Consider the following 136489-nt stretch of genomic DNA (forward strand, 5'->3'; position numbering starts at 1 on the left):
TTGGTATCTAACAGAAGGGCCTGGGAAGCTCTGGGAATACTGTGAAACAGGCCGCATCCAGACCCTCTGAACCAGGACCTGGAATGGATGGCTGGGGAGAGGGAAGCAAGGCGAGGAGTTCGGATTTCATAAAATGCTTGACCCTTGGCTCCGGTGAGCCGCTAGGGCTCGAGAACCGAGAAAGACTCAGCCCCTTCTCATTCTTGGCATGTGTGTCAGACCACAACCGAGATACGCGGGGGACCTCAGTTTAGGATGCTTTATCCTGAGGAAACACACAAGCTGGAGACCATTTGGTGAAGGGCAGCGAGGATGTAGGGAGCCCACACATGCTGTGAGGACTTAGAGAAAACCACAGCATGGAAGACAGCGGTGGTCTACGAGACCCACCTTCAGAAGCTTAGACTTGTCCTCTGGGGTCCTAAAGGTTAGAATCTTAGGTGACGGTCTTAGGTCAGGCTTCTCATGAAACACTATGAGACAGAGATTTGCTTGCGGGAAGTTTATTGGGAGGTGCTCTCAGAAGCAGCACAACACCCTTGAGGGAGGGAAGGAATCAGGATTGGGGAGGTAGAAATCGATCAATGACGCAGTCACCACAAAGGACACCTCCATGAGGAGCTTTAGGGTTGAGATGACCATTCAGAGGCAAGTTGAGATGGCCCCAACTGAGGCAAGAGGACAGGTCCTTTGAACCCCTCCACTGGCCAGATTATCCCTAGGAAGGGCTCCTGAAGTCAGGCAAATCCTCTCCCTTTGGTGGCTTAAGGAATTCCCCGGAGAGAGACTCATCTCTCAGCTGTCAGGCCAGCACTTCTGGCAACATGGGGATAAGCTTCTTGGTCCCAAAGGCGGGATGGGTAGTGCACCACAGCGATCATGGCAGGACCTACTGTGAGCACTTCAGACCTACTTGCTTCTGTGCTAAGCTCCCTCTACCTGGAATCATTCCTCCGGGATTCTGGTGATTGCTTTCCCCGGGAAACTTACAAGAAGGTGAGTGGAATGAATTATGGCTCCCACTACTGCAGCTTATCTTAGTGACATAACTGATATTCAGTGTCCCCCACTCCCCAACCATTATCCATTCTAGATTCTCTTTACCGTCAACTTGTGTGTCTATGGGTCTAGTTGGCTTACCTGGTGAAATGACTCAGATCCTCATTCAAGAGATATGAGCCTCTAATCACCATGTCCTCCTCAAACCGGGCTGCTGCATTTCCCTACTACTGTCAAAATTGGGCAAGTGTGTACCAAGAGATATCCTAGCAGATGACCAGGGTGCCGAACCTATTTTCCCTGACCCCATTGTAGCAGCAAATCTATTCTTCCAAAGGATCAGAGTCAAGTACTTCTATGAGAATGTGACTCCTTTTTTTTTTTTTTTTTAAACTACTGATCTTTTGTCACAAGGAGTTTGGAGGACAGAAAGCAGCCACAATAAAAGTTTATGGGATTCTTGTTCTGTCCCTTGGTGGAAGTGTTCTACATCTGGGAACCAGATTCTCTAAATCTAGAGAGTCTGGAACTGTAGTAATAGGAACCACAAATTTCCCCAAAAGAGTCACTGAGAGTGATGTTAATTGGGGTTATTCCTCCTTCCACCCCTGGTTTCCTAGACCTCCCTATCATACTCACCTCCCTATCATACTTATTGAATAGGGTACACACTTCATCCTGGAACAGGGTGTCCCATCATCTCTACAATGGCCCTTCAGCTGCACCTTTGAAAGGCTGTTCTTTTACTCTGCCAGCTCAAGTGGGCAGCCAAGTACATGAGGGTCCCAGAAGATGCCACGATCTTTTGCCCACTCTTGCTCTGTTACTATGTTATGTGAGATTCCATGTCAGTAAATGGAATTCTCTTTAAGCCCTGAGGGATTGGTGCTGGTTGAGGCCTTTGGCAAGAAAGAGAAATCCATATCTGGAACATGTGCTGATTCAAGTCAAGATTAATCACCAGCCTTCCAGAGAAGAGCAGGTCCAATGTAGTCAACTTGTTACCAAGTAGCTGGTTGACCATCAGTTGCTGGCAGGTTGAACATCTGGCAGCCACAATTGGCAGATCAGCCTTGGTGAAAGGGAGCCCATTCTGTTGGACCCACCCTTACCACCATATACAGGATGCCTGTGTGTGGCCTCCTCTGTGCCAACATGGCCGCTTTGTTCATGTGCCCATTGTGCCAACGTTGATCCCGGAGTCCTGGGATCAAGCCCCGCATCGGGCTCTCTGCTCAGCGGCAAGCCTGCTTCCCCTTCTCTCTCTCTGCCTGCCTCTCTGCCTACTTGTGATCTCTGCCTGTCAAATAAATAAATAAATAAATAATCTTTAAAAAGCCATCCTCATAGGAACCTACCCTCTCCTGCAGGCAATAAGTTCTAGATCTGGGGGCGCCTGGGTGGCTCAGTGGGTTAAAGCCTCTGCCTTCCGCTCAGGTCATGGTCTCGGGGTCCTGGGATTGAGCCCTGAGTCGGGCTCTCTGCTCAGCAGGGAGCCTGCTTCCGTCTTAAAGAAAAAAAAATAGGTTCTAGATCTGAAAATTGAATCACGTCTGGAAACTGGACAAGGTGTTGTGACTTTATACTGGAACAATGTCCATCAGTCTCCTGGCCTTTCATTCTTGATTTCTTTTCATTGTACAGCTCAGCAATTTTGTGTGTGGTCTGCAGATTCTTGGGGGTCCTGCAGATTCCTGGAGGCCATTTCACAAGGTCAAAATTATACTAGGATGTCATTTGCCTTTTTCACTGCCTAGACATTTGCACTCACAGTGCAAAAGCAATGGTGGATAGATCTTCTGGCACCTTGACAAAACAAGGCTGTGACACCAAGCTGTTTTGGTTGTTCATTGTGAAGACAGACAGAAAGAAGAAAGAAAGGAAACAAAGAGGGAATGGGGGAAGGGAGTAGAGAAAGGGAAGGAAAAAAGGAAGAAGAATCAGTTTCACTTAAAACTGTCCTTAATTGGGGCGCCTGGGTGGCTCAGTGGGTTAAAGCCTCTGCCTTCAGCTCAGGTCATGATCTCAGGGTCCTAGGATTGAGCCCTGCATCCAGCTGTCTGCTCGGCAGGGAGCCTGCTTCCCTTCCTCTCTCTCTGCCTGCCTCTCTGTCTATTTGTGATCTCTGTCTGTCAAATAAATAAATAAAATCTTTAAAAAAAGCTGTCCTTAATGAAGCAATGAAAATTGCTAAAATTTATTAAATCATGACCCTTAAATATATGTCTTTTAAATATTCTCTGGGTGTCCACCGGTCTCCGTAGAGTGTGCAGTTCTTGATCTCAGGGTTGTGAGTTCGAGCCCCGCATTAGATGTAGAGATTACTTAAAAATTAAAAAAATAATCTGTTAGGGGTGCCTGGGTGGCTCAGTCAGTTAAGTGTCCAGCTCTTGATCTCAGCTCATGTCTTGATCTCAGGGTCATGAGTTCAAGCCTTACCTTGGGCTCCACGCTGGGCGTGGAACCTACTTACAAACAAACAAAAAATATTATTGAAAAAAATAAAAATAAATATTCTCTGTTATTAAATGGGAAGTACTGTACTACATGCAGAAGTATAATGGGCCTCTCTTATGCACCACTGAGTTACCAGCTGTACAATTTTTTTTGCATGGAAGACCATTTTTGCTTGAAATAATAACTTGACAGATAAACTGTGGTTGTTAAGAGTTGGTTATTTGGCAGATTTTTTTTTCTGATTCAAACCAACTAAGCCTGTCCCTTTGAGGAAAACAACAGATAGTATTTGTGACTCATTTTAAAATTTAAACTTTTCAGTGAAAATTAGAATTTTAGAAAACTTATATGCACTACCATGAGTTTGACAGAATCCAATAAATTTTTCTGACATTAACAAATACAACTTTTAATATTATATAATAGATTGTATCAATATTTGACAGATCAATATAATCCAGTGAGCCAGTATTTTCCAAATGACCAAAGAAGGATGTTATAAAACTATGCATGGGTAGAAGAGCCATTCATAGTGCAGTTAGATTAATAGACTTTAATGTGATTGAATTCATTGATAAAGTTTCATATTCCACATTACAACTACCACTTAAGAAAATACTACTTGTTGAGTTTTGGTGTAGTCTCAAATTATGTGAAAAGGCTATTAAAATGCTGCTGTCTTTCCGAACTACATATCTGGGTCAGGCCAGATTTTCTTCATATATTTTAACCAAAACAACATATTGCCAATAGAAGCAGATATGAGAATCCAGCTGTCTTCTGTAAAACCACTTTTAAGAGATTTGCAAAAACATGAAAAAAAGCTACTCTTTCACTAACTTTTTTCCTTCCATAAATATAGTAACTTTTCTTTTTTTTTTTTTTTAAGATTTTGTTTATTTATTTGATGGAGACACAGTGAGAAGGGGAACACAAGCAGAGAGAGTGGAAGAGGGAGAAGCAGGCTTCCCACTGAGCAGGAAGCCTGATTCAGGGCTCGATCCTAGAACCCTGGGATCATGACCTGAGCTGAAGGCAGACGCTTAATGACTGAGCCACCCAGGTGGCCCTGAAGTTACTTTTCATAAACATATACTATTGATGTTAACATAATGGGCTAATTATTTTTTAATTAATTGGTAAGTATTTTATAAATTTCTCAGTCTTATTTCTAATGCGACGGTATCGATAGAAATAATCCATATAAACAAAAGCTCTTTGGAGATATCAGTTTCAAGAGTGAAATCGATCTTGAGATCAAAAGGTTTGAGAACCACTGGCATGGGTTGAGCAAAACCATTCCTGGCTGCCCATCTATTTGCCCTAGGGATGCTCTGTTCTATTCCCTGTCTGCCTAGCTCTACCGTCAGGACCCTCCACTGTGTCCAACTTGCTGCTCATCACCGTAGTGTACCAACCTCTGGTTTAGTTCATGGTCCTATCACCCCCATCACTATCAAAGAGCCAGTTCTGTAATGTCCTCTTGCTGCCAGACGTGACGTTCGGAGGACAGCCGAACAGCTTCTCCCAGTGCGATCCTCTTTGCTTTGATAACCAGAGTATCCTTTGGGCCTTCCTGCAGGACCAGCGTGGGTTTCTGGCCTTACACAGAGTACTGACCATAGCAGGCTCACTTCTCTGAACTTTCTGAAGGCTTCTTCCATCTTCTGCTATGGCAGTTCTGACATTTCCATTTCCCCTGGCTGGCCATTGCCTTTCTCTGTCTCCCAGGATCCTTGTCAGGGTACGAAATCCTATTTCACCTGAGAGTGCTCCCACATCAATAAACTCTCCTTTTTTTTTTTTTTTAACTTAATATTCCAGTTCAGCTTCCCACGGATCCAGCCTACACACCCTCTCCTGGCTCCTACCACTCCATGTTGGCCACTTTTGTAGCTGCTTTTGTAGACATCCCTGGCAGAGTAAAGCAGGGGTCAGAACCCCTTAGGGTCAGAAGGACTCATGTTTGAATTCTATCTAGCTATGTGAGCTTGAGCAACTTAACTTCTTCATCTGTTTCTTCTTCTGCTGTTAACTTCTTCAGCTGTTTCTTCATCTCAAAAATGGAGATAAAGAGTAACTGCCTTCTAGACTGTTGTGAGACAAATGAGATGAGGAAAGGAAGGGCTAAATCTGGAGCCAGCACATAATAAGGGCAAGGATGTTGCTACTGTTACAACGGGTCAGAACTTTCTAAAGCTGAAAAGGCTGCCTTATAGAGCAGACAATAAGGTACACCATCAGGGATACTGTCTTAGCTGCTGCTGGAGAGAGCGCAATAGAGTTGTTGTGGAGGAGGTTCTAGGGCCCTTGGGGGTATAACAAAAGATGACCTTTGGGACCCATTCTGTCCCCAAGCTGCCTTGATTTTCTGATTTCTCTGAATGCTTACCCTTGGTTGGGAGAGGCACTTAGAGAAGCATATTCACTTTCAGGCCACTAGGGGGCCATTGAGTTGCCTGCAACAGGAATACACTAATGGTTTCTTAATGGCTCAGGCACCAGGGAGATCAGGCTCAATTATATCTGAAAGCATTTTGAGTTCCTAGGGTAAAAGACACTCTGTAAATCCAGATAATAAATAGGGCTTATTGATGACAGGTTAAGGAATCTGGCACTGTTTTGTTTGGAGAAGAATAGTGTGAGAGGAATTGAATAAGGGCTTTGAGTATATTTATTCCTTAGCATAGAGAAAAGTGACATGCTGTTTTCCTACCCCACTGGGAACCAAGCAAGAGGAAAGTTTACTCTGCAACAGAAGAAATATGGAGTACACTCAAGAAAGAGAATGGAAGGAGGCTTTGGGTTGGCCTTACCTGGAATCTTCCAAAATAATTCACCTTGGTATAGTTGATCTGATCAGTTCTGCCAGGAAGACCAGAAAGCAGGGAAAAGAAGAGAGGACAACATCCAGAGACAATTCAGAGATTTTAACTTAACAGGCCACCCTGCTGGGCAAGCTGGGAACAACCTGGGAGCCGGACAGAGAAGGAGTGGTGGTCTTTTCCCCCAACAGCCCACAAAAGGAAATTAACACTCCAAATTTCCGATGCCCTTAAAATTTCTCAGCAAATACAAAGGCAAGCTAGGCTATTCCTGGAAATAGCATGCAATTGACCACTGCTAGTGGCAGACTCACACCTGGGTCTCAGGAATGAGAGAGAGAGGGTCTGAGTTACAGGCCCATGGTTTAAGCAGCTGATCAAGAACCTCAGCTCTGGTAGCCCTTGGCCTCTGTTTGGCTGAGCAAGCAGGCAGGAATGCTGGGGAGGAGCTTCCTTATAAAGGGACAGGTGTCTGGAAGACAAAGATTCTTGTGGAGGAGGAAGGAAAATGGGAAGAGCAGAGAGGGTCCTGTCCCACAGAGTCAGGAGCCAGGAGTCAGGCTCACACATGAAAGGGGCCTGTGTCACACACAGGATCCCATCACCACTACAGCCCTCTCCCCCACACACCATCACACAGGCACAGTCTCACATACCCACTAAGACACCCAGGCAGCCTGCACACCCAGCTCCAGGAACACAGGAAGTAGAATTCAGGGAGGAGAGAACCATGAATTCTGGAAAGCCTTCTACAGAGGGAGTGGGGAGAACAGAAGGCTGGAGAGGGGAGGGCAGAAGGACCGGGGAGGCATAGGGGAAAGCGGCTACTGAGACTCCGAGCCTGGTGAGGGGATGTCAGCACCAACCGGACCCTAGGGGTCACAAACCTCACAAAGGAAGGGGGGAGAAAGGGCGGACAACAGCCCAGACCCCCAGGCCCAGAGGGAATCAGAGAGCGGAAATTTTCTGAGAGCCACCATTTCAGTGCAGCTCCTTGAGTCCAAAGCTGGGAGTCGGAAGTCCCCAAAAAGCGGGATCTGGGACCTGTTGCGAACTTCGGGACTAAGATGGGAGGCGAGTCTGGAGAGCCCACCTTAGCACGTGGTTCTGTCCCAGAAACTTTAAAAGGTCTGCGCAGCGTGACCGGGGCTCTAAGAGAACGAGGGAGGAAATCGGGAAGATTTCACAAGAGCCCCAAACCCCAGCCACGACCGAAGAGTGTCGGGGAGGAGAGGAGAGGGCGCGACCAGCTGTGACCACAGTGAGCGTTCCAGGCTCCTTAGCTGCCTGTGCGGGATGTGGGCCAGGCCCACTAGGAGTGAAGGGGTCCAGGAGACCCGCTCCCAAGATACGTGGAGCGGTGCATGAACCGAGAGCATGAGCGTGTTATCGCTCCCACTTTGTGCGGCGCAGGCTTGAAGACCGCAGCCTTGCCGCCGTTCCATCTGCCACTTCGGACCATCTGGAACGGAGGGTAGAGGCGCCAGAGTTGACAGCTCCTTGCTCAGACCGCCCCTCCCCACTCCCTTTCCAGTTCCGCACTCCGCCCCAAACTGCGCCGTTCCCCTTTTAAAGAAGCGCCCGGGGCTCTCATCCTCGTCGCGCCAGCCCGCGCTGGGCTGCGGCGCCGTTGCCCTTTTAAGAACCAGCCTCCTTTAACTCTCTCCTAACGGGGCGTCCCGGCGGGGCTCGCGGCGCCCGACAGAAGCCCGCCTCCAGCGCAGCACTTCCGGACCCCGGTGTCGCCCTTTTAAGAGGCAGCCCCCAGCAGCGCTCCCCCCGCCCCCTGGTGCCGGCGCTCGAGGTGGGGGAGCAGTGCTGGAGCGGAGCGCGCCGTCAGCGCGGCCACTGGAGACCGGGCGGCCGGAGACCGGGCGGCCGGCGGCCGGGCAGGCGGCGGCAGCAGCAGCGGATGGGGACGCGGAGCCGGGCGGCTGTGGCGGCTGTGGCTGTGGCGGCGGCGGGGAAGCAGCTGACGGGCCGGCGGCGGCGGCGGCGCTGGCGGCAGTGACTGGTCCAGGCCCCGGCGGCGGCTGCAGCGACGCGGTGGAGGGCTGCGGGCGGGCGGCGTGAGGAGCGGCGGCGGAGCGCGGAGCTGCCGGGAGCGGAGGGCGCCGGGCCGCCCCTTGTCCAGTCCTCGCAGGCCGCCAGGCCCCCTCCAGCCGGGGCCGTGGAGCACCGGGGCAAAGGCCGGGGCCCCCCCATGAAGGAGCGCGACGCGGCCCCGGCCGAGCGGGGCAAGCCGGCCACCTACACCGGGGACAAGAAGGCGAAGATGGCGGCCAAGACCAACAAGAAGTGGGTCCGGCTCGCCACCGTGTTCGCCTACGTGCTCTCCGTGTCGCTGGCCGCCATCGTGCTCGCCGTCTACTACAGCCTCATCTGGCAGCCGGTGGGCGCCGGGACCTCGGGGGGAGCCGCCGGCCCGCCCCCCGGCGGCTCCAACGCCACCGGCCAGTCCGGGACTTCGGGGGCGGCGGCGGGGCCCAATGCCACGGGATCGTCCCGCCGCGAGGCACCGCGCGACGCGCCCCCGCTGCAGGCGGCGCGGCCCATGCCTCCGGAGCCCTCTGCCGACAGTCCCCTGACCGGGCCGCTGGAGCGGCCTCGGGGACTGGAGGAGGACGAGGAGGAAGCGGCGGCGGCGCCGGGGAGTCGTTGAACCCCTCTGCGCCAGGGGCGGCCGGGAACCAGTCTCCCCTCCCCAAGCCCGGAGGCAGGACTTTGCAGCAGGACGGGGCGGGGAGCCCGCGGGAGTGACCCCCACGGGAGTGAACGCCCTCCCTTCCCCGCAACGATCGCCAGCTCGCCCCAGGAGCGGGTGGCCTGCAGCCCGATCTTCAGCCAAGGGACCACGATTCGCCGGGGGCTCGGGGTTTGGTCTTCCCAGGACCGTGCTGCGCCAGGGCCCTGAGCCATAAAGGGAATGGGGGGAGGGGTGGGGAAATCCCAGCTCCGAACCCTTTTTCGCCGCTAGCTCTTGTGTATCCTATGTGCACGAGTGACTTGGGCTTTCCCCCAAGACTCAGGGGACGGAGGGAGCTATAGGGGCTCTTTAATAAGCTGAAGCTCTCGCAAGGAGGGCACCAAAAGTAGTGGAGCTCAGGTACGTCAACCTAATTGCAGTGGCCACAGATGCATTTAATTTATCGATCCCTGTATATAGTTGTTGACATATGCACTAGAAGCTATAATTACACAGAACTGTATGTATCCTCCCACAACCCTGGGTAGCTACCCACTGATGGGGTCATGCAAGGGCTATTTGCTGGCCCCCAAAGTGCAGCTAGCCAGAAGGGCACAAACACTGTTGTTGGTTTTTTTGTTTTTTGTTTTTTTCATCACCCATTCTATTCCCCTCACTTCAGAAAGATAGGTTTATGACCCAAAAGAGTATAATCATCCTTAGACTTGAAAGGACAGTGGAAAACCTTAGAAGTAGAAGCCGTTTAGGGAGGGTGGAGAACGAACTAATCCCCTCCTCTTCCCACCCTAGTGCCCCCATGGAAGAGGCTTCCTGTTGCGGCCCTGACTATCTGGATATGGGCCAAGGAAGAAGGAAGGGGTAAGAGCAATGCCTCTGTGCTTCAGTCTTTGGCCTTCTCACAGAGTTCTTTTAGGAAGAGCAAGCTTTTGTAAGTAGAGTGGCTCACAGGTGTTTTTATTTTATTGTCCCCTCCTCAAGATCTTGTCTTGTTCCAGGAATCACCCTTCCCTGCCTTCTTCCCTGAGCCTGTGACAGTATAGCCCTGCAATTAGGCTGAAATCTGTGTGAAACCAGAGCTCTGAGCACATTTTCTGGTTTTGCATTGTATTTATAGAACCAGAAAGGCTTAAAGGTGGGCTTCAAGCTCAGGATTGTGCTTTGATAGCCAGTTAATAGACCAGCCGTGGGAAAATTACTGTGGTTTGTCTTTACCTCTCCTGATAAACCCTACTTACAGGCAGCCTATACTTTGAGGGAGATGAGAAACACCAAGGAAAGTGACATCTGTATAGTTCTGGGATAGCAAGAATTACACATCCTCAATTTGGATTTCATTTCCTTCTGCCACTTGCTTTTAGGCAATGAGTGTGGGTAGTGACAAGATATCAAACCCCTTAGTGTTTCCTTTTTGGGAAATTAGGCACTTTAAAAAAAAAAAAAGACAAATACTATCCACCTGAGTCCTAAAACAGTTTGTCTCCAGTTTTCTGGCCTACACTCTAGTTAGCTCTGATCCAAGTTTACAGAACCACAGTCTTGCTTTAAGCCATGTTGCGGGCAAGGTAACAGCAGCTGAGCTGGTATAGCCTAGGAGCAGGCTGGTAGCACCCCCAGGGTGTCTTGGCTGGAGGAGATTTCTGAGCAGCTGATGTGACTTTGGTCATTAGGAAGCCTTTGAGGCCTTTTTAAATTTTTGGTGGGGATCTGGGGGTGGGGAAGAAACATAAAATGCCACTTTATAACTCCAATAATAGCCTGTAATTTATATTTATTGTGTGAATTTTTAGTCCTATATTTTAATAATTTGTAAATTGATCTCTTATTCTAAGAATCCTTTGAACTTGCAGGAGGACATCTGGGAATCCAGTCCCCTGTCCCCATCCCTGCATTCTGGACTGTTGAATCCACTTTGAGATGGATCAAAGAGTCTAGAGAGACCACTCGTAGGTCCAGCTGCTGGCCTCCTGACTCTAAAGCCTTCACTGGAATTGGGACATTAGCTCCAGCTCTAGCTGTGAACATGACCAGAGACATTATTTATAATTCAGCCATTTAAAATATACCTGTCCTCAAAAAGTCCTGTATATTTTTTAAAAGTTTTATTTTTCAGGTGAACAAAAATACATTCTAAGAACTCTACATAAGCCTGTGTAAGTTGACCATTTCTTTTTCGTACTCCTTGGGGAAGGAGTAGAGGTTGGAAGAAGAGATGGTCTGCGAGGTGGTGGATGGATGTTGATGAATAGGTGTAGGAAGAAAAAGTAATTGCTCTGATGTTCTCTGTGCCTGACGGCCTGACGGAATTGATTAGTGAAGGGTGGCAGGAATGCATCTTAGTTGGGAAGCAATCATGGGGTCAGATGAACCGTGATAGCTAGCTCAGCCACCTTTTAGGAGCCTTCAGAAACCTTGAAAAGGTTCTGCTTTTTTTTTTTTTTAAGATTTTTAATTTTTTTTTTAATTTGAGAGAGAGAGAGCACAAGCAGGGAGAAGGAGAAGCAGACTCCCTGCTGAGCAGGAAGCCTGATCCCAGGACCCTGGGATCATGACCCGAGTTGAAGGCAGATGCTTTACCGACTCAGCCACCCAGGAGCCCCTAAAAGGTTCTGCTTTTAAAGGACTCTGAGCAGCAGATGCCTACCTGGGGAAGCTAAGGGACCAGCGATTATAGATACTAAGAATTATTACCAGGAGAAAAAAAAAAAAGAGGTCTTACAAATACCGAGCTGGCTGAGAGCTGGGGTGAGGATGAGCCATGTGCTAGCATCAGTGTTCTCACCAGTGAACCACCGGCCCGTGGATAGTTGAAGAAGCACGAACATCAGGAGAGATGTGCTGCTGCCCCCGCAGTGGTTGGTCAGAGCTTTGACAGGGGAGCAGGTGAGAGAGCCAAATGGCTGAGAGAAGGTGTAGGTTGCTTCAGAGGGGAGGCTTTTTCTCTCCCTAAAGCAAACAATAAAAGACATGTGGGTGAAAAGCAAAATATGAGGGATTAGTTATGCTGCAAAATACAGGGCACACAGTTGAGCTGAGCTCATTATTAGACAATGCTGCCCAGTACAAAGAAGAGTGAGAAGCCAGTGTCGGTGGGGCCCCCTGAGGCCTGCACTTCTCCAAAGCTGTAGGGGGGTAGCTTCTGTGCTTTTTACATCACCTTGTAGTCTGCAGGGGAGCCTGAAAAAAGTCCGCCCTTCTTTTATTTCCCTCTGCAGCCTACACAATGGCTTTCTGTGAGAGGGCTTGGTAAGGCAGAGCAGAAGGGAAGTGAAAGAGTTTCCAGGGTTATTCTGGTTCCCCCCCGGCTTTTGTGTAGATGGTGACCTGTGGCTTTTGCAGTGGCATACGGCTTCACACACTGGACACATACGGCAGGCAGTGTGTACAGCAAGAGCCCGCTGACCGCCAAGAAGGGCACTATTGGCCAGAACAGGGTCGGGTTGCTGGGGAGCCATAGTGGGAACAGCCTTATTCTCACCGGTTAGAAACGAACTGCAAAATTGTCCATCAGGGAGGAGAGGTCTGCAGAGTCAGGGAGGGGGTTACTTTCCTTTAACTGCTTTGCCCCTGGATGACCAGGATCATTTCTAGGTGTTTACTTCCATGAGAAGTTCCTCTGTGCATTTACTCCCTGATGGCCTGCGTTTGAAGGAGGAGATCATCCTCTCTTGGAAGTGAAGTTTTGAAGGGTGAAGGATCAGGAGTTTGCTAAGCTGTTTAGACTGAGTTTGTTGGAATCTTTCTTTCCCCCATGATGCTGAGGTGTAGAGAAGGGTTTCTGTGAAGTTTTAAGCATAAGAAATACTTTTCTTCCTAACAGCTCTGGATTTCTGCACAGTATGAGACCACAGCTTGGGAAGCTTTTCTGTCTACCTTGTTTTTCAGTTTTCACTAGGGAATTCTCAGATACTGTATTCTTCAGTTGAGTATTTATATCCTGTTTTGAAATGCTGAGTGGAGAGCATCTACTTGTTTCTACATGTTTCTTTTAGGGGAACCGAAAGGTCAGGTCCTGAGCTTTAGGCTACCGCAGCTATTAAAAGGGGTAATAATTGTCCTCCCCTTCCTGTCTTCAGAGAATAGAGGTATTTCTGGAATTGCAGTGCAATAACAAAAGGACCACAGCTGTATACATTTTTTTTTTTTTTTTGTCTCCTTCAGTGGAGGGATAGACCCCGATAGCTTTGCTCGTTTTGTGGGACCAGCACTGAGCTTGGTGCCTGGCACATAGCTATAGGTGCTCAGAGGTTGTTGGTCGTCTGGTTGATTGTCGTGTTAGATAGAAGTAGTCCCAGTATCAGTGTGGTGTTGCTGGTGTAATCAATTTGCGTTCCCACATCCACAGCCCACAGTCTGGTTCAGGGGAGTTGATGACTGAAGAGAACCCATGCGCAGACCACAGTCTGTTTCCAAGGTGAAGGACTTGGGCCCCATCTGCCTGGTCTTTCCAGGCACCGGAAGTCCCTAGCTCTATCCCGTGCAGTGCTTAGCAGGGGCAACATAGATTATGTGTCCCACCCATTGTCCCCTCTGCCCTGGCCCCATGGCCCAATGCGGAGCTGTGAAAATACCTGCTTTCTCCATGGTTTTTGGTCACACCTGTTTTACTTGCTGACAAAGCTTGTGGGTTTCTGCTGCCACAAAAGCTGTGTTAAATTCTTTGTTCCCTGCAGCAGCTAATCAAAAAAACACAAAAACAATTTCCCCCCCCTTAACTGCACACCCAGACTCCATCAGGCTGTCCATCCTCAGTGCAGAAAAAGCCATGACTCCAAGTCCTGTACTGTGTCCATGAGCCACCTGGTCGGGAAGGAGCACCTGGGCCAGACCAATTTCCATGCATTCTATAAACATTTGTTAAGTGGCTATAAGGGACCAGAAAATTCCCACACTGTTCTCTCCCTCAAGCCATTTACAGTCATGCCAACAAGAATCTACCTTTGTTACTGCCCTGTTTTCTTAACTTCCAGAATCTGTTTTTACAGTAGCTTACCAGTTAAACGCAATAGGATTCTAACTTCTCTTAAAATATTTTCCACGAGCCACTACTATTAATCTGAAAACTATTTATTCACTGCCTGCAGTGTGCCAGGTAGGCCCCAAAAGCCCCCAAACCGACTTGTCCAGAAAAGCAATTCCATTGATGACCAAGGCACTCCTTTTTAATCCACCTCTCTCTGCTCCCTCCGTGTGCAGAGTCATGAACTGAAGTCTCTGCCCAGCGTTTGACCTGGAGGCCACCTCCACTCCCTGTGGGTAGTCTGGGCAGGATTGTGTCACATGGCAGTCAGCCTCTGTGTGCGTGGCCGGCTCAGGGCATCACGAGGACCTGGGGGGTGGCGTGGGGAGGGAGAGGCCGTGTGCTCTCAGAAGGGACCCTGAACTGAAAAATAGGAAACTTGCAGACTCAGCAATGACACTGGTTAGGTCTTGGCCCCACTTTTTCCTCCTAACCCAATGGGAACTCGTAAGAGCCACTGGAGGGAATCCATGTGAGATGGCTTGGAGATCTGGGGACTGAAAGTACCATGTATACATAGGAGGTAACATAGTTTCAAGGGAGTGCTTGTCCCTTTGGGCAAAATGATACCTGGAGAGAGACGTTATACCCTGTGCCCAGATCATCGGCATCAGCAACACCTGGGAACGTGTTAGAAATGCCATGTCTCAGGCCCCCTCCCAGACCAACCAAATGAGATCTTCAGAAGGTGGGGCCCAGCTTTGCATTTAAGTAGTCTTCCAGGTGATTCTGCCACTAAAACCTGAGAACCCACCGGTCCAGACTCTCCCTCTGATTCCGGAACTTAGGGTCTAGGTATTGTTTTCACAGATGGCTACAAGGTGACTTTTGACCTTTTTTCTTGGTTGAAGCCAGCTGCCCTGCTGGAGAGAAAGGAAACACCGTATCCCCAGAGTTTGTAAGGAAAAGGGAAAGAGCCTGTGTTAGTGGTTATTTTTGAAGGTGCCCAGAGATCTTGTCCCGGAGCTCTCATTAAGAAGGACGCAGGCCCGCAAGAATCTGCTCTCCCCTCCCACAAAGGTACTGTTGTGTCTGCCTCACCTCCTGCCCCAGGGCCTGCGCTCCTTGCGTCAGTCCTTAAAAGGAGCAGTGGGTGCCACATTCATTCTTTCTGGTGCCAGGTCTGTGCTGTTTCACTTCGCTGGCGTCAAGTGGTTGCTTAATGAGAGGCTGTGACGCAGGCCAGCACACTTGACAGAAAGCAGCCTCAGTCTGTGCTTTCTGCAGCTCTGCTCCACTCCCTGCCTTCCCAGCCTCGGGGTCTCCCCTCAGTGAGGTTGTGGTCACCCCGGGGGCAGCCCTCGCTCAGAAGAGCTGCTTGCTGGGGTCTGTGGGTGCTGATAAGTGACTGGAGAGGCAGAATGAAGTTGTATCTTTAATTTTTCCTATTCCCTTGACCCCCCCTTCCCAACCTTGTCCCCAAAATAAGAAGACATAGATAGCCACATGGGGATTATAGCTATTTCCTTTGTGGGTTTTTTTTTTTTTAGGGGGTGGTGGTGGCTAGTACCATCTTTTCCTGTTATTCCTGTCTCTGAGGCCAGGATCAGGGCTGGAGTTGACTGATGGTCAAACCCTCCAAACTTGTGCCTTGTGAGATAGCTAGGGATTCCCCTGTTACCTGTCCCTTGACCATAAGAAAATACAGTCATGCTGCTCCTTTGGGGAAAAAACAAAACAAAAACTTAACTCTGAGAGGCATAAAGCAAACCCTACAAGGGAATTTTAATTCTGGGGAAAATAATAAGCAAAGACCATGGTGGGAGTCCATGAAATTACCACTGACGTTAACGGAAGAAAAGAGGAAACTCTTGAGTTATGAAGGTTGGTGCGTGGAGTTAAGGGAAATGCTGAGGGCAAAGAATACCCCAGTAAGAGCAGAGTCCCTGTGTGAGTCTCTTTAACTCCAGTAGACTCCCCCAGGTAAGCTTCCTTTAAGAAGGTCACTTCCCTGGAAGGCTGAGTAAACTTTACAGACCATCCCTTATTTCCCTGAAGTGTACTGACCCCAGTGAAGGTGAGGCCAAAAGAGGAGGTAAAGGAGAAAATCGAAAACAAAGTAGAGTCTACGGCCATACCACCCTGAACGCGCCCGATCTCGTCTGATCCCGGAAGCTAAGCAGGGTCGGGCCTGGTTAGTACTTGGATGGGAAAACAAAGTAGACAGAGATCAAACCAAACAGCTACTTCATTTATTCAACACATTTGACTGAGTGCCAGGCTCCTGTTTCTACCTTGCCTACTTAGTGAGCTGGGCATGTTTTGCATACTCTTATCTTTAATTTGTTTTTATAACCCTTCAGGGTTGTTACTGGCCCCATTTTGCAGTTAAGAAAACTGAGGCTTGAGGAGGTTAAACTTGATCAAGATCACCCAGCTAGCCGTTGACAGACGTAGGTTAAGATTCAGTCTGTTGGACTCCAAAGACTATGTTGGTTCCACTCTACCATGCTGCCAGTCCTCCAAAAACATACCTCCCTTGCAATCTGGTCTGCTGCTCCCTTCTGCCCAGGTGCTAGGGGCTCAGGACAGAGGTATCTTCTGCCCTTTCCGCCCTCCTGGTTATGAGGCCTTAAGTAAAGCTATCATCTCCCTACTCCTCTTCGGGCAACTTCCTTCTCTGTTCCTCCAGCTCTGTGCCTGGGTTCCTGAGAGCTGTGTCTCATGAAGAACTTCCCACCTTTGAGGAGAGGCTTGTCGTTGGAGGGGAGGTTCTAAGAGGAAATCTCCCAGCCAGGCCTTTCAACGAAGGAGCCAGGAGTTGCTACAGGCAGGCTTCCATGATCCTGAGGTCTGTGGAGGGTAGTCCATGCTTTTCTCCTGCTCCACAGCTAGTTCCATCCAAGGGAAGGAGGGTGGCCACCATAGTTGCTGATTCTCTTATCCTGAAGAAGTGCTCCCCCTTTTTTGAGAAAAGTTCAGTGATACTTGCCTGGCATTATAGTCTTCCTATAGGGAAGCTGTCCTGGGCCAGTCTCTGCACTCTCCAACCCTTAGTGACTCCCAGGACATCCCGTGAGAGAAGCTCTCTTTCTCGATAGCCCTTCATAACCCAGCTTTCTCTCCTGCTTAGGTCCTGTTGTGAGGGCTGAACCAGAACTCTTCCCCAAATCTGTGTCCCCATCCCATAGTCAAACATACATTGGCCTGCACTTTTGGTAGCACTGGGGGGTTGGGGAGCAGAATTCAAATTCTTGATCATGATTATTTTTGGAGATCTCTGAATTCAAGGGCTCTGCCTGAATCTGCTCTTCCCCAGCTCCATCCTTTGGGAGTCATGGGTCAAGTCCAGGGTCATGCTCCAAGTGTATCTATGCATGACTAGAGGGGCAAGAGGCAAACTTGAGCTTGGAGTCATTCCCCTTTACCTATTCCTGTCTCACAGGAGTCTCCTTCCCAGGTGCATAAGAATATTCCCAAGCCTTTTTAAAATTCCTCCAATCTGGGGCACCTGGGTGACTCAGTGGGTCAAGCCTCTGCCTTTGGCTCAGGTCATGATCTTAGGGTCCTGGGATCCAGCGCCGCCAGGCTCTCTGCTCAGCGGGGAGCCTGCTTCCCCCTCCTCTCTCTACCTGCCTCTCTGCCTACCTGTGATCTCTCTTGCTGTCAAATAAATAAGTAAAATCTTAAAAAAAAAAAATTCCTCCAACCCTATACCAACCTCTTCCACCCCCTTCACCTCATCCCATTCCCAAGCAACTTCCTCACTCCCCACTATAGGAAGTTGGCATCACCCACTCACTGGCCTCTTCGAGCGTCTTCCCAGGTACCTCAGCTTCCCACCCAACTCTGAAGCCAGGAAGCCCCCACCTGGCAGGGGCAGCCCTCACCAGGTCCCCGATACAGCCAGCAATAAGTCCTCAGAGTCTGTCTGCCCCTGGATCTCCATATATTCTAGTCCAAACCCTTCCTACTCAACCTGTGGTCCAAGAACCGGCAGCATAGGTATCTCCAGGAGCCTATTAGAAGTGCACATTTCTAGGCCCACCACAGACCTTACAGAATTAGAATCTGCATTACTCTGCACCTTAACGTGCAAGGAGCACACTGTCTGCTGAAAAGACACCCCTCCTTGCGCTTCCTGAGTAAAAGGGGTGGAGGGCAGAGCAGGAGCCCATGAGGAAGCTCTGACCCCACTGTTCAGCCCTCACTTTGACAGGACAGAACCCTTGGGGATGATCTAGACGCTCCCTTAGAGAAGCCAGAGAGGCTGGGGAGGCCCGGGACCCCCAGCAGGGAGGACGAGCCACAGCAGGGCCAAAGAGGAGGGGAGCAGGGGGGCCACATGGGGAGATCCACGCGTGGTGAGAGGGGAAGGGGCACCTGCCTTTTCAAGCAGAGGTGAGATGATTCTCTGGGCTCCTACCACCATCCCCAGCTCCTAGCAGGCTCTTATAGCCAAGAACATCGCCTGCTGTGCCGCCTAGATCTGCTGGATGCCTGGGTTTCTCCCTCCCTCTTGCTGGCAGAGTCACCATCGCCCACCGGCTGCACTGCTGCTGGTGGGTGCTCAGGAAATGTTTGTTGAATAGAGAGGAAGCCACAGCTTGTGTGGAGTCTGAATAATTCACCAGCCGTGGGCCTCAGGGGAGGGGCAGGAACGGAGACCAAGTAGGAAAGACAAGTCCCGAAGTTGTACTGAGCTAGATAGAGCCCCTTTCTCTGTCCCCTGTCTGAGTCCTTGCTTTGGTGTGCCGGTAGTGCAGGGGGGTGGCAGGAAAGAGGAAGTAGGAGACGGCAGGAAATGGCACCGGGCTGCCCTCTGCACCGCCTCAGTGCTGTCTTGATGGTACACTTGATGTCTGGCCTGGGTATGGGGGAGGTTATCCCTGATCATGAGCCCTCCCATCCTCCTATGGGGAGAAGAGGCTGTCCTCTCCTCACCCAACCCCAGGGTGTTTCAGAGAAGAGGCCTTCCCAGGGACCCTCTCTTTGGCGGAGGCTCTGCTCTTCTGTCCCCAGCTCAGTCCCTACCTGCTGTGGCCTCCCTTTCTTCGAGCCTCTGGCCTCCTCTTACAGAAAGGCCAGAGGCCGACAGCTGATGGCTGAGATTCCTCTGGTTTCACCAGCCTGGAAGTTTGGGGCTGTGAGTCACCTGGGTGCAAGGCAGAGGCAGGGGAAGGAGCCCAGGCCTGGACTGGGCCTGCTGGCTCCTGAGGCTGCCTACACCCAAGTAGCCAAAGCCACAGGTGGAAAGAGAAGCCAGGGCTCGGGGTGAGAGAGGCCTGGAGTGCCAGGTGCTGAGTGCTTCTGAGCCTCACCTTGCCATGGCAGGGAAGAAGTTTGTGGCCTGGGTGGCAATAGGCCCAAGACAGGGCTCACCAGCCTCAGAGACCAGGGGGTGACATAGGACTACACCAAGACCTTTACCTGCAGGTAAAAGCACACCTATACACGGACATGCCCAAGGGTGTGCCCATGAGGTGCAAGGAAGGACAGCTCCTTGCCCTCCCAGTGTCCCCCCACTGGAGAGTTTGCCCAGCTGTGCAGCCAGACGACCACAAGCCACCCGCATCCACACACCCATCCCACGCCAGACTCCCGCCTGTGTTCTTCCCTCTTCCTCTCCCCAGCCCGGCCCCTGAGCTCCCAGGAGTTTTGCTCAGCACCTTCCTGCAGGGCCAGGCCCTCCTGTCCTGCTTCTCATACCTCTTGTGCCCCTTGCCCTTTGGCCCATTCCTCTGGGTGGCCTGCTTCGTGGCGCCAAGGCCTGCTGGGCCCCAGCCTTGCCAGACCTGTCTTCTCTGGGCTCTAGGGGCCTTGCTCCTCCCTGTGGCTCGGAACTAGGCTGTACTTCTGGCTCAGCCTGGGGGTCATTCCACCCCAGGCTCTGCTCAGAACCATCTGGTGGTGGCGATGACACAGGGTTCTCCTGGGCCCCAGGCCTTAGAGTGAGTGCACACGTACTCTCCCCGGACCCAGGGCTACTGGCCCCTCCAAGAGAAAGGTCAAGGGGAACTAAGTCAGTGTTTTGTGGAGAGCTAGGGTTTGGACTGGCTATGGATGCTCCTGATTCCCTTTTTGGGCCCCCTGGGGATCCTGGGACTGGGCTAGTTGCTGGGGCACTTGTGGGTCGGCCCAGCTCCGTGAGGCTCTGCTTCTGTGAATATTCCTCCTCGCTCCAGGTCTTTCTGGTACTTTGGCTTCCCTGAAACAAGAGATTGGCCCTGCTGACTGGTGGATTCAGAGCTCATGCCCCTGGCCCACCCCATCCTATTTCCAAGCACCCACCTCCTGGTTCTGCGGCTCCTCCTTGTCTTCCTTCATTTCCCACCTGTAGAAACACAGCACGCGCAAGCCCTACTCCTCCCCACCCCACCTCACGTCCCTCTGTCGCTCTGTAGCCAGTGGCCCATGTTCCCAGGAAGCAGCCAGAGCCAAGGGTCTCAGAGGAGTCTCAGAGCCAGAACAAGGCTCCAGGACGCTCCCCTTCCAGCCTGACTTTGTTCCCCATCCAGCCATTTCCTCCAAAAGCCACCCACTTGAGCACCATCCCAGGTTCCCAGCTGCTGTTTATGGCTGAGCCCGCAGCACCTCGAGTTCTGAGTTCCATGGGGACTCTGGACATGTCTCTGCCTGCACCGCCTGGGAAAGGCACGCCAGACTTCCCGGGGGAACGCAACTGCTGTAATTACTGCCGGCCTCCCTGGGTACCAGGCTCTCATGGCTCCCGCCTTTGCGGCTGGTCTCTCCCTGAACCTTATTAACCTGCCTCCAGGCAGCCGTCAGGCAGAAGACAGCAGCCCCAAGGGCTGGAGCAGCCACCTGGACCAGTGCTGAGCCTGACCTCCCAGGGCCAAGGGAGATCCAGGAAATCAGGGAGCCCAGGTGCTTCCCCCAATTCTGCCCCCTGCCATCTGTTACCTGCGGGCCCTGCCGGTCAGCCTCTCTGTCCCCCGGGCTTTGCTTCGTGTGGCCGACACCACTGAGGGTCTGCTGGGTTGCCCACCCCGAGTAGTACCACCTGCAAGAGATGGTCCCCAAATCAAGAAGGTCATGGCAGCCCAGCTGCATCCCCAGCTCATGCAAACCTGCTTCTTTTCTCTCAACTCACATTTACCATCAAGGGACAGTGGTGGGGGTTGTGATTTCCGGTGGCTCCTGGGACCTAAGTGAGGCAAAGGAAATGGAGAAAGAGTGGGGTGTTAAAAGGATCAAAGGCAGTAACAGGAGTCTTCCAGGACCGGGAAGATGTCCGACTTTCTCTTGGTCCAGGTGTGAGTTTTCTGACACCCCAAAAGATCCTGGATCTGGGGATCGAGAGAGCTGGGTCCCTGTGCCCCGTTGCTGTTCCTGGCTAGGTAACTGGCTGAGTCTCTCCAGCCCCAGCTTCCTCACATGTAAAAATTAGGGAAATAGCAATTCTAAAATCTCTGTTCCTACAAGAGGCCAGGGGCAGGGAAACTGGAGCTTTCACCCATAAGGGACCAACCTTGAAAGGATCCCGGGGCAGATTTCCTTGTGAGCCTCCTCCCCCAGACCTTCTGAGGTCAGAACCCAGGGTAGGAGCTGTGGATTTAGGGGGTGGGAAGGTGCCCTGCTCTGATAATGAGGGAGAGGAAGTAAGATGTTCTTCCATGCCTCCTTCCAGCTCCAAAAATAAGTGCTGTGCCAAGAGACAGAGAAAGGAGAGAAAGCATGAAGGGACAGGTGGGGGTGCTGTGATGAAAGCCAAGGAGGAGAAGGGGCTGGGGTGGGTATTGACTCACCCCTGGTGCCACCCACCCTGGCCAGGCCCTCTTCCTGAGGCTTGCTGGAGTCCTGTAGCCTGTGGAGCCAGAAAGTCAGGCTTCTGTGGGGTGGACACAAGCGAGACCCACACAACCCCTCCCCCAGCTCCAACCCCAGAACCGACGACAACAAGATAATGGTGAGCCAAAAAAAATGGGGACCCAGTGCCCACCCTCTCAGCCCAAGGTCCCTCCAGAGAGCCCAGACAGACCTTAACCACCCCTCCAAGAAGCACCCACAGTTAGTCCTACCCCGAGCCCCATAAGCATGTCAGTCCAACGAGCTCCCCAGCCCTGCCACCCACGTGGTCTTGGTCTTGTCCAGGTCCCACGGCCGACGCCAGTCACCCTGTGCGTCTCTGTGCCTGGCCACACGAGCCAAGTCGATCTGCTCCCGCTCCTGCTTCCACTGGGCATAGTCCCAGCCCACCTCCAAGGGTCCCCCCACGGGCCGTTGGGGAACTGAGCCTGGGACCAGTCCTGGACTCTGGGACTCCCGAGTACCCTGAAGGAGAAGACAGCACCGTGGGGAAGAAGCAGGAAGCCTTGGACCTGGAGTGGAAATCTGGATATTATCAGCCCCTTCCCCTCAAGGTGTTGACGTCCCCATCTAAAAATGAAATCCATTCTGTCTCTGACATGTTCGTTTGCCATAGGCACCATTTCCAGTCACATGTTAGCTGTGTCTTTTGGGCAAGTTACTTAACCTCTCTGTGTATCATTTCCTTATCTATAGAATGGGGCTAATAATAGCACCTATCTGCTGGGTTGTTGCAGGAGTGTGTTACAGGGGTGTGTTGCAGGGGTGTGTGTGGTGAGTGGAGAAGCTCCCAGCAGCAGTGAGCAAGAGCCAGGACTAGGGGCTGCTGCCACCTAGAGGTCACACCTGGCACATGGCCCACCCCCAAGGCCCCCACATGCTTGCATCAGAAATCCAGTTAGGGTAAGGGGCTGACCTCTGACATACCCTGTCAGGGTAAGGCCCACCCAATGTGGAAACTGGCCAGAGAAAGGAAGAAAGGGTGGGAATTCTTGCTGGGGCTGCCTGGGCCATGTCCCCAGAGATAGGGGACACAAGTGACTCAGCTTCTCCGCCTCCCCCGAATGATGACTGCCACTTTCATGTCCCCATCCCTTCTTAAAGATGTACTTTCCGTGCAGAATCCGAGCTGACGGGCATCTTCATGGAGGGGGTCCGGCCCAAGCCCCTTCCACGTGACCCTTCCGCACCCTGGTTCCTTGCTCTGCTGGGCTTCTCACTCACGATCCGCTTGGCCTGGGTGGGGAGAGGGGGGAGGCGGGGACGGGCAGCGTGGCACAGTCTGGTAAGAAGAGGCTGCCAGCCTGATGCCCTGGCTTCCCCTGCCCAACCTGCTCACCTCGGCTTTGTTTTCCATGGTCACAGCCAGCTCCACCCGCTCCCCCAGGCAGAAAGTACCAGTGTGGTCATCCCCTCCCTCATCCTCAAGCATCTTGTTGGCTGCTTCAGATCTGAGGGGTCTTGCCCAGTTCCGGCTGACCACCCGCTTCCCCTGCAGAATGAGATGCCATGCCCTCAGACCACATGGCCAGGGCCGAGCAGGAGCTGAGGATGGAGTTCTTTGGGAGCTTCCCCAGGCTGGGTTCCAGCCCTGGCCCTCCCTGGAATGCCCACAGAGGAGCGGACTCCTTGGGGCATTCACATGCCGGTGCCATGAGGTTATCCAGGGACCGGGGCCACCCCAGGGCCCAAGATGCCACAGCAGCCTGTCATCTCTGAGCTGGGAAATCCAGAGTGCTCGGACAATGGGGCTTTGTCCCTTGCACACTCTTCCTGGCATTCAGCCCCCCTTCTCTGTCCCTCTAGGCTTGGGGGCTCAGGAGTGGCCTGGGATTTGGAACACAGGCGCAGGGCTGTGGGTGGGGACCCTCCCTAACTTTCACATTCACCTGGAAAAGGGCTTGAGGAGGACTCAATTTGGTGGCCTTTCAGCTGTGGCCCTTTGGGGTCAGGGGAACCACAATGGGCTAGGCTGCCTCAGGCTGGGAGCTGAAGGGTGAACCCCAGGAGTGGAAGCAGAGGAAACAGACGAGCAAGAGCAGTTTCCTTCTTGGACTAGGACATGGGCTGGGCCTCCACCTCCTTACCACCCCACCCTCTCTTCCTGGGGTGGGGGAGGGGGGCTTACACCAGGAACCTGGCTGATAGTGACAGTGAGGCCATCAGGCTGGAGGAATTCTGCTGTGGTCACGGCCATGCCCTCCTGCTCTGCCTGCCTCCGGTCTTCCTGGATCTCCTGCGGGAGGGCCCTGGGTCAGCACAGGCCACGGCCCCCCAGATGCACACAGAAAGGCCTACACAGAGAGACACCAGTGGGACACCAGGGGGCAGAGGCACCACATCACAGCATCCCCGGGACCCTCACAGCGTTTCTGAGAGGGACCACACCACCATAACTCGGACCCCAGGCTTAGCACCTGCAGGGAAAGACCACAGTGCGGGGGCACGGGGGAGGTCTGGGGGTCAGACAGGCAGTGCCAGCCCAGTCAGTCCTTCCAGCTCCCATCACAGCCCACTCACCTGGTACCTACGTAGTAAGGCCTGGTTCTTCTTTCGAAGGGCAACTATCCTCCGGTCCAGCTCAGCATCCTTCTCTTCCTGCCTGCTCATGGGTGTCTCGGCTCTGTGAGGCCCCTGCATAAAGCAGGGTTAGCAAGCTCCTGACTGTTGTGCCCGTCCCTTATCAGGCCCCCTTCTCATTTACCTGAGAAGCATCTTCTTACCACAAATGGACCCCAGCCCCAGAGCTAAGCTTCCAGGGGGAGAGGGCACATGGAAGGCCCCAAGTCCCCACTCTGCTGGGCTTGTCCACCTGTCTCTGCCTCCTCAGGGGCTCAGGTCAGGGCCTTACTACCCTCCGCCCCCCACCCCCGCACCCACAGCTCCCAGCAGCGGGCCGCCTCTCCCCCCGGGCTCTCCAGGGAGCTCCACCGCTGAGCAGAGCCTGGAATGAGAGTTATAAATGGCTCTGGCAGCGGAACCTGCGGGGACTGGGAAGTTGCCAGGGGATCTAGGAGGTCGGTGGGGGGCGGGGGGCGCTGTTTGGCTCCCAGGCGCAGAACCACAGTAAAAAGAAAGGCCCCGGCTCTGTGCTGGGCTCCGAGGCCCTGGGCTCCACTCCCTAGGCTTGTGCCCTGCCTGTGGGAAAGCGCCGCTCTCATGGGCCCAGTCTCTCCGGGCCTGGAACTGCTGGTAGTCAGGACAGAAGAGAGCCAGTTCCGTGGGCAGGCCTGGCCAGGGAGCCACCCAAACAAGCCAGGCCTCTGCCCCTAGATCCCAGGTCTCTCCCTGTCTGGCAGCAAGGTCTCCATTGCAGCCAAAGGCCCCTGCCCAGACCCCCAACGGCCTAGGCACAGCCCTCTTCCTCCCAGGCCCAGCCGTCCCCAGCTGTCCCCAGAGTGGGACTGCCTGGTGCCCCAGCCTCCTCCCGGCCCCAAGAAGCCCCCCGCCGAAGGTGAGGTGCCACTCACAGCTGAGTGCATGGTAACAGTGGGCACCGAGAGAATTCCAGAACAGCCCCAGGGGAGCCAGAGCAGGAGGGAAGCCGGAGCTGCAGAGCCACAGGAGCCGGAGCCGGGGCCTTTGCCGGCCTCTCCCTGCCGGCTTCACTGCTCAGCACACGAGATCATGTTGTGATTACAAAAGACTCCTCTGGGCTCCCAGCCAGGAATGCGCGCCGCCACCCCCACCCATCCACTCTCCGAGGGCAAAGACCAGGGCGCCGGCCCTGCCCAGCTCCTCTCCCAGCCCTGGCCCAGCGTCCCCAGAAACAGGCAGGAACCTCTCTCTGTCGGATTGACCCCACACAGGGGGCCTGGCTGCCCCAGGCCCTGCCTTCTCTGAGGCCATTCGCCCAGCAGAGCCCCAGCCTGGACCTACTTGCCAATGCACAGGCAGCCAGCATAAGCCTCCATCTCTCCCAACGGTAAAGAAAGGTCTGGGGGATGCAGCTGAGCCCACCAGCTGTCCTAGTCTGAGGGCCCACACCTCAAATGAGCACCCCTTTACTGTCCTCATCAGCTCTCGTTTAACTCATTTGGAGGGATCAAGAAGCTTACCTCCCCTAGGCCACCAAATACAACTACATACCTGAATGACACCATTAGTCGTTCCTTGACGTAGAACATTGGCTTCCCTGTGTTTTAAAGCACAGCCGCTTCTGAGAGGCTCAGCTGTTCGAGTCTCCCCTTGGTGTGTGGGGAACTGGCCCTTCCTGCAGGGCCCATACCACTGCAGCTTGGGGTCTGCCTATAGCCTTCCCCACCCAGGGTCCTCACTCCGGGCCCTTCCTGGCCTTGGTCCCCACGGCTGACTTTTAAGCCTCTCCCACCCCGAGAAAAGAAGCAGGCTTTCTCAAGAAAATCTCTCCCCAAATCTTCCCAGTACAGCTGAGGCTGGTCCCAGTGCCCAGGGGAGCAGCTGGCCTGGCAGTCCCACTCGTGGAGCCTCCAGGAGCTGGGGCTTGGGGTAATGGGGGGGGGGAAGGTGTCTCTGGATCAGGGGTACCTGTGGTCTCCTTCAATAGCTACAGGGCCCCAACCTCTAAGCCCTTAAGGGAGGATCAGAGACTCTCTGCATCCCCCACATCCCGCCTGACCAAGCCTCAGTTTCCCTAATTCCAGCCCCACTGCCCTCTCTCTCCTCCCCAAACCAGCCCAGTCAGCCAGCATTTCAATCTCTGTTCCCCTTGAACCCTGTCTTCCTGCCTTCCTCCCATTCCCACCACGGTTAGCCTCTTGCCTGGCCAGACCTTCACATAGTACCCCTGACCCCACAGCCAGTCTCCACAGCCCCAGAGTTTCCATCCTGCTTGGAAATGCCACCACACTCTCTCTTCCTTTCCTGCCGGATGTTCTCACTGAGTCAAACTCCCAGCAATGGTGACACACCCAGGCTCCTCTCCCCGAAACAATCTCTCTCTCTCTCTCTCTGCCTCTCTGTCCTTCTCCCACCCTCTCTGGGCACTGCCTCAAACAGGCTGCTGAGTTCCAGCCTAGCCCCAGAAGGCCAGAGGCAGGGCCCTCGTGGGCCCCACAGTCGCTGGCCCCACCCTTCCCAAGTGTCGCTGGTGGCAGCCCAGCCTCCCACCGCCTCCCCCGCACCATGGTATTGGAACTGGGAGGCCTGCCCAGCACCAGCCTGGGATGGGGAGATCCACCTGCTGAGACCTAATGTTCTCCATCATCTCTGGAACCCGGGCTCCCAAACCAGGTCTGGGGCAGTGGGGTGTAGCGAGAGGAGGCTACGGGGGGTGGGGTGGGGGTGGGGGTGGGGAGGCCAGGTCAGCTGCGCCTCTCACTCCTGTTCCCAGCCAGAGCTGGGGTGGGACAGCAGCAGGGGAACAGGAGGCCTGGGTAGCAATCCACCCGTCCCATAGGGAGGACGACCCAGCTCTTCTGGGAGGGCCTGAAGGGAGACACTCTCCTAACCCAGTGACAAAGGCCTCTGGGCCCCTCAGGCTGCAGGCCCACGTGCCCAGGACAAACCATTGACCAGCTAGGACCCCTGCAGTCGCTGGCCCCGCCCTTCCCAAGTGACACACACTACGTCAGACCCCAGAGCAGCCCCGACATCGTCCTGTGTTCTCCAGAGTCCGAGGTGTGTTTATCTGATCCCCCACTGGACAGAAGCTCTCTGAGGGCAAAAATGGTGTGCCAAGTGCCCCCAGATCCCCAGCGCCTGGCACAGTGCCATTCTAAACCCCAGACCCTGGTGCGCCTGGGTGGCTCAGTTGGCTAGCTGTCTGCCTTCTGCTCAGATCATGATCTCAGGGTTCTGAGAACGAGTCCCACATGGGGCTCTTCGCTCAGTGGAGAGTCTGCTTCTCCCTCTCTCTGCCCCCACCCCCGCTTGGGTGCGCTCTCTACCTCAAATAAATAAATAGAATCCTTAAAAAAAATAAAAATAGGGGCACCTGGGTGGCTCAGTCGTTAAACGTCTGCCTTTGGCTAAGGTCATAATCCCAGGGTCTAGGGTTCAAGCTCTGCATCGGGCTCCTTGCTCAACGGAAAGCCTGCTTCTCCTTCTCCCACTCCCCCTGATTGTGTTCCCTCTTTCACCATCTCTCTGTGTGTCAAATAAATAAACTCTTTAAAAATAATAAAATAATAAATCAATAAAAATAAAATAACCCACACACCCTCCCTCAGCGCTTGCAGAGCAAATATATGCGTGAATAAGCCATTCTGTCCTGTACAGGCCCGTGGGTATCCTATGCGTATGTCTTTCTCTACCCAGAATGCACGCAGCCCTGAGAGAGGCCATAGGCTGTAAAGGGCCTTACAAAGTGTAGAGGACCCTTGTCTGCGGAAGGTAGGGAGAGACCATGTGTCTGTTACTCCCTGCCGCCACTAGAGGACAGCAGAGTCACAAAGCCTGGGAAGGTGGGGGCGCTCCTCCCCTTCCCTCCTGCTCCCCGGCTCCTCTCTGAGTCTCTACAATCCGCAGAGGAGAAAACTCCCAGCTCTGTCAGACTAGAGAAGCCTCATTATTGATGAGGAGGCCCAGAGAGGCAGCACCACCTGCCCAGGGCACACAAGCCTTTTGGGTCACACATGAGACTAGAATCCAAGGCTCCTGCTGTGCTGCGAAGCACTCTCCTCCCTCTCCCTACCCCCAGGCTTCCCCAAAATGCTGTTTCCACTGCAACTTCTCTCTGTGCCCTGTCCTCTCTGCCCTGAAGCGAAGCATGGTTCTAGCGCCTCAGCCATGGGTCTGGGTCCCATCTTTTCCCTGGCTGGTCTCCCACCCCCTCAGGTGGCCTGCCAGCTGCACCCACAGCCCCACACTTGGAGTGGACCATATCAGGGTGCCATTTGCGGTCTGTGGTTTACAGACCCGGAGCTCATCCTGAGGGCAAGATGGCAGCAAGTCCGGGAATCTTCACTGAGGGGGAAAGGGGAGGGGAGTCTGCAGGGGAGGAAGGGACTGTCAGGACGACACACAGAGACTGGGAGCACAGACTTGACAAAGGCCCCACTCATGGGCCTCCTTCACTGCTTCCAGAATGGCTGCCCCTGCCCGAGCCTGAGTAATAACATTTAAACACTCTGGCCCTTGCCCTCCCTCAAGTTCGTCATAAGATGAGGCAGAGGGGGCTAGGGGAGTTAAGATTAACTTCACCCTCACTGGCTGTGTAGGTCCCTTTTCTCTCTGGTCCTCATCCGGAAAATGAGGTGTACCCACTCCTCCAAGTCATTGGCAGATGAAATGAAATAACAGTAATATCCATCTCCAGAACAACATGCAACCCAGAGTGAAGTTCAATCTAGTTTTCTTCTTGCCTCAGGTAACCATGAGAGCTACCTTCTGGATGCTACCACTGCAGCATCCTTTGAGGGGCCCCAAAGACTGCCTCCTGCCAGCCTGCTGGGATCTGCACACACCTAATCCCTCTGAGTATGAGGCCCACTTGTAACCTGGTGAGGAGACCCTGAGGCACCCCGTCAGCCTTTCAGAGCCTCCCTTCATGCTGACCCCTGGCTGCAAAGCCTGCACAGCCAGGTTCCTGCCCCACCCCGACTGCCCTCCTCCTCCGTGCCTGTCCCCTCTGAAGTCCCAGCTCCGGCTGCCATCTCCGGCCCGCTAGTGCTGGTGCTTCTGGAGCACCTCCTGTGCTTCACCTGCCTCTGTTCCAGCAGGAGAACAGGAGGACCCAGTTCCGTGTTCGCCTCCCAGCACCCAGGAAATATTCCTGGCTGGGCCGAGCACTTAGAGGTCACCGGTATCACCTTCAGCTCTGGATGTGTGGATGAGTGTTAAGAAGGAGGAGGATGGGCCAGGCTGGATCACGTGAGCACCCAGAAAATAGGCAGGCAACCCTCCAAATGGAAACCAGAGGGTGGCTTAAAGGTTTCCTTTCCTGCAAACCTAGTCCCCCTCAGGGTCATTTCTGGGCTCAAGAAATTGCTGTCCTGACTCCTCCTGACCTGAAGTCTGTGCAAGCCTCTCAGGGCACGGCAGGCCTACGCCTGGGTGGGGAGGATTCAAAAGTACATGAGATAGGGCTGGAGGGACGAGGCCTGGCCAGGCTCCAGTCACCGGGAACAGTCTGGGCCTCGCCTTTCCACACATGCCAGAACAGGGCGGGACTGAAGCCCTTTGAGGCATCAGGAAGGTGGAAGGAAGGCTGTTCTGGGAACCCACTCCTCTGGTCTGCTTTCCAGGGCACACCCAAGGCTGGGACATCACGAGCTTTGCAGCTCCTGCCTGGTCGTGAGAGATGAACTCTAGTATGGAAATGAACCCCTGGGGTCTCCCTTGTTTGGGGCCCTCTTCTCCATGGGGAGTGCAAAGGTGACGCCCAGTGTTTTCCCAGGACCCACTCCTGCCCCCCACCCCGGCCAGAGCTGCCTGCAACCAGAAGCTGAGGGCTGCCTTGTCGAGCGCTTGCCTGCAACATTAATGCGGCACCTACCGTGTGCTTTCCCTGACCGAGATGAGGGAACCAAGAGGCAGGGACCCAGACTCCACCTTCGAGGCACTTGCCAACGCCAGTCTGCATTAGCCTGAGGCCAGGGCCCCACAGGGCTCAGACCAACCCAACCAAGGAGTTTTCCAGCTGAGCTTCAAGGGGTTGAGCAGGACGCAGCAAGGAGATGGTCGGGTGAGGTCGTTCCATAAAGCGTCACGGGAAGTGGCAATAGCACACACGGAAGGGTGTGTTCGGATCCTGGAGGGAGGGGTCTGGGTCAGGCAGAGCGCTGGGGAGCCAGGGAAGAGTGAGCAGGGGGCCCTCACGAGGCCTCAGGGGGGGTGGGCAAGGTGGAGAGGGGAAGAACCAAGGCATCGAGGACTCAGGCCTAGGGGTACTCAAGGAGTGGGGAGCAGCCCTGGTTTGCCCGCATGCAGCCAGAGGGCTCTTTCCTTGGGGCAGACAGAGAGGCTGGAAGGCTGGCAGGGACAGGCATACTCTGTGCCCCATGTGCTGCTCACCACAGGGAGGTGAGGGGTGGGTGGAGTCATACCCTCCAGGCATAGGGGAAAAGCCTGGCAGGGTTTTGAGGGGTAGAAAGAAGGACAGAAGCCCAACAGAAGGCAGAGGGATTGTAGAGAGCTGTCCTGTCCCACTCAGAAGATGGAGGGGCCTTTGGAATGACTGAGGGGGGCCCCACCCCCGAGAGGGGGGCATACCCTCTCTGCAGGTGGCATCACCAAGCCTGGCGGCTTCAAGACAGGAAAGAACAACCCATGTGAAAGAGAGAACATGCCTGGGACACCATGGTCACCACAGGGAAGAGGAAGCAGCCTCAGGGCGAGGAGAGAAGTAGGGTGACCAATTGTCCTGGCTTGCCTGGAACTGATCCCATTCAGAGCCCTGAAAGTCCTACATCCAGAACAACCTCAGCTCTAGGCAAACCCGGATGTTTGGTCACCTTAGGGGGAAGGTGGGTGTTACAAAAGACTGGGCCAGAGAAGGAATGTCTCAAGAGCCTCTTAGTAAAATACTCAGTGATGCCAAGAAGCCAAAAACGGTGACATATCGGGCAGGAAGATCCCCGTGTGAGACAGGCAGGAATGGTGAGGCCAGGAAGTCAGTAGGTTGTCAGTGTTAATGCTGACAATGATAAAACCGTGTTGGGGCACCTGGGTGGCTCAGTCAGTTGAGCGTCCAACTCTTGATTTCAGCTCAGGTCAAGATCTCAGGGTCATGAGAATGAGCCCCTTGTTGGGCTCTGAGCTGGGCGTGAAGCCTGCTTAAGATTCTCTCTCCCCCCTCCCTCTGCCTTTCCCCAGCCATGCATGCATGTTGGGAGTGGGGATTGGGGGAGAACGTGCTTTCTCTCTCTCTAAAAAAAACAAAAACAAAAACAAAAACAAAAACAAAAACAAAAAACGAACACCATTCACTTACATACAACCCTGCCAATGGCCTTATACCTGTGATGTCGTTTGGTCTCATCCATCTTTGAAATGTGTGAATTAACTAGGGCAGGTGTTGTTAGCTTCTTTTTGGAGATCAGTGTCAGTGACTCACCCAGTAGGCTCTGTGGTGAGGTGGGGTGTCCCCACAGCACCTACGCTGCCTCATGGAGGCTGACGTCCAGCCCTGTGTACTCTCTCCAGCCCACGCCCAAAACCAGCTACCTTTGCCCTGTTGCCATGAGAAACTCATCCACCCAGAACTGTGTAAAGACGCCTGGCTCTCTGGCCTCCCTCCCTGACTCACAGAGCAGCCCAGGAGCAGGGCGGCGCCTTGCTCGTGGGCTCTGCTGGCAGGGATTGGGGGTCACAGAGACTGACCCCTGATCTTCTCCACTTACGACTTTCTGGCAGGGAAGACCACCTCTCTCAGCCAGACAGTAAGTCCAGCCACGAGGTGAGCATTCACCATCTCTAAGGCATGTCCCCAGGGAAAGAGGGGACACACCCATGGTTGAGGCTCTGCTCACCCACATCTTAAGTCTGGGCAGGGGAGAATCCACACACATGATACTCTCTTGTAAATTCACCCTGCAGTGTGCACCACTGCTATGGGCATCATCACCTGCTGCAGCAACCGCCCCATCCCGCCCCTCCCCGGCCCCAGTCACCACATCTGTCCTAGCTTCTCTGTCCACCGCATCAACACAGGTCCACCTGCTCTGCCCAAAGCCTCCTTGTCTCCCACAACCTGCCTGTAGGACTGGGAACCGAGTTCAGACCCTGACTCTGGAGATGGTGAGACAGGAACCTGGAGCCCAGGCCATTGGGACCCCATGGCACTCCTCAGCCCTACAGCCCCACTGCCCCCTTTGGGGGTCCCTGAGGACGCAGACCTTCTCCCTTCAGCCTCCTGCCAAAGGCTGGGGGTGGAGGTGGGGAATCATGCCACCAGGGTCCCCGAGGGGGAAAAGGAGGATTCCCAGAAGAGGAGGGCTTACAGGGCTGCGGAGGTCAGGGACATGGGTAGATACGGGTGGTGCCATTCCATTCCCGCGGTGTGGGCTGGAGGGTGGGAAGCTGCAGGCACCACACCTCTGTCAGCTTCCTGGGACTTGGGCTGCCCTCTGTGTCCTGATGCGCTGAAGGCGCACAATTGTGTGTATAACGCCCCACCTTCTCATGACCCAAAGCCCTTTGCCCACAAAGTTACCAGAGCAGGCTGGAATTTTTCTGAAGAGCATTCCTGAAAGAAAAGGCAAAGTTAAGGAGAAGAGGCTGAGGCTCCAGGTCCGGGGGTCCTGACTGGGACTAACTGCACACTGGCTGGGTGACCTCAGGCAAGTTTCTTAACTTCTCTGAGTCCTGGCTTCTTTTATCTATAAAGAAGGGAGAAATAATACCACCTTTCTCCGAGAATCTGTATGAGATCATTGATAGTATAAAAGCACCTGATACAGGAATAATTTCCTATCCACCATGGAAATAAAGGAGAATCACTTTTTTCCTTCTCTCCATTTTTCAAACCATTTTATTTTATTTTTTAAGATTTATGTATTGATGAGAGAGAGTGCGTATGCGTGGTGGGGGGCAGAGGGAGAGATACTCAGACTCCTTGCTGAGGGCAGAGCCCACCGTGGGACTTGATCTCAAGACCGTGAGATCATGACCTGAGCCGAGATCGAGAGTAACCAACTGAGCCACCCAGGCGCCCCCGAATCATTTTCTGATGTGGCTATGTTACTTCTATTTTTACAGCTCTTAACAGAGACCAAATTGACATACCATAAACTGCACAAATTGTGCAATTTGTTATGGGCCATGTGTATACTCCGTGAAACTATCACCACAATCAAGATAATGAACATATCCATCAAACCCCAGAGTATCCTCATGTCCCTTCTAATGGCTTCTTTTTTAAAAAAGATTTATTTATTTATTTGAGAGAGTGTGCACGCGCCCAAGCGCTTGCCCAGTGGGCAGAGAGAGAGAAAGTCCCAACCAGACTCCGTGCTACCCGCAGACCCCCATGGGGAGCTCCATCTTATGACCTTGAGATCACAACCTGAGCTGAGACCAAGTCGCTTAACTGAGTGAGCCACCCAGGCCCCTCTAAGGGCTTCTTCTACCTCCTCCCAATTCCTACCCCCGCTATCCCCAGGCAACCACTGATCTGCTGGCATTAGTTCACATTATAGAATTTTATAAAATTTTAGACTTTTCTAGACATAACAATACATTTCTTGCTTCCTTCACTCCGCACAGTGATTTTTGAGATGCCTGCATGTCTTGGCGCACATCCGCAGCTCATCCCTTCTTATTGCCAAGTGCTGGTCCGTTCCATAAACATGCCCCACACATTTATCCACTGGGCCTATTGGTAGACATTTGAGAAATTTCCAGTTTCCAATTTCAGCTATTGCAAACAAACCTACTATGAACATTCAAGTAGAATCCTTCCTGAGAGAGCGTCTGGGTGGCTCAGTGGGTTAAAGCCTCTGCCTTGGGTTAAAGCCTCTGCCTTCGGCTCAGGTCATGATCCTGGGATCCTGGAATCAAGCCCCACATCGGGCTCTCTGCTCAGCGGGGAGCCTGCTTCCTCCTTTCTCTGCCTGACTCTCTGCCTGCCTCTCTGCCTACTTGTAATCTCTGTCTGTCAAATAAATAAATAAATAAAACTTAAAAAAAAAAAAAAATCCTTCCTGAGGACCGGTTTTCATTTCTCTCCGCATGTTTTTTTTTTTTTTTTTAAATCAGGTATGTTACTTTTTTTTAAAGCTAATTAAATGCAGCTCAGGTGCAACCAGTCCATCCAGGCTCTTTACCAGAAGACCTGGCAACAGTGGCTGTTTTAACTTCTCTGCTTTGTCTCGCGTGCTTCTGATTTCTCAGGGTTCTTGTTCTCCTGGATTGAAAGGGGCCAACTGAGCCCTGTTGTCTAACGGAAGGTTCAGAGGGTTAGCAGGCTTCAGTTTCGCCCAGCACTGGGAGCCCAAGAGTTGCCAAGGTTTGAGACCCTGATTGGTTCTATGGTTTCTATGGCGTCTCCTTACCAGACGGATGGGGTAAAGGGTTGTTCCCCAACCCCTTCACTTGCTCCCCCTCCCCCTCCCCACCTGCTCCCCACCCACACCCTCACCCATCAAGCTTCTGGCTGCTCTTTGCCCAGATAAAAATTAGCCCACCCTCCCTCATTCCTCCACACGCTCTGCCCATGACCCTCCTGGTGTACATGATTCATCGAGCCCCTCCCACCCTATACAAATACACCTGAGGACCCACAGAGCCTCAGACTTCCTGCAGCTCCTGGCTCTGTGCTCTCAGGTAAGGCTCTGCTGGCTGTGGACGGTGGACAGGAGGGGCTCTCTTTCCAAGTGTGTTGTGGGTCTGTCTGGTCGTGCTTTCTCTGAGTACGTGTGCATGTGTACTGAATTAGTATCCGTGCCTCTGTTTCTGCTTGTGTGGGCGTCATACATCTGAGTGACAGTCTGTGTCGCTCAGGAGCACAGTGTGGGTCTGTGGGCCATGTGTCTGTGTAACTGCATAGGCGGCCACCCCAGGACTATCCCGGGTACCTCTGTTATCATGCCAGGCAGAGTGGTCTCTCTGAGGGCTGCAGGGGAGTCAAGTGTGCGGGGATCCTGTTCAGAGGAACCTGCCTGCTAACTCTTGTCCTTCAACCTCCTTGGCCTGAACTGGGGAAAGAAAAGTCCAAGGCTCGTCTTGTTTTTTCTAATTGAGGTTTAATTGACAAAATATATTCGTTTCAAGTGCACAGCAGTTTATACTTTTTTAAAAAAAGATTTTATTTATCTGACAGAGCGCACAATCAAGGGGAGAGAGAGAGAAGCAGGCTCCCTGCTGAGCAGGGAGCCTGAGGTAGGTTGATTAGGTCAGTCACGTGACCTTGAGATCATGACCTGAGACAAAGGCAGACGCTTAACCGACTGAACCACCCAGGCACCCCAGTTTTTACCTTTTGACACCCATTTTGCACCTCCACCCACTGACCACCAAACACCAGTCAGTTTTCTGTGTCTATTAACTATGGGGCTTTTGAGGAGGTTTGGGTTTTTTTTTTTTTTAGATTCCACATATAAGTGAGAGCATATAGTATTTGTCTCTGTCTGACTTATTTCATATTAGCATATGAATGACTTATTTCATTAGCATAATGCTCTCAAGGTCCACCCAAGTTGTTGCAAGTGGCAAAATTTCCTTCTTTTTGATGGCTGAGTAATAGAACACTGTATACATGTACCATGTTTTCTTTGTTCATCCACAGAAGGACACTTCGTTGCCTCCATGTCTGGCCACTCTAAGTAATGCTGCAATGAACCTCGGGGTGCACACATCTTTTCCAATCCGTGTCTTCATTTTCTTTGAATAAATATCCAGAACTGGAATGTCTAGATGCCATGGTAGTTCTATTTTTAATTTTTAGAGGAACCTCCATGCTGTTTTCCATAGTGGCTGCACCAAGTCACATTTGTACCAAAAGCACATGATGGTTTCCTTCTCTCCACATCCTCACCAACACTTGTTATTTCTTATCTTTTTGATACTAGCTATTCTGACAGGTGTGAGGTGATAGCTCATTATAGTTTTGATTTGCATTTGATTTGATATTGAGCATCTTTTCATGTACCCGTTGGCCATCTGCACATCTTCTTTGGAAAGATGTCTATTCAGATCTGCCTCCCATTTTTTAACAGACTTGGGGTTTTTCTCCTTCTTCCAACCTAATTTAGTCCTAAGCTTCTCTTGATCACCCCCTTACCTCACCCCAGCCTCATGGATCTCTTCCAGACTCATTACTCACTAGGGGAAGGTTCAGGGGTCAGGAAGGACCATGGGCATAGCTCAGAGGCTAACCGCAACTGAACATTTGTGGTACAAGTAGAAGCCAACAAAAACGGATGACTCAAGAGGTGCAAGGGGTTAGGGCTCTTGTGTTAGGGATGTGCGTGTGTGTGCATGTGCGCGTGCGTGTGTGTGTCTGTGTGTGCTTGCGTGTTTAGCAACTATATGGGTACCAGAGTGCCCTGATGTCAGGTGTTTGGTCCTTTCGTCATAATACTAGAGTCTGACTTGGGGTCAGAAAAAAAATGAATGTATTGGGTGTGCATAGTGTCCATTCTGGGGTTGTGCATTGTGACTGATGTTCCAGCTCCAAGCGAGACAAAGCCAGCCTTGGTACCAGCGCACATCAGTAGTTCCCTCCAATGAGAGTACACCCATTGGAGAACGACAAACTGGCTCAGACCCCAAGCCTCCCACCAGCTTCCAACGTCCTGGTGGGAGGAGGTAGGAACAAGCAGCTAGGGTGCTGGAAGGCTTTCTATTCCTTTGTGCTAAATCCCACAGAGTCCCTGACAACCCCAGCCTGCTGTTCCTTGCTCTGTCTTCAAGCCTCCCTCTCCCACCTTTATGCCAGTTGTCTACGTAGGGGCAAGAATCTATGGGGACTGGGTACCATGGCCCAGCACATGGTAGGCACACATGAATGATGAACATGACTGACACTGACCAAGTGGAATTGAGTTAGTACATGACTGGGAGTCTGGGGGTGGTTCTGGGGTCAAGTGTGAGGGTGTGTTGTTCAGGGGACGGTGTATGATACTTTCATGTCTCTGTCTACCCTCCATGTGGGTGAACCCACTGTGTGCATTCACCACCCATGCCTGGCACCTACTCCATGCCCAGCTCCATACTGGGTACCAAGCTAAGCCAGAGGGAGCACTTTCATCCCTTGAAGGAGCTGTGTGTATACATCCCGGCGGGGGTGGAGTGGGGGAAGGAGGAAAGACTGAGATTTAGATTACAGCCAACTGAACTTGACCTGTTGAACCACAGGTGTTCCTTTTGTCACTCCCTGTACTTGGCCGATAAAGATGGATCCAGGTAAGTGCTGTGGCTGGGAGGCTGTGGGGTGAAGAAGGAAGGAGAGAGGTGAGGGCAGAGGCATTCGGTCAGCCATATCTACGGCATGCTGAGAATGTATGTGTGTGTGAAGGTGGTGGAGAGTTCTAAGAGGAAAGCAATCTCATATCTTGTAGAACACTTCAGAGTTTAGGAGACATGCTCATATAGCCTTCATCTCACTAGCCCTCAGGAGTAAAGCAGACAGGTGCTTCTCCCATCGTACACATACAAAATTAGGGGCCATGCTCAGGATGAGATTGTGGGGATATGGAAGATCTGGAGCCCAGAACTCAGCTCTTGGCAGCTGTGCCCTTGGCTCCCCTCAAAAGGAACAAAGGATTATCCTTGTCCTCAAGAAATTACAATCTCCCCGAGCAGATGATTCCCACCAATGGAGCACTTCAGAAGGCCCAGAACCACACCACTCAGATTGGTTGTTGCAGATTGAGCCCCATCACACCCACCGTGGGCAAAGCAGAGCGGCAGGATGGCCCAGTATAAGCATACTTTCTGCATGAAGGCACACAGAACAGAGTGAAAAAGCTATCCAAGGGGCAGGAGCCCCAAGCAAAGGCTAAGAGCTGGGGCCAGAAGATCAGAAGCAGGAACACATGAACACAAGAGGGTCTGAGCAGAGACTGGGTCAGAAAAAGTCAGATTTGGGGGAGGAGGTGGACTGGGGAGGCAGAGTGGGGACCGTCTGGAGGTAGAAGCAGAAGAGTCAGGATTTGCCGCTGTGGAGTATCTCCCTTCGTGTCATGGAATTTGGCCAAGGTCGAGAGGGCAGACAGCCAGCAGGCTGGGGATGAGAACCCATGTCCCCTGACTTCACCCCACCCTGGAGGAAGGACTCCGTCAGCTCTGTAGCAAACAGGGATACACAACTGAGCTTTGTACTGACTTCCAATTATCTGTATCTGTTGTTGAGAGAAGGAATGATGGTCAGGCAAGTGACCAGTTCTGAGGAGCCTTTGCAGGGCTTGGCGATGAGGATGGGGCAGAGTTTGGTGGCCACAAAATCTGGCCCCAGGGACAGCACAGTATCTCACTGCAGAACCAAATGACCAAAGCTACTTCTTTTTCTCCTTTTCTCTCCCACAGGTCCAAAGGTAAGAAAGCTCTCCAGCCATCTCCCTTGCTCCTCCCCACTGCCATGTCCTCCAGACCTCCAGCTCCCTCCCTTGACATTCAGGGAGTAGCCATGACCTTCCTGAAATGAAGAGTGGGGAGGAGGCTTGGCCATCAGCCCCATGGGCAGGCAGGCAGGCACCCCCTGACGTCTGCAGCCTTCTCCTCAGCTCCTCTCCTGTTTTCCCATCTGTCTCTCCCGCTTCCTCACATCCCCTCCCTGTCTCAGCTTCTCTCCTGCTGCTTCCCCGCCTGTTTCATGCTTCTCTGCTTTCCTGGCTACCTCCACAGCCTCCCTGGATGGCTGGCTTGCTCCCAAACCCCAACCACACTGCAGGGCTCCAGTGACCTGCCTCTGCCGGAGAAAGGAGGCTGCCTACCCACCTCCCCCCATGGGTTCCCACCAGCAGATGGGGCTCCTAGACCTGGAACTGGCCCCACCCCAAGGAGATTCACAGAAGGAAAGGCGGGCGGGGTGGGAAGTGGTTGTTTGCAGGCATCACTGAGGCCGAATGAGGAAGGGGCTGCTCTGATATGGTTACAGGAAGTGCCCCCCCTCAACCCTGGAATCCTACCTCTACTTTTCCCACATCAAGCCCTCACCGGGGCTTAGGGGACAGAAGCCAACTGGGGCTAGGGCCATAGCCCCACCCCTGCTCCCTCAGGGTTCCAGGCCCCCAGTGCCCCAGCACCAGGAGCAAGGTACCTGGTGTCTCCGTTCTCTTCCCTGGGCCTGTGGCAAGAGGCAAAGAAACTCCTCTGGCGCTGGGGCCTTGGGAATTGTTCCAGCAAAGACAGAAGGTTAAGCCACACTCTTTCCGGCCTCTGCTGGCTGAGGCAATACAGCCTTGATTTTACTATTTTTATTTTTCCTGGTTTCTTGAGTCTAGCACCTGCTCACGGACAGGCAGGGGCTCACGCACGCTCCCACTGTCACATATACACATGCACGCATATGCGCCTACATGTGTGTATCTGAGGGCACAGCAGGTATGTGTGCCTCTATCTGTGTACCTATGCATGGGGTGGGACCCGCCTGTGCACAGGTACACAGACATAACTCTTTGCATGTAAATAGAGCACACCCCCCTTGCACCTACACACACACACACACACACACCTTGCATATCCTCACCTGCCACCTCCTGCTTTTGTTCTCCTCCCACCCTCCAGCTACCCTACCCCTCACCCCCTGCCCCCCACCAGGGCTCCTGCATCACTGTTAACCCTGCCTCTTGTCTCCTCCTTGCTCCTGACCCTCAGGGAGCTCCCTTAGAGCCACCCCGAGCCCACCCTCACTTGTGAGTAGTCAGCCTGCAGTTTCTAGCTGGGCAAAATCTCCAATGACTCTGTAAGGGTTCCTGGGTGAGAAAAGGGAGAAGATGAGATCATTCTGCTCCTTAGCTATAGAAATAAACCGAGGTCCAGGGAGTAGGAGTCATTTCTTGGCTCAAGGAATGGAAACCAATGAATCTAGGTTCTTCCCCTTTTGTCTGCTTAGTGCTCTGGCTTTATCACTTGCTGGCCCTGTCTCCCTGCCCTCCACCACCATCCCCTGCTAGTGTCCAAGAATCCAGAATCCTCTATGACAGAAGGTGGAGGGGAGGGGAGAGGAAGAGGGAAGTTGATCTCAAGCAAGACTGGCACTGACCCCTGACTCTAACATTGTTCATTTGGCTTTCCACAGGGGCACTGCCATGGTGGTGGCCACGGCCCAGGGCACTGTCCTGGGGGAAACCACCCCCCAGGGCCCTGTGGGCACCCCCCTGGCCATGGCCCAGGACATGGTCCTGGGGGGAACCACCCCCCGGGGCCCTGTGGGCACCCCCCTGGCCATGGCCCAGGACACGGTCCTGGGGGGAACCACCCCCCAGGGCCCTGTGGACCCCCACCTGGTCCACCTCACTAAGGAAGCAGAAGAAAGAGGACACAACAATGGAGAGCTTGAGTTGGGTTGCCCTGCTGACCTGGCATGGAGCCTGAAGCAGAATCTTCTCTTCCTAATAAACAACCTCCCAGAGGCCATATTTTATTCTTAAAGAGTCTATCTTCCTTCTTATACAACTGTGTACCCAGGGGCCCTGGTCGTCTCCAGGTTCCCTAATTATAAAAATGAGTACCCATAAAGAAGATGTGGTATATATACACAATGGAATACTATGCAGCCATCAAAAGAAATGAAATCATGCCATTTGCGACGACGTGGATGGAACTAGAGCGTATCATGCTTAGTGAAATAAGTCAATCAGAGAAAGACAACTATCATATGATCTCCCTGATATGAGGACATGGAGAAGCAACATGGGGGGGTAGGGGGATAGGAGAAGAATAAATGAAACAAGATGGGATTGGGAGGGAGACAAACCATAAATGACTCTTAATCTCACAAAACAAACTGGGGGTTGCTGGGGGGAGGTGGGATTGGGAGAGGGGGAGGGGGCTATGGACATTGGGGAGGGTAAGTGCTATCGTGAGTGCTGTGAAGTGTGTAAACCTGGCGATTCACAGACCTGTACCCCTGGGGATAAAAATACATTATATGTTTATTAAAAAAAAAAAATTTGGAAGGGGAGGCGAACCGTAAGAGACTATGGACTCTGAAAAACAACCTGAGGGTTTTGAAGGGTCAGGGTGGGAGGTTGGGGGAACAGGTGGTGGGTAATGGGGAGGGCACGTTTTGCATGGAGCACTGGGTGTTGTGCAAAAAGAATGAATACGGTTACGCTGAAAAAATAAATAAAATGGAAAAAAAAAATGAGTACCCAGCCAGGCATTCTCAGAAGCTTGACTCAGTGGTGCCCATGGCACATGGTTGTATATGGTCACCGCTCCTTTCCTTTTCACTTCTGCCCTCTCCCATCAAACAGTCTCAACTGTGTCCTCACCACTTTAACCCCATCATATACACCCAGACCTGGTGGGCCTCCTGAGGTTCCATCTAGATGCCTCACTCTACAGATCAAAAGACTTCAGTGAATCCCGACTGTCCAGCTATATTTCTCATCATTCCCTAAAAAGACACTGACCTTTCCAGCCTCCTTAGCTTTGCCTATTTCGCCCCAACCCCCACCCCTTCCCCACCTCCAGGTCAAGAATACCTTCCCTCCCAGCCAGCTTCCTTCCCATATTGAGGCTCCACCATCAATATGAAACCTTCCCTAAAGCCCATGAGGAAGAGAGAAGTCCTGTTTGTACGTTGCACCCTTCTCTGTAGCTTATATCAACCATCACAGGGGCCTGACCACACCCTACCTAGTAGGCACCAGTTTATGGGCTGGCCTTTTATATCTCCAGGCAAACTGTAAGCTATTCAGGACAGGCCCACTACTCCTACACCTGCCTCTAGATTCTCCCACCTAGTGACCTATGCCTTGCATAGATTGACATTTGCGCACAGATTAGGGATACCTATATTCTAAATGCTTGTAGGTTCTGACTCTCTCCCCAGCCCCACTCCTCAGTCATGGCACCTCCCAGCACATTCAGCCTTGTGCTTGCTATGAAACCCTTTCCATCCAAATCCCACATCTGGCAAATCCCACATCTGGAACCCTCTCCGCTCCCCAACTCCCAGGCCTCTCACATCACCCATATCTATTTTAGAACTCTACCCAGGCCTGTCCCAGGCCCATTACTCCCTTCCCTCCCTCATAGCCGTTCCCTGATTGTGGAGCAGTCTTAAAGTCTTAAAGTGAGTGGCTGTTGGGTACCTCCTAGGCTGAAGTGGGGTGATTATAAGAAAAAGAGCTGTGAATTCTCTTTTCTCTCTCTTCCTACACTCTATACTCCGCACTTGAATAACAGAAGCCAGGCTCCAGGTCCGAGGGGTGCAAACCCAGGTACAGGTCCAGACAAACGTGAAGACAAACCCAACCTGAACAGTGCCTTAGTCCCACTGGGGAGGAGGGTACTGCTGGGCAAAGCCGAGAGAAATGTGGGACTTAAGTCGCCCAACCTCTCAACCTTTCAGCTTCCTGCACTGTGAAGTGCGGGTGTGGAAGTTTCTCCCTCTTTCTGGCTGGAAGAGTGCGCTTCAAATAGTGAGGCTCTCCGCACGGTGCCTGGAGTCGCGCTTCCTGGTCCCTTAGGGGAGGATCGATGTCCCCCTGGGAAAGGCCAATGTGCGGACTACAGCCAGCCAGCCGGACTCCTAAAAGCTCTCAGACCTGGCCTGGGTAGGTCCCGGGGTCTTGAAGACAGCAAGCCTCCAGCGCTGGGCAGCCGGGCCGCCACAAACCTCTGTCCCCGCCCCTCCAGTGCCCCGCCCATTGGCTGGGCTCCTTGTCGGCCCCGCCCAGCGATCTGTCCTACTCGCGCAGACGCATGCGCGGGAGCCAGCCGCCGCCGCTGCCACCGCTTCAGCACCAGCGCCCGGACAGCGGTGCCGCCCACGGGCATGGACGCTGGTAGCGGCAGCAGCAGCCGCGGTCCGGCTACCGACCCGGGTCCGGAAGGGGAGCAGCGGCCCAAGGGGGAGCCCTTGGCCCCAGACGGCATCTCCCCGGACAGGTAGGGCGGACCGCTCCGCAAACCCAGCTCGCAGACCTTCCCAACACCCCCGCCCCAGGTATCCCCGTAGCCGCCATATGTCTCCCTCATTCATTCCCCAGCCCCTCCCAGAGCCCCTTCCCGCGCCTCAGAGCAGCTGGCCCCCTGGCCACGCCCTCATTCAGCCGGGTCAATTTTCTCTCTCCCTGATACCCCCTACTGTGAGTCCCCATCGCTCTCACTGTCCCGATACCTGCCCCACCCACTGTTCCTACCTTACTTCTAGTGCCGGGGTCTCCTCCGACCCTCCAGCCTCATGAACCCTTCCCTCCAGGCCCTGCCCCCGCATCTTCTCAGTAAGCCCCAAGCCCGGGGAAACCTTAGTCTAGGTTCCAGCATGGCAGTGTGCTCAAAGGTGCGTGTGTGCCATAGACATAGACGGGAGGTTCCCCCAGCTGTGTGTCCTGCGGAGAGCAGACCCTCGCCGCCACGCCAGGAACTGTCTTTGTCCATCACCTTCAGTCTCCAGTCTGCCTCCATGGTCGGCTGCACACGTGTCCGCTTGAGTCCCCGCGTGTGGCGGCTACCAGCACTCACTCGCTGGAGGCGCAAGGGTGGGCAGCCTCTGAGGCTCAGGCTGCGGTTAGTACCACTGAGGGAGTCCCAGGCTGGCAGGACAGGAGGGGCATCTTCTCACTGAGGGCCCAGATATCAGTGCCTCTCCTCCACCTTCCCCCACCATATGTGTGAGGGAACAGCCCAGCCAGGTAACAATATGGCGCAATTTCTGTGCCCTGCCGGGTCTGCCACCCTCAGAATCCCTCCCCTGACATGATACTGCCTCTCTCTCTTTCTCTCTCCTGCCTGGACTGAAATAAGAGGCATTCTTTGGGGCCAAAAAGCAGAGATGGACATATACTGCCCAGTTAAAATGTATGTTCTGGACCTCAGAGCAAAGAGGAGGCCCCACAAGTAGAGAAAAATGTTTTCTTCCCTTTATCGTCAACACTCAGCCTGGATAGATTTAACCACCTGTCACTCTGAAAGGCACAGAGCTTTCTTCAAGGGAGTGAGACACAGAATGGATGTGTTCCCTGGACCAGGGGGCTGCCTGGGACTATTGCCTGACCAAAAAGCCAAGGATGAACAAGGCAGGGACAGGACAGGGCAGGGCGGGGGCCCAGGGCCAGAAGTCTCCCTAGAAGGGGCCAGAGAGTCATTTGCTGCCTTGGATATTTCATTAAGGATAAGCCTTGTCTGGTCTGATCACTTCCTCTGCATGTGGGGATCATTCCTGGGCACAAGAACCACTGGCTCTTCTTCAGCAACTCCTTGGGACCTCTAGCCTCTCTGAATTTCCCCAGAGACCCTGGACACTAAGCAGGCAGAGGGACACAGTTCAATTCAAGAGACAAAAATATGTTCATTGCGAACCAAGAAGTACTCTGGAGTTAGATACAGAGTGAATAAAACAGTGTGTGTGTTTAAGCACACCCATGGTCCTTTACTAATTCATTGACTACAGAGCAATTTGACATAGTTCATTCTCTGAGTTTTTGAAATGACCTTTTTATTTTCCCAGTGGCATGACTGCTTCCTTATCCATCTTGGCCACTCTGCGGGATCACATGGAAGTCCATATGGCTCTGTGTCTGTGGACCTGGGGGTGTCCTTAATGTGCATGTATTTACCTCTTATGCGTCTCCCAAGTGGGCGGCTCTGTGTGGGGGCAGCCCTATCAGCCAGGCACTGCCTGCTTTCGCTTTGGCCTCTTGCGGAAGCCTGCGTCAACACTTTCCAACCCCCTGCCTGCCTGCCCCAGTCACTTGGGATACAGGCCTGCCTAGGAGGTGGCTCACTCTTGTCAGAGCCATGGGACTGAGGGGGTAAGAATGAAAGCCGCCTGTGGAGGCAAGGCCTGGGGTGTTTAACTTGTGTTATTACTAGGTCTCCTAAAAACTGATGGCAACAGAAGCTGGCAGGAGAAAGTTTTTATTCTCAGAAGAGTTTGGCTCTTCTCCTTGGGAGGGTTGAGACAAAGGCCCAGTTCATACTGGAATGTGAAGGGTTTTTAATTCTGCCACATTGACAATGATGAGCACTGTCAGGAAGGATGGGATTTGGGAGAAGCTGACCTTAGGTCCCTGGAGAGGGGTGAGAGGGGTTGAGAAGAAGGGGCTGGGGTCAGGGAGACCCCAGTAGAAACAAACCAATGGTAGAGGCTGGAATCCCCCTTGAACAGAAGGCAGCTAAAGAAGGGTGCAGGCTTATGAACTTTGGTAGACTGGCTAGGAGGGACTGTTCCCTCTCTCCTCCAGCACCCCCATAGTGCTAGCTAACCTTAATAAATAAAAAAAAAAATCCCCACACTCCAACTGGGGCAGAGGAAGCCTGGCTCTATGTACTCAGTGAGTGCTCTAAGACCATGGGCAGCTCAAATAGACACCCTGGCCGTCCCACCCTCCTGACCCTTGGAATGCAGGTTTGCTCTAAGGAGGGAGACCAAGGGGGGGCTTGGATGGCTCAGTCAATGGAACATGTGACTCTTGATCTCCCCACATTGGGTGTAAAGATTACTTTTTTAAAAAGATTTTATTTATTTGTTTGACAGAGAGATAGAAGAGAGCACCAGTAGGCAGAGGGGCAGGCAGAGGGAGAGGGAGAAGCAGACTCTCCACTGAGCAGGGAGCTCGATGTGGGGCTCGATCCCAGGATCCTGGGATCATGACCTGAGCAGAACGCAGATGCTTAACAACTGAGCCACCCAGGTGCCCCAGTAAAGATTACTTAAAAAAAATAAAACCTTGGGGTGCCTGGGTGCCTCAGTTAGTTAAGGGTGTGATTCTTGATCTCAGCCCAAGTCTTTTTTTTTTTTAAGATTTTATTTATTTCACAGAGAGACACCCAGTGAGAGAGGGAACACAAGCCGGAGAAGGAGAAGCAGGCTTCCAGCCAAGCAGGGAGCCCATGTGGGGCTTGATCCCAGGACCCTGGGATCATGACCTGAGCAGAAGGCAGATACTTAACAACTGAGCCACCCAGGTGCCCCTCAGCTCAGGTCTTGATCTCAGGGTTGAGTTCAAGGCCCATGTTGGACTCCACAGTAGGCAAGGAGACTACTTAAAAAAAAATGAGGGGCACCTGGGTGGCTCAATGGGTTAAGCCTCTGCCTTCGGCTCAGGTCATGATCCCAGAGTCCTGGGATCAAGCCCCGCATCGGGCTCTCTGCTCAGCAGTGAGCCTGCTTTCTCCTCTCTCTCTGCCTGCCTTTCTCCCTACTTGTGATCTGTCTGTCAAATAAATAAATAAAATTTAAAAAATAAATTTAAAAAAATGAAAAATAAAAGATAAAAAAATTAAGTCTTGGGGCACCTGTGTGACTCAGTTGGTTAAGCATCCAACTCTTGATTTTGGATCAGGTCATGATCTTAGGGTTATGAGATCAAGCCCTGCATGGGGCTCATCACTGGGTGTGGAGCCTGCTTAAGAGCCTGCTTTAGCTCTCTTCCTCTGCCCTTCTCTCCCTACCATGTGCTCTTTCTCTCTCTCAAAAAAAAATAATAAATAAAGGGGAGACCATGACTAATGGGTCATTTTCATGCCTTCGGGATAACCCAGACCAAGAGCGGTGCCCAGCATGTGATAGGTGCTCAAAAGAAACCTGCAAGGGGCGTCTAGGTGGCTCAGTTGGTTAGGCATCTACCTTTGGCTCAGGTCATGATCCCAGGGTCCTGGAATCGGGTCTCTGCATCAGGCTCCCTGCTCGAGGGGAGTCTGCTTCTCCCTCTGCCTGCCTCTCTCTCACTCTGTCAAATAAATAAATTAAAATTTTTTTTAAAAAGACTTGCAGGGACACCTAGGTGGCTCAGTGGGTTAAACCTCTGCCTTCGCTCAGGTCGTGACCCCAGGGTCCTGGGATCAAGCCCCACATCGGGTTTTCTGCTCAGCAGGGAGCCTGCTTCCTCCTCTCTCTCTGCCTACCTCTCTGTCCACTTGTGATCTCTGTCTGTCAAATTAAAAAAAAAAAAAAAAAGACCTGCAGAATAAAAATCTCAAAGAAGAAAATGTCCACACGTATGTACCTTCCCTTTGGCCCACAGAGATGGGCCAATAAGGTCTTTTATCTGCCAGGACCTTGGTTGCTATATCAACTTTATGGGTGATCTGAGGTCTTGCTTTAGAACAACTTTGTCAAACTCCTCTTTTTCTAAACAATGAGTTTGTTAAAAAAAAAAAAAAGTAAGTATCAGTGATTTAAACCATGAGATCAAATGCTGATGCAGCTTTTGAGTAACAAAAAGGCAAGTATGTGTAATTATATATGTAGTGAGAGTCTCAAGGTGTGAGGAGTTCTAAAATGGAGCTATATGATCTGAGGTGCCTAAAGAGGTCAAATTGTAAATATAAATACACTTCTTAAGCTGCATGCTCCCCACAGCGCTGAGTGCAAGCGAGGACGGGGGACAAATGTGTCTTCCCGTGCCGGGCTCCGACAGGGAGCTCATGTATGTTACACCTTAATTCCTGTACCAACCCCGAGAGGGGGTGATACCATCATACTCTCGCTCAAGACAAGAATGCCAGCACCCCAAGAACTGTGTGTCTTTCCCAAGGCCTCAGAGCTAAAGGATAATAGAGCCAGCAGCCCACCTCCAGTGCTCCCACATTTTTCCCTTGGCATGAAGGTCGTGCTTTCCCAGACCGCTATGCCAGCCAGCCATGCTCCCAGGAGGAGAAGGAAGAGCTTGCCCTCCTTCCCAGTTCCTCTACTTAGTCTCCAGGCAGAACCCAGCCTCCCTGGGCAATGCCTGCTTGCCGCCAGGACAGGAACTCTGGCCTCCAGCCCCTTTGGGAGTGCAGCAGGCAGGTCTTAAAGCCACAGGTGGGTCAGCATAAACCACACAGCTACACAATTTCTGGCAGGCCAGGTGAGTCCAGGGAATGTGGGGAGGAGACAGGGCTCTGCCAGGGCTTCCTAGTCCAGAACCTCTCTGGGAGCACCCCATAGCCCTCAGGGACTCTGTTCTGCAGCCATCTACTCCTGTCCCAGGTCTGGCAGTCCTGCCACTTGGAGGGACTCCGCCTACCCATGCACCCAGGGAGTGGGGCTAGGTCCATGCCCTGAGTACTGTCCTTGTGAGTAATTCTGAAAGAAGAATCTATTGCTGACTCCTCCTTGGCAAGTTCTTTGGGGGGTCCCAACTCCCTCTCCCAGCCGTACATACTTTTGTAAAGCAAACCTTCTGTCCCGTGGCCCAAGGGTGGAGAAAGGGCAGCACTCACAGCTGCCGAAACTTCTGTGACTACCCCCACCCCCCTGTCAAAGTTGGGCCTTCCTTTTCAGTGCTCTGTGACTTGGACTCTGGTCAGCATCTCCCACCTACTATGAGTGCCTGGACACAAGGATGGACCTTATTCATCCCAGCATCACCATTAGCAGCCCATCAAGGGCTCAGTATTCACTCAACAGACATTCCCCGGGTCTCTTCCGAGTGCAAGAGATAAAGGCATGAGACCCTGCTCTCCCAGAGCTCACATTCCATCGGAGAGGCAGGCTCGAAACAGGACACTGCATAATGTCCGGTTGTGGCAAACGCTGCAAAGAAATATAAAGCAGGTGGGGGGATTGAGAGCTGGCAGGTGGTTAGTTGGTCGGGGAAGGCTTCTCTAAGAAGGTAATAGTTGAACTGAGACTAAAGGGAGGCTCCGAGCCATCCAGTTATCTTGGAGAGGAGACCCCAAGCTGAGGGAGGAGGAAGTTCAAAGGCTCTAAGGTGAGAACAAGATTGCAGTAGGTGCTCAATAAATGCCTGCCAAGAGAATGAACAGGTGGCTGCAGCAGAAAGAGTGCAGGACTGGGGTGCCTGGGTGACTCGGTCAGTTAAGCATCTGCCTTGGGCTCATGTCATGATCCTGAGGTCCTGGGATCAAGCCCCGCATCGGGCTCTCTGCTCAGCAGGGATCCTGCTTCCCCTGCTCTCTCTGCCTGCCTCTCTGCCTGCTTGTGATCTGTCTGTCAAATAAATAAAATCTTAAAAAAGAAAAAAAAAGGAAGGGAGGGAGGAAAGGAAGGAAGGACGGAAGGTAGGTAGGAAGGAAGGAAGGTAACAAGGAAGGACTGGTGCAGGACTGCAAGTCAGAATGGGTTTAAGGCCCAGCTCCTGTCTCACTGAACCTATTTTCAAATAGAGAACAAGGAAAGTATCTCCCCTGTAGGGTTTTGTGAGTACACAAGATCATACATGTAAAAGCACAGTGTCTGGCATGTAGCAGGCTGCCAATAATGTTTTTTGAGTGCATGGACAGGTGAGTGAATGAGACAACGGACTCAAGAGATAGGTTGGAGGTGTATGGATGAAGGCTGTGCCCCCGTCTCCCCCAGGACTAATAAGAACAACCCCAAGCCCTGTCTCCTTGTCTCAGGGCATGGGGTGGCCCAATAGCACCCCCCACCCTCATCACCCTTGTCTCCTCTCTCCCCAGGTCCCAGAGCAAGGCTGTGGCCCCTGAGGCAAGCCCAGAGAAGAGCTGCTCCCTCCACAGTGGCCCCCTGGAGGATCCTTCCAATTCTTCAGGACCCCCACCAACAACTTCCACCCTCCAGCCTGTGGGCCCGTCCAGCCCCCTGGCCCCTGCACACTTCACCTATCCCCGGGCACCACAGGAATACCGGGGGGACAATTCCCTGCCAGGACTTGGGGACCGAGCAGCTCTGTGCTCCCATGGCTCTAGCCTCAGCCCTTCACCAGCCCCCTCACAGCGAGATGGGGCCTGGAAGCCGCCATCTGTGCAACACCATGTGGTCAGCGTCAGGTAAGGAGGGATCCAGCAGCCTGCAAGCTTCCACTGGAAGATGGGGCAGGGCTTAAAAGTGGGGTGAGCCCCCAGGCTCTGGATTCCTTCATTAAGAGGCAGCCCAGGATGTCCCTTGCCTCTGAGGAGGAGGCAGCCTGGATGGAGGAGGAAGGAAGGATTGGAGCTTGAGAGTTGAACAGCCTGAAAGGATTAATACCATCTTGCTCTGTCCCCATACCTTACCTCCCACCCTGCAAGGAGGCTCTGACAAGCAAGTGTCTTTTCTTCTCTTCCACAGGCAGGAACGGACCTTCCGGATGCCAAAGAGGTAGGCCCCTGGGCCTCTGGCCCCCTAGGGGTGACTAGGTGGGTGCCGAGTCTGGCCCTGCCACCACTTCCTGGTGACGCCTAAGCTCACCACACCCAACACCAGTTCCAGTGGCTTCTCTCCCTCTTTCCCAGCTATTCCCAGCTGATTGCTGAGTGGCCAGTGGCTGTGCTGCTGCTGTGTCTGGCTGTCATCCTCGTCTGCACCCTGGCTGGACTGCTGGGGGACCGGCTGCCCGACTTCTCCAAGCCCTTGCTGGTAAGAGGCTAAAGGGAGGGACAGGGACTCCCAGGCCTAGCCACCTCAGCTCAGTCTGGGGCAGAAAGTTGGAGCGACCCAGCTGGGGGTGGGATGGCAGTGGTGGATTCTTGACCCCCAGAGTGAGTTGGGGGAGATGGTAAAGAGGGGATACTTTCGTCCAATAATCCAGAAAGGCAGGCCGGCCTTCCCTGCTCCAGGGACCCAAAGGGACAGAGCCAAGAAGGGCCAGATGGGGCACTGCTCCTTTTGCCCACCTGATCTTCTCTATCCCTCTCCCTGCAGGGATTTGAGCCTCGAGACACAGACATCGGCCGCAAGCTAGTAGTGTGGAGAGCACTGCAAACCCTCACGGGCCCCAGGAAGCTGCTTTCTCTTTCCCCAGACCTTGAGCAGAACAGGTACTGGGTTTCCATCTTTCCACTATTAAAGGGAAAGGGGGAATGAAAGAGGACCTCCCAAAATCCAGGTCAGAGGGACTTGGGAAGGGGTTCACTGGGAAGGGGTGTCTGGCCTCCTCTGAGCCCCTACCCATTGATCGTGCCTGGCATAGGTTTTTTTCTCTACCTTAGTTCCAACGCCCACACCACTCTGAGCCCCACACCCTGGAGCAGTACCCAGGAGGGCTTAGCCCGGCCCCGAAGGATGGTGGAGCCCCTAGAGGACAGAGGGCAGGAGAACTTCTTCTGTGGCCCGCCTGGTAAGCAGCAACCTGGCCAGTTCCTGCCTTTAATGGTGGCCCCCATTGTACCGACTAGAACCGGAGGGCCCAGGAGAACCAATATGGGCAGGCAGAAAAGGAAGGAGGCCAGCTGGCCACGTTCAAGCCATGGAAGCTGGGTTACAGTTGGGAGGCTGAGCTAGGCCTCAGCTGCTCCAGCCACACGAAGTCAGGCTGGGCGGGGGTGGCGGGGCACAGGATCGGGCAGCCAGGCACAAGTTTCAGACTCCTGAGAATGTGAGCCTCATATGGGCCTGGGTAAGTGTCTTCCCTCCAGCGGGCCCAGGACCTGATGCCGAAGAGCTGAATTCTGGGGTGTGTTGGGGGGGTGTGTTGCAGAGAAGAGCTATGCACAGCTGGTGTTCATGTCCACCTCGGCAGGCAGCCTGTGGAACCTGCATGCCATCCATTCCATGTGCCGCATGGAACAGGACCAGGTGAGCTCACTGGGGAGGTGCCGTGGGGGGGAGGTGGATATTAGGATATTTCCTAATCCCAGGGAAATATAGCTGAGCCAGGACTGCTAGGGTGGACTGGGGAAGAGTATTCCCTGCTCAGAAAAGTCTTCCAGTCCCTGTTGAAAGGCTCCAGGTTCAGGTAGGGAAAGAAGAGTCAGCTGTTCTTAGAGAAGCCAAGACACAGAGACTAGCAGAGTCTGGGGATTTTCAAAAGGTCCTGAAAAGGGGTGCCTGGGTGGCTCAGTGGGTTAAAGCCTCTGCCTTCGGCTCAGGTCATGATCCCAGGATCCTGGGATCGAGCTCCGCATGGGGCTCTCTGCTCAGCAGGGAGCCTGCTTCCTCCTCTCTCTCTGCCTGCCTCTCTGCCTACTTGTGATCTCTCTCTCTCTCTGCCATAAATAAATAAAATCTTAAAAAAAAAAAAAAAAGGTCCTGAAAAGGAGCCTCATGGGCTCTTGAGGAGGCCTCAGCCCAAGGCCTCCTCCTAATCAATCCAATCAGTGCCAGTCCGGTTCCCAGAATCCGAGAGCCAGCTACCACCATAACATCTGAAGAAAGGTTTGTTGCCAAAACAGTGTAAACACCATTGAGTAGCCCAAGGCATCCACACAAGTACATCTGACATACCAAAAGACACTGGTTAGGAACATGTGCCCTGGAATCAGATTCCTGAATTCAAAGCCAGTTCTCTCTCTCTCTCTTTTTTTAAATTTTTTATTTAAATTTTTTATTTTTTTTAATTTATTATTTGACAGACAGAGATCACAAGTAGGCAGACAGGCAGGCAGAGAGAGAGGAGGAAGCAGGCTCCCCGCTGAGCAGAGAGCCCGATGCGGGGCTCGATCCCAGGATCCTGGGATCACGACCTGAGCCGAAGGCAGAGGCTTTAACCCACTGAGCCACCCAGGTGCCCCTCTTTTTTTTTTTTAAATAAGATTTTATTTATTTTTTATCTGAGAGAGAGAGCTGGGGGAGGAGCAGACAGAGAGGGACAAGCAGGCTCCACCCTGAGCGTAGGGCCCCACATGGAACTGCATCCCAGGACCCCGAGATCACAACCTGAGGTGAAATCAAGAGTTGGACACTCAGCCAAATGAACCACCCAGGTGCCCCAAGGACAGTTCTAATACCCCCCCCAGCTGTGTGATTTCAGGCACATTTCTAAACCTCTCAATGCCTCGGGCTTTGGATATAGAAAATGGTGCAAAGAGGCGCCCAGGTGGCTCAGTGGGTTAAGCCTCTGCCTTTGGCTCAGGTCATGATCTCAGGTCATGATCCCAGGCTCTGGGATTGAGCCCCGCATCGGGCTCTCTGCTCAGCAGGGAACCTGCTTCTCCCTCTCTCTCTGCCTGCTTCTCTGCCTACTTGTGATCTCTGTCAAATAAATAAATAAAAATCTTTAAATAAAAAAAAGAAAAAGAAAAAGAAAATGGGGCAAATAATGGTACTTTTCTCATAAGGATGTTGTGACAACCGAACAAGACAGATTTGCCTGGCAAATTGTAGAATAATGACTGGCAATAGAATTCTCTCAGTAAATGTTGCTGTTGTCACCATAATCTCAGGCCCAAAGCCATATAGCCAGTTGGTAGCAAAACAGGGCCTCGGATCCCCAGGCCAGTGCCCTCCAGAGCTACACCAGCTGTCATGATGTGTTGTGTTAATAGCAAGTGGGAGAGAAAAGGAGGCATGAGGTCTGAAAAAGAAACAGCTCTGTCACTAAGATGGTTTAAGCAGCCCAGTGGACTGAAGTAGGAGGCTACGTTTGGCACTGATCCTGACCCTGAAATGTTCTGGTCCCTACTTTTCCCACTGTTTGCTTCCAGTTCCCTGGACCCTTGACCCATCTGTGGCTGACACTGTCACTTCCACTCCTGGTTTAGACAGGGCAGAATTGGGGTGTGTGACCTGCAGGGGCCCTTAGGGCAGGACCTCTCGGAAGGAGGCCTCGGGAAGCATTCCTGAGGCTCCCCTTTGGTGGGTAGTCAAGATGTAGCCAGGAACCGAACACAGCTCTGAGATGAGCCTTGTCTGCTGGGCTGTCAGGATACCTCTCTGCCTCGGCCCTCTAGCCTGGTAGGAGATGAGGCGTCCCTAGACAGAGGCCGGGGAACCTGGGCCCCTGCCTTGACCCTGAGCTCTCTCCTGCCCTGTGTGCTGTACAGATCCGCTCCCATAGCCACTTTGGGGCTCTGTGCCAGCGTACGGAAGCCAACAAGTGCTGCCCCAGCTGGTCCCTGGGCAACTATGTGGCCGTGCTCTCCAACCGCTCCTCCTGCCTGGACACTACTCAAGCCGATGCGGCCCGAACACTGGCCCTCCTGCGGGCCTGTGCCATTTACTACCACCGCGGCGCCCTGGTGCCCTCTTGTTTGGGCCCTGGACAGGACAAGCCAGCACACTGCACCCAGGTGCCCACCAAGTGCTCCCGGAGCAGCGCTGTCTACCAACTCCTCCATTTCCTGCTGGACAGGGACTTTCTGAGTCCCCAGACTGCCGACTACCAGGTGCCCTCCCTCAAGTACAGCCTGCTCTTCCTGCCCACTCCCAAGGGGGCCTCCATGATGGGCATCTACCTGGACCGCCTCGCAGCGCCCTGGGAGCTCTCTGACAACTACACGTCCATCACTGGCATGGACCTGGGCCTCAAGCAGGAGCTGCTGAGACATTACCTGGCCCAGGACACGGTGTACCCCTTGCTGGCCCTGGTTGCCATCTTCCTCAGCATCGCCCTCTACCTGCGTTCCCTCTTCCTCACGCTCCTGGTACTGCTGGGGGTGCTGGGCTCCCTGCTGGTCGCCTTCTTTCTCTACCGAGTGGCCTTCCGCATGGCCTACTTCCCCTTCGTCAATCTGGCAGCCTTCGTCCTGCTCAGCAGCGTCTGCGCCAACCACACACTCATCTTCTTCGACCTGTGGCGCCTCAGCAAGAGCCAGCTGCCCTCGGGGGGGCTGGCGCAGCGCGTGGGCCGCACCATGCACCACTTCGGCTACCTGCTGCTGGTCTCGGGCCTGACCACCGCCGCGGCCTTCTACGCCAGCTACCTGAGCCGCCTGCCGGCCGTGCGCTGCTTCGCCCTCTACCTGGGCACGGCCGTGCTGGCGCACCTGGCGCTCACGCTGGCCTGGCTGCCGGCCTCCGCCGTTCTCCACGAGCGCTACCTGGCGCGCGCCTGTGCGTCCCGGGTGCAGGGCCCGAGGGCCGGCAGCGCGCCCCGGCGACTGGCGCTGGCGCTGCACAGAAGGCTCCGCGGTCTCCGGAGGGCGGCGGCCGGCACCTCGCGCCTGCTCTTCCAGCGCCTCCTGCCCTGTGGGGTCATCAAGTTCCGCTACATCTGGATTTGCTGGTTCGCCGCGCTGGCGGCAGGGGGCGCCTACATCGCCGGCGTCAGCCCGCGCCTGCGGCTGCCCACGCTGCCGCCGCCCCGCGGCCAGGTCTTCCGGCCCAGCCACCCCTTCGAGCGCTTCGACGCCGAGTACCGCCAGCAGTTCCTGTTCGAGCGGCTTCCTCAGGGCGAGGGCGGCCATTTGCCCGTGGTGCTGGTGTGGGGCGTCCTGCCCGTGGACACCGGTGACCCGCTGGACCCTCGCAGCAACAGCTCACTGGTGAGTGACCCCGCCTTCTCGGCCACCGGCCCCGAAGCCCAGCGCTGGCTGCTGGACCTCTGCCACGGAGCTCGGAATCAGAGCTTCTTTGGCGCCCAGCCTGAGGGCTGGCCCACGCTCTGCTTCGTGGAGGCCCTCCAGCGCTGGGTGGAGAGCCCCGCTTGCGCCCGCCTGGGGCCGGGCCTCTGCTGTGGCCACTCTGCCTTCCCTTGGGCACCCCAGCTTTTCCTGCACTGCCTCAAGATGATGGCTCTGGAGCAAGGCCCCAACGGCACCCGGGACCTGGGGCTCCGCTTCGATGCCCATGGCAGCCTAGCTGCCCTGGTCCTGCAGTTCCAGACTAACGTCCAGTATAGTCCGGACTACGGCCAGGCTCACCGCTTCTACACTGAGGTTAGCCACTGGCTGGCGGGGGAGCTGGGCCGCGCACCCCCCGGCCTCCACCGGGGCTGGTTTACCAGCCATCTGGAGCTCTACAGCCTGCAGCACAGCCTGAACACAGAACCAGCTGTGGTGCTGGGCCTCGCGCTGGCACTGGCCTTTGCCACACTGCTGCTGGGCACCTGGAACGTTCCACTGAGCCTGTTTTCCGTGGCAGCCGTGGCGGGCACCGTGCTGCTCACTGTGGGGCTACTGGTTCTGCTTGAATGGCAGCTCAACACTGCTGAAGCCCTTTTTCTCTCTGCCTCTGTGGGCCTCTCGGTGGACTTCACAGTCAACTACTGTATCTCCTATCACCTGTGCCCACACCCTGACCGCCTGAGCCGTGTGGCCTTCTCCCTACGTCAGACCAGCTGTGCCACGGCAGTGGGGGCCGCGGCCCTTTTTGCGGCCGGGGTGCTCATGCTACCCGCAACCGTGCTGCTCTATCGTAAGCTGGGCATTGTCCTGATGATGGTTAAGTGCGTCAGCTGTGGCTTTGCCAGCTTCTTCTTCCAATCTCTGTGCTGCTTCTTTGGGCCAGAGAAGAACTGTGGGCAGATCCTCTGGCCTTGTGCCCACCTGCCTTGGGATACTGGAACCGGAGAGCCGAGTGGGGATAAGGCAGGCCGCCCACGGGCAGGGCCAGTGGGAGGGGCGCCCGGATCATGCTCGGATCAGTACGAGCTCCAGCCCCTGGCACGGCGCCGGAGCCCCAGCTTTGACACGAGCACAGCCACGAGCAAACTGTCCCACCGGCCCTCTGTGCTATCTGAGGATCTCCAGCTGCATGATGGCCCCTGCTGCTCCCGGCCCCCACCGGCCCCTGCCTCCCCAAGGGAGCTGTTCCTGGACCACCAGTCGGTCTTCAGCCAGTGCCCAGCCCTGCAGACATCCTCCCCCTATAAGCAGGCGGGCCCCAGTCCCAAGACCCAAGGCAGGCGGGACTCCCCAGGCCAGAAGGCTGAGCCTGTGCGGGCCTCACCAAAAGTCCCTGCCCACTCTCCCAAGGCCAAGGCTGTGGAGCCTCCTGATTGCCTCTGCTCTTCAGCCAGCACCCTAGAGGGCCTCAGCGTCTCTGATGAGACCTGTCTGAGCACCTCGGAGCCCAGTGCCCGAGTTCCAGATTCTGTGGGTGCCTCCCCGGACGACCTGGATGAAACAGAGCCAACTGTACCCGAGCGGGGCCAGCTGAACGAAAAGCGGGACACCCTGTGGCTGGCACTGAGGGAGGCCGTGTACGATCCTTCCGTGCCTGCCTCCCACCAGAGCAGCTCATCCTGGAAGGGCCGTGGGGCCCTGGGGGATGGCAGCCCTGTGGTGCTGCCCAACAGCCAGCCAGATCTGCCAGACGTTTGGCTCCGCAGGCCCAGCACCCACACTTCAGGCTACAGTAGCTGAGGGAGGCCTGGACTAGGGTGCAGAGCCTGTTGGAGGCGATGAGGTGGCCCTGGACTGAAGCTCGATGGTGTCTTCCCACCTCAGCACGAAGAGGTTTCCATCTGTGGGATTTAAACCCTGCCTCATGGGGGTCAGCCTCGGTCCAGGCTGCTGCTTACTCCCCACATCTGGAAGATTCAGTGGGGTGGATCTTGGGAAAGAAAGGTCTTGGGAAAGAAAGATCTTGGGAAAGAAAGACAGGCTCATGTCTTGTGACTTGCTGATCTCTCGTCTGCCCCCCCGCAGTCCCCCACGTAATGCCAACCAGGACCTCTGGAAGGGGGAAGGCCAGATGCGTGGCTCCAGGTATTGGGGGAGGCCGACCTGGCCCCTAAGCCAAGCGGGTGTGAGGAACCCAGTTCCTGGGACCCTGCAGGGCACCTCACCAACCAGAAAAGCCCTGGGGAACACCAGCAGCCTCCGGGACCTCACATCTTTTAGGGGCTCTTTATCAAGACACTCCCTTCTCTTCAGGGAGCTTCTCTGGGCCAGAATTAGGCTGAGGCCTCTTTCCTGAATGGCCTTACCCCCTCACACTCCCTGGGCTGACCAGGAATTTGTCAAGGCCGGGTAGAGATGGGGGCTGGCAACGAAGCAGGGGGAGGAAGGCCAGTCAGCCTCAGAGTGTCGTTCAGTTGCAGAAATGGTCCCTTGTGGGGAGCAGGAAGCGTGTGCTCCCCTGGAAACAAACAAGAACCCTTTATATCCTGTATCTTTTCCTTTACACAATACTTAACTTGCATACCCATGTCTCCTTGGAATCTCACCATTTCACTACGGGGTAACCTGCAATTAGCCAGATCCTCCCCCCACCACCCCCGGTTAATAGGTAAAGTCACTGAGAATAAGTAAGGTTAAGTGATTGACCCAGAGTCTTAGAGCTCATAAGTGTGGGAGCAGGCTTCCTGCCTTGATCCACTGCTAGAATTCCCACTGTCCTGGCTACCCGCCCCAGGGCATTGGCCTGTAGTGAACTTGATGGTTCACCTTGCTGGTGTTTCTGAGGATACCCCTCCCGCCCCTCTTCAGACCTCTGTCTCCAGACGGCGCTGTAATCTGAGCAAGCCGGGCGTTGTTCCACATCTGCCCCATGCTTCCCTCCAGATCCACTGAGAACCTCCAGGCTCTGGGGCATCCTGGCAGAGCTGATTCCCCGGTTCCAGGGCATGCTTCGTCCATGACCGCAGTGTGTGGAGAGGCACAGAGGGTAGTAGAGGTTGAACAGAATTCAGCTAAGGCAGGAACTCAGGCCGGCCCCTTTGGGGAGTGTGCGAGTCTAAAACTCTACCCCCAGTCAGGGAAACCCCAACTTCCTACAGGCAAGTCTGTCTTGGGGCACTCAGGAGACCAAAAGTTGTCTCCCCGTTCCCCAAAGCAAAGAGTCTCTCTGCAAAGTTTTATGCCATGTGAGAGCTCCTGGCCCTTGGGGCAAATTTACTGGAACATGTGGAAACAGAAGCCTGGAAGGGAAATTGAACACCTGCCCTCGAGGGGCTCACATACTAGCTCTTCCCTCAGGCATGGATGGGTCACTGGTGGCACCATGCAGTGTGGGCTGAGGGCCATGTGCCTGTCACCATTCATATTGCTGGAGGTCAGGTACCCAGGACCGGTAACCAGGACGGCTTCCCTGAGGGGAGACAACTTGAGCTGGGCTTCCGAAGTCCAAGTGTCTCAGACTGGAAGGGACCTTATTGATCATTTATTCCAGCAGTTTTCAAGCTTTGTAGCCTCAGGATCCTTTCTTCAAAGAATCCTTGTGTGGAAACACAGTTACAAAATGGATAAGAAGCAGCGACTCTGGGGGGTGCTGGGTGGGTGTGTACAGAGTCAGCTCAGCCTCCCTTTCTCCTGGGCCTCTTGGGGGCCCTGGGGAACCCCACAGGCTCCCAGCAGCTCTAACAGAATGTGGTGTGAAAACCACCAATCCAGGTCGTTTTACAGATGAGTAACACAGAGAGGAAGGGATTCTTCTAGGGCCAGACACTGTGACCCAGCTAGAGGCAACTCAAGAGGCGTTTCTGTTTTGTTTTGTTTTGTTTTTTTCCCTATGTTCTTGAGACCTACCTCCCACCATGATGAGAAGCCCATGAGAAGTGGAGCAGAAATCCAAATGACACACAGGAGTTCTGGAAGAGCGAGAAGACCATGGGTGGGATTGACAGGCTACGTCAGCTCCTCTGCAAGCTAAGAAAATCAAACCCATTTGACCCCTGACCACCAGGAAGAGGAGGCAAGGACGAGGACCTAACTTGCGCCTACCCTCTGGGAGGTCTGTGGGACCACTCTGTCCTCATGTCCAAGTGGAATTTCCTATCTCTGGCCTGGGGCTGCTCATCAGGGTCTTGGCTTCTCTAACCCCGTGGACCGTGTCCTTCTGTATCACACACCCCTGCCTTGAGAGCCCTGGTCTCATCTGGGACATTCAGCCAGAGGGAGGACAAGGTGAGTCCTTCCTTCTGAGCATGAGCAGAAGTCTGGCCTTGACTCAAAAAAGAGACCAGCGTCTTAATTGTTTTTTCCAAGCACCTCACCAAGGCTCTTCTGCCTTCTACTGTAGGGGTGGGCAGCAGGGACCTGGACCAAAAGAACCTGCTCTTCCACATCCTTTTTGTCTTGCAAAGGGAGACATGGTGTCTGGGACTGGAGCTTCGAAATTTTGCCAGAACACAACCACTGAAATGTCAGAGGCTAGGGCAGGCATCAGGGATGTGGGCACAGCCAAGGATCCTACTCAGAGATTTCTGGGTCCCATTCTTGCAGGCCACAGCCACAAAACCCAGCAGGAAGGCTAATCAACCAGAGTAGTTGAGGTAGAGACTGGATTTGGTCTTTTTACCGCTGGGCCCCAAAGACTGGAAGAACCCAGCGGTAATCAAAAACACCTCACTCCCAGAGTGGCCCATATCAATGGCAGGCAACCCACATTAATGGATAATCTAGCCTGCCTCTCCAGCCCCAACTCTGGAAAGCAGGATTTAAAGTATTGTCAATTTCCTGTAAATTTCAGCAGACCTATTTGCTTCATTACATTATCAGTGGTTACAAGGAGTATATGGCTCAGAAGCATGCTGAGGCAGGGGAAAACCAGCTAAAGCATTCATGTTTGCTCTGTGAAATTCAAGAAATGGTTTCTTAACACTGAGACACTTTAAAATAGAACTACGTTGACACCCATTTGGGACTTAAGGTCCTTTCTCCTATTTGTGCCACAGATTCTTGAACTTCCACTCAGAGTATGAGTACGTGTGCTTTATGTTTTTAAAATGTAACTTGGTTTACTTTGTCACTATGGGAAAACCCATCCTTCCATGGCTGTGGTGCTTTATTGACAATGATGGAGATTGATTTGACTAGCAGACTCTTAGATTTGCACATGGCATAAGTGATACCATGATACTCCGGCAATATCCCAGCCTCAGCCCAATTCTAAAAGAGACATCTTGCAAGAGATTTATAAGCCAAACTTCCTCAGACTCATCTAACTCATTCCATTCTTCTCCCATTGCATGCCAGGACAGAGAAGCAGGTGAGAGGTATCAGGAAAGAAGATTCATTGGTTTACAACCTTCACACATTTATCTAGAGAGTTTCTGATCTTTTCTTCCATGGTGGCCTTTGATAATACATGTGGGCAGAGACAGCTCTCTGACACCCCATCCCATCCATCAGGATTCCATTTGCTTGGGGATAGAAAAAACAGGCATTCCTCACCCTTTCCACACACACCCTTGATCCCAGGGACAACTATAACTCAAGGTCGGGAGGTGTTTATACGTAAGAGAAGAAAGTGTAATTCAGTTCGATGGGAAGATGAAAAACAAAGGAAAACCACTCTGTGCTATGTAAATGATTGGTTGTCCGAAGCCACTCTGTGCTGAAAAGCCCTGGAAGGACCTTGATAAAGTTATAATCATTATCAGGCTTCTGTGTGATTATTCAGTTCTGTGCCTTCTTCATTTAAGAATTCAAATTCAAGAGTGAAAGGTTGATACAGAATGCATATTAACCACGTTTGTTTGAACTGAAAAACAGTAGCAGACTTATGATAGAAAGTCAGTCTGGGGGCACCTGGCTGGCTCAGTGGGTTAAGCCTCTGCCTTCAGCTTAGGTCATGATCTCAGGGTCCTGGGATCAAGTCCTGCATCAGGCTCTCTGCTCTATGGGGACCCTGCTTCCCCCTCTCTCTGTCTCCTGCTCTACCTACTTGTGATCTCTCTCTCTCTCTGTCAAATACATAAATAAAATCTTTAAAAAATAATAAAAAATAAAATCTTAAAAAAAAAAAGATTCTCTCTCCCTCTCCCTCTGCCTCTTCCCCCCGCCCATCTCCCTCTAAAATAAATAAATCTTAAAAAAAAAAAAAAAAAAAAGATAGCCAAGGGACGCCTGGGTGGCTCAGTGGATTAAGTTCAGGTCATGATCTCAGGGTCCTGGGATTGAGCCCCACATTGGGTTCTCTGCTCAGCAGGGAGCTTGCTTCCCGCTCTCTCTCTGCCTGCTTCTCTATCTACTTGTGATCTCTCTCTTTCTGTCAAATAAATAAAATATTTAAAAAAAAAAAAAAAGAAAAGATAGCCAATCTGATTTGTCTGATGGGCACAGAGGTTTGGCTTTGCACATAGGATATACAGAGGGCATTTTCCAAAAATTGAATGATTTAAATCTGCAGCTCCATGGTTTGAACAAAAATACATTTAGAGTACATATTACAACTTCCCATTTCAGACAAGATGGAGTAGCAGGGACCAGATTTGCCCTCCTTCCTGAAACAATCAACTAAACATAAAAACTATGAAACAACAATTTCCAAGATGGTAGACACCAGACAACAAAGACAGTGATCTCTGAAAGACAAGAAACAGATGAGATGAGTCCTATGATTGCCTTAGCTTATTGCTGAAGAGAGTTTCCAGGACGAATTGCAGGGAGAGAGAACACAGGCAGGGCCATGCAGGCTTCCTGAACTGAGGAGATAGCTCAGAGTTTGTGGCAATCCAAACTGTGCTCACAACAGAGTGCTGGTGAGAAAAAAGGTGCATAGAGAGAGAATTCTGGAAAGGGCCCCCCTCAAGTATTCAGCAGAGCACTACTCGTCATGGAAATGTTGGGAAATTACTTGAGACTAAGGAAAGAATCATCCAAAATAATTAGAGGAAACAGTAGCCAACATTCATAGAGGACTGGAACAGTGACTGTTCCCATCAATCAGACTGGAAAACCTCATAATTTTATGAAGCATTGATTGGAGTTCTTAGAAGGGTCTTGCCTTAGCAGTGGGGACACATTAGCCCCAGTTTATTTATTTATTTTTTATTAACCCTAGTTGTTCATCCCATTTAATAAATTTTAAAAGCAACACCTGAAGGGATCAAACTACTTCTAGGTAATGTAACTGCATCTCAGAACAAACCTCAAGAATGTTTACAGAAGAGGCGCCTGGGTGGCTCAGTGGGTTAAATCTCTGCCTTCGGTGGCTCTCATCATGATCCCAGGGCCCTGGGATGGAGCCCTGCATCAGGCTCTCTGCTCAGCAGGGAGCCTGCTTCCCTTCCTCTCTCTCTGCCTGTGTCTCTGCCTACTTGTGATCTCTGTCTGTTAAATAAATAAATAAAATCTTTAAAAAAAATGTTTACAAAAATAACCAGCATGCGAAAATGCAAAATTTACAGTGCCTAAGGTCTAATAAAACATTAGCAGTCGTACAAATAAGCAGGAAAATGTGAACCATAGTGAGGAGGAAAACCAATTGACACCAACCCAGAATTGACACCAATGTGAGAATTAGCAAAGAGATTATTATAGCTGTATTCCATATGTTCATATAGCTAAGTAGAGACTTGGAAGATATTTTCAAAAATGCGCAAGTTGAACTTCCAGAGATGGAAACGAATGAGATGAAAAGCCACTGGATGGAATTAACAACAGTTGAGACACTGCAGAAAAAAAGATTAGTGAACTTGAAGACATGAAACTCGAAATTGTCTAAAATGAAACACCAAAAGAAAAGAATTTTAGAAATGAATAAAGAAGTACATAATACATAATAGGTAGAAAGTTGTTTTTTTAAAATATTTAAAGTTGGGGAAAATGCAGGCATCAACTAAAAGTGGATGAGAGGGCATATTGTTTTTAATTATTTGTGAAGATATGTGAACAAAAAAGGGATGATCTTGAAAATGCTACTCCAGATTCCATCTTCCTTCCCCGTTTGCATATGACTTTGCTCCTGTGATCATCCCCTCTCCCCCTGAAGCATCCTTTTCCTCCTCTCTGCTAGCTCATTCCCCTTAGTACATGGATCCACTAGTAACTGCATCTTGGGGAAAACCCTTCCTTGACCCCTACAACCCAGCACCACAGTGACTGCCCAGTTGCTCTATTCCATTCACAAAGTTTCTAATGTCTGCATCTGCCATCCCAGCTTCCTCATCTCTCATGTACTCTTTAACCCACTCCAATGTGGCTTCCACTCAGACCCACCTCTCCACCAGAATTCCTTTTGCTGTATTTGCCAATGACTTCTTTACCAGTTATTCTCTATAGTTTACCACTCCCTCCTTTGGCAGTTTACCACTTCCTACTCCTTGGCTTCGAAAACACCACCCCTTTTTGTTGTCTTTTCACATCCCTGGCACCTCTTTATCAGGTTTTTTTGACTGGTAGCTTTTCACTGCAACTCCTAAATGCTACTATCCCTATCCTTGGCTCTCTGTAGACTCTGTACACTTCTTCCGTTGGTGATCTCATCCAATAGCTCAGCTTTTTTTTTTTTTTAATACAGCCACATACACACAGACCTCAAGAGTAGATCTCTAACCCAGACTTCCCTCTGGGCTTGAAGCCTGTATTTCAAACTGTCTACTTGACAGCTCCACTTGAATGTCTGAGAGGCATTTCAGGTTAAGTTCAAAACTAAGCTCTCAATCTCCCAGCAACATAAAATAGTGACTCTTTCCACACAGTTACTTAAGCCTGAGAATTCTCCTTAAGACTCTCTTCTCAGGGCACCTGGGGGGCTCAGCGTTCAACTCTGGGTTTCAGCTGGGGTCATGGTCTCAAGGATCCCAGTTGTGGGATCAAGTCCCACTTTGGCTTTGGGCTCCATGCTCGGTGGGAGTCTGTTCAGAGAATATCTTCCGTTGCCCTTCCCCTCATTTGTGCGCTATCTCTCTCTCTTTCTCTAAAATAAATAATCTTTGAGGGGCACCTGGGTGGCTCAGTCAATTGAGTGTCTGCCTTCAGCTCCTGGGGTCCTGGGATAGAGTCCCACATCAGGCTTCCTATTCAGCAGGGAGCCTGCTTCTCCCTCTCCTTCTTCCCCTCCCCTTTCTTGTGCTCACTTGTGCTTGCTCATGCTTGCTTATGATCTCTCTTTCTTTCAAGTAAGCAAATAAATAAATAATAAAATAAAATAAACCTTAAATAATCTTTTGGAAAAAGCCTTTCCCTTCTTCCCACAAGCAGTTCAACACCGAGTCCTGAGATTCTTTCTCCAAAAGCTGTCTTAAATGTGTCTGCTTCTCCTCCATCCTTGTGGTGTCTAAATGGGGTGTCTGTCCAATTGGAACGGGGCCTACAGAATGTAGGGCAATGATCAGGTGGAAGTCAGTGGCATGGGCGGTGAAAGGATTCACCTGAGGCAAAACAAAAGAGATAGACATTTATTGAATACACCACAAGGGAGCCATGGGGAGGACAGCAGAGGAGAGGCTGTCTGCCAGGAGAGAGTGTGTGGGAGCTGTTTTTAAAGAAGGAAGGTGAGGACGGTTTGGGACTATGGAATCTTCCCTTTTTTGGTAACTGCCTAGTTTTAGTAGTCCAGTGGTCAGTTAGGACCTATGGAGGTTTTGAGGTGGGTCACCTGAATGGGCCTGTGTGTATTCAGCCAGGTGTTGCTGTGGGCTCTTCCTGCATTCCATCGCTCCAGCCTGTTTGCCTCAAAGCGGCCTCTGCACTCTCACTATTATCAGCACCCTCATGGCCAAGCCACCATCATCTCTCATGTGAATGATTGCAGCAGCCTCCCAACTATCTCTATAGTTTTGCCCTTACCCCCTTTCTCCATAAGGAGTCACAATGAGCTTTTAAAAAATAAGTTGAATAACATTCTCCTGCTCTAGTATTTCAATGACTTTCATTACTCTTACGATAAAAATCTAATCTTGGGGCGCCTGGGTGGCTCAGTCATTGGGCGTCTGCCTTCAGCTCAGGTCATGATCCCAGGGTCCTGGGAACGAGCCCCTCATCAGGCTCCCTGCTCAACAGGAAGCCTGCTTCTGCTTCTCTCTTTCCCACTCCCCCTTCTTGTGTTCTCTCTCTCTCCCTCTCTCTCTCTCTCTCTCTCTCTCGCTGTCTCTGTCAAATAAATCAATAAAATCTTTAAAAGAAAAAGGTAAAATCTAATCTCTTCACCTTTGGTCTGCAAAGCTTGCCAATTGACTTATTTCTTCAGCTTTATCTGTACTGCTTTCCTCCCATCTTTCACTCCCAGCTAGTCATTCCTGCTTTGCGACTTCACATTTCTCCTCCCTCCCCCACTGTTCATCTGATTAACTCCACTCACCCTTTGTTTTAAGAATTTTATTTATTTAAGAGAGAGCAAGAGGGCACAAGCAGTGGTGAGGGGCAGAGGGAGAGGGAAGAAGACTCCCCACTGAGCAGGGAGCCCCATGCAGGGCTTGATTCCAGGACCCTGGGATCATGATCTTAACCGAAGGCAGACACTTATCCGACTGAGATACTCAGGTGCCCCGGACTCTCATCCATCTTTCATTAATCAAACATCTCCTTAGATGTTTTCCCTGACTATCCAATTTCAACTGTTTCCCCAATTTTCTCTCTCATAGCACATTGTGCTTTTCCTTCATAGTTTTACTACAGTTGGTAAATATACATTTATTTGAGGTTTTTTCCCCACTTAATTGAGATGTAACTAATACGTTTGTGTGTATGTGTGTGTGTGTTTTAAAAGATTGTATTTATTTATTTGACAAACAGAGATCACAAGTAGGCAGAGAGAGAGAGAGGAGGAAGCAGGCTCCCTGCAGAGCAGAGAGCCTGATATGCAGGGCTCACCAGGACCCTGGGATCATGACCTGAGCCAAATGCAGAGGCTTTAACCCACTGAGCCACCCAGGTGCCTCAGTTTGTATGGTTTTTTTGTTTCCATTCTCTAGATTGTAAACTCCAGGAGGACAAAGTCAAAGTCAGTCTGGATATTTGTTACTCCGCCCCCATCTGTCCTCTTAGAAGAATGGTCTGGCACACAGCCGGTGCTCATTAAATATTTACTGAATGAAATGAATGAGTGCCTTAAGTGCTTGAAAACCCTGACCTATTCTCTACCAGTAGCTCTGAATCTCTGCTTAAAATCTGGATAAGTTATGGGACACGTGGCTGGTCCAGTTGGTAGAGCCTGGGACTCTTGATCTCCCGGTTGTGAGTCCAAGCTCCTTGTTGGTCACAGAGCTTACATTAAAAAAAAAAAAAAAAAAAAAAAAAATCTGGGTGTTATTAAAGTTAGGACTGGGGTGCCTGGGGGGCTCAGTCACTTAAGCCCCCCACTCTGGGCTTTGGCCCAGGTCATGATCTCAGGGTTGTGGCATCAAGTACCGCCTGGGGCTCCCCACCAGCGAGGAGTCCACTGAAGAGTCCCTGTCCCTCTCCCTCTTCCCGGATCACATGCTCTCTCTCTCAAATAAATAATCGTTAAAGTTAGGACTGAGGGTAGGTGAGGTGGGGATTTCTGCCCACAGACTCTTTTAAAACCTCACCGGCTACTCTCCACCCTGCTCATCCAAACACTCCTACACTCGGGGGTATAGCTCAGTGGTAGAGCATTTGACTGCAAACACTCCTACACTCTTGCCAATCAAGCACCATGCAAAATCCCTACCATGGACCAAATAAAGAGAATTGTGACATAGACTCTAACAGTGATCGCGTTTGTGTCTCAAGCCCGGAATATGACGCTAGCGGCTCATAGCTCCTTTCAGGCAGGCAAAGTGCACCACTCCCCTCCCCCGCCCAGACCTGGGGCCTCTGACACCCAAAGCTCGCAAGCTCCTGCTGTTGCCTCAGTTCTAACCTGCCGTACAGCATGGCAGCTCCCAGAGGCGTGGCCCCCTGCACGGCTAGCCGTACAACATGGCCGCCTACAGAGCGCGAACCGCGCCCCCTCCCGCCCAATCACCGGAAGTTTCCTTTTGAAAGCTCGGCGGCAGACCGGGTCGCTGGTGCGGCAGTTACCGAGGAACATCCTTTGAACCAGGGCAACGAGGGCGGCGGGCAGGAGCTGCAGGAGCCTGGGTTCGACTCTCCCGGGGCGAGGGATGGGGCTAGATGTGGGGCGGGCGGAATGGTCTGGGAATGGAGAATTTTCTTTCTCCCGACTTCTTCCCCTGGCCGAGAGAGGCCAGGTCGAGCTCTCCGGGGGCCCTCCACCTACTCTAGCCCCCAAACCCATCACAGGGTAACGTTCACCTTGCACCTTTCAGACCTCAGCTGCGCCGCCTCGTTACGATGACCAGCGTGGTTAAGACAGTATACACTCTGCAGCCCCCCGCTGTGCAGAGCGGCGGCCTCCCGGCAGGTGGGTATCCACACCGCCCTGCGGTCCAGTGGGGTGGTCAGGCGGAGGAGTAGGAGGGAGCAGACCAGTGGCCAGAAGAGGGGGGCGCGGGCAGGGAAAGGGAACTGCTCTAACAACCTGCTACCTCCGCTAGAACTGGGCTGTCTAGATTTACGACAGGAGTTGGGACCAGGGCCCTGTGGTAGGATTTATTTATTTATTAAGATTTTATTTATTTATTGACAGAGAGAAATCACAAGAGAGGCAGGCAGAGAGAGAGGAAGGGAAGCAGGCTCTCCGCTGAGCAGAGAGCCCGATGTGGGACTCGATCCTAGGACCCTGAGATCATGACCTGAGCTGAAGGCAGCGGCTTAACCCACTGAGCCACCCAGGCGCCCCTTGTGGTAGGATTTAGACGTGCCCTCCCCCATTCTACTTCCCAAACCTAATCGTGCTGCATTTACTAATTAGATGTAAGTTGCTGATTGTTTCACAGTGTTATTTCCTCAAGCTAGGAATCCCCCACCCCCTTTTTTAAGATTTTATTTATTTATTTGACAGAGAGCGCGCGCGAGCTCGCACAAGCCAGGGAAGAGGGAGAAGCAGGCTCTCCGCTGAGCAGGGAGCCAGATGCAAGGCTCAATCCCAGCACCCTGGGATTATGACCTGAGCTGAAGGTAGACACTTAACCGACTGAGCCATCCCAGCGCCCCAGGAATCCCTTTTTAAACAGTTGCCAGTTTTAGTCCCAGATCTGGGCTACCTGGAGGGACTGGGTTTGTTGTCAGGGAGAAGGGAAGAGAGTCCTTTGAGAAGCGTGATTCTTGGAGGCACCAGGGTTCTCACCTTGTCTCGTTCACATTTGTTTCTGCACCGTGTCACTTATATAGTAAATTGTCAATCAATTGTTGGGTGAAGTGAGAGAGAGGGGCCAAGCCTAGCCAGAGTTTTCCATAACCTTGGGAGAAGAAATAAGATTAAAAACAATTTTTGATTGCTTTGCCATCTTGCTTTGTGTTGCTGGGCTTGTGGTTGAAAGTCATGTAGGCTCTTGAGCTCCTTAATCTCCAGAGCTGGGCACAAAATAAGCTTCAAACATCAGAACCTGTGGGGGCAGATTTGGAAGTAGCTATTTAGGACTCCTCCCAGGGGACTCTGCAGCTGGTAGATGAGCAGCAGGGGATTGATCTGTAAATAAAAAGCGTTTCCTCAAAAGGCTTAAAGGTTGGTTGGTTGGTTGGTTGGTTTTACCTGGCCTCAGAACACCTAAATGGTAATCTGGGATCAGCAGGACCTAGGAGTTATTGGGAGATAGGGGGGAGCTTGCCCCTTGCAACAGCCTTTGCCTTGGAGAGCAATGCCCTCTCCTTGAGTGGAGACTGGCTTTCCCCAGCCAAGTTGGAAGTTTTTAATCTCAGCTTTCTATCCCTGTCCCAGTTTTATGATCATATATAACCTCAACAGTTTAACATTTTAAGGCTATCTCCTACGGTTTTTGCCTACCTAATATACACATGTAAAAAAGAATCCAAAGTTAGAAAACATTATGCCGTGAAGAACAAGTCTCTTTTCCTTCCTTGACCAGCCATCCAATTTCCCTCCTTAGTGTCTCTTATATTTTAAAAAAGATTTTATTTGAGAGAGGGCAGGGAGGAAGAAGCAGACTCCTTGCTGAGCTGGAGAGCCTGCTGCAGGGCTCAATCGGGTAACCCTGGGATCTTGACCTGAGCCAAAGGCAAGCACTTAGCCAACTAAGCCACCAGGTGCCCTGCATTTCTCATTAAGCCACCCAGGTGCCCCACATCTCTCATTTCAAGAAGATAGTCTATGTTAAGTCCTGCTAAATTTTTTCTACAATGCAGTCCTTAGGCTCTAGCAAGTACAGATTATTAGAATTGATTCCAGTCAGCGAAGAGTGGTCATTTTGATCAATTTATTAACACCCTTTCACCTGGGGGTAGATGTGTTACTGTGTATAACTTACTAATACTCAGAAGAGGAGGTAAATATGTTCCCCCAAGGTTACCTTTTACTTGAAAACAGAGACCTGGGGTGCCTGGCTGGCTCACTTGATAAAGCATATGACTCTTGAGCTCGGGGTTGTGAGTTCAAGCTCCACATAGGGCATGGAGCCTACTTTAAAAAATAAATAAAAATGAATAAAAAGATAAAAACAACTACGCAATAGTTAAAAGAGAACTTCACAGCAGCTTGAGTGTAGCCTCAGGAGAGCGAACAGAGGGCGGAGGAGTTTTGCAAGGTGTTTCGGTTCCACTGGTCCTGGAGGAAGGCTCCAGCTGCGTGTCAGCCCTGCTGACAGCCACCCGACCCCTCTTTTCATTCTTCGCTTGTATCAACGTCCACTTTCATGCCTGTACCTCTTGGCCGTTCAGTTTGCCAGAGCATCAGGCTTTTGGCTATCCTCAAGTGTATTGCACTATCACCTTCCAAGGATGTTGGATTCCATCCCCAGTTAGTCTAGAAGTGTATTCTTCTGAATTAGTCCTCGCAAACTGAGATGGGCCAGAAAATACAGGGTGCTGACAGCCTGGAACGGAGCTGACATAGCGTTTCCTCGGTTGGGTTACGACGCTTGAGGTCTCAGCAGCTTGTCTTTCTTTGCAGACACACAAACTCGAGCCACTTCTAAGAGCCTGCTACCTGTTAAGTCCAAGGAAGTGGATGTTTCCAGACTTCATTCAGGAGGTTCAGAGAACGATGTTATAAAAGTCACTAAACCAAGACGAGAGAACGGGTGAGAGTTGAATCGTTGGTACCCAATGAGAACATCTTGCTAGAGGTTGCTTGGTATCAAGATTTAGAAAAGAGGGGTTTTGAGAGCACCAGGCAATTGGAGTCTGTGGCCCCGAACCCGGTGTGTCAGAACCGTCTGTGTCGGAACAGTTCTGAGGAGGCCCAGCAAGGGTTAGGATAAGAGGTACTTTGTTTGCTCTGAGTGTGCAAATAGCCGGACCCTAGCCAAACGCCAGGCCTTAGTGGTGGTCAGGGTGTGTGGGGCTGCATGTTAGCCCAGGTTGCTGGTCTGAGCGTCGTCCTGCCCTGGGTAGTGTGCGTGTTTCCCTATACTCAGTTCCCACATCAGCCAGCTTGACAGGACGTAGTCACACCACTCTGAGCAGGAGCAGGTCAGTTGGGCCATTGAGGTGGGCCAGGAGAGAAGCCCATTCCCTATTCATAAGCCTTTCCCAATAGTCTAGGCTCAAACGACAGCACACGGGCCCTCTGAGCTTCTCAAGCTGTTGGCATTGTATGTGGGCTCTGGTTTTTTTCCTCAAAAAGCAGGCTCTTTGTTCTGCCTTGTTCACAACACACAGAACAGCAGTGCTACCATTCTCTGATTTCTTTATTACTTTTTTTTTTTTTTTTTTTTGGTAGAAAGCACAAGCAGGGGGAGCAGCAGGCAGAGGGAGAAGGAGAAACAGACTCCCCACTGAGCAGGGAGCCGGAGGCAGGGCTTAATCCCAGGACTCTGGGATCATGACCTGAGGCTTAACCGACTGAGCCACCCAGATGCCCTCTTTGTTACTTTTTAAACTGAGGTCTACTAACACACGACATTTTATTAGTTTCAGGTGTGCAACATAATGGTTAGCTATTTGTATATAATGCAAAATGGTCACCACAGTAAGAGGAGTGAACATCCTGATTTCTTTGTTTTTTCTTCTCTAGGCAAGTAAAAGCTGCAGACCCTGCCACGAGGAAGAACATCAGAAAGAGGTGAGCAGCAGGGTAAGCGAAAGTTGGCCACCATTTTAAGGTGGCGGCTCTCAGTCCTGGTTGTGGCTCAGAAATCACTCATAAGTTTGTTTAGTGTGTGACAGCCTGGGTGCCACGCCAAAAATCTGAGTGGAATTTTCAGTGGGGAGGCACAGCCCGGTTTGAGAACCACTGTCAGGGCTAGGATCTTTGAGGCTCCCATCTTGAGAACCAGACAAGAGCTTTCTGGGTTCCATGCCAGGTTCACTGCTGATTGGACTTCAAAGCCACCGATAGCCCGTGGATAGGAGGGTGAGCCTTCGGGATATGAGGCACTGCATGTGGTTAGTGACTTTGAGATGGTGGTGGTAGAAATCCTGGGGGAGAATCCATCTCTCTGTTTGAGGATAGCTTGTCTATTTTGCTTCTGAAGATAGAAATAATACAAGCTGGAAAGTTGATAGAAGTAGGTTCTAATTCCAAATCTATTATTTGTGCATGTCTTGAAAGTTCTGAAGATAGGGGCCCTGGTCGGCCCAGTTGGTAGAGCGTGTAACTCTTTCTTTTTAATTTTTTTAAAGGTTTATTTATTTTAGAGAGTATGTGCAAGCAAGATAGGGGCACAGGGAGAGGGAGAGAGAATCTCAAGCATGTTTGATTCCCCACTGAGCGTGGAGCCCTGATATGGGGCTCGATCTAATGACCCTGAGCTGACATCAAGAGTCAAGCACTCAAATGACTGAGCCACTCAGATGCCCCAAGCATGCAGCTCTTAATCTCGGGGCTGTAAGTTCGAGACCCACTTTGGGTGTTGAGATGACTTAAAAAATAATTTTTTTTTTTTTAAGTTCTGGAGATAAAATACTACTCAAAAAGGAGGGCACTGAAAAGAAGTAATGATGATGATGGCTATTTATTATTTACTATGTGTCGGCTATTATTTATTGTTTACTATTGTTTACTATGTTACCTGTGCTAAGAATTCTACATGTATTCTCTCCCATCCCATGGATGGTTCTGTAGCCCATTTTCTTATACCTCCACTTCTTCATCTAAGCACAAATTATCATTACAGCTACAAACCACTGAGTAAACAGAAATCAGAGGAGGAGCTCAAGGATAAGAACCAGCTCTTAGAGGCCATCAACAAGCAGCTGCATCAGAAGTTGACTGAAACTCAGGTAAGAGACCCGCACTGGACCTCTGTCATCACCGCACCAGGCAATGGGTGGCCTCTGGAGGGATGGCTCCAGGACAGGAGAAGCTTGTCATGCCCGGGGCCCGAGCGGAGGAAGAAAGAGGCCAGGCTTTTGCTGTGGGGGTATCAGAGCAACCCCCCCCACCCTGTAAAGGGGAACAGGCCTGTTCTGTCTGTATGGCACCTCCATAGGGAGAACTGAAGGACCTAACCCAAAAGGTGGAGCTGCTGGAGAAGTTTCAGGACAACTGTTTGGCAATTTTGGAGAGCAAGGGCCTCAACCCAGGTAAGAGACAGTGCACGGTTGCCTTCGGAGGAGTCAGTGCATGTGCCCCTTCCCGAGGCGGGGGTTGTGGGGGGGCGGACTGTGGACTGTCTGTCAAGAGTCCCAGCATAGCATCAGCTGGCCCATTCAGTGCGGGGTGCTTAGCAAAGCAAGAAAGATTAGGAGGATCTTTTCTTTCCTTTTCTTTTTTTTTTTCCCAAGATTTTCTCTATTTTTAAGTAATCTCTACACCCAACGTGGAGTTTGAAGTCACAAGCCTGAGATGAAGAGTAACAGGCTCTGCAGCCTGAGCCAGCCAGATGCCCTGAGGAGCTTTTCTTTGTCTGAACACTTTAATGCCATTCATTTGGTGCTAACAAGTGTGACCTTGCAAAGTCAGACCAGAATACTTCTATGACCAGAAGTATTTTCTTTTTTTCAGGGTGGATAGCAAAGTCACTTTCCCAGGTGGGAAAAGACAGAGGTGATACTTTATCAAGGGCTCCTAAACCTGGCTCGTCAGCATAGAATCACAATGGTTAAATGTAATTTCAGTTCTGACCCTGTCCCTAGAGAGCAGAGTCTGCAGCAAGAAGGGGAGTGGACGCAGGAATTGCCCAAGGACTGTACAAGAGCTTCCCACTGAGTTGAGGAGCCTGAGAATCCCCAGTGAAGGGGCCCAGGCTTCTCTGAATTCAGGAACACTGACTTTGAATGCTGCTGATTAATGTGTGCATTTTAGGATATATTCTTTATAGTTACCATATGTTTTTATATTATTTTAATTTATAATGCATATGTACTACTTTTACAAAAAATAATAATTTTTAAGCCCAAATGCTTTATTTTTTTTTTTTTAAGATTTTATTTATTTATTTGACAGAAAGCAAGAGAGGGAACACAAGTGAGTGGGAGAGGGAGAAGCAGGCTTCCCACTGAACAGGGATCCCGATGCAGAGCTCAATCCCAGGACCCTGGGACTGTGACCTGAGCTGAAGACAGACATTTAACAACTGAGCCACCCAGGCGCCCCAAGCCCCAAAAGCTTTAAAAAAGAGTTTTCTGTGGGGCGCATGTGTGGCCCAGTTGGTTAAGTGTGGGACTCTTGATTTCAGCTCAGGTCATGATCTCAGGGTGTTGGGATCTGGCCCTCTGTCAGGCTCTCAGGGAGCCTGCTTGAGATTCTCTGTCTCCCTCTTCCCCTCACCTCACTCCACACTCACGTGTACTCTCTCTCCTCTGTAAAATAAATCTTTAGAAAAAAAATTTTTTTTAAAGATTTTTTTTTATTAATTTGAGAGAGATACAAAGACAGAGAGAGAGCACAAGCAGGGGGAGAGGGAGAGGAAGAAGCAGACTCTGCTGAGCTGGAAGCCCGATGTGAGGCTCAATCCCAGGACCTCGAGATCATGACCTGAGCTGAAGGCAGACTCTCAACCATCTGAGCCACCCAAGGGCCCCTAGAAAAGAATTTTTAAATAAAAATGGGTTTGGGGGGCACCTTGTTGGCTCAGTGGGTTAAAGCCTCTGCCTTCAGCTCAGGTCGTGGTCCCAGAGTCCTGGGATCAAACCCCGCATCAGGCTCTCTGCTGAGTGGGGAGTCTGCCTCTCCCTCTCTCTCTGCCTGCCTCTCTGCCTACTTGTGATCTCTGTCGAATAAGTAAATAAAATCTTTCAAAATAAATAAATAAATAAAAATAAAAATGGGTTTTTGTATTATAAACAAAGAAACTCAACTGACACATTTCCTTTGGACAACTTTTCTGCTAAGCTGAAGAGAAAGCAGAATGAACTTTTAACCATATCCAAAGCTAGAGAGAAGGGAGGTAAAATAAAGCTCTGAGGGTAGGAGAAGGTGACCCTGCCAAGGGGAAAACTGCCAGACTCTTCGAGAAGTTTCCCTTATGAATACTCCTGTACTTGTCCATGGAGGGGTTTTTAGTTTTGTTTTAGGTGCAGTTCCCTAAGCAAGACTGACTTTGTCATTTGCATCTGTTTTAGGCAGTGAGGCCCTGGCATCACAGCAAGGATCCACCACTGATCACACGGACTCTATGGTGAGGGCATGGGTGTGAGTGGGCAGGGGCCAAGTGACCGTAGGACTCTGCCCGGCCAAGAAGGGCTCTGCCACGTGCTCAGCAAACCCCAGGAAGCCGCATTTATTTTCCCTGATAGTGAAAGACAGCAGTGGATGTGTACTCAAAATAGCATATTTCACTTGGAAGGCGACTTTGTGCTTACAGATGTGAGCGAGTCTGAGTTGAAAATGTGCTACTTTAGGACACATTTTTTTTTTTTTAAAGATTTTATTTATTTATTTGTCAGAGAGAGAGTGAGCATAGGCAGACAGAGCGGCAGGCAGAGGCAGAGGGAGAAGCAGGCTCCCTGCCGAGCAAGGAGCCCGATGTGGGACTTGATCCCAGGACGCTGGGATCATGACCTGAGCCGAAGGCAGCCACTTAACCAACTGAACCACCCAGGTGTCCCAGGACACATTTTTTTTTTTTTTAAAGATTTTATTTATTTATTTGACAGACAGAGATCACAAGCAGGCAGAGAGGCAGACAGAGAGAAAGGAGGAAGCAGGCTCCCTGCCAAGCAGAGAGCCCGATGCGGGGCTCGATCCCAGGATCCTGGGATCATGACCTGAGCTGAAGGCAGAGGCTTTAACCCACTGAGCCACCCAGGCGCCCCCAGGACACTTTTTTTTTTAAGATTTTATTTATTTATTTGACAGAGAGAGAGATCACAAGTAGGCAGAGAGGCAGGCAGAGAGAGAGGCGGAAGCAGGCTCCCCGCTGAACAGAGAGCCCGATGCGGTGCTCAATCCCAGGACCCTGAGATCATGACCTGAGCTGAAGGCAGAGGCTTAACCCATTGAGCCACCCAGGCACCGCTTTAATTCACATGTTAACATGGACCTGTATAGAGAACTTTCTGGTTTCTCTCTTCTCCACTTTACCAAATTTCTCCCCTTGGCCATTTACTGAGAACTGTAGGATGGAAAGGTCCAGCCTGGAGTAAATTTGGCTTCTCTTTGGTTCCCTCCCCAAAGTAGGAAGGTGGTTGTTTGGGCTTATGTCTTTGAGATTCTATGCCCTCTTCCCCAGGAAGATCAGTTGTCATCTTAGAATCATAGAATTCTAGCTATGGAAGGCTTCCTCCACCCCCCAGGCCAGTAGTCACCTCTTCAATGGCTACTCTGTTTTGTGTAACATAGAGCACGGGGAAGTGGCGTGATCTGTCCATTGCTTGGACTGAGTTCCTCCAGGGGTGCCCCAGGAAAGAGTCCGGCACATGGGGGACGCTCAGTAAATGCCTGAAAGAACGGAAGGATTTTAGTAATCATCTAATCAACTCTCATTTCATATGAAGAGATTAGTTTATATGAAGAAAGTTTTCACGTATCAGTAACAATTTGTTACTACATTGTACTTTTCTCTTAGATGCTGTTAGAAACTTTGCAAGATGAGCTGAAATTTTTTAACGAAACAGCCAAAAAGCAGATGGAGGAGTTACAGGTGAGAGGCAGACATCACCTTGAGGCAGGATTACCATTTCCTGCCATGGTGGGTAGGGCTCTGGAGGATTCTTCCTTATTCATCCATTTCTTTCTTTTTAATAAACTGCTTTGTAATCATAGATTTATAGGAAAGTTGCAAAGATAAATATGGAGAATTCAGTGCCCTTAATATTAACATCATACATTATCATAGTATATTTGTCATAATTTAAAAACCAACATCGATGCATTACTATTCACTAAATTCCAAGACTTCCCTTGATTTCACCATTTTTTTCAACAACTGATTTTCTATTCCAAACACTCAGAAATGTTCACATCTACAGGGCTTGAGGCAACGTACAAAACGCTAGGTTGCTCAGTGTATGAGGTGGACCTGTGTGACAGCTCTGCTTTGGAAACAGTATCTCAAGGAAATCTGCAATAGGAAACCCGGATTGAGTCTAGACTGCTTTGGACTGCTTGGAAGAATCATGGGCCAGTACACTGAATCCTAGAGGATTTCATGGCTCCAGTTTAGATGTAGGAGTCTGTAGTAGAGAGAGACCATTCCTAAAACCAGCCCAGACATACAGATCTAAAAAATCTGTATGTCAGTATTGGCATGGTCTTCCTCGAGGGAAGAGAAGCGTAGCGTCCTTAAATGGTATTGGCTTTCATGTGACTCAAAGTCCTGTGGGTGTTCGTTTGTTTCTTCCTTCCTTTCTGAATGTCTTTCCATGCAGGCCTTAAAAGTAAAGTTGAAGATGAAAGAAGAAGAGAGGGCCCGGTTCCTAGAACAGCAGACATTATGTAACAGTCAAGTAAATGACTTCACAGCAGCCCTTGAGGAAATGGAACAGCTATTAGAAATGTGAGAAAAAGCAGGTGACCAGATGGCTCCCACAGAGGAAGCCACTTAGGACATCTGCTTCTCGGCCATGACCTTCTAGGACTCACTATCCCCAGAACGGAAACATTTTCTGCAGTAGGATTAAGGACAGTCTATGCTGGAATGGCGGTTCCTCCTTTAGGCAAGCATGCGCCCCCCCCTCAGACTGGTGGGCCCTCCTGAACCTCGCACACACATAATCGAGGCCAACAAGAGGGCCCCTCTGACCTCGGAAGCTTGGATGGACCTTCTAGCCAACAAAGCGGACGGCAGGCCATTAGAATCAGGAGACTAAACTAGCCACAGCCAGACGATCCCAAAGGTCACATTCAGATGCATAGGAAGAAAACCTTAATTGTACTGTGGTGTACAGGGACTCCACGGGAGACATCACTGAGAAGTGATGCTGTCCCCTTCTAACTTGGAACACACTCTCTCTAATCCTGGTTGGGCTCTAGACCTCATTGTTAAATGAATGAACGTGAAGTTACTGGAAATGGCTTAATAAACCAGGGTGAAGGTTCAGATAGCAGTAACACCTACCTGAAATAATACAACTTGGAGCTTTTAATCTAAATCACTTCTGCTTTTATTTTTTATTAAGTGCTACTTTTAAAATAAACATTTCTGTGACTATCCAGACTGCAACACTGAGAAATGAAAATAAGCCATTTAACTGACCCGTGTCCACCGAATACTCTTAGCCTAATCCCGGGAACAAGTTCAAGACTCCAGTGTAACCCACACTATTTTTCTTCCACTTCAGTGCTCTGTGGCTAGCCCTGCTGTCTTCCAGGAGCAGAGCTGCTCTTCTGAGGGTGTCCACTGTTTGTGGCAGTGGGTGCCCGACTCCTCCTATCTATATTTCTGAGCCTGGTTATCTTCTGCTCTTTGCACAGCCAATCCTGGGGCTGGCCCCATGGATCCCTAGTTAGATAAAGTCCATGGTAGGCTTCCCCCTGGTTTACCAAAGGCAGAGCTCTATTTCATTTCTTAGTTGATCTAGGCAGACTTTGGCTATCTTCCATGTTTTTCTGCATCTCCCAATTTCTACACTAACCCCACCCCCCTCCACTCTTGAGCATTGAGACTACCACCCAACCAGGCCAAGGAACACCCCCACCCTGACTTTACGGCTAAATTTCTTTGCCTTCACACACAGACATTCACACAGTTGGTTATGTCCCCCAAATCAGACATACGCAGTTACATAACTCACCAGTCAAAAGGGCTGAATGTTTTCTTCTACCCATTTTCAGCATATTTATAGTTTAAAAGATTATTTATCCAAATGAATGTGTAACTGGCATTTCTGCCCCCCACCCCAACCCAAGTTCTACTTCCTTCTTGGAAAGGGAGCAGGATAACTCAGCTGTGGGATCCTCACCTCCTTGTCAGCCACCCTAGTTAACACCTAGGACCGTAACTTCCTCAATACCTATTACTCCTCTAACCCAGTGCCGAAACCCTGTTTGCTGGTGGCCGGCCAAAAAGGGGCCTTCACCTCACCAGCTCCCCTCTGTCACCAGCTCCCCTCTGTGCCCCTTTGCCTTTTCTGTTGTTTCCTCCTACCTCCGTTGCTCCATCTGCCTCACGTACTCGTGGAGGTGTTCGGGGTGATTCATCTGTTCCGTAGGCTGGATGAACTCAGGTTAGGAGAAACTCAGCAGACGGTGACCCATACACTCCACCTTGCTGGATGCTCTAGGAAACTTTAGTGGAGAATGGCATTCTTAACCTCAAAGATGCTTGCCAGGGAGCGCCTGGGTGGCTCAGTGGGTTAAAGCCTCTGCCTTCAGCTCAGGTTATGATCCCAGAGTCCTGGGATCGAGCCCCGCATCGGGCTCTCTGCTCTGTGGAGAGCCTGCTTCCTCCTCTCTCTCTCTCTGCCTGCCTCTCTGCCTACATGTAATCTCTGTCTGTCAAATAAATAAATAAAATCTTAAAAAAAAAAAAGATGCTTGCCATCTATTTGGGAAAACTTGTATGTGCAGGTGACATGTAAGTGAAATAACAAACAGCAGCACTTTACTAACTGGGTTGTGTGGCATAGGTGTGTATTCTAGTAGTTCACTGTGGGTTAGTTTGGTTGGGGAGGGCTTGAGGAGGAGGCAGACCGGAGACTGAAGGAAGAGTAGCATTTGGAGAGGCTACCTAGAAAGTGGAGGACATTCCAGATCAGTGAACGTGTGGAGGTTCAGGGAGAGAAGCAAGGTCAGGTTACAGGCAGCTCTGCTTCCTTTCCCCCCACCTCACCCTCTGCATATCTTCCACCTGGCTATTCCTGAGTTACAGCCTGTGCAGTAAGTAAAATGTTTCTCTGAGTCTGAACTGCGCCAGCCAATTATAAACCCAAGCAGGGGGCTGTCATTGGAACCTCCAGGGAGAAAATCAAAGCTTGAAATGCTGAAGGAAAGAATAAAGAGCTGAAGGGATATCCACATGAGTCTTGGGGAAGTGAGTTAGGGAACTGGGTTTATGCAGAGGTTCAAGGTAAGAGGAGATGTCTGTCACTTAACTGACCATTTGTACTCTGCCATCCATGGGGCCTATACCCATAATTCCTTGCTGTACTTCTCAGGTAATCCTTATTACCATCACAAGGTAAGCACTATTACCTCTTTTATGCAGCCAGGGAAATAGACTCACAGATGTTAGGTTAATTTACCCAGGGTCAAACAACAAGCAAATATTGGAGAAAGATTTGAGCCAGGGAATATTGGGGATGGGAGGTACTTGGTGTTAGTAGAAGTCTTGAAGATCCTTGAATGCCAGGCTTTTGCCTGGCATTTTTATCATTTGGCCAGAGGTTTCCAAACTCTCTCAGTTCATGATGCTCCTAGCTAGTGTCTTACTAATATTTATGACACCCAAAGAAGTATCAGTGATTCCATTTTGAGTGGTCAGATCCAACAACTTAGTGTAGGTACTTGAAAAAGTGTTCTTATTTAATTTTTAAGTAACTACAATTATTCCCTAATTGAATTGTCAACACAAAATGAATAAACTCTTTAGAATCTCTGAAAGTAAGGAGGGGTGCCTGGGTGGCTCAGTAGGTTAAGCTGCCAATTCGGGTCATGATCTCAGGGTTGTAGGATCAAGTCCTTCCTTAGTAGGCTCAGTGCTCAGCGCAATCTGCTCATCCCTCTCCCTCCCCATCTGCCCCCCCACCGGCTCCACTAAAAAGTAAAACTAAGGAGAGACCTGATCTGAAGACAGTCGCTTAACTGGCTGAGCCACCTAGGCACCCTGAGAACTCCAAATTGACTGGTTTAAGATTCTATTCTCAGAGAAATTGAAACTGTAAATAGGTTTTGATTTGCTGCCCTGGGGGCAAGTGACTCCACCTTGTGCCTAAGGCTTCCTTTTTAGCACTCCTAACAGCCTTGCTGTGGGTGGTATTCATTTCATTTCAGCCTTTCATCCCGGGACTCAGGGCACTCAACTACCTGAAAAGACCGGTTCAGGGCATTAGCCCACCACATTAGAGGGTGAAAGTAGCCAGGAGGAGGTTAGAGGCTTAATTCCATCAGCTCTCCTCTTCCCCCGTCAAGTAACAAAAATTCAACTGGGTCCATTTTAAAGATCTAATTGGCTTTATTAAACAATTCATGACTCTGGCAGCATCCCATCTAGCAAATAGAAAGGAACTCCAAGGAGGCTCAGAAAAGGAAAGGTTTTATTTTTTTTTTTAACAATTTATCTGTCAGAGAGAGAGAGAGTGCACAAGCAGGCAGAGGCGGAGAGAGAAGCAGGCTCCCTGTCGAGCAAGGAGCTGGACGTGGGACTCAGTCCCAGGACTCTGGGATCATAACCTGAGCTAAAAGGAGATGCTTAACCGACTGAGCCACCTAAGCCTCCTAAAGGAAAGGTTTTTAATGGTAGCAAAGGAACCGAAAAAGGAAAATAGGAGCAAAGAATTGATTGTTTCAGGCAAGATCCATCCTAAGAGGTACACAAGGAGGGGGTGTCCATCAATAAATTTCCCAGTGCTGACAGGCAACTCCCATGTTGAGTGGTTAGAGGTTACATTCCTGGGGCGGGGGTGGGGTGGGGGGAGTGAAACTACACTAAAGTAGTTAAGTCTCAGTTTACTGATGCAGAGCCTTAAGTGGCTCCACTGCGGCTCTGTATTTTTCTTTTTAATACTCGTAACACACTACTCTTCCTTTTCTGTACCTTCATTCCCCTCCTCCAACCCTTTTTTTAAAAATCCCGGATACTCTTCTTGTACATTGACTAATTTGCAAGACAGTAACTCGTTCGCATAAAAACTCCAAAATCACTCAACCCTGTTACATAATAAAGCAAGTTTTAATGGCTTCTAACAGTGTGCACAACAGAGCCAGCGCTCCTTACCCAATCTTAGACATCCCAGATAGGCTTTAACAATTTATTTCCAAGCACTGGACATCTGGAGAGTTTTCCCAGGCTGTTTTAATATTTTCTTTCCCGCAGATACAAACCTCTGTAGTTAGGGACTGCTACTTCAAAGCAAGGGAGATACAACTCCTCGACTCCCAGCACACCTTTCTCATTCTTGTACTTAGTAAGGTCTCCACCTAGAGATGACTCCCGCAAAGTCGCCAACAGAGCCAACCTAGCCCCGCGGTGGGGGGCCCGGGATCAACTCTTCACCGCTGATTGGCTGGTGTGGTGACCAAAGGCAGCGCCGCCTTCAGCCTGCCGCGGAGGGTGATAGGCTGCTGGAGGCCCACCCCCTCGCCGATTGGGTGGGGGCAACAAAGCCCGGGATTGGTGGAGCCCAGGGGGCGGGTCGCCGCTGCTGGGGCTAGATCTGGCGCTGCAGCTGGGGCCCTGGCTCCGGCGTCTTCCTCCTATTCGCGCGCAAGGCTGAGATGGCGACTTCGGCTTGGCTTCTGGGACGGCGCGCGGCGAGTTGGAGGCTGCGGTCGCCGCGGGCGCACCTCGCCAGCCTCGTGTCCCAGCGAGCCCACTCCCTCTTGCCCGTGGACGATGCGATCAACGGGCTAAGCGAGGAGCAGAAGCAGGTAGGGAACCTCATGCCCTTCAGGCCCCAAGGCCTGCTGGTCAGGCCGCATCGCCCTGCTCGGAGGTCGCCCAGACGCTCCTCTGCCCGGCGCCCACTCAGCCGCGGCAGTCGGAGCGCGAGGGGCGGGGGACCCGCGCGGGCCGCAGCCTCCCCGCTGTGGAAACAGCAAAGCCTAGCTGTGGAGTTGGATCAGGAGTCGGAGACCGGAAGGCTCCTGGAAGGCTGATGGTGTTCTGGTGGAGGTTTGATGGTGTTTTGGCTGGGCCACTGGCATGTAGTAAAAAGCTCTCTTTCTGAGGTCCAGTTACACCTGAACACTGTCTTAAGACTATGGTTCTCAAGCCTGCTTAATAAGAATCACCAGGGGGGCACCTGGGTGGCTCAGTGAGTTAAAGCCTCTGCCTTCGGCTTGGGTCATGATCCGGGATCCTGGGATCGAGCCCAGCATCGGGCTCTCTGCTCATCAGGGAGCCTGCTTCCTCCTTTCTCTCTCTCTCTGCCTGCCTCTCTGCCTACTTGTGATCTCTGTCAAATGAATAAATAAAATCTTTAAAAAAAATTGAAATTAATTAATTAAAAATTGTTTAAAAAAAATAAGAATCACCAGGGAATCTTTTTCGAATACTCACTCCCGGGGGCTTTGAAGTGCACTGTCTAATCTGCTATAAGTTCTTCAACACAGTTGGTGTCCAAAGCACAAAATTGAACAAAACACGAAATTGTGTTACAGGTGAGCCTGGACCAGAGCCTTCCTGGAAGATGACTGTTCCCTTTGGGATGTTGGCACATCCAACAGAGTTCCCGAGGAACCTGAGTCTCCTGGCTATTAAGCAGATGCCCAAGCCTCCAGGAATTACAAAGTCCATTTGTGTTTGCAGTCAGGTGATAGTTTTGAAACCCCTCCCACAGAAAGGGTTCAGCCCTTGCTCTCAAACTTGTCAGCCAAGAGTTTCTAATCTCGTAATCCTTTGTAACCAAAGTCTAGGGGGACAGAAAGCCTGGCACATGCCAAAACCTGAAGAGGGTATGGCTGGAACAGTGAATGGGCTGAGAAGGATACTGAAGAAGGCTCAAAGAGTCAGTAGGGGTCAGCTCATGCAGGGCCTTAGAGACGTGAGTAAGGAGCTTACCTTCTAGGTACAATGAAAAGTCATGAAATGATTTTATGTACAGGAGTGACATTTTAAGAATACTCAAGCTGTCTAAGCTGAGGACCTTAAAAGAGATGAAGATGATCATCTGAGGAAGTATAAACTGTTACGGTCTCTAAGTTCCAATCTGATGCCGGTTGGTGGGGTTACTTGTGGCCTGTCTTCCCCAGTGTGTCCTCAGTAGTGGAGATGCTGTTCTTAGTGGCAGCAAGGGACTGTCTCAGTGGCATCTGTCCACCTTTCTCCCTCTAGCTTCGTCAGACCATGGCTAAGTTTCTTCAGGAGCATCTAGCCCCCCAGGCCCAGGAGATTGATCATATCAATGAGTTCAAGAACCTTCGAGTGAGTCATGATGCCTGTGCTGGGGGGTAGTTGGCTGGGGGTGGGGCCAAGCAGCAAGGGGGCAGTTTAGGGGCTGGGCTGGGTCGGGAATTGTACTGCTTCCTGGAAGAGGTCACAGTCTTCTGGTAAATAAAACCTCCCTAACAGTACAGCCCCTTCGTGTGAAGCATCTGAGTCTCGTTCCAGATATGCCAGATGCCTGTGACTGGCTGCCTTCTCAGAGCTCACTGCACTTCACTTTTTTCTGTTGGCAGGAGTTTTGGAAGCAGCTGGGAAACCTGGGGGTCTTGGGTATCACCGCCCCTGGTGAGTATAGTTTCCTTCCCTAATGAGACCTTTTCTTGCATGCCCTTTAACACCATTTCCAAAAGAAACAGGAAAGGAGGGGAAAGTTTGTGCTCAAAGAACCCAGCACTTCCTCTTGGAGCTGAGAATGCATCCATTGACTGTCAGCCCAAGGAGGAGTATACTGTTTAAGCAGTAACATCCAGAAGGCAAAGGGATGAGGCCTGTGTGGTTCACTGACTAAGAATCACTTAGACTCATGAACTCTGCATGTTTAATAAGTTCCCCCAGCTCCCCCAGGTGATTTGGGGAGTTTAGAAAACTCTGTTATCATGCAACTCTCTTGTACGTCAGTCTTTTTTTTTTTTTTTTTAAGATTGTATTTACTTATTTGACAGAGAGAGATTACAAGTAGGCAGAGAGGCAGTCAGAGGGAAGGGGGGAAGCAGGCTCCCTGCTGAGCAGAGAGCCTGATGTGGGGCTCAAGTTTGTGTTTGCTATAAATTCTGGGATCATGACTTGAGCTGAAGGCAGAGGCTTAACCCACTGAGCCACCCAGGCACCCTGCACTTCAGTCTAAACCATCTCCCTAATTCCTAAACTCTGCCATACTAGAAGCCTCTAGGCAGGACCGCTCAGGACAGGTATGTTCCTGTGGGGACTGCTTACATCCTCTACCCACAGCTGACTTGCAGTGCCCGGTAAAGAAACAAGCCTGTGGCCTCAACCGCCGAAGCCTGGACAGTCCACACTGCCTCAGTTTGTAGTGTTAGAACAGAGGTGCAACACAGTGTTCTTATATCTTCCCTCACCACTTGGAGACGGTTGCAGGGATTGGAGCTGACTCCAGAGTCATAAAATGGAAAGACTTTAAAATGTAGACCACCTTAATGTAAAAAGTGGTAAAAGGAAGGCCACTGGGAACTCCCAAACCAGACTGTGTTTTGGGGCTTATGAGCCCCCAAAGAAAGCCAGTTCTGATAAGTTCTAGTTTCACCAGGGTTGTCCTGGTGGCTCTTTCCGGTGCCACCCACCTATGGGCTTACCTTCCTAGAGTTGCAGGGGTTGGGCTCTCCTTTCCCTAGAGCCTAAGATGAGCCTGACTTTTTGGTCAGAGTAAATGTGTTTAGAGCCTTGATTTAAGATTTTGTTATTATTTTTTAAATGATCTCTTTACCTTTCGTGGGGCTTGAACTCTTAACCTCAAGATCAAGAGTTGCATGTTCTACCGACTGAGACATCTGGAAGACCCCGGGTGCAGAAAGTCTTACTAGGGTTTTCCCAAAAAGCAAGCCTAGGGGTGGGAGGTGGTAATACCTGATGAGCCAGGCACTTTGATTTTGGATCTGTTGCCAAGGAAAAATCGCCAAGGAGCTCTGAAATTCACCATTTGTGGCACTCCAGTCCCCCATTACTAGTCTTGCCTTTTTTTTTTAAAGACGTAATTGACATATAATATTGTATCAAATAACATGTTGATTTGATAGTCAAATCACCTATGCTATGCTAGTCCCAACACCTATGCTATGAAAATCTCACCTTACTCAGGCCTTTCGAACATGGTGTCCTTTGTTTAATGTCCATTCTTAGTGCACTGACCCTCCTTCTTTGTGTTTCTTCATTAATCCAGGTTGCCCTTCATTTATTCATCTGCCCATGCACTTCTGTGGCTTTCTGAACAGTGGGTGCTCAGGTTCTCTTGCCTTACATAAGAGGTCTTTCCAGAATAGCCCAGGCATTTGCAACAACTGTTTTCTGAACCACCTCAGCTGACCAGAGGCAGCAGGCAAAGCCAGTTCCATGAGCTGGTAAAGCAGGGCCCATGGTGTCAGCCTACCAACCTTGCTAGAGGGTAACTTGGAGTAGGAGCTACAAGGGTGTTTCTTTGCTGCTGGTAAACATTCCTGTGACTGCCCCAATGTAATCTGGGCTGCCTTTTCCATTCCGCTGCCCGCGCCCAACTCCCAGTTCAGTATGGCGGCTCTGGCCTGGGCTACCTGGAACAAGTGCTGGTGATGGAGGAGATATCCCGAGCGTCTGGAGCAGTGGGGCTCAGTTACGGGGCCCACTCCAACCTGTGCCTCAACCAAATTGTGCGCAATGGAAATGAGGCCCAGAAGGAAAAGTACCTCCCCAAGGTGAGGAGATGAGGAGGGAGAAACCCTGAGGGATCCCCCCGGGTTGGCAAGGGTCAGTCAGACTTGCTGTCTTACAGCATGCTGCCCTCAAGCAGGAGCATCTAGCCCCCCACAAAGGGTCACGGACTTGCTTTAGAATAATTCAGTCAGAAGAATTAAAAATAGGACCAGAACTCCTGAGTCAGTCACTGGATGTCATTTGTGGAGGATTTGAAGAAATGGAAAACTGGGACTCGCTTCCCTTGCAGAGGGAATGGGAAGGGAGAGAGATTGTCAGTCGTATAGGTAGTAGGCTTCTCTTCCAGGACTTTACCAGTACCTGATCTGAGAGAAGTCTGAAGGGGTGTCACATGAGCGGGTGAGAAGCAGTGTCGTGAGCTCCCGTGGGGGACTTCTGAAGTCATAACCAGCCCTTGTGGTTTCCCTTGCCAGCTGATCAGCGGTGAATACATTGGAGCCTTGGCCATGAGTGAGCCCAATGCTGGCTCTGATGTTGTCTCCATGAAGCTAAAAGCAGAAAAGAAAGGTGAGGCTCTCTTGACTTGGGAGCTTCTGGAAAGGGAGCTGAAATGCACAGAGGGACAGCCCTTCTCAGGGTGAGAGGGGGTGGCCTCCGCTGGCTTTCCAGAACTATTTCGCAAAGGGGGCACCTTCCTGCCCAGCAGTAGGTCCATGATGTGACTGGATGGGATGGGCCAACATGGTTTGAGCAAGTAGCCAACTTCTTGTCCTTAGGTGATCACTACATCCTGAATGGGAACAAGTTCTGGATCACCAATGGCCCTGATGCTGACATTCTTATTATCTACGCCAAGACAGATCCCGCTGCTGTGCCAGCCTCTCGGGGCATCACGGCCTTTATTGTGGAAAAGGTGAGTGGAGGGCAGTGCATGCCAGGAGACTATTGTCAGTACTATAGAAGGCTCTCTCCTGCTGGTCATAGACACAATCAGTGTGTGCTCAGCCAAGGCTCCGGAGAGGGTGGGGTGGAGATAGAAGAGGTGACTGCAAGGAGAGGGGCCACATTGGAGCCCAAGAAGGATGAGTCAGGTCTGAGCATGGTTGAGCCACACAGAAAGGTCCAGGAAGATGAGGACTAGGAGGAAGCAACTGGATCTGATGACCACAGTGTCCCTGCCAGCCTTGGGGAGAGTGGCTGTGGAGAACAGAAAGTTCTGAACATGTGAACAGCAAGGCCCGGGTGGGGGGGCTTCGGGGGTGGCCAGGCGGTAGATGAAGGCCGCAGAGAAGCAAGAGGGAGATGGAGCAGGAGTGGGAATGAAAAGGCAGACATTTGAGTTTGTTTTCAAGAATGGGAGAAAACTGGGGTGCCTGGGTGGCTCAGTGGGTTAAGCCTCTGCCTTCAGCTCAGGTCATAATCCCAAGGTCGTGGGTTCAAGCCCCGCATTGGGCTCTGCTCAGCAGGGAGCCTGCCTTCCCCTCTCTCTCTGCCTGCCTCTTTGCCTACTTGTGATCTCTGTCTGTCGAATAAATAAATAAAATCTTAAAAAAAAAAAAGGAATGGGAGAAAACTGAGCAAATTATTTGGTAGAGAGAAAGGAATATAGGAGAGGGAGAAATTGAGTAATGTGGGAGCAAGTGAGCCAAACCAACAGTGAGCTGTGGGAAAGGTAGGGCTGGATTACAGGTGATGGTGGAGAAGCCGCCTTGAGTCATGACTGTGCAGCGTGAGGGCTGGGAACCGTGGGGGTTGAGGGGTTAAGAAAAAGCTCCAAGAATTAAGTGCGCTGAAGGTTTGCAATACCCTCTATCGAAAGAGGGAACTAAGACCAGAGGAAAGAAAAGCAAGTAGCCCAAAGAGCCTGGCAGAGATTGGAAATCTCACGGTCATATGGTACGACCCGCATTAGCCTGCCCGGCCACATTCTCTGCCAGTCACATTCTCTGCCAGTCACTTGGCAATGCAGACTGCATCTGATTAGCCTCAGGCCAAAGTAAATAGATGGCTGAATTGATCCTGGGTGGGACTCAGATACAGATGGCAGAGGTACAGAGGGAAAGGAATGGAGTTACCTGGCGAGAGTGTCCCAGAAGTGCTTTCCCCTGAGAAGAGGAAACAAAGCCAGCGAAGGTCAGGGGCTGCCCACAGTGTGGGTATTCCCTTGAGAAAGCACTGCTCCCATGAGAAGTGGGGAGAATGCACCTAGAGGCAGAAGTGGGGAGAATGCACCTAGGGGCATTAGCTGGAGCTTATAGGAGTGGGGCAGTCCTACCGAGTGGGGGCCCTGGGAGGAGGAGGCAGTGTGTTGTGCCAATTCAGGGACCAGATGGGAGGTTGGGCATTTCTCAAGGGTCTGCCTTTTACTAGCCGCCCTGCTTGAGGACTAGTCTGTAATTGGGGCCACCCTTGTTCCCCCCTTAAAGGGTATGCCTGGCTTCAGCACCTCCAAGAAGCTGGACAAGCTGGGGATGAGGGGATCCAACACCTGTGAGCTAATCTTTGAGGACTGCGAGGTTCCTGGTGAGTTCCTGAGAATGGGCAAGCGCCTGTGTGACCCTTTCATAAGTTGAGAAAGTCCATCTCAGGTAAGAGAAGCTCACCATCGTCAGCTTACTGACGACCTGTCTAGATGGTGCGCCTCCTTCTACTGTGCTTGCCCACGGGCCCATACATGTGGGCCTCAGGCTGCCAGGCAGCTGTCGTTCTGGCCAGAGCTGAATGCCTGCCTGTGGCCACCGTGAAGGCTGCTGTTTCTTACGTTACTAATACACTGGGCCTGGGGTGGTATGCCGGTACCCGAAATAGACGGGTAGGAGGTGCCCTCACCCTCTCCTGTCCTCCAGACTGCCCTGTTTGTGTGTGTCCCTGAATAGCCCACGTGAGAGATTCATTAATGGTGTGAAAAAAAAAAAAAAAAAAAACATTCAGATAAACTGATGGAAGCCAGGCTCAGTGAAGACAAGAGAATTCGATTGGAGTATTTTTGCTTTGAGGAGCAGCCAGGTTTGCTCTGCACCTCAGCCATAGACCATTCCCTCTTCCCCATGACCCAGGACCCCAGAACAGTAGGCTTTGGTTACAAGGAGCATCTAGGGAGGCCGGATCAGTGTGGAACCTTTTTGGTCAGCAGGAAACAACGGCCATAATTAAGTCAGTGGTCTACGCTGTACTGAGTGTCCTACCCACACCTCCCAAGGCCATCCAGTGCCCTGACTTCCAGGCTAGGGAGGTAGTCAGCAAATTGCATAACTGGCACTGAATGACCCATCTCTTAGACAAAGACTCTTCCAGAGACTACTTTTGTCGTCGGTGGGGGCTGGTGATACTGGAGCAGAGAGCAGACTCAACCTGGGGCACAGAGTAATTCTCAGTTTCTTTTATGGGCATGGGTAAAAAGAACTAGGGAGGGGTTGGATGGCTTCTAGACCAAATTAGCTTTTCTTTCCCATTCAAAGCAATCAAGGAAGAGAAAGGGAAAGTCTAAAGATGGGGCCTTTGTGTCTTGTCTTATGAGTGGGGTGTGTGTGTGTGTGTGTGTGTGTGTGTGTGTGTCACAGTGTGGTGGTTGGGGAGTCCCTCTAGCAAGGTCTACTTTTTTTTTTTTTTTTTAAGATTTTATTTATTTATTTGAGAGAGAAAGCATGAGCGGGGTGTGGGGAGGGAGAGGGAGAAGCCAGACTCCCTGCTAAGCAGGAAGCTGGATGCAGGACTCAATCTCAGGACCCCAGGTTCATGACCCGAGCCAAAGGCAGATGCTTAACCCACTGAGCCACCCAGGTGCCCTATAGCAAGCCCTACATCCAGCTAGAAGTCGTAAACTCCATGTTTATCTCTCACTTGGAACCCTAGTTGGCAGTCAGAGGTCAGGTGACATTTTAGGGCCTGCGTGAAAGCTATGATATCAAACCTAGCAGCTTTTATACAAGTGAGGAGGCTATGGACAGCCCTCTTCCCTCTGACTGGCACTTTTTCCCGGCAGCTGCCAACATCCTGGGCCATCTAAGTAAGGGCGTCTACGTGCTGATGAGTGGGCTGGACCTGGAGCGACTAGTGCTGGCTGGTGGGCCCCTTGGGTGAGTGTGAGGCTCCAGGGAAGCTGGGCTCTCGGCCTCCTTGGCAAGTCGTGACATCACAGCCTTCACCTTGGTGGGGGCCAGTGGGAGCTGCCTCCCGGAAGATGCACCTTTTCTCTTGGAAACAAAATGAACAGACCTCCTCCTCCCCCATGTACTTTCTTGACAATGGAGGGAGATATTATCAGATGACAGACATAAGGCCTGAGTTGCAGTTCTACTTAATTATTCAGGATGAAACAGGACACACTCAGGCACTAAGACCTCTCTGCACAGGGGTCCCGCTCCTCCATCTAATGTCCGGGAAAGGGGCACATGTCCTGGGCAGTCGGTGCAGTGACTGAGCGGGGGTGATCCGAACCCTCATGCTCCTTGTCTCCTCCCTGGGGTTCCAGTTCCTTATCTTGCCAAGCCGTCTCCCTGCAAGCTTCCCGTGCTGGCAGTGGGGGTACAGCGAGGCGCCTCCCCAGTACCGTCCTCTTTCCCGGCAGGCTCATGCAGGCTGTCCTCGACCACACCATTCCCTACCTACACACAAGGGAAGCCTTTGGCCAGAAGATTGGCCACTTCCAGGTGAGTGGAATGCTTCTGCTGAAATGTACTTTTTTGATGGGGTCCAGATTGTCTTTATCAAGTGAGCGAACAGGGCGTTCCATATCTTTTGCCACCAAAACGAGCCTGGAGTCTTGGAACGCAGGCTCCTTTGGCATGCTGCCTGGCTTGGGACCTTGTGAGAAAGTGGACCTCGTGTCCACTCACTTCCTACTTGAGATGAATGAACTAGACATTGTAGGGCTGGTGGGGGAAGCGTGCAGGCTGTAGGCAGGCCCAGGGAAGGGAACAGCGTTTCTGGTCATGTGTCCTGGCATGAAGTCACCTCTCAGCATGCGGAGTTCACGGTGCGGCGGCCGCTCCGTGGCCAGCTCTGTCATCTAAGGCAAGTCAGCCTCCTGGCTGTGCCCTCGCGTCCCCGGGCCTAGCTCTCAGATGGCTACTGCTGACCTGCTTTGGGTGACTAGGGGGAGTGTCTGAGAGGAACATGACTCTGGTGTGCTGACCTGTGACCGCCCCCCCTTGTGCCCAGCTGATGCAGGGGAAAATGGCCGACATGTACACCCGCCTCATGGCCTGTAGGCAGTATGTCTACAATGTCGCCAAGGCTTGTGATCAGGGCCACTGCACTGCCAAGGTAAGGGCGGGCTGTGGGGACTCCCTCCCTGTGTGGCCCCAGCAGGGCCCTGCTGACCCTGAGCCCCCTCCCACAGGACTGCGCCGGGGTGATTCTTTACTCAGCTGAGTGCGCCACCCAGGTTGCCCTGGATGGCATTCAGTGCTTTGGTGAGTGGCCCCCACTTCCCACTCCCGGCCCCGGAAAGTTTCCTCTTCACTCCTCACGCTGTGCTTCAGCTGCTGCTGAGCTGCCACCTTTAAGCTCCTTCTAACCCCAGTTACTAGGAAGACATGTTAAAAACCAAATGAGAAAACTGCCAGAGGCCACGAGTGGCTCATCCCATCAGCGATGCCTCCCTCTCACACTCCCTGTCTGGTTCCGTGCACGCTGGGAAATGGGAAAGGAGGGATGCCTCAGAGGCTGATGGCCTTAAGAGCCCAGAATTGGGCCAGAAGGCCTGGGTTTGAACCCTAACCCTGCCACTGGCTGGCTTTATGACCGGTGCAAATGACTTACCCTCCCCTGGGCCCGGCCCCCAGTGAGCGCTGTGCAGTACCTTCCTGTCCGCCTTCCCAGGTCTACTAGTGGCAGTTGCCATCTTTGCCTGGTGTCCTCAGCAATCTGGGTGGCCTTCCAGCCCCTTGTCCCCGCTCCCACAGCTAGGTGTTTCCCACAGCCTCCCCTCTCAGCTCCATTTGCTGCTTGTCTTTAATCAGCCTCTCTCCTCTGGCCTGTTTCTATATACTTGGCTCTCTGTTTGCTTTCCTCACTGCCGCTCACCTCCTGTTGTCCTTTCCTCTCTGCCCGAACCCTGGCCACAGGTGCCAATGGCTACATCAACGACTTTCCCATGGGCCGCTTTCTGCGAGATGCCAAGCTGTATGAGATTGGGGCTGGGACCAGTGAGGTGAGACGGTTGATCATCGGCAGAGCCTTCAATGCAGACTTCCACTAAGCCCAAGACCCTTCACCCCCTTTCTCAGCACCAAGAGGCCTTTCTTTGGACATAGAGATATGGCAGCTCTCCTGCTGCTTGGCGGCACTCACATCAGCCCTTGGCCTCTGCGTGAGGTCTCTACCGTGGCTGACAAGTGCTGTGGGCCTCAGAGCCCGGCCCCCAGGATGCCACAAGTTGAAGGCAGACATGGCGGGGGGGGGGAGGGGGGGAGCAGCATTTCTAGTTACACCTTCCAGTCGGAAGAAGCTGGAGGACGTTAATGAGGGTTGTGGTGGGTGGAGGGCCTTCCTGGAAAGTGGCTTAAAATGGACTCAGCAGGAAGCATCCTAGCTATTCTGGGGCTTCTGGGAAGGCAAGAAGCCACCCTTATTTTTGGAGGAGGAGGAGGGGGGCTATACCTCTGGCAGGGAGCCCAGTACCCCAGAGGCATTGCCCCTCTACATGTATTTGAACATGGCAGCCTGGTCTTTCTAGGGAAACAAACAAACAAACAAACACCCAAACCTAGCCTTTGTTTCTGCTGATTTCTAGAGGCATCAGCTCCTGATAGCACCAGATAGCTGGTGCGGTGAGCAGGCACCTCACCCGGCACCCGCTCAGCCACCACTGGCGGTTCCTCCGGGCCCCCTCAGGGCTTTATTCGTTAGGGCTGAAACCTGCGGTGTTGGGGTGGAGCTCCAGGAAGAGGCAGCTCAGAACACCTGGGCCACCCAGAGATCGGTGTGCTTGTGAGGGATCAGCTCAGTGCCAGCCTCCATGGCAGCACCTCCAAGCCCTTCAGCCCTGGCTGGCAGCACAACTCCAGCCAAGGCCACCTGTGTACATTTCTCTGGATGCCCTATGGCTAGTTTTGTTATAACAGCTCCACGGCTGCTGCCGTTTTGTATTAAGCGTTAGGAAGCAAACCCATCTGCTTCTAAACTGGTGTTTCTAGCGGGGGGGTGGGGAGCAATCTACTTGCTACTGCCTCCTGTCCGGCGCTAGCCCCCTGGCCTTGGAGGATAACTAATCCAGGTCCTACTCCTGCCATCTCACCTATTCATTGGTGATGCGTGACAAAGAGATGGTATCTGCCTTGAGGACAGAAGAGGTTTCAGCCTCCCTTCCCCAGACCTCCCAGTGGTTTTTAAAGGAAGGAGGGAGTCCAGAAAGGTAAGAGTCTTAGAGCTAGAAGGAAGCTTATACATTTCTGGACACCATCCCCATGGTTTTCGAAGACTAAGACAGGGGCGCCTGGGTGGTTCAGTTGGTTAAGCTTCTGATTCTTGGTTTTGGCTCAGGTCATGATCTCGGGGTCATGTGATTGAGCCCCACATCAGTCTCCATGCTCAGCACGAATATGCTCAGGAATCTTTCCCTACCTCTCCCTCCCCCTCTGCTCATCCACCTTCTCACACACACACTCTCAAAAAAATAGATCAAATCTTTAAAGATTAAGACAATTTGGTTTTCCCAAGGTGAGAACGGGAGCTAGAATGCAGATCAACAGAAACGAAAATGCTAACCTGCAGCCCCACTGCACAGTCCAGTGGAATGGGTTTGGGTTGTTCCACTGTATCTAAGTTCCCTAAGAACTGGTTTGCTTGGCTCTTGGCCCAGGGGTGCCTTTCTGACTTTAGGTCCTGGCCTATAGCCAAGCGCTGTTCCAGCCTGATGTCTGAGACAGGTGCAGTTAGCTCCTTACCAATCCTACCCCAGTTCTATCCTGAGGGGGAAACCTAGGGCTTGCGGCACTGTCCCTCTACTATCCCCCAGCCTGCCCCCTGCTATGTTGGAGATGAATGTGGCCAATATAGTGGTCTTGCTCACATGCAGCCTGGAAACATTCAGAATGTGACAGGATGGAATGTTACCTCCAGTCCATGTACGTTACGGAGCCTTGACCAACTTGGGGAAAATGTGACTTTTCCTGATGCTGTATATGAAATAGAAAAGTCATATTTTAAAGCTGAAAATAAAGAGTGCAGCTTGAGTCATGAATGGAAGATCAAGGGACCCTTCATTTTGGTTGTTTTGGGGTTTTTGGTTTCCATGCGTTTGGTAACTACAACACCAGCTCCCAGCGCTAGTCAGTCCTGGGGCTGCTTCTAATTCCACCCACTCCAATTTTAGGCAGGTCACACTATCAGCCCAGACATGCTATTGACTACCATCCCATTCATTGTTTTCCCTGGGGGACGGCAACAGAAACTGAGATGGGTTCTCCAGATGTGGTCTGTAAAATGCATATTCCTTGATCAACCCCAGACCTAATCATATCTTGGAGAACAGTTCTGAGGTAGGGCAGCCTTTTAGAATAACTGACCTGGGACCTAGAGGACACCTCCCCAGAGGCTTGAATCGTAATTCAGGTAAAAACAGCCTTGCCTATGTGGCACTGGCAAGTCTGGATTTGGTAAGAGTAGCTCCCTGGTTTTCACAACCCCATGGGAGACAATGTTGTGCAGGGCGGCCTTCCAGAAGACACTTTAGGTGAGCGGCCCAGGGGCATGGAATTCGGCCGGGAGTCCACCCAGACGCGAGGTGGAGCCAAAGCTAGTGTCGGCGCGACGTGGGTTTGGGTGGGGGGAAACCTCTTTTTATTTCGGCAGCTGGGGCCCAGCTTACGTCCGCCCGGCAGAGCCGGGACCCAGGTCGCAGGTGACCGTTAGTCGCGACCCCTGGGTTACGGCGGGCCGCGTGTCCTCCCTGTAGCCCGCTCAGCCACCGAGGGACCGCGCCCCGCGGAGCGCTGCTGGGACTCCGAACTCGGGCGCGGTTCCGCGGGACATGCGTGGAACTCGCCTGACCCCTGCTGGCCGCTCGTGGGGTTGCAGACGCGCAGAGTCGTCGCTCTCTGGCCTTGAGCCTGGTGCTCTGGACTAGCGGCTCTTGGTCTCTGATTTCAGGATGCAGAGGGCTCAAGGTCTTTTGTTTGTTATGTTTTGTTTTGCCTAATGAGAACGTGAGGGGAGCGGGGGAGACGCTGGCTATCCTCTATCTTGTATCGTTTAATACCAAAAGAAAAAAAATCACTTTTAGCAATTAAAATTAATACTTTTAGCAAAGTATTCGTGATGTAAACTCAGAACAAAGCCAGTGCTTTTTTATTTTTAAAATTTCGTATGTTTTGGGGGCGCCTGGGTGGCTCAGTGGGTTAAAGGCTCTGCCTTCAGCTCAGGTCATGATCTCAGTCCTGGAATCGAGCCCCACATCAGGCTCTCTGCTCAGCAGGGAGCCTGCTTCCCTTCCCCTCTCTCTGCCTGCCTCTCTGCCTACTTGTGATCTCTGTCTGTCAAATGTATAAATAAAATCTTTTTTAAAAATTTCGTATGTTTTATGTTTGTGCGTTTTAAAATATGATAGTTTAACATGTTAACGTTTTTTGAAAAATCACTCCTACCCCCAATCCCTCCTTCCCAGGACAAAACCACCCTTGAATGTTTAAGTGATTTCTTCTGGTAATGTACTTGATGCCTGTAAGTGATGTACTGCTTTACTGATTGGCTTGCAAACACGTCCAAGGAGAGTTCTTCACTGTGCCTACACTGCACTTACAAACGGCTCATGACATGCCGTATTTTCCTTGCTTCCTCAGTCCAGTCCTGTCCCACAAGCCAGCCTTTGGGAACCCTGGGACCAAATGGTGCAGAATCCGTTCGCAGTCCTGCCCACACTTGGTGCTCCTTGGTACCCAGAACCCAGAGCCACACTAGTTCTGGCTTGGAGCGCTGCTCCTCCTGGTGGCTGGGCAGGGAGCTGGTGTCTCCCACACCCACCACCCATCTAGCCTACCTAAACTGGACTATCTAAATATTTTTTGGATCCACCACAACCTGACAACTTGTCTGCCTTCCTCCGATCCGTGTCCCTCAACCCTTCCTCTATTCTGAGCGGGAGTGAACTATCCAGCTCTCCCTAAATCTTTCAGTGGATCTCAGTATCCATAAAATCCAAGGTTTTACAAGGCAGATATGACTCTGATCCCCCTTGGCTGTCCCCTCCAGCTGCTACTCTCCCCATCCCTGCTGAGTACTTGTGTTTTGGTAGCAAATAGTCCTCAGGTGCTCTTCTTTACCCCTGACCTTTGCCCAGCTGGACCCTCTGCAAAAGATGGCCTTCTGGCCCTTTGCCTCGCTCTTGTATTCCTCATCCTGAAAGTCTCAATTCAGAGTCTGAATGTTTAGGAAGACCTCCCTACTCCAGCCTTCCCCACTCCATCTCACCTATCCTAAGCGGGCAGGGGTCATGGGAGTGGCTTTCTACTTCTCGCTGAGCCTGTCTGCCTCGGTGGGCTTGCTCCCCTGTTGTATTTATCTTGAATGTGTGTTTCCTCCGAATTAGGCTAAGAACTTAAGGGCTGGGATTGTGATTCGACGGCCCTTATATGCTCACCATCCAGCACGTTCCTGGCACGTAACAGGTGCTCAAAAAATGTTTATTGAAAGAGTAGGTAAGTAGTCCTGTAATACTTAGCTCACATTTTTCTGGTACTGTATTATTTGTGTATATGATTCCCTCTGAGTAATTGTAAGATCTTCGAGGTCAAAGACCATTTTTCGCTTATCGGAACCCTCCCCACAGCACCCAGTGCTCACAGCAACCCCTCTGTGGCTCTGTGCATACTGAATGAGTGAAACAACAGGTGGGCCAGAGCCTTGGCCTAATCCCCAGAGCTGGCAGAAAGAGCAAAGCCAGCCGGCCTCGCCTGGCCCCGCTTTCCCTAGGCCTCCTCACCCTGGAGTAGCCAGGGCCCAGCTGCAGAGGGGAGGCCCCCACCCCCATATTCCTCCAACCCACTCAAAAACAGAGGAGAACTGTGGATGGAGGACCCTGGCCCTGCCTTTGGCAGCAGAGGACACGAATGGGGATTGGATGGAGAAAAGGGGCAGAGTTGAGCACATACCATCCCTTTTTTTTCTCTTGTGTAAAATGTATGATATATACAGAAAAGTATGTAACATGCATAAATGCAGTGTAAACAATAATAAACGCCTGTGTACCCAGCCCCAGGTCAGTAATCCAAGTACCTTAGAAGCCTGCATGCCAGGCCTTGACCCATTCTTCCCAGAGGAGCCACCATCCTCGATTTAATGACAATCTTCTCCTCCCCAATATCCCCCCTTTTTTTATGGTTTCCTACCTCTGTGTATATCCCTAAACAATATTGTTTGGATTGCCTGGGTTTTTTTTGTTTGTTTTCTATTTTCTTTCTTTCTTTTTTTCTTTTTTTTTTTTTTTTTTACTTTCTGTAGTTAGATTCATTCTAAATATACTCTGTATCTTGCTGCTTTGGCTTATTGTGTGGTTTTTTAAAGATTCATTCATGTTAAGGGGCGGAGCTGTAATTTGGTCCAGTTTTTTTTTTCTTGTATAGCATTCCATTGTGTGAAAATACTACAAGGTAATTATCTGTGCTAGTGTTGATGGACGTTTGGGCTGTTTCCAGTTTGGGGCATTCTGGATGCATCGTCTAGTTTCTGTGTGCAGGAGTCCCTCTAGGTGTGTTCCCAGGAATGGCATTTCTCTCTTGTCAGGTATGCATGTGATCAACTTTACTAGGTAATTCCAACTGTTTTCCAATAGTCATTGTGTGCCTATATTTTTTAGATTGGTGCCAGCAGAGGTGACCTGGGACAGAGGCGGCATGTCCAGCCCCAGGGCCAGCCAACTGTATGAGCTTATTTTCAACAAGGGGAAGAAGTTGGTGAAAAAGTGTCCATCCCTGCTTTCCTGACCAGACCCATAAACCACATGGTCAACAAACCTTTAAAGACAAGCTCTGAGCCGAGCACCAGCCAGGGTCTGGGAGATATCACTGAGTTAGCACAGATCAGTCTCAGAGACAGTTATGTTTCCACTTACTCTGCCAAGCCATCTGACACAACTTTGCCCCAAAAGACATGGGAATCTGAGGGCCGGACAGGCAGGTGGGAGTTTTCTGGAAGAGAGGAACAGTATTCCCGGCCCAGGAGTATCTCAGGCCCTACAGCACAGGCAGTATCTTCTCTCCGACGAAGAGGGCAGTGGATCAGTGGAGGGAGTACAGAGGGCTGCGTCACCAGCTGCAGAGAGAGGGAAGAAAGAAGGAAGACCAGGGCTGTGCCTGGAACCGCAGGGATGGACAACACTCCACCCAAACACACCTGTGCCCTCGTGTCCTTGCGGAGCCAACCACGCATGCGCACACACCACAGAGCCGTGCACATGATCTCACGCACCGAGAGACCGGCCGTTAGACACGCCGCAGGAACAGAGAAAAGGACGGTCAGCTTGCAGCTGCCCTCAGGAGATAAGCCCCAACACCAGAGGCCGCCTGCAGAGTCCCTGTGAAGGCACACGGGCCTGGGCTCCCTGACAGGCAGGTTCGGCAAATAGAGCTCGCTTTCGGGACCACCTGGGGGCCCCAGGTGCTTGCTCTGTTTATGGGAATGGGCTAGCAGAGTCTTAAGCCCTACATGAGCCCCATCTGATGCTGCCAGGCTGGGCAGGGTTGGCTATGCGGTGGGTCCCTTTACTCATGTTTAATGTGTTTAATTAAATTTATTGTGGGATGAATCAAGATTTAGAACAGAGGCGCCTGTCTGGCTCAGTCCATAGAGCATGCGACTCTTGATCTCGGGATTGTGTGTTCAAGCCCCATATCGGGTGTAGAGCTTACTTTAAAATTAAAATCTTAAAGGAAAATAAATAAATGAAATAAATAGGGGAAGGAAGAATCTGAAAGGAGAACAGACTGTGTGGAGGTGAGACTTGCTGTCCTTCTCCTTGAGCCTGCCAAGTCCTTCCTTGCTATCCAGATTCCCCACCGTTGGCCCAGAGTGGAAGGGTGGGGGAGGTTGGGGCCACTGCAAGATTGCCAATTAAGGCTGAAGGTATGTGAATTTTCTGTAACCACATTTGCCTGGGGGAGCGGGGAACTGCTTCCTAGGCTGAGACCACCAGAGCTGAGGACTGTTCAGACTAAAGAATCCCCACCCAGCTACTCAGATCCAGCCCCTCTCCCCACTCCCCACCTGTCTCCCTGCTCCCACCTCCCAGGTATACCTGGGCAGAGTATACTCTGCAGTCCTGCAAAGCTGAGAAGGAGGGGATGGGAAATAGATTGCCCTTTGGATTCTCTGTCTCCTGGGGTACTCAGGGTATCTCAGCTCCCAGGGAGGCTGCCTGGCTCCAGAGTGAAGGAAGGTGAAGTCTCCCTTGAAAGACCTTCCTTAGTCTTCTCCTTCTGTGTGAGCCTCTGGGTGCTTGGAACCCTGCCACACACACACCACTGTGCCCCATTCCCTGACCCCTAGGAGCCTGCTGGAGAGCTTCAGGCTGCAGTTTTTCTGCTGTCTCCACCTGATCACCCACACCTCCAAGGGGCTGGAGCTTCTTGTCCAGGACTCCTGAGCCCTGGAGTGACCCATGGTATGTGTGTGGGGGGGAGGGTGTGTGAGGGGGTAGACGGGCAAGAGCCTCTGGAGTGTGGAGCCTGTTGTCAGTCGGGCAACAAGACAGTCTGTAAGTGAGGCTGTTAGCCCTCCCCTAGGAAGGGTTAGAGAGGGACACACTGGCTTCTGAGTGTTAGCTCTGGGGCCCCTTCCTCACTAAAGGGTACCCTTCCTGTCCCATATTCCTCAAACTTCTATGTCCCCTCTGCTCCAAGGCTGGAAGCCCCAAGGAGCCACTCCTGTGGACTCAAGCATCTTAGGCTTCCCCACAAGGTCCCCGGATAAGCCCCTTCCTGCCACTTACCCTACCCCACCCTACCCCTAGCCTGCTCCTCTCACCAGGAACAATCACCCAATTCATTTCCATGCTGCCTCCTGGAAACTTCATCTCTCTGTTCCTCAGAGTCTGTGGGTTACCTGGGGCCCACCACCCAGCCCTCAGTCAACAGATGGACATTCTGCCCCCCAACCTCCTGCCTGCCCCCCAGCCAGTACACCCCAGGTTCAGCCTACTTGAGTGAACTGCCCCTTCACCTGCCAATCCCCAGTTGAGTTAAGAAAAACTTGCCTTTACTGAGTGACCACTGTGTGCCAGGGGTGTAAGAATGATGGAGCCAAAGGAGCTTACAATTCAGTTGAGGAAGTAGACATGAACCCAACTGTTCCCATCACTCCAACCACTTTTAATGTTCTCTATTCTTTAAGCCCCAGCACTGAGCACTGCTGACCCAAACACTGTCCCGGGCTCTGCACTCTATCCCCAGCATGAAACCTGGCTAAGCAGAGGTGCCCATCCAATGAATACTCGCATAATGAATGCCTGCCTTGGGGGCTGCAGGAGTGGACCCCCTCTTTTCCTGTCCCCCTCCACTGAGCTTATCTAAATGAGATCAGATTTAACTGAAACCTGAAGGGCAGACTTACAGGGGGAGGGATAGAAGGGGGCAGGGGAAATCCCAAGGCTTTGCCTTGAACTAAATTCTCCCATTCTTCTCAGTAGCAACGGAAAGAACAGGGTTCTGGGGCCACAGACCCTCACTTCTTGGAGAAGCCATCTGGACTGCCAAAGCCAGAACCGTGACTTTATGCCTGTGTTTCAGAGTCTGCCCAATCGGAACAGTAACTATTATAATCCAGTCACTGAATTAATCAAGTCAGTAAGTTTTATAGTAAGAATGTACACAAATCACAAACCTGCCCCAAAGGTGGAGACTCACAGGCCAAGGTGACATCATAATTAGTCCTGAAAGCAGGCAAACTGGGCTGGGAGGAGTGAGTCTTGGGGCAGCAGGCAGGGCCCAGCACACAGTGTGCCTACAGGACATAGTCTGCTAAGTTGATAGAGAAGTCCAGCGCCGCAGCCACCTGGCCAAGCAGCTGAAGCTTCAATCCTCTGCCCGTCATTTATTCATTCACCATTCAGGAACTGTTACTGAGAATCCAACGGGTGCACTTACCCCGCCAGGCTGTGGGGAAACAGTGGGACCCAAAGCAGATGTGGTCCTCCTCCTAGCCTAGCTGGGGAGACAAGCCTCACCAAGGAAACACTGACTTGCTCAGCCAGGCTTGGGAGAGAGGGGGCACCTCTGGTCCAGGAGTAGGATTTGGGGGAGAAGGGGTTGGGATCAGGGAGCCTCCCTGCTGGGGCACCCTCCGGTCATCCTGGGTTCCAGGTTTGGGTCTTTATCCCGCCAACCAGCAGGAGCCTCAGAAGGGCTCCAGTAGAATGATATGATGCAGTTCTGTTCTGGAAAACTCCTCTGGTTGTTGTGTAGAAAACAGACATGGGGGGAGGTGGTGTGGGGTGCGTGACTGGGCTATGGTTCCTGGGGTGGGGAGGAAGGGGGTGGTTGAAGTGCTGGTAAATGACAGTCAGGTTGTGGTGATGGATTAGCTATGGGTGGTGGCTGGCAAGGGAAAGGGAGGCACCAGGGAAGATTGGAATATTCCTGACTTTGGAGACTGGGTGGGAGGTGGTGCGTTTACCCCAAAATCAAAGCCCTGGGAGAGCACTGAGTTCGCGTGTAGCTGGAAGTCGGTTGTAGCGTATCTGATGTTCCTGAAAGACCACATTGTTATTTTGGTGTCAAAATGAGTGCAGAGGGCAGGGAAAGGGTACTTTTGATGAAGCTTTGCAAAAGGAATATTCCTTTTATAAAGAAATATGACAATACGCCTGCAACATTTTGCCCCCAATCTAATACTGAGATGAATGTTACTCACAGCAACTTCATGTGTAAAATCCAAATGAGTTGCCAACAGACGTTTGGAAAACATAATAAGAGAATTGTTTGGGGAAGCTCGTTTAGGAACAAGTGATAGAGGAACAATTAGAAGTGACAAGGCTGGGATCTGAAGCCTGGCTCCCTACTTATTAACTGTGTGATTCTGGACAAGTTACTGAACTTCTCTGTGCCTCCATTTTCTCATCAGTAAAATGGGAACAATAACAGAACCTGTTTCATAAGACAGGCTGAGGATTAAATGAGAGCATATAAAGAATTTAGCACAGGGATGCCTGGGTGGCTCAGTGGGTTAAAGCCTCTGCCTTTGGCTCAAGTCATGATCCCAGGGTCCTGGGATGGAACCCCACATTGGGCTTTCTGCTCAGTGGGGAGCCTGCTTCCCCCTCTCTCTGCCCGCCTCTCTGCCTACTTGTGATCTTTCTGTCAAATAAATAAATAAAATCTTAAAAAAAAAAAAGACCAGTTAAAAGTAATAAAACTGTGTTTAAAAAAAAGGATTTAGCACAGCATCTGGCTCACAAAGTCTCTCTAGGAATGTTACCTCTGGCCACAGAACACGCTCCAACAGAGAGAAACCAATGAAAAGGGCAGTTGCTGACTTCCCTGTATGCGTCTGAATAGAGCAGAGCTGCCCATACAGCCAGGTGTGAATTTCATAAATCCCCTTATGAGATTTTTAAAAATACAGCAATATTGACGAATCGGGAGCAATAGTTGTCAGATCTCGTGCCTGAGTCTTGGTGTCACCTGCCCAGCCATTTATCATCTAACCCTTGACCCATGCTTGAGTCATAGACCCCTGGCCAGGTTCTTCAGGTTTAGAGGGTCCTCTGCCTGGTGGAGTGGAAGCTTTCCAAGGTCAGAAGCCATGTGATTGGCATCACCTTCTAGGTCCCACTGGTGCCTGAATGGTGCTGAGCTTGAGTAGAGCTCTATGTGGTTGGTACACAGTACTTGTGGCCCAGACTGTAGTTTGGGGACCCCTCCAGGGAATGTCTCTGCTGGGGGGTTGGGGAGGAGTTGTCCTGGCCACAGCTGGCTCTCCCTCTGCTCTTGGTTTTGGAAGACTAGAGAGGTCAGTTGCTGTGGCTGGGAGCCTGGAAGAGATTGAGTCACCCACACCTTGGGGAATGGGATTAGGGATGCCAGGGGAGATCTTTCCAAATGCAGAGGAGGCTGGCTGGGGTCACAGAGACAGTCCTGGTGTTAGGATGGTGTAGTGGATAAGCCCTGGGGAGAGAGGCTGGTCCCTCCTTTAGACCCAGCAAAGGAAGACATTCAGCCTGGCTGAAGCCAGAATGGGACATGCTGCAGCTGGGTGGACAGAATACAGCATGGGCACAACATAGCAGGGACTCCGTCTGGGAGACAGGGAGCAAACGGGGTTGCAGGACCAGGTTCGAATACAGTAACAGGGCAGGCAGCAGGAATGGCCCGACAGAAGCGTGATGAAGTAGGTTCGTAACTGCTAATGCTTTGGGGACAGTTGCTATGGTTTGGGCGCTGTTGCAAGGACTTTACATGTTTTAGGAAACTGTAGAGGACTTCTACTCAGGAAGCCTGGCTAAAGAGTTTTATGCGCAAACACTGGGCTCGGTGAAATGTAGAAAGAGTAAAGGTTTTAAACTTACCAAGGGTTAGACCTCTGTTTAATCTTTATGGTAACTGCTGTACTTAAAAAGGCAGAGGTCTGGAGTCACTCCAAATCTGTGTGACCTTGAGAAGTTACTTAGATGCTCCAGGTCTGAGTTTCCTCGTTCATTCGTAAATTTGAGAATATTTTCCTAATGGCGTTATTGAGGATTAAAGAAAGAAACAGGTGTCGAGCGGCTGCCCGTGCGCTCTGTTTAAGACCCCTGGCTTTGGAGGCTCTGGGCACCCAGCCCATTCCAGATATGAGTTTCGTCCTCATCCCAGGCGTCTGCAGGTCTGGGTTGAAGGAACCACAGTGGGTGCAATGCCCCCACAAACTTCTAGTCCATAGCCCATGGGGTTCCTCAAGGGAGGGATCTCCCTTAAAATAATCCCATTTGATATCAGCACACAAGCCTCATGAGAGCAGTGACCCTGAGGAAGCCAAGGTTCCAAGCAACATCCCACAACCAGAACATCTCAGACATTGTGCTCCTTGGAATGGTCTTTCCTTCCCCATCAATGTATTCATTTAGTTACTACTTACAGATCACTTACTGTTCAGTTCATCAAACATTATTAGGCACCTACTATTTGCAAGACATTAAGCCATGCTCTTAGGAGTAGTCATTCAGAGAAACCCAAAGACCCTGGACCATTTTGAACATCCCTTTTCATCTCCAGCCTGGGTCTATGGCTTCTGTACATAGGGCGATAATAAAAATGCTATTAGAGATGACCCGTGAGAATAGAACAAGGCACTCAGAGTAGGTCCAAGGAAGGCAGACACTCCAAAGACATGTACCATAACATCCATCTGTGTTTCCGTGGCCACAGACAAGGATCACAAGACTGAAAACCTTCAGGGATTAGGCAGGTCTTCCAAGTGCCTGAACAGGGCCAGGCAGAACCATTGCAAACCGAAGCATGCCTGTCCTGTAAAGGTAATGTTTGCTACTTGGCAGCAGTGTACTGTTGTAAGTGGAGATGTGGACCAAAGGGAGCCAGACTTTCTGATTTTTTCAAGAGAAACTGGAAATCCAAATTTTTATTTTCAATCTCCAGAAATTTCAGCATTGGTTCCTAATTTTAATCTTCTTGAAATCCCTGTGAGATAAGAACTTGTCAAAGCGGGGTGACCAGCTGTTTCAGACAGAGGAGTGTGAGACTCTTGATCTCGGGGTTATGAGTTTGAGCCCCACATTGGGTATAGAGATTACTTAAAATAATGAATAATTTTTTAAAAAAAGAGAGAGAAGGAACTTGTCAAACAGAACTTGTCTGCCTGCTGAATTGTGTTTGAAGATTGCTAGTTTGGGATTCCTGAGTTGATCTGTGGAAGGAGAAAGGCAGAGGGTTGTGTGTCCTGAGACTAGGTCCTGAGGGACCTAGAATGCCAACCTTCCTTGGGTCCAGGGAGGTGCTAGACACATAGGAAGCCATAAGGAGGGAGACGAAACCGTAGTGGTGTCCATCAGGGGTCTATAGTCTCATACTGTGATGAGACAGAGAGCACAAGTAGGCAGAGAAGCAGGCAGAGAGAGAGAGTAGCAGGCTCCCCGCTGAGCAGAGAGCCCGATGTTGGGCTCAACACCAGGACCCTGAGATCATGACCTGAGCCGAAGGCAGAGGCTTTAACCCACTGAGCCACCCAGGTGCCCCAATAAATAAAATCTTTAAAAACAAAAATAAAGTATGAGATTTCACTGACACAGCTACACCCCGTCCTACTCCTCTGGCAATCCCAAATGTGGTCATGGTCAAAGGGAAACAGGTAAGCCAGCAGGGAAGGGTTCTCCAGGCTCATAGAAGGCAATGCTATGCAGTGGGACCAGGAAATCTGACCCTGACGTGAATCAGGCAGGCTGGGGTTTAAGTTTGACTGCCTGTGTGACCTGGGACAGACATTAACTGCTCTAAGCCTCGGTTTTCAAATCTGTGAAATGGTGACAGTAATCATGCCTACCTTCTGGGACTGGGGTGAGGGCAGCACCAGCTCCTGGAAGTCAAACGCTCAGTCTGATACCAGCCCAAGGGCCCCACTGAAGGGCATTTGCTTGGGACTCTATATGGTTTTTATCACTAATGTCCACTGAGAGTTCTAGTCCCAAGTGAGGTGCAGAAAGAGCACCTGGAGGGAAAAGTTGATCCCGTTGTTTGCCGACTTCTTTCCTGTCGCTATTGTAGGAAATAGCAATGATTCTGGGAGGCCAGAACTCTCTAGAAGGAGAGAGATGCAGATACTGGGGCGACCCATCCCTTCCCAAGGGGAGAGAGAGAAGGTAGAGACCCTGCATGGCAGTGAGAGTGGTGCTGAGAGAGGATTCTTTCCCAAAGATGGACCCTTTACCGCCCATGCAGGACCTGAGAGGGAGGGTAGAGACACATCCTTTTGGGATGCCCGCCAGTCTGCTAGGTGGAAACGGAGATGCAACAGTCTCCCCCCATGAGCCATATTCTCCTGCTCCCCCAAACCCATCTCCCCAGATACCTGTCAGACATAGATCTGACCAGAACCCTCCAGTGCCTTTGGGACAAGGCTTCCTGACAAGGCTTATGAAGCCTGGGTGGCCCCCGCCACTCTCCAGTCTCATATCCAGCCTCATCCCCTATTTCACAGCTCTCTGCCTTCGCTAATGTCAGCACCCGCCTGAGGCTTCCTCAACTTCCCCTCCTACCAAGGGTAGGTCTGACGGGAAGAATGCCTGCTCCTTCAGAAAGCCTCGGCACAGCTTAGCCATTTACCGAACGTTCTCTCACCTCACCCCACCCAGCCCCACACTAGGGGCAGACCGTGGCACCCTTCCCTTTGCCTCCTCAGCAGCCATTACCGGTCGCTGTCATGAAGTTATGTTTTTCACACTGTCTTATGTCTACAGGTCCCTCTATCCCCAACACATTCCAGCCCCCGACTAGAAGCTTCTTGAGAACAGGAACAGTCTTGTTCCTCGCGGTAACCCCAGGGCTTGCCCTTCTGCCGAGGGGCATTCGGCCACTCCGGAAGGGACGGATAGCAGCAGGGCGGGGGCACGGGCCAGTGAGCGGCTAGATGGAAGAACTAGCGCAGAGGACCGGGCTGCTTTTTCAAAACCCGCGGGGGGGGGGGTGGGTAGGGTGAGGTTAGCATTTCACCCACCCCAGGAGGCTCCTGCCGAAGCCAGCCCACCCAGCCCCGCTCCCGCCCTCAGAGCCCGTGCCCACCCAGCCAGGTGATCTCGAACCTTCTCCCTCACACACCCCAACAACAAACAACCCTCGCGCTTTCCCTCCGGAGAAAGGAGGTGGAGCCTGACCTCAGCCGGAGGCTGCAGCAGCTGCCGGAGGGGGGGGGGGGGGAAGGTCTCCAAGCTCCAGCCCTTGGGGGGAGCCTCTCCTTCAGGGAGTGGCAGCCGTGGGGGCCTTGGCGAGTTCCCAAGCGCCTGGGGAAGCCCTCCCTTGGCAGCGTCGACCCTCCACAGGCGAAGGGAGGAGGGGAAGAAGGGGTGGCTTCAGTGAGTGTCTGCTTCCGACTCTGTCCCTCGGTCGGTCTGGAGTGCCCCGGACCCTTCTGCACCCAATTCACACCCACCCTCCCTGGAACCCTGAAGCCCCAAAGGCTGGGTGAGACTAGGTGCCGAGTAAGCTAGAGGGAGAGGATGCAGCTCTGCTGGGCTCCCGGGAGCCGAGGTGTGCCCATCCCCCACCCCCTTGGCTGGTTGGGGGTAGGGCGCAGGGGGTGAAGCATACCCCAGGGATGAGCCCTAGGGCTGGAAAGAGCCTGAAACAGTTGTTGGGGCTGCGGTAGAGGAAACTTGTATAAGGGGCAGAGAGGGCACCCCAAGGGGAAAGCCAGGGGCCCCAAAGAGAGTAAGAGTCAGGAGTTGGGAGAGAGGAAAGGAGAATGCAGCTTTTCGGGGAGAGGCAGCCTGCTAAGACTTCTCCTGTCAGCAATCTGGAGGCTTGTACTGGACAGATGGGGGTTTTGGACACAGCACCATGGACATGTGTTCCCCAAAGTCTGAGTGCACATAGCCCCCCTTATCCCATCTTAGCAGAGACTGGGACCACATAGAACCCCACCTCACCTTGACTTTAACCCTGGCCTTATGCTGCGGCAGTGAGTGCCATTAGAGGAGAGTGGGGTCCTGTTCTCTGCTGGGCACTCAACAGCTGGCTCCTCAGTGGCAGAAGGGGGCCTTGCCCCTCCAGTTTAGAGTCACAGAACGCTTCTGCCTCCCCCACCTCTAGGGAAAGGGGCCCCAGCAGGTAAAGACCAAACAGAGGCTTGCACTTGGATTTGCTTGGGGGCAAATAATTTCAGGAGATCCCTTTAAGGAGAGGGTTCCGATCCCTTTAAGAGGGAGTGGGTCAGATAAAAGGACTATAAAAGTCCAGCTTTCTTTATTCCCCCACCCTGGGGGAGGGTCCCTATGATGGGGGAGGGGGCAAGTGCTGCAGCCACATTTAATTGGTGCCCCAGTGTCCCTCCCCTCAGGAGCTGTGCCCTCCAGTTAGTCTGTTGGGGCTGAGGGGCCAGGTGGCTCAGTAACTGTCCCCGGGACCTAAAGTTCAGGCACTTCAGGGGGCCAGGAGAGCAGCCACCCCACTCCCAGGGGAGAGGGCACCCGAGCATGGAGTGGAGGAAGGGGAAAGTGGGTACTACCATCACTGCAAGGACTTAGCTGCCCTGCTGAGGTGCCCTGCCCGGTGCCAGGTCGCTGGAACCCAGGGCAGACGGTCTGCAGGGACTGCGGCGAGCGGTGGGGGAGGTGCCCGGCGGCTGGACTGGAGATGACGGAGCAGCCAGTCTGTCCCGGCTGTCAGTCTGGTCGTGCACGGTGGGGGAGGGGTGTGCAGCGTGTTTTCTCTCAGCCCTAGATGTTTTCCTCTCTGCATCTCCCTCTCTCTGCTCTCCTGCTCAGAGGCAGTTAACCCTTCCGGATAGGTCTGAAGGCATCTAGGGAGGGAGAGCCCCCTGCCTGGAAGTACGGAGAGGTGGTCCAGGAGATCTGATTGATTCATTCCTGTCCCCAGACCAAGCGGCAAGTCCTTTGCAATGGAGGACGTCTGGGTTGCTGGGCATGTGCCGGGGTGAGGAGAGGTGATGGGGCACAGGCGTTGGCACCACCGCCTTGGTGGGGTGGGGTGGGAGCAGCACTCACTCAAGAAGGGTTAGGGGAGCTGAAGGAAGCTTAGAAGAGGAAGAGGTGGAGGCCTTCCCAGGTGTAGAAGGGCGCTGGACTGGGAAGGAAGGAGGCCCAGGTGAAGAGGTCCTGGCAAAGTGGGGTGGAGAGAGGAGAAGCCAAAAGGTCCCTTGGGGGACAGGCAGGGGTGTGCAGCCCTTGGCCTCTTCTTTGCGGGGTTTGCTGACCAGATTTAACAAAGGGGGCAGGGAACTGGGGTAGATCAGTGGGCAGGTACAGGAGGAACACCAAGTGCCTTTAGCTAGCCTGTGATTGTAGCCCACTCAGTCAGAGCCTCCTGGGGCAAAGGAGACAGCCACCCACATGGGGGACGCTCTGAGTAGAACTCCTCCAGCTGCTGGGCAGGCTGGGCAGGAGCAAATGGGCTCTCATGATCATTCAGCCCCCTCCCGAGTCAATGTTCCCTTCTCTCCCTCCCACCAGGACCCCAAATAAAGACAACTCTCCCCCCCCCCACCCAACCCCTTCCCAGAGCCAGTAGATCTTCACTCCTGGATATTGGGGGGGAAGTCCAGTCCTCCAACCTCACCCTGCAACCACTTCCTAGGCCGAGCATGGGCTTCCTGCCACTTGGGTCTCCTTCCCTCTGACTAGGTACGTTTCTCTTCTGACCCTTTTGGCCTCCATCCCTGCCCATGAGTGGGCACAGAGCCAAGGTCAGCACAGGCTGGGCTGCTGACAGAAGCCCTGTCCCTTCTTCTGCTCTGGCTCTAGGCTGCCAGAATGGCATGGCTCAGCTCCAGCGGCCACTGCTGCTGTTACCCTCTCTGGCAAAGGGTGGGGGACATCAGCCCTGGAGAGGAACTGGGACAGGGAGAAGGGGCATTTGGGGAGGTGGGGGGTAGGGCTGGCCTAGTGGTGGTGGGGGGAACTGCTAGGAATCTTTGTCCTGGGAGGCTCAGGGAGGGGAGAAATCCTTTAGTGCCCTACTTTTTTTTTTTTTTAATAGGTTTGGGGAATCCGCTTTCCCTTAGGGTGGGAGGTAGGAGAAGTAGAGAGACTTGTCCTAGGCGAACCTGGCCCTTTGAGAAGTTTCTGTGCCATGGTCTTAGCTTTCAGCTCTCATTCACACACTTCCCCTGCTGGGTGACCATGTCCTTTAAACGTGTTTCCCAACAAAGCTTAGACTGCCTGGGCCCCCTTGACAGCTCTGGAGGCACATGGGGAAACCATCTTCTAGAGTTCTCTTTCCCGGCCATAGAGGCTAACAGCCCTGATTGTCTTAAAGGCTGCCTTTCTGAGTGCCGGAGTCTCAAGGTCTAGGAAAGGCTAGGCAGCATGTGTGGGGCAGGAGGAGCCTCTCAGCCACACTCTGAGGCTGGCTTTCTCTGCACCACCAGGCTGCCCCAGCACTCGGGGTGCTTCTCTCTAGCAGAAGTGGTCCTTGGCCCAGCCCCTCCCTGGGCTGCTCCCAGCGCTCTGGTGACTTGACACTACTACCGTTTTTGCTGCTGCTCCTTTTACCTCCCAAACCTCCCCTCCCCCGCCTGAATTGGGAATGAGGCTTTGTTCTGGGGTGGACTCAGCATTTCTCAAGAACCTACTATGTGCCCAGGCAGCGCTCACTGAAGTGAAGCCCTGTGCGGACTCAGGCGACACCAGCTGCCTAAGACACAGCCCCTTCCCGCACCTCCCAGGGACCTCCCACACCTCCGTGTGACCTCAGCCTGCTGTGCCCACCCACCCCGCTGACCCCGCGAGCGTGCTTGGGCTTGGAAAGGCACGTCTGTGGGTGTGAGACGGAGCCACAGCGTTCGGGGACTAGGGGGAAGCCGGGTAAGTGACCACGCTTGGTCCCATCCTGGCTTGGGGACGCCGGGGAGGGAGTCCAGCCGGGGCTGTCAGGCTGCCCGCCCCCTCCCCCCTCCCCCGGAGAGCTCAGATGTTGCCCGCGGTGGTGGAAGAGGGTGTGTGGGTGTCAAGGACTCACAGACCAGGCTCTGCTGTCAGCTGGGAATGGATGAGGGTTCCACACACTGCTTCTGAGAAAGGTGAATTAGGAGCTGGAGTGGGGGGCGGTAGGTGAAGGGGAGAAAGAGGAAAAAGAGATGCGGGTGAGGGGTTACCGAGCTAGGACCGACCTTGCTTGAAAGGAAAGGAGACGTGGCAGGCAGGGAAGTCGGAAAGATGAGGCAAGGGCGGGAGGGGCTTTTCAGCAGTCGGGGCCCTTTCGCTGGAGTCTGGGGCCCTTTCTGCAGGAAAGGGGGGTTGTTCTCGCTTGATTTTTCTGCTGGTCTTCCCGAGGCTTTGCCCTGGGGGCAGCAGCCGCTGGCGAGGGTGGGGTGTTTCTCGGCCCGCAGTTTTCTACAGTGGGTGCTAAGGAGGAGAAGGGGGAAAGGGGATGTAGAGGGATGATGGCCAGGGCGGGGGCGAGATGAGATTTCTCGGGGGGGGGGGGGTTGTAGCTGGTCGATTGGGGCTCCAGGGTCGGGTCACCATGGGATACCGGCTCCGGCTCTGCAGCCGAAGAGAAAATCCAAGAAGCCGGCAAAGAAAACCACCCCCCGCCACCACCCTTGGCACCGTACCCCTCCCCCCAGGCCCCACCACTCCCCGCACCGCCTCCCCCGGCCGCCTCGTGCTGCCCCCTGCGTTGGGACGACCAACCCACGGTTCTGATTGGTCGGAGACCGGGAGGGGGAGCCGAGGGCCGGATTGGCTGGCGGGGCCAGCGCAGGGCGGGGCGGCTGATTGGCGGAGCTGGCCGAGGGGCGCGCTGCTGATTGGCTGGGGACGAGGAAGCAGGAAGGAGGGCGGCGGAGGCTCCGCTCTCGGGGAGTTTGTGGGGGAACCGCGAGCGGCGTAGCGGATCCCGGAGCCCGGCCCCCGCCGCCCGCCCGTCCGGCTGCCTGCCCCGCCCGTCCGGCCCCCGCGGTCCGCCCGCCCCGGCCAGGCGCTCCCGCCCCCCCGACGGCCCCGCCCGGCCGCGGCCCCCGCTCCGCCCGCCCGGCCCCGGCCCCCAGGAGGAGGCGCTGACGCAGCAGCGTGGAGCCCGGGAATTGAGCGCCCCCGGGGGGTTCCAGCCGCCGGATTCCAGCCCGGCCGGGGCCTGCGGGCGCCCAGAGCCGCGCCGTCCGCGCCGCTGTCCGGGTGAGCTAGGGGCCGGGGTCGAGGAGGTGGGGGTAAAGGCACGAACAGGCGAGAGGGAGAGAGCAAGGGAGGTAGACGAGTGGAGGGGAGAGAAGCGGCCGCCCGTCAGCGCGCCCCACCGAGCGCGCCGCGCCGCCGCCCCCGCCAGCCCGGGAAGGGACGGACGGACGGACGACGCGAAGCAGGTGCGGCCGCTCGCTTGCTCGCGCCGCCTCCCTCCCTCCGGGTCCGGCGCCGCGGTCCCGCCATCGGGGAGCGCAGCGCGCCTCGAGGTGACAGCCCCCGGGGGCCGCCCGCCTCTCAGGCTGGGGGCGGGGTGGGTGGCGGCCGCAGGGTGGCAGCTTGGCCGGGCGGCGGCGGCGCGGGCGTCCCGGGCCGCGGAGGGCGGGAGGACGCCGGTCGTTTCCTCGCGGCGGTGGAGCGGGCTCGCCTCCGAGTGCGCGGGCGGCAAGGCCCCCACCCCCCTCCTCGCCGCGCCCCCTCCCCCCCATCGCGGTCCCGGAGGCGAGGGGCCGCGGCCGGGGGCGGCGCCGCGGGATCGCCCGCTCAGGGTGGGGGGCGCCCTACTGCGCTGGGAGCTGACCGGTTATTGCTGGGTGGGGGGCTGGGGCTGGGGGCCAGACCGGAGCCGGGGGTAGTGTAGACCCGACCCTATCGGGCTGGAAGGAAGGGAGGCGCCGAAGACGGAAGGGAACCGGTTCGAGAAGCGAGTGTGGGCCGCGGGAGGCCCGGCGGAGACCGTGCTGAGCGGCGGCCGAGTCCGAGGTGGGGCGGGGGGAATCGAAGTTGTCAGACCGCCTCCAAGTGACAGCGGGACCCCATGCTTGCGGCCCGGCCTGGTCTGGCCCAGCCCGCTTCTCCGCCTCTTCTCCGGGGCCGGGGGCTAGGTCAGGTCGGGCCCAAGGGGCCCGCTCCGCGGTGAAGCGCCGGACAAAGGCGGCGCCTCAGCGGGCACAGGTGGTGGCGTCGGGGAGGAGAGCAGGTCCGAGCCACCCACCCCGAGGGGCGGGCGGCAGGGCCGGACCCTGCCCCAGGGATTGCGGGGGACCAGGGTGCCAGCCGGGAGAAGCTGCGACAGTGGCTTACTGCTCCAAGCGCAGATCACCTCCCGGTTCTGGGAAGAGTGGGGTCGACCTGGCTGGAGCGGAGAGCCAGAGGTGGGGTTGTGCACACAGTGGGCCTGGCCGGTGGCGACCGGGTTAGGCGACAGTTTGGTGAGCCACTCTAGAGCCTGCTAGGAATGAGGGGTTTCAGCAAGCAGAGTCTGCCCATGAGGAGAGGTTTAGTCCCACCTGGGACATCTAGTCACCCATTGTCGACAGTCTTAAGAGGGTAGAAGATCAGTTGGATTGGAGACTAGGAGATACCCCCCCAAATGTGCTGCAGCAAACCATGCACAACTGTTTTCAGCACTTTTCTTTAGCCAAGAAGGTACCCACAAAGGGTAATGAGAAGCGGGAATTTAATGATTAAATGGAAAGGTTTCCAGTCTTTCTCCTTTGTGCCACCTGAGAGACTATACCACCAGCTTCTCCACTCCCATGTCTTCTGAAAAAAAAAAAAGAAAAGAAAAGGGCTCTCTCCACTCCCATGTCTTCTGAAAAAAAAAGGAGAAAAGGGCCCAGCACATATCCTGTCCTGGAGGGATACCGCTGTCCTTGGCTGGCTAGAGGACACTTGGGAACCAGTGGCTTAAGATCTTGAGTGCCTGTATCCCCACCAGTGATCATTTCTAAGCTGGATGCTGTTTTCCACTTGTGAAAACCCACCCAGAACTCAGGGCTCCTCATGGGATCATATACCTCTGTGAAGAGTTGGGATCACAAAGACAGGGAGATTGAAGCTGTTCTGATTGTCCACTTTTGCTGAGATTCTGGGTTCAAGTCCCACCTCGGGTAGCTGTTGGGTTAGGAGCTTCTCCCAGCTGAGGTTAGCTGTAATCCCACCTGGGGAGAGTTGCATGTCACTCCTGCTTAGTGTGGACATGGAATTAATTCACAGCCACCCTCCAAACCCCTCAGAAGGGTCTAGAACCCAGCCTGGGTGGAGTTGAGGCTTGTGGGAAAGGGAGGTATTATCTCATGCAGGAGATTCACGTTTGTTCTGGGAGGATTTAATTGTATGTCTAAGATTCGGAGAACGATGAAGAATTTCAAGGCCTTGTCTCCTTTAGGGCTGCACAGTATGTGATTTCTTTTGGTGGCAGTCAGAAGGGGGTGACCTGGTCTGGCCACTAGAATATAAAGGGAAATTGCCGAACAGTATTTCCCTCTTTGACAGGCTCTTACCTGTCAGTCCGGTCAGGTGTTCAGGAGGGTTTGCTCTGGAGAGTTTACTCCAGTGAAGAGTTTCTCTGTTTTTCATATCTCCTTCCTTCCCTTCCTTTCTGTTGCCTGCTGTCCCCATGGCAGGCCTGTGTTGTCCTGGCCTGCCACCTTTTCCCTCCTGCTTCCTCTGGCCCTTCTGATCAGTCTGTACACAGCTGCTAGATGATTCTTCCCAGAGCACTCCTTCGCCCATGTCATTCCCCTGTCCACACACTTCCAGTGGTTCTTCTTTTCCTGCAGCCTGACCCTAGATGGATCCCCTCAGGTCTCTCCTGGCCGGGCGCAGTGAACTCCCCGCATCATTGCTTCTGCTGCTTTCTCTAGTTGTCCCCAGTGAGGAGCCTCTTGCCTTTCTCTCCTCCTGAACCCTACTCATCTTTGTTTTGCTGTCACTCAGGCCCCTCCAGGCCAGCATTGCTTGCCTCTGAGATTGTGACCCTGGGTTTTATAACATGATGTCTTCTCGAGAAGTTTTGTAGGTTGATAGTTTCTTAAAGAAGGGATAGTATAAGGGTTAAAGCGGTGTGTGTGTGAGAGAGAGAGAGGGAGAGAGAGAATATTATGGGATTTCTGGTATACTGCTCTGCATGCTGTTATGTTGAATGAAATAATGCAGTTGGCTACTTAGTTGATTAGGAACAGGGGAAACCTTCCCTTCTTCCAAAGAAATGCTCAGTGTGGAGTCCTTGGTGGTTTCCAACCTTTTCTGTCAAAAGCACATAGATAGGGCATGTTTGGGATGCTTTCGCTTGGGGAACAATTGAAACTTAGCTGTTGTTTCTGATACTCCGGCTGGTGGAGAGTTCTGTCCTGTGGATTGCTCACATGACACCATATAGACGTGAATTGGAAAAGAGCTGTAATCCTGTTTTCCTCCTATCCCACCAGGCTGTTCTCTCCACCCGGCTTTGCTGCTCTTATGCAATTTTCCTTGTTGTCCATGCTAAATGAATCCATATGTTTTATCTCTTCTCAATCCTGGGTGTAAATGAGGGAGAATACAGTTTGGAGAACAGAAAAGAAAAAGATTCCTGGGTCCAGCCGCTGGACAGGACTTTTGGGACTGGCATGGGAAGAGGTGTTTATCACTGACATCGGAGGCATGATCAGCTTCATACCGGACCCATCCTATCGAAGGGAAAGCTATGATCGCAGCTTTCTTGGAACTTCCGTTCTTGTTTACCATCAAACCTTGGACCATGGGGAAATGGGAACAAGAGCTGGTGACTGGTTTGAGTCTAGACAGTGAAAAAATAAATTCTGCATCCATCCCCTTTCCCCCAAACCTCCCTTTTGTGCCCCAGTTTGATGATTAATGGGCCAGCATTTCCCTTCCAAGCGGGAAGGCCACCCCTCACAGTTGCCATGGCAATGCAGACCGCTCCCGTCAATTAAAAAAAAATCCCTACTACTTCTCTCCTCCTTGCTTCTCCTGTGGCAGGAGACAGGCTACCTCAGAATGCATCTCCCGGGCTCTCTTTTCAGCTGCTCAGGCTGTTTGGCTGTGCATCCTAGAACGTAGTCCTTCCTCTCTTTCTGGGGTCTGCCTGAGTTTCATTACCCTGAGCCAGTCGTGCCCTTCCTAGATCCAGCAGTCCCTGGAACACGTTTGTGAGGAAGCAGAGAAAATGACTTTATCCGCAATGCGAATTAAAGACCACAGTGAGCCCTCAGCTTTCTTTTCTTTTGGGGTTAAAAAAAATTCCTTCTGTACCTTCTCTCTGGTAGGTAGAGGTATAAGTTGGGGATGGTTTTGACATCCATAAAGGAAGTTTCAGTAAACCTGGAAGGAATTCAACCTCCCAACATACATACTTCATATTGAAATCGTGTGGGGATTTTCAGTTTATTGATTTTCGTCTCTTCCCACCTCTCTATCCCAGCATTCGGGAGGACTTGAGTGTTTTCATTTTATCTGTTCTTACTCCTTTTGGCCTTGCTTCGGCAACATCTGGCCTCAGTGCTCTGTCGCAAGGTGAGTCATGAAAGGAAAAAAAAAATCTTAAGGGAAAAAGTCTCTGGAGTTGAGAAGTAGCCTGTGTTGAACTGAGGCTGCCAGCGAAGCTGCTGGGTTTATGGAGCATTATATGAACAGCCCCAACATTAAAGGGCCTCCTTTTTATGAATGGGTTGCGAAGAATGTAAATAAAGCAGCATCTCTCAATGGGGAAGCATTTTACATAAGCAGTACTACCCTGGCCCAAGTATTTATGGGAATTTGCTAGCTCAGTCTGGCAAGACTCACTTCCTTTGTGAACTTGCCATTGTGCGGGGGACTTCAGAGGGACAAGGAGAGTGCTCGGTTCGACACCGACGGCTGCCCTAGCGCCCCTGCTCTGTGGGCCCATGGCCTTGACCCGATGGGCCAGCTCATGGCTAGAATGCCTGTTAACTTTGAAAAGACAGAAAATACAGAGAGTATTCAAGAGTCCGTGAAGATGAGAACCCGAGGCTCCTGATGGCCTAGGCCCTGAGATTCTGCAGTGCCTCACACTCTGGACTGCTTCGACTTCCTCAGGTCAGGGGGCCAGGGAGATCTTGGTGGATGAAATCCTGCCTGGTTTTATGGGAGGCACCTCACCGGAATAAAATGGGCCGGTTTGAATTTCAGCTCCTTTATATTTCCCCTGCCCACCTCCTGGTACTACCACTAATGAGCAGTAAACCTGCTAACAGGGAGGAGGAGGAAGAGCCCTGGCGGCAGCAGCCTCAGAGGCCTGCTCTAGGCCAGACGGCTGGCCGGACAGGCCCCCTCAGCTCCACTGAGTTCCAGTCTCCCCCTTGGCTTTGCCCAGCTGAGCAGTGGCAACCCGCCCTGGGCTTCCAGTGGTGGAATTGGTGCCCTGCCTGAGGCAATGTGCTGGAGCTGCTCAGGACCAGAGGACTGAGGGTTTGCTGAGCCCGCCTCAGGGCAAAGTCATGTCCAGGACTTTGTATTGTGTCCCAGGAAAGATTTTTCATCCAGATTCCTTTTTTCCTGGTGGGAGACACCTGCAGAGGATGGTTGGGTATTCACCTGACTCAGCGTCCTACAAAAAAAACCCACAAAAAACAGTGTCCTTGAGAGCCCCTGTAGGCCTGATCCACCAGGAATAAATGAATGGGTTTGTCTTCCTGACAAATCTCTTCCTGAGATTTGAAATGGGAATTTTTTTCCGAGGCCCAGTGACCGAGTTACCTGAATGGGAGAAAATGATAAGTGACTTCTCTTAGTTAACGGGATCAGTGCCAGGCAAGAATTTGGTGTCTACATCTTTTTTTCTCACATCCGTTTCTTTTTTGGGGGTGGGGGTGGGGCAAGGTGCTTTGACCCCCCCGCCCTTGGTTGAGGAGGTAGGACCATAGGGTATGCTTCTGCCTTTTGGGACCCGAGGACCTTGGCTGCTGCTCCTTCCTTTCCATCTCTGGCCCCAGTTTGACGCTCCCCACCCCCCAACCCCCAGTGTGGCTCTTTCAGTTTCCTGCATGCAGAGGAGGGGGTGGCCCACCCTTGGGCCCTTCCCCCCCATCTTGAGCCTCCCTGTCTAAAATGGGGCGGGGGAGGGAGGACGGTTCAGTTTGTTAATCACATTCTCATCTGTCCGGGTGGTTTAGAGGTGAATTATTAGCGTTGAGAGGATCTTTGTAGAAATCATGGGAAAGGTGTTAGGGTGCTGTTTGATGCCAGGATACCCTGACAGGGATGCCAGAAGGGAAGATGGAGTCTCATTCCTACTAGAATCAGAGTTGGCAGGCCCTCCTGCCACGTGTCTGGAGAGGGGTTCACGCAGATTCCACAGAACAGAGAGGAATTTTAAAGTGGATTAAATGACTATAAGACATGATCTTCAGAAAAAATTGGAAGAACTTAGATTTATCAGCCCAAAGAGAGCTAGCCATGGGACAGTTAATACATCTTTGACAGTTAAGATGGCTGTTCGGTCTGTGTGCGATGACCAGACTTCAGTCCGCATTGCAGTTCGGGCTGGAGGGAGATTGCATCTGGTTCAGGAGATGTGGTGAGATGTGTGGGGGATGTCTGGAGCCCTCTCTTTTGGATTTATTGTAAAATGAAGGCAACATCTTTTCGAAGCCCTTTTCCCCTTCCTAAGATATGAAATGGATTTCTTCCCAGAGTTGACTGGGGACTTTGAGCAGACTTTGCTGTAGAAACAAGTCTGTGAAAGTAAATGGATGTTCCCTGGCTGGCCTGCCACTGCCATTTCACTGGAGTACATCTTCAGTTCCTTTGTGGTAAAAAGTCAGGGAAAATGACTAAGGTGTTAATACCAGCAATTAAAACAACACAGAAAATGTGAAATTGACTGTGCAGGTTTATCTCGAATGTTGGTCCGTGAGCCAGCAAGCTGTCCTGGGTTGCAGCAGGGGTGTCGGCTTTGGGACGGACACCCGGGGAGTCCACACCCAGGGAGTGTGGGCAAGTTCTTTTACCCCTCTATACCTGTTTCCTCCTCGTTTGGATGAGATGGTAACAACATCCTCGTGAGGCAATTGTGAAGATAAATGAGAGTGAATGTTACACGTTTAGGGTGGTGCTGGGCAAGTAGGGAGCGCTTGACAAACATTAGCCATCCTTTTAGACTAGAAGCTTCGGTAGTGAATCAGTTCCCTACTCTGCACACTTAGGAGATTTGAGGCCTGATAATGCTGGTTCTCTGCTGCTGAGTTCACCTGAATATCTGTGACGTTCTTTGTCTTGATACAAGTGTGCCTCTAGTACCGCCCTCACCTGCTTAATGCTTTGGAGTAAGAAGTGGAATGAGAGGAATATCTTCCTGAGATAGAGCTGGGCAAGCTGGGGGAGAGAAGGAAGAGGATGGTAGTGGAAGAGGGTGGTGCTATGTGAATAGAGTTTTCCCTGAAGTAGCCCTATTGAACTGTTGATCACACTGAAGAGGCCCGGCGCTCCTGACTCCAGGGAATGGGGGAGAGTTTTTTTTGGGGGGGGGGTCAGAATTCCCAAGTGATGCCATCAGTCTAGAAGTGTTGAATGGGGTGGAGCAGGTGGGCAGCCAGATCTCAGTTCATTCGACGAGCTCTTATTAAGCTCTGGGGGTGAGATTTAGTGCTAAGGCAGGCAGAGCCCACCTGTCCCCATGGAGCTTGCATCTTAATGAGGGTATCACTAATCGCTTAGTTAATTAGTTACCTGTGAGGTATTCATGTTGGGTCTAGTAGGGTTGGCCTCATGGTTATCACCGTGCTGGTGGAGCATTGGGAAGGCCCTGTCTTGGGTCTTGTTCTTTGGGGCTGAGCACCCCACTGGAGAGTGTGAGGGCAGATCCCCCAACTTGGCCTGGCCAGCCCGCTTCTTCTGTTCAGGACGAGAGACAGCACTTCCAGGCTTGGCAGACCATCTTAGCAATCTTAAGTTGGTGGTTCCTGGAGTATCCTGGTGGTTGAACCAACACATATTCTTTGCCCTCCTGGGCAGGTGCCCAGAGCGGGCTGGTGAGCTCTAGTTGTGTATTTGTTGAAGAATTGTGTATCAGTAGCGTAACATTTCCTCTTGGTTTTGCAGAGGACCTGTTGGTGAGCTCTGGGGGGCCCTGTCTCCATTCCTATTTGATTTCTCCCCCACTGTTGACAGCCCGGAGCAGACAGGTCCTGCTCCAGGAGCAGCTGTGCTCCTGGTCGAGCCTGGCCACTGTGGGGTCTGTGTGGGAACGTGTGAGGGAGCCTTAGCCTGGGATTCTCTAGTCCCCCAGACTGGTAGAATCCTACAGGGAGCTCCTAAAGATGAGTCTGGGAGCAGTTGCATTTGTCTCCTGCCTCGAGACTTCAACTTTGGTCTGTTGCTGTTTCCTACATCCAGACATTTCTGAAGCAAAGTTCTCAGGCTCCTGTTCCCTCACTACGCCTGGCAGGAAGCAGGCCAGCTCCGATTTGCCCTCCATGAAGTCGCTGTGAGCCAGAGCTCCCCACTCCAAGCCCCACGCACCCGTTACAGTCCTTGTAACACTGTCTTGTCCTCTTTTTTCCTACCAGTCCAAGCCCCAATTTCTTCATCTCTTTGGTGTTTTTCTTCTGCATTTAGCCGAATACTTGACATACAGGGAAAGGAATAAGCTGGTAGGAGCACCTGGTGTATCCCAGGCATTCTGCTGGGCACACTTCTCATTTAACTTGATCCTCCTGATGGCTTTGTTGTGTAGACAAGGATACCTGGGCTCAGGGAAGCTCAGGCTGTTACCCAGCCCCACTCAGGGTTAGCAGCAGCACGGAGTGGCTTCTGGCCGCAGCGGGTCTCACATAAGTTCTGTGGAGCCCCAGTGAGAGGCTGACCGGCATTGGCTAAGTGAGGAAGGAAGGTCCCAAGAGATGCCGTGTGCCTGGGAATGAGCAGTAGGGGCTCTGGCTTAGCTGGACTGGCACTGCAGATTCGGGAGCACCTTGTGTGCATGGGGGGCATGGCCCGGGAAGAGGCTGGGGCAGGCACATCTCCTTGAGTGGGAACCTGTGCCTTTAAGGAAACCCTCTAAAAAACCACACTTTTGCATCGCATGTGATGACCTTCTGATTTGCCAGGTCAGGGTTTCTTAAAGCAGAGCACCGAGGTGTGACTGAAATACGGTGCTCTCTGCCCACCGACCCTGTTTGGTGGTCCACGTGTGTCTGTTGACTTTCAGGTCCTAGTGGTACACTGCCTCTTTCACTGTCAGCCCCTACCTGAAGGAAGGGCTCACTCTACAACCAGGGCGCTGGCAGTTTCTAGTGAGGAGATTCCTTCAGCTCTACTGTTAACTATATTCCTATACTTAATTGCAATCCTCAGATAAAATTGGAGGGTCCCTTTGTAGATTGACTCCGAACTCCCCTTCCTCCCCACTGAGATTTGTGTTCCTTTACAGTAACAAGACGCAGGCTGTCTGGCTTTGTGTCTGAAGCCAGAAGTAAGTGGGGGTCCTGGGTACTTGGGTACTTGGGTACAGTTGTGGGGGGGAACTGTGGGGATCCCTCCTGCTGGGATGGTCACAGCACATAGGAGCAGCTAAGATGGGGGCCCGGGGGCTGGGCTGGGTTGGCGGAGGTTCCAGATGTGGGGGAGGGGGTGGCCTTTGCTGCTGGGCTACTGCCATCTCTCTGGGCTCCTGGGAGCCTCTGGTGTGAAGTGAGAGGAGTAGGTGGTCTGATGGGCTGTGGATAGGCTGGGTGCTGCTAAGGGCGGGCCCAGCTCCTCAGATGACCCAAAGGCAGTCTATAAAACAAGCTGTTTCCAGACAGGTTGGGCCAGTTCCCTCTGGTGGGTCAGTGTTTCCTGCGCAAGTGTTGTAGGACCCCAGCCTGACTGCGGAGTGAATTGGGTGCCCACAGCTGAGAAGGCGAGGCTGGTAGCCAAGGCCACTGCTTTCTCTTTTGAGGGCAGCCTCCCGGGGGCTCGGGTGCTTCTGCTCTCTGTGGGTGCTTCTGCTCTCTTTGGGTGCTCATGCTGAAACAGCAGTCTGATGGCGGAAGCTGGTGAACTCACGCCTCCTGAGCCCATCCCCTGGGCCTTTCACCATCCAGCGGAGTGTTTCCCAGAGGCATGGAGCAGTTGGTCGGGATTTGGTGGGGTATAGTTTCTGCCCCTGTCCACTTGTGTTGTAAACAGCCCCCCACGAGTCCCCCCCCCCCCCCGTGTCTCCCTCTGTCCCCAGGGTTGACACTTGGGTGTCTTTGGTAGACAAGAAGTTGAGCAGAGTTCAGGTGCAGGCTGGGTTTTCAGGTTTGTCACAGCCCACACAGCTCCTGGCCCTGATGTGGGGAACCCCCGGGGCCAAGCCAAGGGCAGATTGCTCTCCTCTGTCTGTGGGTCGGGAAGGCCGGGTGGGGGCGTGTGTTGGCCCGCTGCCCAGAGACTTGTGTCATCCTCACCACCAGAAGGTCCTTCTGATGTATCCGTTAGAGATGAGGAATTTGAAGTTCAGGGAAGCTAAGTAAGTTGTTTAGCAGGGGTAGAGCTGGCATGCAAACCCGGGGCTGCCTCCCTCAAAGGTTTGCTGCTTTCCAGTTTACCAGCGATAGGGGATTCAAGAGAGGCCAGCCGTGACTAAACCTGCCTTTAGCATAAGACGTTTCAGCAGCTTCACCTGTTTCTCCATGTAGTAGCACTAGCTACATTCAAATGAACAGGAGCCTGCCTTTGTGCTCTTGCTGTGTTTCATCTCTGATAGGAGATTGAAGAAACCCAGTGCTCATGAAAATCTCTTATCCCTTTGGGGGAAGTTATGTCAAGAGAGCGTGCAAAGGAAGGCAGTGCTTAACTCAGTATCAGTTGTGTGACTTTGGGTATCATCGGAGGGAGGTGGCTTGGGTCAGCGCCCTTCCTGACCCTCACCCAGATGACCACCTGGTCTGCCTTTGCCTAGAACTCCCTCCCTCCCTCCCCATGCTTTCCTCCTATGAAAAGTAAACCAAAAAGCCAGAAAAGCAGAATTTGAAGTGCATTGGGTAATCGAGGTTTCAGGAAGGATAGTGGAGCAGAGCCCTGGGTCCTGAACCACTAAGAATACAGGTGGGTATACAGTCTAGAGCTGAGTAAATACGGGGTAGGGAAAGAGTAGTAGCCAACCTCTTCCTGCCACAGGGCAGCCCCTGCTTACAGGAGCATCTGGGCTTGACCCACTGGTATTCCCTTCGATGGTACCTACAGGCCTTTGACCCTCCCTTGCCCATAGCCCCTTGGGTGTGCTCTGCCTTTGGGAGTGGGAGTGGGTGTGTTGCCTGATGCTGTTGCAGCTTGAGGGCAAAAGGCAAGTCCTCCCTCCTTTCTGCTCCTGTGGGGAGGACTCCTGCTAGCCCTGGACAGACGTGGGATGCAGGATAGTGACGCTTCAGCTGGGCATGTTGGGCTTGCTCTCCCCCTCAATTACATGATACCCAGTGCCTGGGCCTGTGATGGCCTGTTTGCCATCTTTAGGGTACACTTGTGATTTGGGATTCAGCCTGTGGTTTGCTGGGTCTCTGGCACGGAGGACACTGGCCGGTCACTGTCCTTCATGGCAGCTGGCTCTGTGCTCATCGGAGCTGGGGACAGTCAGACTGGTTTTCTTCAGTGTGGGCTAGCTTGACACAGTCTAAGAGAGTAGTCATAGGCCCCTGGGAGTCCGTCTTTGGAACCTTCTCTCTAGGGGACCCAGACTCCCCATGCCTGGGAGGATAGGGCTTCCCCAGAAAAGGAGCCCACGCCCCCTTCTCTCTTGACAGTGGTAGGAAGTTCCTGGTTGGGCTCATGTGGGGACAGGGCAGCAGGAGGATTGGCAGAGCTGGAATGGGAACCATGCCTCCTGCTTTCCCAGGGTTTTTTCCCCTCTGGGGCTGGGCCACCCCTGCAGGTTAGAGGGGCCTGGCAGTCTGGGAGCCCCCTCTGCCCAGCACCACCCCAGGGAAAAACTGCAGCTTAAGTTCTCACAAGCCCGGCTTCAGAGCATGACTCACACTCGTTCTCCTCAGACTGGGGTGCAGGAGGCCAGCAGCTGAGTCCCCAGCCTCTTCTTAGGATGTTGAGTGACGCTGCTGCCTTAGGCACCACGTGAAAGCCAGGAGTTCTTTTGCTGGTGACAAGGGATTCGGTGGGTTCAGGGGAAGCGAGCAGGAGGCTCTCGGGCTTGATTTGGAAAGGTGACATGTGCCCTGTGATTTAGAGGCTTCCTGGGATCCGGGGACTGGGTGTCCCTGAGGGACTGGGGAGTTGAATGGGAGGTGAGAGAGTAAGACACTGAGGAGAACACATCCCCAAGTTCTGGGGACAGGCTCCTCTCCCAGCCTCTCCCCGCTGAGACCTTTTGCATGTTGAGAGGGGGAGGCTGGGGGGGTGGGGCCGGTATCCCAGAGTCCTCCCTTGCAGCTGGTCCACTAGCAAACCCCGGGTGGGGGGGGCAGCGGGACAGGCCAGTCCCCTCTGTAAGAGCTCTGTTGCTTCCCAGGCTTGCAGGCACCTCCCTGAGCTCACTGTCTTTCCCATCTGGCTCTTCCTTGCTCTACTTGGTGTCCGTGTCCTTAAAGGCCACAAGCCCAGGTGACCTCAGCCTTGGCCCCCAGCCATTCCCAGTCTGACTCCTCTGGTAACTTGGGGCCTGTTGAGGGGCTTCAGCTCTTGCTCAGCTGTGAGTCCTCTTGTCTCCAGGCCCTTTGGGGGTGGGGAAGGGCTGGGCCTAGGCTTTCCTAGGAAATACAGATGTGCTTCTTGTTGGGGCTCCTCCTCCAGCACAGGGGTGCCCCACGTTTGCGAAAAGGGCCTGTGGATTATAAAGGGCCTGTGGATTATAAATGGCTAGGATGCTTTTCAGAGTGAAAGGAGGCATTGCTAATAAGCCTGCTGAGCAAACAGGGATGGGGGGGCCACCCTGCATGGAAGTGGGGGGGCGCTTAGGGAGCCTAGCAGACACCTGGGATTTTTTTAGGAGCTCTCTGTCTGTGCTTCAGGGGAGGCATGGGTTTGCCCCCTCTGCCTCTGTCTTGCCCCAGCCTGGTCTCTGGGCAGTGGCAGGGCCCCGCACATGGCCAGAGCAGTGCCTGGCACAGTGCCTCCCTTTTCCAGTTTTCCGACTCCTTTCTGAGCCTGACACCCACGATGCTCTCAGCCTGGTTTTCTGAGCACTCTTTCTCAACTAGTACAGTGTGTGTGGGGAGAGAAGGTACCCAGTGACCCCAACCATTGGCCCAAGGCCACAGGAGCTCAGGAATCCCTGGGAGCCCTCAGGCTTGGGGCTTTCAGGGTTAAATCCTGGCCCAGCAGGGACTGCTCCCAGCCTCTTGGGGAGAGGGAGTATGAATAACAATAGCAGTGGGGAAATCGAACTGGAAAGCTTGGGCCTACTGGGTGGGAAGGGGGTTGCCAGTGCCTGGGAGGGCTGAGCCTTGTCTGGCACCTTATTTGGCAGCACCTTGCTTTGGATTGGGGAGTAGGTAGGGAGTGAACAGCTCAGTCGGCTCTGACCACTGACACTGACGCCTCCACCCCCCCACCCCCGCCAGTTCTGCATTGCCTTGGCCATGCCGGCTTCCAGGATACAGCCCAGCTCTGGCCTCTCATTCAGGACGGGGCCCAGGCTGCCCCAGGTATGTTGCCGGGTATTTGCTGAACAAAGTTAGGGGATGCTGCCTGGTCATGGGCATTTTCTGCCCAGGGTTTTGGACTTCCTGCCATGCATCCCCCCTCCCCCCACCCTCACCCCAGTCCTCTTCTCTGCCTGGCATCTTGCCTTACCAGGAGGGAGACCTGAGAAGTAGGATAGGGCAGCAAGGCAGCCCTGGGCTGGTTTATCGGTTTGTCTCCAGTTAGTTCTTCTCTTTGATGCTTTATTTCTCCAACTATTAGAGGCTGGTGGTGGTCTTGTATGTGTTCCTACCCAGGAATGCTGGCCCTCACCTTATAGGCATCCCTTCTTTAGGCCCAGGCACTGTTTGGGCTGCCCTTCCCCAGCGTCTGAACCAAGGTGGGGCTGGCTGAGACCTCCCCTGTCCACTCCTTAAAGCCAGGCCTTTCCCTTCAGGGGTTTTTTCCAGCAAGGCCCAGGTTATGGCTGCCCTGCTGTACGTGCCAGGCAGGGTGTCCCCACAGGCTGGACTTTGCTTTCCTCCGCAGCCAACCAGGCGGGTTCCTCACGTTAGTTCCTTGCTATCCCTGTTGTTATCTTCCTGTGGTCAATCTCAGAAGCCCCAAGATGGGGGAAGGGTTGGTAGTGTTGTCAAAGGAACAGATGGGCTCCCACCACCCCAGCCTCATCCTGACCTGGTGTCTTCAGAGCCTCTTTCTGACCTGTGATAAGTATCTAGCAGGAGAAGGACAGGTAGTAAGAACTGAGCGCTTTGTCCCCAGCGCCTTCTGTCTTCTGACCCCGGGGTCTGCATCCTTCCATAGGCCCTTGAAGGGCTTAGTTCAAAGAAGGACCCTAGGCTAAAAGAAGAGTGAGGCCACTAGCCCATGCACAGCTGTTGGTAGCCTGACCCCACTGGACCTTTGCACTCTGGAAGAGAGGTCTTGGGAAAATCCAGGCTGTAGATGGATGGGGTGAGGGTAGGCTGGAGTTACAGAAGCGGGCAGCAGAGGGGAGACACTGGACGGGCTGCTGCAGAGGAGAAAGCAGGCCGGGCAGCTCAGGATGGGCTCGTCTCATTGCCCGCCTTCTGCCCTGCAGATTGGGAGTACTCCATGACACACACACGGAGGAAGTCCCTTCCCATGCTGAGTTCGGGCCCCGCTGGCCGCCGGGAGCCCCTGCAGATGGAAGGCAGCAGCACGGAGCAGGGGGCAGAGAGCGTGGAAGTGGGCGTGCCTGAGAGCCCAGGGCATCTCACGGGGCGCCGCAAGAACTACCCACTGCGCAAGCGCCCGCTGGTCCCTGAGAAGCCCAAGGCCTGCAAAGTGCTGCTGACCCGCCTGGAAAATGTGGCTGGTCCACGGAGCGCAGATGAGGCTGACGAGCTGCCCCCGGACTTGCCCAAGCCCCCGAGCCCAGCCCCATCTAGTGAGGACACTGGCCTCACCCAGCCCCGCAAGAGGCGCCTGGCCTCCCTCAATGCAGAGGCCCTCAACAATCTGCTGCTGGAGCGGGAGGATGCCGGCAGCCTGGCAAGCACCCGTCGCAGCCGAGGGGGTGACCCTCACCGCAGCCGGGACCGGGACCGGGCCACTGGGGGCTGGGCCTCCTCCAAGAAGCGGCCCCGGCTTGGGGACCTTGGAGGAGGAAGTCGGGACCTGTCCCCAGAGCCAGCGCCAGATGAGGGTGCCCGTCGAGATGGTGACCCGGCGCCCAAGAGACTGGCCAGCCTGAATGCAGCTGCCTTCCTGAAGCTGAGCCAGGAGCGGGAGCTGCCCTTGAGGCCACCTCGTGCCCACCCAGAAGTAGATGGGCGTGCCGCAGAGCCACCAGCGTTGAGGGCTCCCAGGCCAAAGTGGGCTAATAAGGTCAACAGCAAGAACTATCCCAAGAACCGGCAGGGCCCTGGCTCTGGGGAGGCTGTAGGCCCACTCGGCTGGCAGAGGCACCCTGAGGAGCCGTGGCCGTCTGCCACCCCTCGTGGGCCAGCCAGCCAGCCACCTTACCGGACCCTGAGCCAGGCTCTGGAGAGCCCCTTGGGGCTACGTCCCCACCTGCCCCTGCTGATGGGTGGGCAGGCAGCCTTGAAGCCGGAGCCTGGGCGCCCAGGCGAGGAGTCGCCTGCCCCCAAGCAGGAACTGCACCAGCCTTCCTTCCCTGCACCTCAGCTGTCCCCCCTGCCACTGCCCGGCAACCCTGCCCACTACAGCGGCCTGTGCGGCCGGCCCCAGCTCAGCTCACTGGGCAGCTTCTACCTGTACTGCAGCCAAGACGGGCTGCAGTGTGGAGGCTACTCCCCCTGCCCCATGCTTCCCGAGAGCAAGTTGTCCCCAGTGGCTGCGCCGAACGAGGGGCTCCTCTTGGCACCGAGCTCAGTGCCCGCCGGCACCCCTTTCCAGCACCCTCCGTGGGGCTCTCGCTATTGCTCTAGCGAGGACACTGGAGTGAGTGGCTACAGCATCTGTGAAGTGTTGCGGCCATCTCTTACCCATATTGGCACTACCTGCGGCGGCTGCCCCTACAAAATGCCTTTTCCGGCAGGTAAGCCTTCCTGGCTGTGGGATGTCCCAGGGACTTAGATGCGGAGTCCCAACAGGGTGGGCCACAGAGTGGGATGAGGCTCCTTGAGATCTAGCTACTGTGTGGGAAGTAGGGGGCTTTGGAAAGGGATGACTCCCCCAGTTTCACACCCCAGACTGTAGGGTAGTCCCAGAAAAGGGACCCATGTCCCTTAGCTCTCAGCTCTGTTCTGTCCCCACTGTCTGTAAGATTTTTTGGCATGGCACTTAGGTAGTAGCATCGTGGCAGGGGAAGGGGCAGGGAGAGCCACCCATCCCTCCCTGTCGGGACACCCATTCTTCTACTCTTGAGTAGCAAGTTGGATGTTGAAGATAGGGCTTTTGCCAAGTCATTCCTGGATCCTTCTGTCTCCTTTAAGGAGGGCTAAATTCTGCTTTGCAGGAGCCCATTCCATCTGCCTGCTGGCCTAGCTCAGTGTACATGGGAAGGTTGGTGGGTGCCAGGCCCCGTGCCAGCTGCAGTAGGACTCCTTCACCCTGGCCGGACAGGCCTTGAAGGAGAAGTGGGACCCAGACATAGCCTCACCTTGCTGGGGGCTAACAAGAGCGGGTACCCTCCAGGAACAGACAGAGTCCCCTGGCCCAGGCAGGATGCTAACAGGGCCCTTGGCTTTGGTGTCTGTCTTCCTAGCGAGGCCTAAACACCTGAGAGGCTTGCGGTGCAGCTGCACCCCCCACGGGGCTCTCTCTTCCTCCAGACTGGCAGGGGTGTCCTCACATGCCTCTCCAGCCTCTGTCCCTGGCTCCTGGGTGGAAATGAGGTGACCAGAGTCAACCTGTCTGGCAGGTCTGCCCTGCTGCTGACAGTGAGAGGCTGGGCCTTACCAGGGCTCTCCCTGCCACCACCCCACACCTCTTCTTGTAGGGGTCTATAAAACAACTTTATAGACCAGTTGACTCTGGCCAGACTGGTTGTTTCAGGTTTTGGCATGAGTTAGAGCTCTTAAGAAATGAGATCAGGCTGCTGCTTGGGCTTTGCCTTCTTTTTTTTGTACTACTCTCCCACATCTAGACACCTAATCCGTGGGACCCAGGATCCTGTCCCCTTGCCCTGGAACCCCAGGAAGCACCATGTGCCGGGCATTGTTCCGAGCGCTTTACATATGGGAGGCCACATGGCAAGTAATTGAGTACAGATCCTAAAGCCAGACTGCCTGGAGTGAAATGTTCTCCCCTACTTCCTTAAACACGTGACTGTGGGACAAGCCAGGAACTGCTGTGTCTCAGTTTCCTTAATTTATAGAATGGGTCATGGTACTTAGCTCGTAGCGTTGATGTGAGGATGAAATGAGTTAATACATTGATAAGAGAAACACCCAGGATCCCCTGTATGATAGCTACCACCCCTCCTTCTATTACAGGGCACGGAGAGGTAGCGTGACTTACCTGAGGTCACACAGCCAGTGAGTGGCAGGTCTAGGGTTCATATCCTGGGCTGACGCCAGCTCCCCTGCTCCTAAGCACTGTGGGAGCCTTAAAGAAGAATAAGTCAGAGCTAGAAACACTGTTCCCATTGCCCCCCTTCTTTCAGGCCAGTGGGGAAGATGGAGATGGCCATGGGCCAGCCTCCAGGGGCAAGAAACACCCTTGGCCAGTCACTCTGATGGTCCACCTCAAGGCCCCTGACTCCACTTGCCACCCCAGCGACCCCTGGCTTCATGCTCAGAATGAAGACAGGAGCAGGCTCTGAAAGTGGGGGCACCAGTGGGGTTACTACTCATCCCTCCCTGTCTTCACCTCCCTCTCCTTTTTTCCCAGAAGGCTGCAGGTCCCTAGGCCAGCTGGAATTTCCTCTCCCGGAAGCCGGCCACCCTGCCTCACCTGCCCACCCCCTCCTGGGATGCCCTGTGCCCAGTGTGCCACCTGCAGCAGAGCCCGTCCCCCACCTTCAGACACCCACCTCAGAGCCCCAGACAGTGGCCCGCGCATGCCCTCAGAGCGCCAAGCCTCCTAGTGGCTCCAAGTCCGGTCTGCGCACAGGCTCCAGCTGTAGGCACACTGCGAGAAGCAAGGCCACCTGCAGGCCCAGCCATCCCAAGCAGCCACGGGTCCAGCGCCCACGTCCACGCCGCCGCCGCCGCCGCCGCACAAATGGCTGGGTGCCTGTTGGGGCTGCGTGTGAGAAGGCTGTCTATGTCTTGGTGAGTGCCAGCTATTAGCTCATGGAGAGGAGGGTGGCGGGGGGACATAGGACCTACTAGGAGAGGATCTCAGGAACCCTTGGCTTTGGCCTCTCCCGAGAGGTGACAAGGGACTCTTAGCTGACTTACACTGTGGGAGCTGATCACGCGGGCCCAGCCTGCTCTGAGATCATGTGCCTTGGGGAGGTGAGGGGGTGCACAGTCAGGATCGGCTGCTGGTCTCCGTCTCTGTGACTGACTCTCAGGGAAGCCATCTCAAGAGTCTTCACCTCTCATCCTTGATCATGTGTGCGGCCTCTTCTGTCCTGGATTATAAAATGGAGGACTCTCCCAGGGGCTTTTTGGATAAGTGTATGTAGAGGGAAAGTTGAGATAGAGAAAAAGGAGTGATCCAGGAGCATGAGGGTTGATGAAAAGAGTATGGACTAAACTGGATGGAGCTAAGGCGCTCTCATCCTCACTGCCACCCTGTGAGATGCGTATCCCATGTTTCTGTCCTCATTTTGTAGATGAGGAAACAGGTATAGCAGTGGATTAAGTCATTTACCCAGGGCCACACCACTTCACAGTGGTGGCTTAAGGGTCAAAACCAAACCGCCCCAATAGGAAGTTTGAGGACCTTCTCGGTGCTGGGGCTTGGAGCGAGAGAACTGGCTGCTGGGGTGTGGTGGTCACAGCACAGCCCCAGAAGCTTTAGGCCACTTTCCCACCTCTGTTCCTGTTTTTTATCCTTTCTCCAACCATGGGGAGCTCCCACCCCACCCTGCCCCTGAAAGCCAGGCTTAGGGAGAAGAGGCCACTATGCAAACTGCTTTTGTCGCTTCCCATCCTCAGTGGTTTGCCCAGAGGAAAGCACACAGAGAATGTCTTCCTCTCACCCCCTCCTTCCTTCACTCCTCATGAGCCCGTTTGTGTCCTTGGTTGTTGCTCAGGATGAACCAGAACCAGCCATCCGAAAGAGCTACCAGGCGGTGGAGCGGCATGGAGAGACGATCCGAGTCCGGGACACTGTCCTCCTTAAGTCAGGCCCACGGAAGACGTCCACACCTTATGTGGCCAAGATCTCTGCCCTCTGGGAAAACCCTGAATCAGGTACCCCCTGCCTGGAGTCTCACCTGGCACTCATCTCCTCGTGTTCTTGGCATGGAGGCTGCCTTCCACTCAGCCAGCATCTGTCTGTTCTGAGGGCTGCAGATGGCCTTGTGGCTTGGGTCAGATCAGCTCTTTAACCTTTCCAGCCACCAGGACCTGGGCACGTGTCCCCCCACCTCACCTGTCCATGCCTCCACCAACCCCTTCTGCCACCATGCCTGACAGCACTCCAGGCCCCTTATCCACAAGGCTTGGCCCAAGGTGGGGGATCTGGGCGGCTGGAGCCTGTAGGATTGGCCCAGACGTCAAACCTGGGTGATCGTCCTGGGCAGGTTGCCAGCCTGCCTGCCTGAGTGACTCTGAGGTCATCAGCTCAAGCCCTGACTGCTTCTTCTGTCCCCCTAGGAGAACTGATGATGAGCCTCTTGTGGTATTACAGACCAGAGCACTTACAGGGAGGCCGCAGTCCCAGCATGCACGAGGTGAGTTGCCTGGCGAGTATGGCAGGGAGGGCAGAGGTGGCAGAGGGAGAAGTTGCGGCACCAAAGAACATGGTGTGGGGAGGCCGCCATGGGCAGTCCAAGTCATTGTTGCCCGGACACCACAGATGGGCCTGGGTTTTAGCCTGTTTTCCCAGCACTGCCCCACTTTACGTTTCAAAGGAATGGTAGCCTTTCCCTTGAGAGGGGGATCAGGGAGGGAGACCCCCCAAGGGCATGCCAGAATGGGAGCAAGCGGCTGTGTCCTTGTGGCACCAGGAAAGGGGAGGTGGATCTGTACACCTAGCCCCTTTTGCTGCTGTCCAGGGCATGAGAGGGAGGAGAGAAAAGGCTTAGAACACCCTGGGCACTCTACTGGGCAGCGTGTGAGGAGAGGTAGTGCCGGCGGGTATGGTAACTCGGCCCCCAGCTGGGGCTCCTTTGTGCTTTGTTGCCCTTGCTGGACTTGTCATTTCATGGGGGAGATGAGTACCACTTCCCTTCTCCTCCCCTGAGCCAGGGGTGGGGTGGTCAGGAGGCTGATGACATGGGGGAAGGGGGATGGGTTTTGCTGGAGCAGGCTGTTCCTGAGTTTGATGGGACTTGGTAGATGCTAGGTGAGGAGCAGGGAGGCCAAAATCCGGGGGCTGCTCCCTGGCCTTCTGGGCACCAGCTGGAGTTATCTCAGGTCAGGAGGCCCAACAGAAGAGTTAATGTTGACCTTGCTTCTGGCGTTCACGTGCTTCCAACCCTGGTACCAACGTCCCCCTCTCTCTCCTTGAGCCTTTGCAGAATGAAGTCTTTGCATCAAGACATCAGGACCAGAACAGCGTGGCCTGCATTGAGGAGAAATGCTACGTGCTGACCTTTGCTGAGTACTGCAGGTGGGTGCCACCCTGGCTCTTGGGCTAGCCTCTCCCTTAGACTCCCCGGGGGCTGTTTAGGGGCCTGGCTAAGAGTCGCAGGAGGATCTCCTTCACAGGGCCTGACCTCCCAGAATCTACTACCTCACAGCCTTCTACCGTCTGATGTTTATAGAAGAGAGAAAGATTGTTCCTTCTCTGATGCAGAGCGCTTGGGGCGGCATTTGGGGGTGGTTATGGAACTGTCCGCAGAGAATCATCAAGAATTGGCAGGTGTCGGGAGGGAGGTCCCAGCAGATGTGTCCCCCCAGTGCCCAGGAAGATGGACGGGTGATGGTCGGCAGAGAGTCCGGAGTGCCTGGGGACAGGGATGGAGGCGAGGCCACAGCTCCCTGGGCAGGGTGGGGAAGGGGTTGATCTTCCTTCAGAGGTGGCCACACTAAACCCAGCAAATGGCGCGTGTCACTGTAGGTTCTGTGCCATGGCCAAGCGCCGAGGCGAGGGCCTCCCCAGCCGAAAGACAGCACTGGTGCCCCCCTCTGCAGACTACTCTACCCCACCACACCGCACAGTGCCCGAGGACACGGACCCCGAGCTGGTCTTTCTTTGCCGCCACGTCTATGACTTCCGCCACGGTCGCATCCTCAAGAACCCTCAGTAGCCTCCTTGGGCCCACACTGGGGCTGCCCACGGGCAGGGGGACTCGGGGAAGGGGGCACTGCTTGAAGCACAGCACTTGGTTAAGGGGCCACGGGGGCTGGAGGTTGCTGGCCTGTGGTTCTCTTGGGTGGGGGGGGAGGGCAGGGACCCCTGTGGGTACTGGGCCCCTCGGGAGGGAAGGGGAGGCCAGGGTAGAAGGAAAGCATCACAGCCCTCAGCTTGACCCCGGGTACCTCTCTCTGGTTGCCTGGGTGGAGGAGACTCGAAGAAGCAGTCTTCCCTGAGGCTGGGCCAGGCCTGAGGGGGGCCTCCCCCAGGGGGAGGGGAGAGTCCTTCAGGAATAAGACCCAACAAGGCTCTTCTTTAGCCTCCCCTGGGCCCCTGGAGAGGGGAGTGGGAGCCAGCTTTACCTCACCCACTGTGACCCGCTGCTTCCCCACTGGCCTGGGACCAGGCTCTCCCAGATTCTAGCACAGCTTCGAGCTCCTTCCTTTGAGGCATAGAGAGCCAGAGCCTGGCTTCCAGAGCGTAGACTTTCTCTTTGTAGACTCGGGGCCTGTCCCTGGCTTCCTCCTTTGCCCCTGCAGTACCCCACAGTGCTGGGACAAGTGACCCAGTGCTGCACAGTCATGGGTGTGGCCCACTTGTGGGCGTCAGCTTCCTGTCTGCCTCCTGGTGAGGGCCATCCAGCAGGTCTGGCTTCCCAGAAGCTAACTGGTCAACATGGGGTTTGCCTGGGAGGGCAGAAGGGAGCTGGGAGGGGGTTAGGGGGCAGGGGGCAAGGAAAATTGCTACCTGATTTATTGAAGACTTTTCCTCTTGCCTTACACTTGGAGGTTCTAGGAAACCTCTTGCAGAACTTCATACATGACTCTTCAAGCCACACCCACCTGGAATCAAACCAAAGGAGTGCTGTGGCTCCCCTGCCCTGCCACCCCTTACTCTAGTCTTTTGTAGATTGCACTAATTTACATCCCTGCGAAAATCAACACTGTATCAGTCCACAGACCTGCTGAGCTGCGGCCACTCACTCTAGGAGCTAAGGACCTGCATTTTCAGTTTGTTTCTGTTGCCCAAGGGCCCTGTTCTCACCTCACGCTGTTCCCCAGGGTAGGTTAGGAGGCTGGACTCCCTGTTGTCCTTGCCAGGACTAGGACTTGGCCCCTCCTACCTCCCCGGGGTGGGGGGTCTCTGTGAGGGGGCTGGAGCAGTCTGGTTCTATCCTATTTGTACCAAAGAAGAGCATGGTGGGGAGGAGGAGAGAAGCACGGAGTGGTCTGGGCCCTGCTGGAGTGGTCTGGGCCTGGCTGTTAGCACTTCCCCAGGGCATACCCCTGGGGGCAGGAGCCAAGGGGGTCAGCTGTTCCTTCTCTTTCCCTGGAGCAGGCACAGACCCAGCTCCAGCTAAGCAGGTGACACTGGGTGAGAACAGTCAGGCTGGGTCTGGAGAGGGAGATGGAAGCAAATCCTGAGGGCCTTCCCAGCAACCCCAGGCCCTGTGCTATCCCTGAGAAGACGGGCTCCTCCCGATTGGTCACTGGGCTTGGGGGAGGCCTAGAGGCTTCTGAGGTGAATTTACACATGGAAAGTCCAATCCCAGACCCTGGGGAAGGGACTAGGGTGCCCTTGTATTGAATAAGCTGTTCAGAGGAAGGCGTGGGGCAATGAAAGAGGTTGGCAGAGAGTGGCTGTGGGGGCTCTGGAGAGCCAGCCTGGGAACCTGCTCATTCCCAGGGTGCTGGGCCCTTGCTGCCAAGGAGCCCAGCCTCACTCAGCAGGAGAGGAGATCAAGGCCCCTCCTCCTCCCCTGGAGGCAGGGTCTGCTGCCCAAAACTTAAAATGCTTTTGAAATCTCTTAGATGTGGAAATATTTTTTCGAACCTGAAAATGCAGTTGGTAGAATTTCAATGGAAGCATAATTCATGTAAAATATATTTTAGTTGATATTTTGTAAAATGCACTTTTTGTGTGTGTCGACCCTGGTTTCTCAGATCTGTATTTCAGTGTTTACAAGGGAGGGGGGACCTTTCCTCACCTCCCTTTTGACAGAGATTAGAAGTACTTCTTTAAGAAAAAAATAAATTTGAAAAATTGTATTGATTTAGAAAAGGATCGTTTCCTCTGTGTCCTGTCATCTTTGTTGGGGGTCTGGGGGGTGTGTGTGCAGAGGGGCTCACTATTTATTTTGGGGGCCCCCTCTTAGTCCTTGCCGTGTAGGGGCTAAGGCCAATAAAATAGGACAGGAAAGTGGGGGGAAAGGAGACTGAGGGAATGAGAACGTGGGGTTGACCTCTTGGCATCACAGTGGCCAGAGCTACCTGCCTGGACAGTGTGAAATGCTTGGGTTGCCAGACTTCCTTGGCCAGTGACCCCGAAACAGGTCCCCAGGTGGGTACAGGGTGAAGATAGAACCTCATCACCTGGGGTCATGTCATTGGGGAATGAAGGTCACATCACAAGCCCAGGCTTTATGACTACCTGGCCCTTGGTTCAACCCAGCCACAGTGTTGATCATACTCAGCGTGGAACAAGCTTTGGTCATGGTAGTTCCTCGGGGACAGAGCATAGCTGCCCCCGCCCCATGCTGGTAAGGACATCGGGCAGGTGTGTTTTGATAGAGGGTATTAGGGGCATAGACTCTGCCACAGACATAACACAGCACTGCCATCAGTGTGCTGCTGGCGAGAGTCCCACAAGGTGGATGGCGTCTTATCATTTTACAGACAGGAATGGTGTGGAGACAAGTGCCTTGCCCAGGGAGTCCCCCAAACGAAGCGGCTGTTACTGTACTCCGAACTTTGCTGTTCCTGCTAACACAGAAGATTCTTCGGAGGAGTAAGCACATATTGGCCAAATCATCAAAACATTTTAAAAAGGTTTTTTTCTTTTTCCCCCTCTTACAGCATAAACAACATTGTTTTAACCGATTTCTGGTGGAAAGTAATCCCAACACCAGAAATCTCCATTCAATGCTACTGGAAGTAAGGAGCAGTTCAGGGAAGGCTGACCCTGAGGCAAACTTCATCAGCGGATGTTGCCTCCTGAGATTGACCCCAGCAATCAGGCAGTGAGATGTGGGATGCCCACTGCGAAGCTGGAAAGCCACCAGGCTTCCTATTCCTTCCCTGCACTCACGCTGCATGCTCTCATGTCACTAGGGACCAGGGGCTGTCTGCGAGCCCTCTAGCTTCATCTCACCCCTTAGGACTCCTCAGGCTTCTGAATTCATCTGATCAGTGGTACCTCCATTCTCCTACCAAACTCAAAGCTTCTGGCATCTCCTACTCCTGTTCCATTCAGCCCTTTTAGTACTATAAC

At 52.8% G+C, this 136489-nt stretch overlaps 6 protein-coding genes and 1 long non-coding RNA gene across 18 annotated transcripts; 6 read left to right on the plus strand and 1 right to left on the minus strand.

The window, feature by feature from the left end:
• The first annotated feature begins 7897 nt into the window (after positions 1–7897).
• INAFM2 (InaF motif containing 2) lies at positions 7898–11127 on the plus strand. Its single transcript, XM_046010296.1, has 2 exons — positions 7898–9846; positions 10836–11127. The coding sequence occupies exon 1, from the start codon at positions 8485–8487 to the stop codon at positions 8941–8943; it is 459 nt and encodes a 152-aa protein (XP_045866252.1). The 5' UTR covers positions 7898–8484; the 3' UTR covers positions 8944–9846; positions 10836–11127.
• A 5048-nt stretch (positions 11128–16175) lies between these two features.
• CCDC9B (coiled-coil domain containing 9B) lies at positions 16176–30383 on the minus strand. Of its 5 annotated transcripts, none has more exons than XM_046007659.1 (11): positions 30192–30383; positions 24296–24409; positions 23913–24011; positions 23115–23267; positions 22886–23011; positions 22041–22240; positions 21715–21773; positions 21060–21113; positions 20870–20969; positions 20237–20279; positions 16176–20153 (listed from the first exon to the last, which is right to left on the minus strand). In XM_046007659.1, exons 1-11 carry the CDS (start codon positions 30276–30278, stop codon positions 19608–19610), a joined length of 1581 nt encoding a protein of 526 aa, XP_045863615.1. In that variant the 5' UTR covers positions 30279–30383; the 3' UTR covers positions 16176–19607. The 5 variants fall into 5 exon arrangements, with proteins under 5 accessions (XP_045863615.1, XP_045863614.1, XP_045863616.1 ...); XM_046007658.1 differs by having other exon boundaries at positions 23904–24011; XM_046007660.1 differs by lacking the exon at positions 30192–30383 and adding an exon at positions 25246–26597 and having other exon boundaries at positions 23904–24011.
• A 4475-nt stretch (positions 30384–34858) lies between these two features.
• Positions 34859–40729, plus strand: LOC123943430. The gene is made up of 4 exons (XR_006818639.1): positions 34859–34960; positions 37493–37540; positions 38663–38670; positions 40377–40729. It is a non-coding gene; the product is annotated as an uncharacterized LOC123943430 (long non-coding RNA).
• Positions 40730–43046: 2317 nt separating this feature from the next.
• Positions 43047–61334, plus strand: DISP2 (dispatched RND transporter family member 2). 3 transcript variants are annotated; one of them, XR_006818638.1, is made up of 9 exons: positions 43047–43198; positions 49661–49990; positions 50271–50300; positions 50435–50558; positions 50844–50959; positions 51131–51258; positions 51619–51716; positions 53903–57508; positions 59264–61334. XR_006818638.1 is itself a non-coding variant. In XM_046007656.1 (8 exons), the coding sequence occupies exons 1-8, from the start codon at positions 43086–43088 to the stop codon at positions 57161–57163; spliced, it is 4200 nt and encodes a 1399-aa protein (XP_045863612.1). In that variant the 5' UTR covers positions 43047–43085; the 3' UTR covers positions 57164–61334. The 3 variants fall into 3 exon arrangements, 2 of the variants coding, with proteins under 2 accessions (XP_045863612.1, XP_045863613.1); XM_046007656.1 differs by having other exon boundaries at positions 53903–61334; XM_046007657.1 differs by having other exon boundaries at positions 51661–51716; positions 53903–61334.
• Positions 61335–67304: 5970 nt separating this feature from the next.
• KNSTRN (kinetochore localized astrin (SPAG5) binding protein) lies at positions 67305–78201 on the plus strand. 3 transcript variants are annotated; one of them, XM_046008952.1, is made up of 9 exons: positions 67305–67513; positions 67702–67796; positions 70401–70530; positions 71466–71513; positions 72568–72673; positions 72883–72976; positions 74957–75012; positions 76402–76476; positions 77204–78201. In XM_046008952.1, the coding sequence occupies exons 1-9, from the start codon at positions 67305–67307 to the stop codon at positions 77333–77335; spliced, it is 945 nt and encodes a 314-aa protein (XP_045864908.1). In that variant the 3' UTR covers positions 77336–78201. The 3 variants fall into 3 exon arrangements, with proteins under 3 accessions (XP_045864908.1, XP_045864906.1, XP_045864905.1); XM_046008950.1 differs by having other exon boundaries at positions 74951–75012; positions 77204–78200; XM_046008949.1 differs by lacking the exon at positions 74957–75012 and having other exon boundaries at positions 77204–77338.
• A 3936-nt stretch (positions 78202–82137) lies between these two features.
• IVD (isovaleryl-CoA dehydrogenase) lies at positions 82138–94428 on the plus strand. Its single transcript, XM_046008757.1, has 12 exons — positions 82138–82361; positions 83767–83856; positions 84111–84162; positions 86110–86279; positions 86712–86805; positions 87015–87151; positions 88665–88761; positions 90221–90314; positions 90806–90887; positions 91399–91503; positions 91580–91652; positions 92307–94428. The coding sequence occupies exons 1-12, from the start codon at positions 82209–82211 to the stop codon at positions 92438–92440; spliced, it is 1281 nt and encodes a 426-aa protein (XP_045864713.1). The 5' UTR covers positions 82138–82208; the 3' UTR covers positions 92441–94428.
• A 17248-nt stretch (positions 94429–111676) lies between these two features.
• On the plus strand, positions 111677–135277 carry BAHD1 (bromo adjacent homology domain containing 1). 4 transcript variants are annotated; one of them, XM_046008517.1, is made up of 8 exons: positions 111677–112009; positions 125293–125376; positions 126456–127898; positions 129695–130077; positions 131010–131169; positions 131575–131651; positions 132432–132532; positions 132983–135277. In XM_046008517.1, the coding sequence occupies exons 3-8, from the start codon at positions 126470–126472 to the stop codon at positions 133170–133172; spliced, it is 2340 nt and encodes a 779-aa protein (XP_045864473.1). In that variant the 5' UTR covers positions 111677–112009; positions 125293–125376; positions 126456–126469; the 3' UTR covers positions 133173–135277. The 4 variants fall into 4 exon arrangements, with proteins under 4 accessions (XP_045864473.1, XP_045864472.1, XP_045864470.1 ...); XM_046008516.1 differs by lacking the exon at positions 125293–125376; XM_046008514.1 differs by lacking the exon at positions 111677–112009 and having other exon boundaries at positions 129698–130077.
• The last annotated feature ends 1212 nt before the right edge of the window (positions 135278–136489 follow it).

This window comes from Meles meles, chromosome 6, assembly GCF_922984935.1.
Source record: "Meles meles chromosome 6, mMelMel3.1 paternal haplotype, whole genome shotgun sequence".
Taxonomy (NCBI): domain Eukaryota; kingdom Metazoa; phylum Chordata; class Mammalia; order Carnivora; family Mustelidae; genus Meles; species Meles meles.

What these genes read in the sequence shown, in the direction of transcription:
- INAFM2 (XM_046010296.1), top strand. Translation starts at nt 8,485, where the DNA reads ATGAAGGAGCGCGACGCGGCCCCGGCCGAGCGGGGCAAGCCGGCCACC.
- CCDC9B (XM_046007658.1), bottom strand. Translation starts at nt 30,278, where the DNA reads ATGCAGACTGGCGTTGGCAAGTGCCTCGAAGGTGGAGTCTGGGTCCCT. An exon ending in CTATCAGCCAGGTTCCTGGT is followed by an intron (nt 23,268 to 23,903) that starts GTAAGCCCCCCT and finishes CTCATTCTGCAG; the next exon opens with GGGAAGCGGGTGGTCAGCCG. An exon ending in GCTCGGATTCTGCACGGAAA is followed by an intron (nt 22,241 to 22,885) that starts GTACATCTTTAA and finishes CTTCTCCTTCAG; the next exon opens with GGTACTCGGGAGTCCCAGAG.
- DISP2 (XM_046007656.1), top strand. Translation starts at nt 43,086, where the DNA reads ATGGACGCTGGTAGCGGCAGCAGCAGCCGCGGTCCGGCTACCGACCCG. An exon ending in CACCATGTGGTCAGCGTCAG is followed by an intron (nt 49,991 to 50,270) that starts GTAAGGAGGGAT and finishes TCTCTTCCACAG; the next exon opens with GCAGGAACGGACCTTCCGGA. An exon ending in GCCGCATGGAACAGGACCAG is followed by an intron (nt 51,717 to 53,902) that starts GTGAGCTCACTG and finishes TGTGCTGTACAG; the next exon opens with ATCCGCTCCCATAGCCACTT.
- KNSTRN (XM_046008950.1), top strand. Translation starts at nt 67,305, where the DNA reads ATGGCAGCTCCCAGAGGCGTGGCCCCCTGCACGGCTAGCCGTACAACA. An exon ending in AAACCAAGACGAGAGAACGG is followed by an intron (nt 70,531 to 71,465) that starts GTGAGAGTTGAA and finishes TTTCTTCTCTAG; the next exon opens with GCAAGTAAAAGCTGCAGACC. An exon ending in AGCAGATGGAGGAGTTACAG is followed by an intron (nt 76,477 to 77,203) that starts GTGAGAGGCAGA and finishes CTTTCCATGCAG; the next exon opens with GCCTTAAAAGTAAAGTTGAA.
- IVD (XM_046008757.1), top strand. Translation starts at nt 82,209, where the DNA reads ATGGCGACTTCGGCTTGGCTTCTGGGACGGCGCGCGGCGAGTTGGAGG. An exon ending in GCTAAAAGCAGAAAAGAAAG is followed by an intron (nt 86,806 to 87,014) that starts GTGAGGCTCTCT and finishes TCTTGTCCTTAG; the next exon opens with GTGATCACTACATCCTGAAT. An exon ending in CGGCCTTTATTGTGGAAAAG is followed by an intron (nt 87,152 to 88,664) that starts GTGAGTGGAGGG and finishes CCCCCCTTAAAG; the next exon opens with GGTATGCCTGGCTTCAGCAC.
- BAHD1 (XM_046008517.1), top strand. Translation starts at nt 126,470, where the DNA reads ATGACACACACACGGAGGAAGTCCCTTCCCATGCTGAGTTCGGGCCCC. An exon ending in CTGGGAAAACCCTGAATCAG is followed by an intron (nt 131,170 to 131,574) that starts GTACCCCCTGCC and finishes CTGTCCCCCTAG; the next exon opens with GAGAACTGATGATGAGCCTC. An exon ending in GCAGTCCCAGCATGCACGAG is followed by an intron (nt 131,652 to 132,431) that starts GTGAGTTGCCTG and finishes TCTCTCCTTGAG; the next exon opens with CCTTTGCAGAATGAAGTCTT.